General features: G+C 42.9%; 1 protein-coding gene across 1 annotated transcript; it reads left to right on the top strand.

Moving 5' to 3' along the window:
- Window positions 1-5,797: 5,797 nt before the first annotated feature.
- On the top strand, window positions 5,798-117,002 carry TRIM44 (tripartite motif containing 44). Its single transcript, XM_052653111.1, has 5 exons — window positions 5,798-6,506; window positions 24,236-24,313; window positions 48,750-48,989; window positions 62,567-62,586; window positions 116,435-117,002. Exons 1-5 carry the CDS (start codon window positions 5,859-5,861, stop codon window positions 116,460-116,462), a joined length of 1,014 nt encoding a protein of 337 aa, XP_052509071.1. The 5' UTR covers window positions 5,798-5,858; the 3' UTR covers window positions 116,463-117,002.
- The last annotated feature ends 27,177 nt before the right edge of the window (window positions 117,003-144,179 follow it).

The raw sequence follows: 144,179 nt of genomic DNA on the forward strand, positions 1-144,179 counted from the left end.
ATCAATCCCAACCTCCCTACAATGAAAGCACAGAGTCTTAACCACTGGACCACCAGGGAAGTCCCCCTGGTGGGTTTTGAAAAAGCTGTAGATAAAGGCTCAAGGGGAAATGAGGAAAATGTTACTGGAAACTGGAGAAAGAGGGTCTTTGTTATGTAGTGGCAAGAACTTAGCAACACTGTCACCTGCAATAATGTGAAAAGTGGGAAATTTGCCTAATTAATCGGGTATTCTAGTTAAGTACATTTCCAGGTAAAGTGCTGAAGGTGTTGACTGAAGTCTTCTTCGTGATTATAGCAAAATGTGGGAAGAAAAAGATAATATAAAAAACTAATTAAAAAAAAACCAATAATTTTAAAAAAGGACCCAGGGCTTGCTAGATTTGAAAATTCGTGTCTTCTTCGGATGGCAAATCATACTAAAATGAAGAAATGACTTCCAGTTAAAAATAAACTCTAGGGTGCTGCAAAGAAAACATCATCAGATGATGAAGGTGAGAGTGTGGCTGTAAAACCATTTGTTTAAACCTCAAAAAGATCTACAGCAGTGATTCAGAGAATCATTCAGACAAACAATAGGGCTTTAAAGAAATTTATGAGTGTTGTACCTCAGCAGTTTCATCAGAATGAGCCTCCAGAGTACAGAAGAGCTTACCTCAGAGATTTGCAGGTATGACTTTTGTCCAATGGAATAGACCCCAGTTAGATTCACAGGAGACTCACAAACTTTTTAAATGAATGATACTGGCCAAAACACTGCCTGCATGGAGTAAATGGGACAGAGATAGTACAAAATGAAAAGGAGACTTTGGACCCTGAAGTTCTAGAGACAGGAAGCAGACTGACAAACTACACAGCTGCACACATGAGCATCTCTTCATAGAAGAGAAAGAGTAACTCAGAGAGTAGAATCAAGAGCCCAAGGGGTAAAGTCAAAAGCCGTGGAGAATCATTCCCAGGCAGAAGTAGGACCGAGTCCTAATCAGGGCACTTCTAACACATGTCTAGAAGGATTTTTAGGACTGTTATGGAACTCCAACTCTTCTGTGCCTCCTATCTTTTCTTCTTTTTGAACAGGAGTGTCTGTACCAATTATCTGAAGCTTGTCCCACCATTGTATGTTGGGAGGCATTCAGGTGAAAAGGAGGAGTGGCGCATGGGAAACACCTGGGGCTTCCTGGGTAGCTCAACCAGAAAAGAATCTGCCTGAAATGTGGGAGACCCTAGGTCGGGAAGACCCCTGGAGAAGGGCATGGCAACCACTCCAGTATTCTTGCCTGAAGATTCCATGGACAGAGGAGCCTGCCGGGGTGTAGTCCATGGGGTCGCACAGAGTTGGACATGACTGAAGCAACTTAGAACGCATGCATGGGGGCTCAGAGAAAAGAGAAGTTAATTTCAGCTGGAGACTGACTCACAGCCTAAAAGTGGAGAATTATATTTTAACCAGCAGACTTACTGAGGACTTAAGCAAGGGATGAATGAGTGAGTGCTAAGTCACTCAGTTAGGTCCGACTCTCTGCGACCCCATGGACTACACCCCGGCAGGCTCCTCTGTCCATGGAATCTCCAGGCAAAAATACTGGAGTGGGTTGCCATGCCCTTCTCCAGGGGTCTTCCCGACCTAGGGTCTCCCACGTTTCAGGCAGATTCTTTCCCAGTTGAGCTACCCAGGAAGCCTCAGGAGTTTCCCATGTGCCACTCCTCCTTTTCACCTGAATGCCTCCCAACATACAATGGTGGGACGAGCTTCAGATAATTCGTACAGACACCCCTGTTCAAAAAGAAGAAAAGACAGGAGGCACAGAAGAGTTGGAGTTCCATAACAGTCCTAAAAATCCTTCTAGACATGTGTTAGAAGTGCCCTGATTAGGGCTCGGTCCTACTTCTGCCTGGGAATGATTGTCCACGGCTTTTCACTTTATACCCCTTGGGCTCTTGGTTCTACTCTCTGAGTTACCCTTTCTCTTTGAAAAGAAACTCATGTGTGCAGCCGTGTAGTTTGTCAGTCTGCTTCCTGTTGTTAGAACTTCAGGGTCCGCAGTCCAGAACCTTATCATCTAAAACAGGTCTAGGAGTGGATGAGGTTCCTAGGGTGTGTGTGTGTGTGTGTATGTGTGTATTTGTGTGCACTAGTCACTCAGAGCACACATACACACACACATACACCTAGGAACCTCTTCCACTCCTGGGCCTGTTTTAGATGATAAGATTCTGGACTTTGAGCTGATGATATAATGAGTTAAGAGTCTGACACAACTTGGGAGGAAGTGAACGTCTAAAACAGGTCTAGGAGTGGATGAGGTTCCTGGGGGGGAGGGGTGTGTATGTGTGTATTTGTGTGCACTAGTCACTCAGAGCACACACATACACACACATACACCTAGGAACCTCTTCCACTCCTGGGCCTGTTTTAGATGATAAGATTCTGGACTTTGAGTTGATGATATAATGAGTTAAGAGTTTGACGCAACTTGGGAGGAAGTGAACGTATTTTGCATTTAGTTCAGTTCAGTTCAGTCCAGTTCATATGTAAGAGAGACATAAATCACTAGGGGACAAAGGACAGAACATGATATCCCACCTTAAAGATGCCCCTGATTGCCACCTCTTGATATTCATGACCTGCACAAATAGTCCTCTCTATAACTAATAGTCTATGTTGGAAATGATTTTAGACATTAAATTCATGTCTGAATTTAGACGTTATAAGACATCCCAATATAAGACATTGCAGGCACTTCCCTAGAGTTCCAGTGGTTAAGACTATGCTCCCAATGCAGCGGGCATGGTCTATCCCTGGTTGGGGAACTAATATCCTGCAAGCATGTGGTGGAGACAAAAAAAAGATAAAAAAAGACATTGTATCTTTCACTTTGTTCCCTCTTGCATTATTTGCTTTGGGAGAATTTACCTGCCATATCATGAGGACATTCAACCAACCCAACAGAAAATGGCAAGGCTTCCTGACAACAGCCATGTGAAGGAGCCATCTTGGAAGCAAATCCTACACTTCTAGTCAAGTCTTCAAATGACTACAGCCCCAGCCAACATTTCACTGAAATCTCTTGAGATACCCTGAATTGAACCACTCAGTTAAGCCACTCCTATAATCCTGGCTCAGGAATAAGTGAAGTGATAATTGTTCATTGTTTTAAGCTGCTACATTTTGAGGTATTTTTATGCAGTAATGGATTATAGTTTATGGTTTATAATACGTTTCTGTCTCTACATACACCCAAAGTTTCCAATTCCTGTGGAATCAGACCATTCTGATTTCTGTGCAGAGGGATACAGATGGCCCATCTTGTGAGTCTGCCATATTCCATCTCCAGAATTTTATGAAGTCCCTTTTTAACATTTCCATTAACTTCTGTCTCTAAGACCCTCTCACCACAGAGGACTCCAAAAAGGCTTGTCAAGTGTCAGATACTGAATTATATGATTCTTTAACTTTCTGTCAGACAAAATTAAGAACAAACAATAATGATAATAATAACAGTGAGCATGCATGCTCAGTCCTGTCCAACTCTTGGTGACCTCATGGACTGTAGCCTGCCAGGCTCCTCTGTCGATGGAATTCTGCAGGCAAGAATACTGGAGTGGGTTGCCATGCACTTCTCCAGGAGATCTTCCCAACCCAGGGATCAAACCTACCTCTCCTGCATTGGCAGGCGAATTTTTTACCACTGTGCCACCTGGGAAGGCAAATAATGACAACAAAAGGCATAATTTCTGGAGAAATGAACTGCAAAATAAATAAATAAATAAATAAATGAATAAATAGAAATGTGTATGAAATTGGAACAAAACGAAACTTTGGATTCCTCAAAGCAATTCCCTAGAATTGCTTTGAGGTTAATAAAACAAAAGATTTTTTTCAAAAAAAATCTCTGACAAAAGCTGTACAGAAATTAAGCATACATCATAGATACAGGTGGAGAAGGCAATGGCAACCCACTCCAGTACTCTTGCCTGGAAAATCCCATGGGCAGAGGAGCCTGGTAGGCTGCAGTCCATGGGGTTGCAAAGAGTCGGACACGACTGAGAGACTTCACTTTCATTTTTCACTTTCATGCACTGGAGAAGGAAACGGCAACCCACTCCAGTGTTCTTGCCTGGAGAATCCCAGGGACTGGGGAGCCTGGTGGGCTGCAGCCTATGGGGTCACACAGAATCAGACACGACTGAAGCGACTTAGCAGCAGTAGCAGCAGCATAGGTATGGGTATTAAAAATGATTTTTACACCACCCCCCAATCCCCTGGCATTTTTGTGAAGATCATCTAGAACTCCTAGCTCAAATGTATGTAAGTGAATCAATAAAAGACAGACACCATCCCAGTTCCCTTTCTTCTTCTCAACTATATCTCAGTTTCTCCCTGGACTAGATCAACATGTCCATTTCCACTCCCAAATAAACAAATCAAAAGCTCTTCTATGAATGGAGAGACATATATACGAGGCAGAGGTGGGGAGTTGCTTAAAACAGCAGCCAGCCAAAATGTGTTAAGGGTCATTATGTGCACTAATTATAATTTGTGCCAATAACAGTTAAAATATAGTGAATACTTCTACAAGGCAGGTACCTTTACATCTCATCCACAAAAAAGGCCTATGAGTAGGTATTACTATTATTTCCACTTTGCATATATATATATATATATGAAAACAGAATGATCAGTTAACTTCTTCATAGTTGCAAAGCCAGTGAGTTGTAGTACCAGGATTTGTGGGTCCTTGGGCAGTGGCTCTTCGCAACTTGGCTTTTAAAGAGCCAAAAAAGATCCAGCTCAATTCCTGGCTCTTTAGTATTGGTTAATAAATAACAGTCCTTGTTCTTTCTCCAGGAACCAGTCTGAATCCAGATGGTCTCCTTACATAAAGGATAATGACGGCATGCTAGAACTCTCACTCGACAAATACTGTCTCTCCCTACCTACTTTCACTGACATCTCAGCCAAACCCAAGGCAAGCTCTCAAAAAAAGGCGCAGAGGCTACCATTCTAGAGTTTCGGAGCCCCTAAGAGAGCAAGAATGCAAACAGACTTTGCAAATAGACAAAGCATAGTATTGCTTTAGATCGAAAATGTCTGTTTGCTCATCCTGACTCCGATTCCCTGAGCCTAGAGGAACAAACACAACCTTTCCCCCTGGAAATCCCAAGGGGTCAGGTTCAATCTGGTAAACAACACTGTTCTGGCACCTTGCAGAACTGGCAGCAGCAGGGGCTGAGACGGTCAGCAACAAATTCGAAGGAAGGAGGCTGAAATGCACCTGTACACCTGCCTAGTGACCTGAAAAAGTCAGGTTGACAACTCCAGAGAGCGAGTGGAGGAGGCGGGGCGCAATTCCCGCCTCCAGAGTGAGCGGAGTGAACTGGACACCTCTTCCATCTTTCCCCTCCTTCCGGGGATGCTGAGCCCCCGCGGGAAACGCAGAAAAGGACCATCGCCACTTTAAGTGACTCAGGAAGTGAAAGGAGGCCGCCTGATTGGGGGGAGGGGGGGTGAGGCAAAGTGGAACCGGGGCGGCGCGGAGGCCCCGCGGCTCCGCGATCTGGTCGGGGGCAGCGGGAGGCCGAGCGGGTGGCGCGGCGCGGGGAAGCCGCGCCGGAAGTGCCCCAACCTCGGGAGGAAGCGCATCGGCCGCCGAGCTGCCGAGCCGGCGGGAAGGCCCTTCGCTCCTCCGCCGGACGCGGGCTACCAGGAGCAGGCAGCAGCGGCCCCGAGGCTGCGGGACACGGCGCGGCCAGTCCCCGGGACGGGCCCGGGCTGGGGTGGAGGCCGCGAGGAGGCCACTCTGAGGCTAGACGGCGAGATCGGTAGCCCCGAGACCCGCGCCGCGGCAGAGCCTCCACATGGCCTCCGGAGGGGGTGCGGCCTTCGAGGAGCTGCCGCACGACGGCACGTGTGATGAGTGCGAGCCGGACGAGGCTCCGGGGGCCGAGGAAGTGTGCCGAGAATGCGGCTTCTGCTACTGCCGCCACCACGCGGAGGCGCACGGGCAGAAGTTCCCCAGACACCATCTGGCCGAGTACGTTCACTGCGCTGCCCAGGCCTGGACCCCGGGAGCCCGCGGGGATGGGGCCGGGGAGGAAGCGGTCGAGGCCCCGGTGGAGAATGAGAAAGCCCTAGAAAGCGAGGCGGGGGAAGGGAGCGAGTCCGAGGAAGACAGTGAGCCCGAAGAAGAGAGCGAGACAGAGGAAGAGAGCGAGGAAGACAGTGAGGAAGAAATGGAGGACGAGCAAGAGAGCGAAGCCGAGGAGGACAACCAGGAAGAAGGAGAATCCGAGGCCGAGGGAGAAACGGAGGCGGAAAGCGAATTTGACCCCGAAATAGAAATGGAAGCAGAGAGAGTGGCCAAGAGGAAGTGTCCGGACCATGGGCTTGATTTGAGTACCTATTGCCAGGAAGACAAGCAGCTCATCTGTGTGCTCTGCCCAGTCATTGGGGCTCACCATGGCCACCATCTCTCCACCCTCGATGAAGCCTTCGAGGAACTAAGAGTAAGTATTGGTCATTCGGAGCATACGCCCAGAGGTCAGGACACGTGGGTTTCAACTCAGGTGGCCTTCCTGTGGCCACATGCACATTCACCATGTCCCTAAAAAGCTGGCCTGTTCAACTTGTTGGGAACGGGGCTTAATGGCTCCTGTTTGATTGAACTCGAGAATCAGATGAAAGTTCTGGACTCTGACCTGAGAAAAATTAATGTACACGCAAAGTCTAGGGTACAGTGTCTGGAAAATGATAAGCCTCTGGTCTTTGGATGCCATTCCTTGGGATTTTGACTCCATTTAAGCCAGTTCCCACAGCATCGCCATTGTTGAGACGAGTGCCTTGACTTAAAGTTCTTGATAAGGTAGTCATTTTGCCTACTTCAAAACGTGGCAAACCATAGTTTAGCCAGAGAACCGAAGCATGTGGTTCCTCTGTAGTGAAGAGACTCCCTAAGGTTAGGTTTTGATGATAACTTCATGTGTATTCCTGAGGTCCATTTTAGTTCTTCATCTTTGATACTTGTTTGGAAAAAAGAATGAGTGGGTGGAGGCAAAATTTGGCTGGGTGTGGGGGTTCCCCTGGCCTTTATCTTTTGCAGGAGGGCAGGGCCTTCATTTATCTTGAATCGTGCTGGTCCCCTGGAACAGTGTATGGAAATATTATAAATATTAATAAATATTTGTTGAATGAATGAATTTGAAGATGATTTGCCTTTTATTTATACTGTGGATGCTTACAAATCAGTGAGAGAGACATCTGGAGTTAACCAGGCAGGAAAGTGAGTGATCAGTTCATTAAGTGATTAATTCATTAGCTTATTGTCATTGTGACATCTTTTGTTTCTCTAAGCAACCTTGCAGTTGCTGCCACTGGGATGGGAAATAACTTTGATAACGAAATCTGCTATATTAGGATTTTTCCTCTTTTTTAAAATTGTAAAATGCACACTCAAAGTGTATAAAAACATGCACAGTCTAACAACTGTAAAGCAAATACTGATGTAAATTCCACCTAGATGAAGAAATAGATTATTAGTAGCACTATTGAAGCCTAATGCCCTTTTTATAATTTTCCAGTTATAGCCATCTCCCTTTCCCTTAGGTAGCCATTATCCTGACTTTTGTGGTGGTAATTTCCTTGCTCATCTTTATACTTTTACCACATTTATGCATTTCTAAACTTATTTGAACTTGACACAGTTGATATTGCTATTGTACTGTTATCATGCATTCTTTTGGAATTTGCTTCATTTTTTCAACATTGTGAGATTCATCCAGTGGGTGCTGTTCATATTCATTGTTGTGTAGAATTCCATTTTATAAATGCCACAAGTTACCTGTTCTGTCAAGGAGGAATATCTGATTTCCAAATTCTGGAGATTCTGTTTATTGTAAATAGTGTTGGTGTGAGCATTCTTGTATATATCTCCTGCTGGACATCTACATACATTTAAATGGAATATCAACCTTTTACTATGCATATCTTCAGTAATATTCAATGTTGCCAACTGTTTTCCAAAGTTGTACCAATTTGCATTCCCATGAAGGGTGTAAGAGAGTTCCTTTTTCTCAGTATCTTCACCAATACTTGTTATTACAGAATTTTTAACTTTTGTCGGTCATATGGATGTGTCATGGTTTCTTCTTGTGGTTTAAAATTTAAAGCTACTTGGAATGTCATTTGTGTTTTTTCTTTTTTTTTTGCAAACTACTCATTCAGGTCTTTTGCTCATTTTTCATTTGGGTTATCTTTTTCTCGTTAATTTACAGGAATTTATACACACACCCACCCACCCACCCACCCACACATACATATATATAACTAACTTCCTTGTTTTATGGATTACAAAAATCTTCTACCCTCTTTTTCGTTTCATTTTTTAAAAAATTGTGCCTAGAACAGATAAGTTCTTCATTAAAAGTTAATAAGCTTTATCATTAACTTCCTTTATCATTAGTTCTTTTTGTGTCTTGTTCCACTTAGTATTGATTCTTTGGGCAGTGGAGGTGGGGGCTCAACCTCACTTTTCACTGTGTACAGATAGCCAGTTGCTCTAGCAGCATTTATTGAAAAGCCTTTCCTTTCTGTACTGATCCGCTGTGCCACCAGTCATCTATCAAATGCCTGCCCATATGTGTGCGGTGTGTTTCTTGGCACTTCTGTTTTGTACCATTGATCTGTCAGTATATTCCTGCATGAGCAACATGTTTTCTTAGTTACCATAAGTTAGTAACATGCCTTAATATCTGGTAGAGCAAGTCTGTCCACTTGGTTCTTCTCAAAGAGTGTCTTAACTGGTCTTGGCCTTTTACATTTCTTAGAATCATATCACGAAGTTATATATTAAAAATAAAAAGAGTCTGCAAGACTTTTTTTTAATATTGTATTGAAATTATAAACCAATACAAGGAGAATTAATGTCACTACAAAATGTAGTCATCTGATCCATTTTTTAAAGTCCTTTACGTTGCCTCACAATAAAGTTTTATAATTTTTTTTTCTTGGAGATCTTATACATTACTGGGAAGTTTATTCATGAGTACTTAACAGTTTTATAGTATTGTAAAAAATGTTTTTAATTTTTTCCCTAATTGTATATAGGAATATGATTAACTTTTATATACTGATTTTCATTTAAACTTACTATTTTAATAATAAATCTAAATTTATTCTATACACATGATCACATTATTTTCAAGAGGGACAGTTTTTGTTTCTTTTCAGTCCTTATGCTTGTTTTTTTTTCCTCCTTGCCCTGATGCTGTGGATAGGCCTGCCAATATAATGTTGAATAAAACTGATGGTAGGTATTTTTGCCTTGTTCTTAATTGAGGGATAATTCATAACATTTTACAAGTGTGGTGTAACTTTTTTCCCACAGATACATTGCATGAGATTAAGAAAATTCCCTTCTAGTCCAAGTTTAAGGGTTTTTCTTAGTACTGAATGGATATTGAATTTTATCAAATGCTTTTTCTGCATCTGTTGCATGTTTTGTGAATTTACTCTTCTGCTGTGCTGATGTGATGAATTGCATTAATTGATATGCTTAATAATTTGAAAATCAGTATTATGTTCATATGTCTCAAAAACCTCTTTTTCACCTTTGGTAACTGCTTTTATTAGTTTTTTCACTTATTGTTCAAGTGTTTGTTTCTTTTTGCAAATATAGGTGTGCACATATATATAGTCTTATTTTCATCCCTTCATTATTATTATATTTTTCAATTAAAACAATCTGCCGTTTCTGGGGTAAATTCAATTTGATGAAGTATCCTTATGTTTTTGAATTTAACTTATTAATAATTTATGTAGGAGTTTTCATTTATATTTATGAGAGAAATTGGCTTGTAAATTTCCTTTCTTGTAATGTCCTCTTGAGATTTTGCTATCAAGGTTATGTTGGCTTCATAATATGAGTCAGGATGTATTGCTTCTCATATATTTTCTTCCTGTTTTAATGCTCTGGAAGTGTTTGTATAAGATTGGAATATTTCTTCCTAGAATGATTGATAAAACTGACCAGGGAAGCCATTTGCATCTGAAATGAGAGAGAGAAAGAATTTATTTTGTTATTCTTTTATGGTATTTTTGACTATGGATTCAATTTATTTGATGGTTATATGCCTGTCTAGGTTGTCTATTTTCCTTTGAGTCAATTTTGATGGGTTAGATTTTCCTAGAAGTTGGTCCATTTTGTTTAAATTTTCAAATATGCTAGCATAGATTTATGAATCATATCCTCTTGCTATCTTTTTTCATACTGTTGCTATCCTCTTTATTCCTTTAAGAACAATAAGCATGTTGATTTATAATCTGTCACTGATATTTCCAGTAGGTGAAGACTTTGTAGATCTCTCTCTGCTAGCTATTGTTTTTGGTGGTGATTAGCAGGTTTCATTATTTCCTTCTGTGCTTGTTATATTTGAGTAACTTTCCATTACCATTAAAAAATTATTTTGGGGGGATTTCCCAAGCCTTGGCATGAAGCTGGATTCTTCAAAAGAGGATTTGAGTTTGCTTCTGCTAAGACCTAAGTGTACAACTTGTTTAAGACCCCTTTGTTGTTTTCCTCTTGTCACTCAGTTCTGTCCGACTCTGTGATCCCGTGGACTGCAGTATGCAAGGCTTCACTGCAGTCACTATCTGCAGTAATTTTGGTGCCCTAGAAAATAAAATCTATCACTGTTTCCCCATCTATCTGTCATGAAGTGATGGGACCAGATGCCATGATCTTCATTTTTTGAATGTTGAGTTTTAAACCAGTTTTTCATTCTCCTCTTTTGCCTTCATCAAGAGGCTCTTTAGTTCCTCTTCGCTTTCTGCCATAAGGGTGGTGTCTCTTGCATATCTGAGGTTATTGATATTTCTCCTGGCAATCTTGATTCCAACTTACGCTTCATCCAGCTTGGCATTTTGCATGATGTACTTTGCATGTAATTTAAATAAGCAGGGTGACAATATACAGCCTTGATGTACTCCTTTCCCAATTTGGAACCAATCCATTGTTCCATTTCTGGTTCTAACTGTTGCTTCTTGACGTGTATACAGGTTTTGCAGGAGGCAAGTCAGGTGGTTTGTTATTCCCGTCTCTCCGAATTTTCCAGTTTGTTGTGATCCACATAGTCAAAGGCTTTAGCGTAGTCAATGAAACAGAAGTAGATGTTTTTCTGAAACTTTCTTGCTTTTTCTATGATCCAACGGATGTTGGCAATTTGATCTCTGGTTCCTATGCCTTTTCTAAAACCAGCCTGAACTCTGGAAGTTCTCAGTTCATGTACTCTTGAAGTGGCAGCCCCCTCCCGCCAACATCGCTTTCTGCCTATAATCAAATGCACATCCCAGTTTCTTGTGATCAGGAAATGTACTCAGATCAATAGAGTTGTTTCTTATATTCTGCTTGTGTTAACAGTGGAACAGTACTACTAAACCTTATTAGAATTTTTTCATCAGTTTTTTCTCTGATAACTTCAGTGCCAGGGTCCTCTGGCCATATTATAGTTTTTTGTTTTTGATCATGATAGTTTTGAGGAGTGCCAGTCAGGTATTTGGTAGACTGTCCCTCAGTTTGGATTTCTCTGATTTTTTTTCATGGTGAAACTTGAATTGTGGGTTCTGGAGCAATAGAAATTCTCTTTAATGTTTTGCTTTCTTTCACTTAGTAGTATGTCTTGGAAATCACTCCATAGACCTCCCTATTTATTTATTTACTTACCTATTTCAGCTGAAAATACTCTAATGAGTGTCAGTCATTAATTATTTTTAGCTTTTTTGAAAAATCTTTTTTAATTGGCAGATAATCACTTTACAATATTGTGATGGTTTCTGCCATACGTCAACATGAATCAGCCATAGGTATACACATGTCCTTTCCCTTTTAAACCTCCTGGTATCTGTAAAGATGGTATGATGATTCTATACGCAGGGCAGGAAAGGAGACACAGACATTAAATTCTTAATTTATGGTATTTCAACTCTAGAGCACCTATTTGGCTCTTTTTTTAAAAGGTCCATTTCTTTCTATCTTTTGGGGGTCTGATTCTTGATTATATGCCATATTTTCATGATTTTTCATTCAAAGTTAGACACTCTGTTTAAAAGAACTCTAGAGACTAGAGTCATATTTTAACCCCTCACAAAGGGCATACCATTTGCTCCGTAAGGCAGCTAGGATGGGGGGCTGATCATTTCTACCCAGTAAAAATTTGAACTTGGTCAGAGCTGGATTGCAGCATTAATTAGTTTCATTTCACGACTGGTTTCATGTATTTTGAGGACAGTGTACATTTTACCTATTGACAAGAGAGTAGGTCTCTTAAAATATTAAAAGTGTTTTGGCATGATAACGGCTAGAGAAGAGAATCTTTGTTATGCTGCATTTATTCTTTCACCAAATATTTACTGAGCGTCAGCCAAGGGCGAGTGCTTTCTAAGCGCTGGAAATATAGCAAGATGGAAAGAGTCTACTGCTGGAGTATACATTGTATTGGAAGGAAATAGAACAAATGGGCACATAAGCATGTAGTAAGTGATTTAAAGAAAAAATGAAACAACACTGTGGGTTTAGAGAGGGACAGAAGTGTCCTAGTTCTGCCACTGGCTTTTAGACCCTGGACAAGTTACTTAACAGTTCGCTGTGTTTTTCTATCTCTAAAAGGGGTATAAAGTTAAGAAATAGTGTTTTGTGAGAGTAAAATAATCTAGTTTGTGATAAAACTTTAACAATGCTTAACACATTGTAAGTGCTCTTTAAATGTTAGCTGTTGTCTTTGTTATTATTATAGGAGGAGTCTTGCTAAATGTATGAGTTTAGAGTTAAGAGGAATTTAAACAGTATATGTTTTGAGATCTCAATGCCAGACTAGACCGTAAGTGGCTTATGTTGGCAGTAGAAGATCAAATTGTTGCCAAGGGCTAGAGTAAAGCAAACTTAAGAGTAGGCAGGCCAGAATGGTCAAAAAACCAGGGTGATGGTAGAGCAAGAGGGGATCTAGGCAGAGGCAACCTGAAGGCTATGCCAGAAGGACTAAGGCGAACACCTTGAAAGGATAAGTTTAACCCTTAATCTCTGAAATGACTTTTGAAGTCTTGCCTTTCCTGCTGTGCTGTATTTCCAGTTTGGCTCCAGAGGATTTGGTCTCCAAAGGATTCTGTGGGTCCAAACTTGTATTGAGCCTGTGCTCCAGCTTTATCATAGAAATATAGTTACACAGCCCTTATTATGAGCTCTCATCTGGCTCAGAACCTCTCATCTCAGATATGCAAGTTTCTCTTACTGTGACCACAGTTTCTAATTCTGAAAATAGGTCATGGAGTCTAACAAAGGAGCTTGATCTGGTTCATGGATATTTTCATATGAAAATTATGTTGCCATGGGAATTTGCATTCATAGCTATAGTTAATGAATTGTTTTGGTTGAACAATGTAAGTGCAATTACATATATTCAGAACTCTAGACCAGCAGGTTAAAAAATTATTTTGAACATAACTTACAGTAGGGGAAATATAGTTTACATTGTGATCTAGTTTACACACACATACACATTTAACTAACACAAATGGAACACTGTTAACCTTACTGCATATGATATATTCTGCTCTGTTTCTCTTCTTTTCTGTCAAAAAAAAATTCTGGATTCTCCCAATAAATTGATTTCATTGCCCACTAGTGGGTCAAGTTCTATGGTTTGAAATGCACTTGGCTAGTTCATTCTAAGATCACCCGAAGGAAAGGTGGAGTCATAAAATGCCAAAGGGGGAAGTGATTGACAGAATCCAGCAAGTACTTACAAGCATCTGTGGGGTTTTTAACATTGCTTTGCTATGGACAGATCCAAAGGTTTTGAAGCCACTCCCTTTGTCCTTGGATGTGTCTTTAAGATGGATGGATATTAGGAGGGAAGAATGTTTGGTTAAGTGGCAGTGGGAACAACTGCAGGGGGTAGCCCGGGAGGGGACACTGGTAGCAGGTGGTTGGGAGGATTTGGGCACACGCACAGAACAGCTGTGACTGGCGGGGCTGGAGGTGGGGGCATGCCGCTGCTGCGTCTCCTGATGGCCAGTAGCTCTTCCTGTGTAGTCAGCTCCTAAGAAGCAGCTCTGGGAGGGAGGCGAAAGATTGAATTTCTGCTGTAATGTCCCTATGTATAGTTTTATTCCTGACTGAATGGATTTGGGGTATCTTCTAATAAAACCATAAAACATTGGCTATACAGTCCTTCACTCAGTGTCATTTATTTGTATGTGTGTGCTCAAGTTGTGTCCGACTCTTTGCAACCCCATGCACTGTAGCCTGCCAGGCTCCTCTGTCCACGGCATTTCCAGGCAAGAATACTGGAGTGGGTTGCCATTTCCTCCTCCAGGGATCTTCCTGACCCAGGAGATCGAACCAACGTTTCTTGCATCTTCTGCATTGGCAGGTGGATTCTTTACCACTGCACCACCTGGGAAGCCCCATTTATTTGTATAGAATAAGACACAAGAAGACAAAAGCTAAGACTAAGGTGAAAGGGGATTCAGCACTCACGGTGGGTGGAACTTCATTAGAGAGAGCCTAGAGAGCTTCTGTAGGGTTAAGTGCAGGGGAAAAGCCATCACATTTTGTTAAGGGTATGCCTCTTCCCCCAATCTTTATTATTAAAATGACACTTATAATCTAGGAATTAAGAAAAAAGGTAGAGGTGACCTTGGGGTACTGGAAGGACAGCAAAAAGGCCATTCTGGAATGAAAGAGTAGGAAGTAGGTTGACAGGACGGTGTGTTTCTCACCTTGTTGCCACATTCTGGAATCACCTGTGGAGTGGGGTTCTTTAGAAAGTACCTATGACTGGCCTCACCCCAGCCTAAAATCAGAATCTTTGGGAATGGTCAGGTATTTTGTAGAATGTCTTTCTCTTGAGATTTGCCATCTCTTCATGTCATGGTTAGACTGGAATTACTGGTTTGTAGAAGGAAGACCATGGAATTAAGGGTACACACTGTCAAGGGGACTCTTGTGAGAAAAGGTCCAGACTTCCCTTGCATTCTCTCCCCGGAAGTGCCCTCTTTTTCCCTGCCCCAACCTTTCAATCAGAATAGAATGGATTAATAGACATACTGTGCTATCAGATGATTACTTTTCAGGGTAAAGTTTGCTGATGTAGTAGGTGTGTAATTCTTAAGCCACTCTGGGGATAAAGGACTATGTGCCTGTGGTATCACCTTTTCTTGACATAGCCCACAAACGGACGTTGCCCTGTCTATCCACTGATAACATCCACCTTTTCTCTTCCCATGCATCTCACCCGCAATTGAGAAGCTAGAGATCTGTTGGTGTCGGTGTGTCTTCTGCTTGAAGTTATAGTTCAGTGTGGGATAACTGGCTCAGCTTCACGCTCTTGTTTCTGTTGTGTGTTTTAATATCCAGAGCCAGAGGCTAAACCCGTCATGTGGCAGGAAGGAACACAGATGCTCATGACCTCTCGGAAGAGGAGGCAGCACAAAGAAGGGGTGAAACAAATACTCTAGTCCAGATATGTGGGGTAGAGATGAGAATCTTGATGTGTGTGTGTCTGTGACTATGCTAGGGATCAAGCCAATGTGTGTGTGTGTGACTATGCTAGGGATCAAGCCAACATGATATCAGGATTAAAAAAATCAATATTGATGCCCTTTACAGATGTCAGAGATTAATCAAGAATGAAAAAAATAAAACCAAGCAAGCAACAGCTTCCAGTTACACTGTGTTAAATCCATAATTTATGGCAAATAACCATATGGGCAGTGACTCTGATGTGCATTGTGTTATGCTAAATTGTTCCTGTTGAACATGTATTTATAAATTAAACTCAGGTCAGATGTATTTAGCTAGTTTTTGATCAGATAGAGTAATCTGCTTTTAACTTCAATAGAATATTAGAGAAAATATATCCAGACTATAGCATATAGTTAGCTTAATTGTCAAAACCTGGTGTTTTTAAGCTGATTTTATTTGTGTGAGTTTTGGAGCACTTAGGGTGAGCCATGTGACAGATACTGAGAAAAAGAAAGGTTCCTGACATCGGAAAGCTCATACTCTCTTTCACATGCCTATTTGTGTGTAAATATTAGAAAAGAGGTACAAATTGGATGTCACGGGGGCAGAGAAGCCCGACAGACCACAGTCCATGTCGCAAGAATCGGACACAACTGAAACAACTTAGCATGCACGCATGGGGGCTCAGAGGAAAGAGAAGTTAATTTCAGCTGGAGACATGTAATCAGCAATGCTTTCTTAGAGAAAGCGGTATTTGAGGTGGGTATTTGATGGGTGCGCTTTTACTGGGTAGATACCACTCAAGTGCTGGGCAGTTGGCCTCTGTGTTTCCATAGCAACAGACTGTGCACAGTATATTGTATCACTATTATTTCTTCCCAACATGCCTGTGTCCTGTGTTATCAATTCTAGGCTTAGGACTGTATGTCATCTTTCTGTCTCTCCAGCTAGCACAGTGCCTGCTGAGAGTAGATGTATGTGATATGTTCTGTAAATGTATGATATGAAGTATAATCTCTAATAGTCACAGGGCATCAAAGAAAGAGACTATTGCATAGGGATTTACCACATCAATGTTTACATTAAGTTCAACTGCATTTAAAATGGTGAAGTAATGTGGAAAACTCCAAAATAATGGCAGCTCAAACAAGATGGATGTTTTCTCTCTTGTATATAAGGAAGTAGGCTGTCTGAAGCTGGTATGGAAGAATCATGAAGTTACTAGGCATCTAGGCTGTTTCTACCTCTAGGGTTTAGTCCTTGTCATGGACCAAGATGACTACTGGAGGTCCAGCCAATACATCTGAATTCCAGGATGGCAGGCACAGGAACATGAAGAAAGGAAGAGAACCCTTTATTTTAAGAGAACCTTCCAGAAGTTGCACACATTGCTGTTTATATTTCAGTGGTCAGAGTTCAGCCCCATGGCATTATCTAGTTGCAAGAGAGGGTGCTAGGAAACAGTCTTTTTTTTCAGGCTAAGGTGTGTCCAGCTAAAACTGGAGTGTTACTAAGGAGAAATGGCAGGATGAATATGAAGGACCAAGCTGTCTTGCCTTAATTGGCATCACCCTCCATGGGTTTGAATCCTGGCTCAGCTACTTGTTACCTGTGTCATGCTGGAGAATTCATCCTCTCTCTCTCAATCTTGGTTTCATCATTTGTAACATGGCCATAATAATTACTTCTCCTTTTAGGGCTGTAGTGAAAACCAAATAATACACGGAAAGATCTTAGCACAGTGCCTGGAATGTTATAATCCCTCAGCCATTAGTGACTCTTCCTACACCTACGGAGCCACTATTCTGAGCTCAATTCCAGACCAGTGAGTCTGACAGAAGTAGAAGTTCGGACACCAAGTTTCTTTGGGTGGAAACTGGTCAGCCCCCTCTCCTTCTGCCTGCTCTATTCTGGTGGGTAGAAAGGCTGGTGAAAAACCTGTCTTCAGAGAAGAGGCTCCTGTATATTTCAGTGTCCTGCTGGGGCCTTATGCACTAGCTAACCAAAACACAGCTGGTATGTCTAATTTTAGGTTCACAAGTCTTGCTGGTTGTCCTCTTTAAATTCTGTTTTACATTCTGAACTGTGGGAAGTTTTTATAGAAGCAGAGAGGAGGCGGGGCAATACACCGTTTTCTTTCTGCTTAGAAAATAGCCTCTGTTTTCTTTCCAGTAGGAAATGGGGACAAGTCGGGGAAAGCCATTATAGGCACCCCCATTGTCCTCCCCTCCATCCTTTGGGTCTGTGTGAACCCTGGTGGGGTATAACTTGTGGTGAATGATAGACTCTGACTTCATGTGTGTGAGGAATGGAAGTCATATATAACCTTTTATATTTTAACCTTTAAATTTCACTCTGTTGCCTGTGTGGAGAAGGGACTGTAGGGTAGGTGAGGGGAGTGGTATTGCTTCTTGGACCTCAAACAAGCAGGGAGTAGTAGAGATGGTAAAGTGAAGTCGCTCAGTCGTGTCCCACTCTTTGAGACCCCATGGACTGTAGCCTACCAAGCTCCTCTGTCCATGGGATTTTCCAGGCAATAGTACTGGAGTGGATTGCCATTTCCTTCTCCAGAGGATCTTCCCGACCCAGGGATCAAACCCAGGTCTCCCGCATTGTAGACAGACGCTTTACTGCCTGAGCCACCAGGGAAGACTAAAAGAGTAATTGAACTTGGCCTAGGTTTTAGAGTTAGGTCTGAAAAGACTTGGTGATAGGTTTTCTCAGACCCAAAAAATGATTTTGGGTCTGAGCAACTGTGTAAAGGTGGTTACCTAACATAGGAATGGATTTGGAGTTGGAAAATCAAGTCATGTGAAGAACTTGGAAGAGAATTTTTGGACATGGTGTGGTGATACTAAATTCAGTTTAATTTAATTTTGTCAGGACTTTGCTTTATGGTTGGATTCCTTAGGAGGACTTCTTACACTGTCTATCTCTCAATCCTTTTCCATTGTTTCTCCCCAAAAAAACTTTTTGTGAAAATGATAGAAAGTTAGATTGATTTTTTTTCTCTTTTTCTTTTTGAAAGCATGGTACCAATGCAAGGCCACTGGGATAGAAAAGAAAAAAACAACAACAACAAACAGGCAGCCAATATTCTTTTGAAACCCAGCATCTTCTGATTCTTTCTAATACAGAATTTAGTATTTAGGAGCCAGTTTCAGATACTAAGTGATCTTTACATTTCTAGTGACACACGACTTTTCTTTTGGTCCCCAGGTGGTAATAGGCTTTAGACTAGACTGACTCCTCTGAAAGTATAGAGACTGGTTGTCAAGAAACACTTCCTGTTCTGATGCCCCCTTTACCTGCCATATTCCACCTTTTTTCTACCTCTTGCCCATTTTTCAAAGAATGTTTACATTAGAATGAACTATATTACTTCTGTGTTTTGGATGGACATGTATTTATGAGGTATTCTGAATCCCTTTGAGGAAAGACATGCCACCTTTCTTGGTATTCAAATACAAAAACCCTTAGAGGTAGAAAACTCTCTGAGTTGCTGCTAAGGGTGGCAACTTCAGATGTCTACAGGGAACAGCAAGGTAATATAAATGAGAAGCCATCCAGGGTAACTGCGACGTACTGAAGGGAGCTTGCCTCGCCTGAAGTGGGTAGTTGCTACTCAGCTTCGGCCAGGTGCTGCTGTGTGGAAAGGGAACCCAGTACAGTCAGACCTTTCAGATTTTCAGAAGAAGCTAGCAATCTTTATGATGTCATATCTCCTTGATTTTAAGTGTTGGCGATTAATTTTAAATTGCTAGCATGCTAGTGTGGGACAACACTCTAAAAACAAAACAAAAGTTGTGTCAGCTGTGACCTGTGAATTTGTAGGTTCTGATTTGGCCCCTTTTCCTCATTTACAAGTTGAGAAACAGAAACTCTGAGATATAAAATGACTTTTCCAAGTTCACATAGCAGTTAGTAGGAATGAAGCCTGATTCTCCCTTCTCTTTATGCAGTGCCCTTTACACTAGGAAAATTAAACTTTGGGGGATCTTTGAGGAATGCGCCAGTCCCTTTTCATAGAATAGTGCATGTACTTTCCAAATCTTGTGTATAGTTTGGGGATTTCAAACTCCCTGAAATCAATATATGAATCCTAGGTGGAGAATCTTCTCTGACACCTTTGGTTCATGTTTGCTGCAAAGGTAACAGTGCCCTGGTATTTATACATAGGCAAATTCAAGGAGAGAGACACTCAAAGCAGAAACTCTGGGTCGGTCTTCCCTTCCTCCCCCCTACTCCTTTTTGTGTATTGAATCCTAATTAGACAATAGGAATACATTTAAGTAAGTCTAAGACTCTTCCTACCAGTATTCCCATTACCAGTTGCCCCAAGTCATTGCTTTTCTAATCTTTTACATACATATGTAACCCATAGAATAGTTTTATATTTCTTTAAATGAATGATATAGTATGCCTTGTTTGGCAAGTTTTTTTTAAATTCAGCATTGTGCATTGCCATGTATATACCGGTCTACTTCATTTGCCATATCAGACCTCATTTTTAATTCCATAGTTTATTTAGCCACCCACAATTGATGGATGCTTAGGATATTTCCAGGTTTTTACTATTAAAAACAGTGCTGCAATAATTATTTTTGGGCATACCTCCTTGACACATGTTAGTGTTTCTCAAGGGAAGAAGGTGAAAAATGAACTCCCTTGGCATGTGATTTCAAAGTAGCTTTGTTATATCAGCAACATATGAAAATTCCCTACCTCCCCAAAGTCTCTCATTGCTTGGTGTTATCAAATCAAAACTTTTTTTTTGATTTGGATAAGTATGATGGATAAGAAATGATATCATAATTACAAGTAAGTTTGAGCATCTTTTAACATCTTTTCATATGTGTATTAGCCATTTCACATTTCTATTATGTTCATATCCTGTGTTGGGATTTCTTTTGTGCTTTTTTGGCTTTTTCTTATTTATAGGAATCCCTTATGTATTTTTCCATGTGTTCCTGATACCAGCCTCTTCTCTTGTATATGTGACAAATCTTTGTCATTTGGATCTGTTTGATCCTGATTTTGCTGCTGACCAGCTCTGTAATTTGAGGGGTGGGTGTCACAACAGAGCACTTGTCTTGTTTTAATCTACACTGTTCTTGGGGGAGGAGAGAGGTTCATAAACAAGGATAGGCTCACATGTGGGAAGGAGGTGAGGAAGAGCAGCATCAGGAGACACTGACTTCATCACCACTCACAGTCCTTGCCCCAAGGACTGACATAGTAGAATCTGGCCGTTTATGGATGCACATGTGTCTAAAGTTAGAATTCTTCTGACTTCTCAGTTAGAACCCAAGTTTCAGAGGTATCTCTTCCATTCCACCACAGTAGGGAAGTATGTAAGTATGACCTATTCCAGTTATCTTTTGACTGATGGGTGCCCTCAGCAAACTATTAAAATACAATACCACACGATGCTTTGGAGACACTCATACTCAAATACCACCTTAGGCATAGACAACCTGTGCCCCTGCCCTGTGCTTTAGAGGGCCCTTCTTTTGCCCATGCCTGCCCCCTTCTAGTGGAGAAGTAAATGGCAACCCACTCCAGTATTCTTGCCTGGAGAATCTCATGGACAGAGGAGCCTGGCGGACCACAGTCCATGGGGTTGCAAGAGTTGGACACAACTTAGCGACTGCACCACCACCACCAACCTCCCCCTGCCCTCCCGCCCTTCTCGACCACTCTCCTAAGTATCCAGAATCCAAGAATTACCTAATGAAATGTCCTGACCCTGCTCTAGGGGTCTGTAGAGGCTTTTTCTGAGCCCATCCTCCAAAAGATGAATCAAACCAATAGACCCCACCCCTGATAAGTGCATTCTTACGTTCCAGGTGTGGTCCAGGGTGACTGTTTGAAAGAGATGTTCCCAGATCTTGGGTGTACTAGCCAGAGCACCTGTGTACAAGGCTTGTTGAGGTGCAGGACGGGACCGGGGTGTGTGAAAAAAGAAAGGCAGTGGCTTTGGGGCCAGGGTAGTCCATTTTAACTCTTGCCTCAGCCCTGCAGCTGTCAGAGAAGAGTCTCCCAACTGCTTATTTGGGAGGGAGGGTAGTTTTTTTTTTTTGTATAAGCCATTAGGGACGGTTTTTTTTTTTTTTTTCACCACTCATTTAGAGGCTGGCTCCATATAGACCCCAGTTATCTTTGAGAATATTCTCAAAGAGAGCGGGGTGGGGAGTGGTCTGGGTGAATTTCCTGAAGGAAGGGTCTCTGCCTCTCCTCTATCACTTGCCTGGCAGGCAGTGCTGCTATTGCTTTGTGAAAAGGAAGAAGGATTCCGCTGACCCACTGGATTTTTATGAAAGAAGTCTAAGGGTTCCCTTATCTCCCCTCACAAGGCACATCTGCCGGCAAACAGGCTGTCTGCTTCTTAGGGATTCCTTCGTCATCCTGCTTCTCTTCTGAGTGTTTTGAGACACAGCTTAGTGCATTCCTTTCTGTTCTCTAAGCTGTGGGGGGAAGCAGGACGGTGAGGAAGTCATAATACATCAGCGCTCTTGCTGAGAGCTTAAAATGGGTGCTGGCAGCTGGGATGTGGGGGAATAGAGCTTTCCAGGGACAAGTGACCTGCTTGTTCGGCCAATGAGAAGCAGGTTAGAGGAATGATATCACCAGACAGGCGTTATTGTCTGATCATCTCATAAAAGCGGGATTGTGTCTGGCAATTTAACCCTTCTTTAGGTACTTTGGGTCTCATGCACTTCTTGGTATGTGACCTCCAGAGTCCTTTTCCCACCTGTCTGCTGTGAGACCAGAGATTAAAGATTTAAATTGGTGATGAAATTTGGGAAGTGATGTCATCATCCTGAAAATATGAACTAAAGCTTAGAACCACAGTTAGGGTGGGAATGTCAGCTGCGTCTGGAGAGCACATCTAAAGCAGATATCCGTCTTAGGTTACATCAGACTTTTACTGTAGACTTGGGAGAGAATGGAGGGTAGAGAGGGGGAAAAGGATTTAGGCTTTAGTCTATTTTAGTCTATATGATGGAGACTTACTAAGTATGCCCTGTTTGGGAGAAATTGGAATTTTCCTCCCAAATTGGGAAAATATCACTGAGTCTGAGGCCAATTTTGAAGAACAGATATTTGTCATGTTTGATTATATTACACTTATTTATTGTTCCTTGCCCAGAAAAATGACTTGATTTTCTCATACCTCCTTTCCATCACTGGTGAAATGAGGGTAAAGATCCTGTCCTATCCCCAAGGAGTTGAGATAAGAAAACAAACTAATTCATGTGACTTTCCATCTCACGCTATACACATGTATTATTATTAAGGCATTTGTATCTTAAGATTGCATATTCATTCATTCATTCATTCATTTGTTCAGCATACTTTTTAAAACGCCTTGATGCTGGACGCAGATACAGAGAAAAGATGGAGTTATTACCTTTAAGGAGTTTTAAATATTGTGAGGGAGACAGACAATAATAATAAACACGTCTCATACATCCATTGTCTTTACCACGTGCCAGGCCCTGTTCCAAGTACCTTGATGTATGTGAGCTTGCTTTATCTTACTACAGCCCTCTGAAATGGGTACTGTTATTAGCTTCATATTAGAGAAAGCAGCTGAGGCTCTGAGAGGCTATGTGATTTGCCTGAGGTCACGCAGACCTAGTGGTAGATTTGGGACTTGAACCAGGCAGTGTAGCTTTAGTCTGTGCTTTCAGTCTGTGCTAACCAGTGCAGCGATCACTAGCCATACGTGGCTTTAGAGTACTTGAAACTTGGTGAGTCCGAATTGAGTTGGGCTGTGTGAAATACACACTAGATTCCAAGGCTCTGGTATGAAAAAAAAATGTATAACATTACCTCATGTTGAAACCACATGTTGTGGGTATACTGAGTTAAGTAAAAGGTATTCGAATTAAATTTCCGTTTTTTTTTTTTATTTTGACTACTTGAAAACTTATATACGTGCCTTGCATTTTTGGCTTATATTTCTATTGGCCGGTGCTAGGCTAAATCATTATAATGCAGTAACAACAACAATAATAATAGGGGACATTTATTGAGCTCTCACTCGGTGCTACATGTTATGCTTATGCCTTTACAAACACCATTTCAATTAAGCTTCAAAATAACCCTTGTTATAATCTTCATTTTGTTGAAAAGGGAGGAGGTTTTGAGAGTCGGTAACCTGCCTGAGGTTAGTTAACTAGTTAACGTAGACCCCCGAATTTGAAACGTTTTATGTCTGACTCCAAAACCTGTGTTCAACCAGCAGCCTGAAATGCCATTTCCAGTTAAATCTTGGGGCATTTTTTTGGTTTGTTTTTATTTTTGTAAGAATATTTAGTATTGCATACATCTGTATTTGTGATGTAAAAGTTTAAAATCAAAATCACTTAGTCATAAAATAGACATCTTGGATAGAAATCTCTTGCAAAGCTTTGGCCCTCAGGGGATAATGGCACGGTTGAGCCCAGAGATGAAGCAGTGAGTCACCCTATACAAATTGTGTTTAATTTTCATTCCAATTGTTCTCTCAGGTCACTGGGCAATTTATGTCCCAACCGCCTTTGTCCATAGAGAAGAGGAAAAGGGGCAACACAGCTTTCCTTAGTCGTTTAGTCTTCTTGCTGATAGGAAGGGAAAAAAATGCCTTCCGTTTCATTGTCCCGTGAAATACTGTTTGTGTTCTAGAGAGTAACAAAGTGCTGTCTAATGACCCCTGACTTTCCTTTCTTCTAGAGCAAAGACTCAGGCGGACTGAAGGCGGCCATGATAGAGTTGGTGGAAAGGTTAAAGTTCAAGAGCTCAGACCCTAAAGTAAGTATTGTTTTGGATTTAATTGGATATTGGTACCCCAAGTATTTCATTCTCCTTGGGCTAAATTCGAGAGATGTTAATGACAGTCTGTCTGAACATTGCATCAAGATTAATTAAGCCTGCCCATCAAAAGCAGTGTTCTAATGTGCCTAGAGATAAGTCATCTATTTTTCCCCTTCTCTATTTTATGACTTACAACACATAATCATTAATTGTTTTCTCTGAACTGCAGATAAGTGCATTTTTAATCTTCCTTTACTGGGCCTTTGAGACTACTGGTCCCTGTGTCCATTAAATCCAGCCACAGGCATCAGAGATACAATCAGCTTAATGCTGGGGACTGGAATAAGCTCAGGCCTATGCAGTTGGTGTTCAGTACGAGCGTCTTGTCACTCTCCCACTTACAGGAACCAGCTGCCACAGTGAATGCCTTTGTCCTCATGACCTGGAGTCTGGTCTGAGAAATGGTTTAAGCTTCCAAGCTTTCTTTGCGAGATGTTGGGGGTGCTCTAGAATTGGTGTTCCGGGAGGTGCCATACCAGGGTTTGGGGGTGGACGGGGAACTGAACATGCCTGAGGGATTATGACTCATGCAGCCTCCCTTCTCCTACCCAGACGCTCGCTGTGGCGCTCCCGGTACTGGTGCCAGTTGGCTTTGCCTGAGAGTTAGAGCCTCTCCCAATTTAAGAGAGAAAGGAAGATGATTTTATTTGACTTTCTGTATTGTCATTTTTTTTTAATTAAAAAAATTTATAAGAGGAATTAGACTAGCATTTCCTGAGCACCTACTAAGAGCCAAACACTGTGCTAGGATCTTTACATACCTTTTAAAAAAATTGTGGTAAAATATACAAAATGAAACTTACCATTTTAACGTGTTCAGTTCCATGACGTTAAGTACATTCATTTTGTTATGCTGCATCACTACTCTCCATCTCCAGAACTTTATCCGTCATCCCAAACCGAAACTGTGCCATGAAGCACTAACTTCATTCTCCCTCTCCTCTTACACGCTTGTGATCATTGCAGTAACCTTGTACATTAGCTTTTATTCCCATTTTATTGATAAGAACACTGAGGTTCAGAGAGAGGGCCATTAGCCCCAACTAGAGTATAATTTAGGGCTGAGATTCAAAATCTGATTCCAGTGTTTGTGTTCTTTTTTATTATGCTGCGAGCACTGGGTTTCATCTCCGTTCTCCTATATAATCACATTATGCTTCCATTTTCTGTTGTGAAACACTGTATGAGGCAGAGCCGCAGACAATGACAGGCTCTTCAAAAGGTGGCTGCAGTCACCAGTCTACAAAACAATTTTCGTTTTATACAGCATTGAAAGTTCTTGGGACATCAGTAACACCTCTTGCCTTCTGGTGTGTTTAGGGTTCCAGAGCATTTTAATACAAAAAAAAAAAAAAAAATAGAGTAACTTTTGTCAATTTTGGTAGCTCAAAGTAGAAAGACCCCCTCAAAACTACTTACATTAGTTTTCCTTTAGTGAAAGTGAACCAATTAATTATTAAAGATAGCAGAAAGCCTTTCTTTTTTAACCAAGTTTCTCTGGTTTCTGGGACAACAGCTATCCTGAAGGAAACAAATGTATTTCCTCTTTCTGCCATACCGACATGCTTATAGGCAGTGAAGAGCAAGAGGATGTGTACCGATTACACTGAGTGGCTTCTGTGCCTGATGACAATACAGGTGAAGTGCTTTGGGATCCTTTATGATGCATATAGTGCATCTGATGGGAAACTTGCCAGAGCTGAAAGGCCTGAGTAGTCTCCTGCGAGCAACCCATGGAAGCCTTGGGATTTTCCCACGATGCATCATAAGCTAAAGGATATTTGTTAGGACCTCGCTTGATCTTGAGGATATTTATACACACTCACCTTTCTTTCATCTTCTCTTTATCTCATCCTGGATGATTTCCCGCCAGTCTGTTTTATTGTCAAGCCCTTTTCTCGCCCACCATCTGTGTGTGCCATTTTTTACCTGGAGCCAGCTCGAAGAAGGACCCAGGTCAGTGCAGAATGACTGTCAGATCACAAAGAGGGGATGAAAAATGGGACACTTAAACACATGATTTCTGCAACAAAGAAAAATTTCCCAGAAATAAACCGGTGTCTTCCAAAAGAATCCGTGCATTTTTAGTCTGTTCTGTCTTCCCTCCTAACCCTACCACCCCTTTCTTATGTTGGCCTATTTAAGGAGGGCAAAATCTCTCAGGCTTTGGGACCTGTCATTTCCGGGTGTGGCAGCTTTACGTAGAAGCACTGATTAAGTCATGGAGCACTGAGCACTCTCTCTGCCTCACTTCCTCAGGAATTCCCTAAAGCCTCACAAAACTTGATTAGTCCAGACACTGAGGTCTGCTGGGGACTGAGTTAATTTTCACATCTCAGTTTTGCCAGAGAGAAGTGGAAGATGCCTAGATTAACCTTTTAAAAAAAAAAAATATGCTTATAGATTAAAAATACAGATATTCATAAAGGAAATTAAAATGAATTTCCCTCAAGTTAACCACTGTTAACATTTTGCTATGTAAACTTCTAGACCTTTTTTCATATGGAAATAAACGTTTCTAGGATATTTTACGAAAATTATACCATAGCTGTGGCTTAAGACACAGAATGTCTAAAACATTCTTCAGTGTCAGTAATATAGACTTCTAAATGAGATGCCTCATTTTGTCCAAAATATTCGTCAGATACCCTCTTTTCTTCCGATCAATGGTTCTTAAACTTTAGTGTGCATGAAAATCACTTGGAGGACTTATTAAAATATAGCATACTGGACCCAACCCAGAGTTTCTGATTCAGTGAATCTGGGGGGACTAGAAACTGTGTTGGACTTTCCTTATTTTCCTGCCCTCTTGTGTTTTTTTTTTTTTTTTTTTTCATTCTTTTCTGCAAATAGCCAGAAGAGCCCTTGTAAATAAGTCCAAATGATTTCAACCTTGGAAAAAACGAAATACATAAAAGTCTAGGCTTAGAAAACAAACTGAGCTGAGGCAGCAAAGGAGTAAGAGAGGGGAAGGGAGGTGAGCTGAGTCATCAGCTCAGGCTCCCTGAGAGGACAGGGTTCCTTTAAACAGTTATGTCCAACAGGGAAGCAACAAAGCCAAATAAAGGGAAAGGAGTTCTGGTCAGGAGTGAGGAAGGATGATCAAAGTGTCATGGTCTAGGAGTGGGCTGAGTTCCAAGACCAGAGGAACAGCAAGAGATATCAAATCCCAGCTACTAGGATTGAGCCTGAGCATGGGAAAGAGCACCGGTGATGGTTGGTAAAGAAGGCACAGGTCCACATGAGGTTGTGTGTCTGTGTGTTGCTGGGGTGAGCCTAGTTTTAAAGGGGACAGACCTCCAGGGATCCAGAACTTGTGTACAGTAGAAAGAAATTATTTTTAATAGCAATCTTTATTATGTTTAATTGGAAGTTGTCTATCAAGTAATTCTCATGTGTTTGACATGATCCAGTTTGCAAACATTTTTTTGCAGCCAAACTTTTCAGAAACATCTGTTGCACAAAGCAGGATTTTAGTCTCTAGATTTCTTACATTTATTCTAGACTTTAGGGAAACTAAAAGATGTAGTTAATTAGGGGTTTGTATGTGTGTGTATGTCCAGGCTGGATTTTTAGGAAATTTAAAGCACATGAGTTCTGTCACAGTTTTCCTTTGTAGTGACTATGCAATCATCTTTCATAGTTTACCCAGGGGAAACCTGAAACTTAAAAAACACATCTATTCCTTTACTTTCCTTCCCTCTCCTTCCCTCTGCTCAGTCTCCCAGAAAGCATTGAATCAAAAGTATAACATGCTAAGCTCAGTGTAACCAACCTCTCATCATGCAGTTAATGATAGCCATTTTCTCCATTATATATTGATTACTTTTCTTTCCATAGAAGAGGCATCATTGACTGCTTCCTATAGCTGGTGTGCTTGAAACAAACAGTTAAACCATGTTTGTGTGTCTAGAATTTATACTAATTTATTAAGAAGTTATCCTCAAAAAAGCATGTTAAACTTGAGCCAAGTGGCTCACATTGTTCTCTCTTAATGGAGTGGAATTAAACATGGGATCTAATCATACTAAGACTGTCTAGAATATAATCAGGTTCTTTTCCTTTTTTCTCTGATCTCTAAAGTTATTCTTACTGAAGTGTGAAACCAAAGAATTGTCTAGCAACATGAAATTAAATAGAACTGAGGATTGTTTTCTTGTTTTATTTTTATTTAGCATTTATAGAGCATTTTATAATGGAAAGAGGACTTTCTGGTACTTTTTAATAGCTGATGTCATTGACATAGAACATAGGACAGACCTTCACTCCAGTGCTAATCAGACTATTGTTGAAATGACAGGTTTTGCATGTACAAATGGTAATGGATAGAAGCCAAACCGAACTTGAATTCTTAGTGTCTTGTTATCAGCTGGGTCAAGCCAGGCCTTGTGCCAGTCCTTGTCCTGCCACAAGATAGAAGTATTCACTGAGGCAGTATTTAATCAACCATCTGAAGCAAATAATTAAGATGCCCCAGTTATTAAATTTCTAGACATTCAAAAGTGTTTCTTTGGTTGGAGGGTTATTAGAATTGTTGACCTAGTTCTTCAGTTTAAATAAAAAACTTATAAATAGTAATCTTGGAAGACATGAATTGTGTTTATCTCTGTGTCCTCAAGCCCTACAAGCATGGTACCTGGCACACGGTAATAGATTTTCTTCTTCTTGTGCTTGCTCAGTCACATCCAGCTCTTTGTGACCCCATGAACTATAGCCTACCAGGCTCCCCAACCATGGGATTTTCCAGGCAAGAACACTGGTCTGGGTTGCCATTTCCTTCTCTAGAAGAGCTTGCAGGCCCAGGAATTGAACCCATGTCTTCGCAATGGCAGGTGGATTCTTTTACCACTGAGCCACCTGGGAAGCCCTGTAGTAATAGATATGTATTATCTACTACAACAACCATATGAAAAGAAATATTATGATTTCCCCTGTTTTATGGATATGCAATCTAAGACTCAGAGGTGTTAAACAGCTTCTAGTAAGTGATGAGAATATAGCTTAACTTCAGATTCATCCTGTTTCATGTTACATACCCCATACTATTGTTGAACCCATGAATGAGTTGATATTTATACACATAGCCTGTCTAGTGATATGACTCTTCACTATTTTTCCCTCACATCCTTCTTTTACCTTCTTTCCCTCTCACCCTTCTTTTAGGAAACGTACCAGTGCTTTCTCAGGTCCAGTCTAGGCTCTGAGGCATAGAAATGACCCAGAAGCAAATATGGCCTCTTTTCATCACATGTAGATACTGGGGCAGTGAAAAAAAGAGAAGCAGGCTCTTTGCCATCTTTCACCAACTCCCTGCCTTTATAAAAACAAAACAGTTTCCCCTTTTCTCATCCGCCGGTTATAAAAAGTAATACATGTTCTTCGTAGAAAAATATGGAAAGTACAGACAACTATAATGAAAAAGGGAAAAAGTCTGCCAATCTGCTGCTGCCTGCAGTGGTTTGTAAGCTTTCGGTACTTTTTTCTAAAATTGAGGATTCTTGAGCCTCACTCAGAGCATCTAATTTGGTAGTTCACAGTTCTGCTTTTTTAGTATGCAGCCTGATGCATGCCGTCAACTTCGAAACACACCAGTGAAAAAGCTGGTTAATACTGTGGTGCTTGGCCTTTTAGATAGAATAGTCCTATTATTCTATATACAGTTGACCTCTGAACAACATGATTCAAACTGCGAGGTTCCACTTATTTAAGGATTTTTTTTTTAGTAGTAGTAAATACTATAGTTCTACACAAGCTGCAGTTGGTTGGATTTGTGCACACAGAACCCAGAATGGCGGGTATGGAAGAATCCCGTATGTGGAAGGCTGACTCTGAACCAGACAGGGACCTTCAGCCCAACTTCAACAGAGGGTTGCCCACAGCACCGTTCAAGAGACAATGGTATATATACCTGTTAGAATTCTTTGTGTGTGTGTGTGTGTGTTTATATATATGTAAAACTATATAGCTGTATACACACACACATACATACATATTTTGTATCCTGCTTTTATCTCCTGGACATTATTCCTTATAAATACATATATTTTATCATTTGAATTCACTTCTATGTTTGAACCCCAGTTTCAAAAGCTCAAGTCCTGAATGCCAGTCTGCCTTTATTGCCAAATGGGAACTTTACCTAATAAGGCGTTTCTGTTTTCTCCCTAAGAGTGTAAGCAGATTCTGTGAGTTTATTTGTTTTTTTTTGAGGCAAGCATGATAGTCACAGTCTAAGGTTATTCAGGCACAATGGAAACTGAGTTAGTGCAAAGCCAGATACCCAGTTGTGTAGTTAGCGCCAAGCTACCTGTTTCACAGTATCTGTCTCCACACTGGTCAGACTGTCTCCCATCATGGGGCTGAATGAATAAATGCAGAGCACAGTGGGACGTCCAAGGCCATCGGCTCCAGTCCCTCCACTCTGTAGATGAGAACACTGAGGTGCCAGGGGAATAAAGGTTCTTGTCCAAGGTCACCCAGGCAGTTACAGCAGAGTGAGAGAAGGCTGACAGCTTTTAGGACTACAGCTCTGTAGTTTTCCAATAAAGAGAACTTTTGTCCATTTGACAAGGATGTAGAAAAATTAGAATCCTCATAACTTTCTTGAAAGTGAAATTTGCTCAGTCGTGTCCAACTCTTTGCGACCCCATGCACTATACAGTCCATGGAATTCTCCAGGCCAGAATACTGGAGTGGGTAGCCTTTCCCTTCTCCAGGGGCTCTTCCCAACCCTGGGGTGGAACCCAGGTCTTCCGCATTGCAGGCAGATTCTTTACCAGCTGAGCCACAAAGGAAGCCCAAGAATACTGGAGTGGGTAGCCTATCCCTTCTCCAGGGGATCTTCCTGACCCAGGAATCAAACGAGGGTCTCCTGCATTGCAGGTGGATTCTTCACCAACTGAGCTTTCTGGGGGGATATAAAATGGTATAGTCACTTTGGAAAATGGTCTGGCGATTACTCAAAAGTTTAAACCTAAGAGTTGCCGTGTTATCCAGCAATTCCATTCTAGGGTATAAACCCAAGAGAGATGAAAACATACATCCACACAAACACTGCACACCAGTGTTCATAGCAACATTATTCATACTGTCCAGAATGTGAAAACAGCCCAACCAATGCATGGGTAAATGAAATGTGGTATATCCATACAGTGGAGTACTATTTGGCAATAAAAAGAAATCAAGTCCTGACACATGCTGCAACAAGGATAATCCTTGGAAACATGTTGAGTGAAAGTCAGTCACAAAAGGCCAAATACTGCATGATCGCCTGATTCCATTTATATGAAATGTCTAGAATAGGCAAATTTTTAGAGAAGGAAACTAGACTTGTTGCCTGGGGCTGAGGGAGATGGAGGAATGGGGAGATAGTGATTGCTAATGTTCTAAAATTGATTGTGGTAATGATCACACAATTCTGTGAATGTACTAAAAAGCACCGAATTATATGACATGTGAATTATATCTCAGTAAAACTGTTGAGAGATTATTGTCTGTGTCACTCTTTTTTCAGCCCTTCACTTGAAATGTCATCAGTGAATAGTCTTTTTCTTTCCCCTTTCCTCTTCTAGCAGGAGTGAAAGTCAGAGATCTAACATTAGCCTCTGTTAGGGGAGGCAACACTATATAGTTACTAAGAGCTCCCTGGGACAGATGCCTTGATAACTGCAGTCTTGAGCAGATCCTGTGTTTAACCTCCCCATTTCTCAGGGGTTTTTTGTTTGTTTGTTTTTTCAGCTGCAAAATAGAGGATAATAGTACATACTTCATAGGGTTGTTAGGAAAATTAAATGAGGTAATCCATTTAAAATGCACAGGACAACATCCTGTAAATGGTGGCTGCTGCTAGCTGTCTCCTAGTCTGAGAACCATCACTGTTTCCAGTGGAAAGGCAAGGGTTCACGGTGGGTGTAGATTCCTCCCTCAACCCCTCCAAGAGTTCAGAAGACCTTCTGATACTGGTGGAGAAAAATAAGCCACCTTGTTTTATAACTAACTGGATTCTGCACTTACGTCAATTAACACTTCCCAGGATTAGTGACACTTACAGATTGCAGGTTTCAAAGGGCCATTGCTACCTCTTTGAGTGATAATAACATGCAAATAAATTGAGTTAAATAAACTGAGTTGAGACCGCTAGGTGTTGTTGCCTGGCTGGCTGACTGTGGGCTTTGCAGGGTGACCTTGCTGGTTGTTGACTCAGTGTCTATTGCCCATTCAAGTCAAGGCAAACATATCTGCCTCGGGGAGTATGTGACTGTCCATAGATTCCCAGTAGAAATGAGAAATCAATGCATAGAAGCAATTATATTTATTGTTATGAAGCAAACTCTAGTTAGCATAACTATCTGGTGCTAAATTAAAATAAAAGTAAAGAAATTAAGAGCCACAAAAGAAATCAAGTATGGCATTTGAGACATACTAGGAAATATACCCCACTTTAAAGTAAATACCACTGGGATACTGGTTCCCACCCTACTTCCCCTTCTGCCTTACCTTTTGACTGTTCTCTTTCTTATGGAGCACCCGAGCTCCTAACTGAAGCACCGTACAAATCCACTCCAGGCTTTTTAAAACTAGGTGTACATGGTCTCTGAGCTGCCCAGGGGGCTGGAGCATTGTTAGAAATCAAAGGAATTGAGCTTTAAATGGCTTAATAAAATTAACACATCGTGATGTCCTTCTCCCCCCTGCTCCAGCTCCTCTGCACTGACAGGAGCCTTGATAATATACTCTCTGCCAGAGCTTAAAAGGCCTATTACGTGGCCAACGAGAAGGCAATGGAGCTGTCAGGACTCTCCCACAGCAGCCACACTTCACGTTTCCAGTGCAGGATTGTATTTGACATTTAATTTAGGAGCCTGGGTATCTAGATATAAAACTTTACTGTGATAATAGTGATAAAAAACCACCCAGAGTTTTATTTAAGGGCCTCTTCCTTTCCTGTCCCCCTCCCTCCGCTTTTCCTTTTAGTTCAACCAGGGATCGAACCTGCGTCTCCGGCATTGCAGGCAGATTCTTTAGTGCTGAGCCAGTGAGGAAGCCCCGTAGATGCTTGTATGTATACACGAATGTAAAATTTGAAAACCAGCCTCTCCCCTGGTTGAGACCTGCATTTAGGCAAAGGGTAAAATCCATCAAGTCTCTGAGTCTCTGTGGTTGTGTGGAGAACTGCCATTCAACCCCATGATCCAATAGATGACCATCCCATGGTTGAATGGCTTTTGTTTTACTTCTTTAGTAGGTGAAATAGATTCTATGATATCACCTTAATTCCCAAGTCAATCTGATTAAATACACATTATAATCCCCATTTTACAATTGAAGAAGCAAATATGTAAGAGGTTTAATGACTTGTCCAAGGCCGCAGGGCTGGGGATGGCAATCAATTGCCTTTGTGTGATTGCTATACAGAATTAGTATTAATTATAGGAGGTTTTCACTTTCATGCACTGGAGAAGGAAATGGCAACCCACTCCAGTGTTCTTGCCTGGAGAATCCCAGGGACGGGGGAGCCTGGTGGGCTGCTGTCTATGGGGTCAAACAGAGTCGGACACGACTGAAGCAACTTAGCAGCAGCAGCAGCAGCAGCAGCATTAACTTTTTACTTATAGAAGATGGGTTGGGAATAGTATACAAATACAGTCTGAGTTTGTACAGACTTTTAGGGGAAAAGTTAAATCAACTATGCCATGCTTTCCTTTACTTTTATGGCAAAAGAGCACAGATATTAGAACAGGATGATTTTATTCAAGCACTGGAACTTAATTACCTCCCTCATTTAATTTGACTGAACCTTCAGTTTAATTATGAAGTGAGACTAATCGTAGTTCATCAGGCACTCTGTCTATCAGATCTAGTCCCTTAAATCTATTTCTCACTTCTACTGTATAATCATTAAGGATTCGATTTAGGTCATATCTGAATGGTCTAGTGGTTTTCCCTACTTTCTTCAATTTAAGTCTGAATTTGGCAATAAGGAGTTCATGATCTGAGCCACAGTTAGCTGCCGGTCTTGTTTTTGCTGACTGTATAGAGCTTCTCCATCTTTGGCTGCAAGGAATATAATTAGTCTGATTTCGGTGTTGACCATCTGGTGATGTCCATGTGTAGAGTCTTCTCTTGTGTTTTTGGAAGAGGGTGTTTGTGACATCATACTGGAGACAGGGAGCAAGACCATCCCCAAGAAAAAGAAAAGCAACAAAGCAAAATGGCTGTCTGAGGAGGCCTTACAAATAGCTGTGAAAAGAAGAGAGGCGAAAAGCAAAGGAGAAAAGGAAAGATATACCCTTTTGAATGCAGAGTTCCAAAGAATAGTAAGGAGAGAAAAGAAAGCCTTCCTTAGTGATCAGGGCAAAGAAATAGAGGAAAACAACAGAATGGGAAAGACTAGAGATCTCTTCAAGAAAATCAGAGATACCAAGGGAATATTCCATGCAAAGATGGGCTCAATAAAGGACAGATATGATATGGACCTCGCAGAAGCAGAGGATATTAAGAAGAGGTGGCAAGAATACAAAGAAGAACTGTACAAAAAAGATCTTCATGACCCAGATGATCATGATGGTGTGATCACTTACCTAGAGCCAGACATCCTGGATGTGAAGTCAAGTGGGCCTTAGGAAGCATCAGTATGAACAAAGCTAGTGGAGGGGATGGAATCCCAGTTGAGCTATTTCAAATCCTGGAAGATGATGCTGTGAAAGTGCTGCATTCAATATGCCAGCAAATTTGGAAAACTCAGCAGTGGCCAAAGGACTGGAAAACATCAGTTTTCATTCCAATCCCAAAGAAAGGCAATGCCAAAGAATGCTCAGACTACCACACAGTTGCACTCATCTCACATGCTAGTAAAGTAATGCTCAAAATTCTCCAAGCCAGGCTTCAACAATACATGAACCATGAACTTCCAGATGTTCAAGCTGGTTTTAGAAAAGGCAGAGAAACCAGAGATCAAATTGCCAGCATCTACTGGATCATCGAAAAACCAAGTTCCAGGAAAACATTTATTTCTGCTTTATTGACTATCCCAAAGCCCTTGACTGTGTGGATCATAATAAACTGTGGAAAATTCTTCAAGAGATGGGAATACCAGACCACCTGACCTGCTTCTTGAGAAACCTATATGCAGGTCAGGAAGCAACAGTTAGAACTGGACATGGAACAACAGACTGGTTCCAAATAGGAAAAGGAGTACGTCAAGGCTGTATATTATCACCATGGTTATTTAACTTACATGCAGAGTACATCATGAGAAACGCTGGACTGGAAGAAGCACAAGCTGGAATCAAGATTGCCGGGAAAAATATCAATCACCTCAGATATGCAGATGACACCACCCTTATGGCAGAAAGCAAAGAAGAACAAAGAGCCTCTTGATGAAAGTGAAAGAGGAGAGTGAAAAAGTTGGCTTAAAGCTCAACATTCAGAAAACAAAGATCATGGCATGCGGTCCCATCGCTTCTTGGCAAATAGTTGGAGAAACAGTGTAAACAGTGTCAGACTTTATTTTTTGGGGCTCCAAAATCACTGCAGATGGTGACTGCAGCCATGAAATAAAAAGATACTTACTCCTTGGAAGAAAAGTTAGGACCAACCTAGAAAGCATATTCAAAAGCAGAGACATTACTTTGCCAACAAGGGTCCATCTAGTCAAGGCTATGGTTTTTCCAGTGGTCATGTATGGATGTGAGAGTTGGACTATAAAGAAAACTGAGCACCGAAGAGTTGATGCTTTTGAACTGTGGTGTTGGAGAAGACTCTTGAGAGTCGCTTGGACTGCAAGGAGATCCGACCAGTCCATCCTAAAGGATATTAATCCTGAATGTTCATTGGAAGGACTGAAGCTGAAGCGGAAACTGTAATACTTTGGCCACCTCATGCGAAGAGCTGACTCATTTGAAAAGACCCTGATGCTGGGAAAGATTGAGGGCAGGAGGAGAAGGGGATGACAGAGGATGAGATGGTTGGATGACATCACCAACTCAATGGACATGAGTTTAAGTAAACTCCAGGAATTGATGATGAACAGGGAGGCCTGGCGTGCTGCAGTCCATGGGGTCCAAAGAGTTGGACACAACTGACCTACGGAACTGAAACTAATCATACTATGTTTTTATTGATGCTTTTGAACTGTGGTGTTGGAGAAGACTCTTGAGAGTCCCCTGGACTGCAAGGAGATCCAACCAGTCCATTCTGAAGGAGATCAACCCTGGGATTCTTTGGAAGGAATGATGCTAAAGCTGAAACTCCAGTACTTTGGCCACCTCATGCAAAGAGTTGACTCATTGGAAAAGACCTTGATGCTGGGAGGGATTGGGGGCAGGAGGAGAAGGGGACGACAGAGGATGAGATGGCTGGATGGCATCACTGACTTGATGGAGGTGAATCTGAGTGAACTCCGGGAGTTGGTGATGGACAGGGAGGCCTGGAGTGCTGCGATTCATGGGGTCACAAAGAGTGGGACATGACTGAGTGACTGAACTGAACTGAACTGAACCCTGAAAACATAAACTTTTGAGAGGCAGATAAGAAATGATGAAGTTTGGTTTCAGGGCTTTTGGCGGCCCGAAAAGAATTTTCGAAACTGTAGTTATCTAACAGGCCCTGTGGTTCTTAGGTTAGCAGATTGTTAGCTCCTTGAGGAGGTGTTGTAGGGTTTGAGTCAGCCAAAGAGAGCAAATGTCATAGAGGCGAGCTGTGACGTTGAGCAGCTGACTCTACCCTCAGGCTCTGTGTAGGTGCTGAGGCACGGAGTGTGACCTGTCCTTCCTGTGCTTTCTGTGCTTTGCGTCCATGTCATGGAAGTAGATTGTATCTAATCTTATCAAACTAGAAAAGGCTCTGTGACAATTTGACCATCTCCTGAAACTGAGGCAAGGAACCTCTGGCTTGACTCCGTCCTCTTCAGTGCCTAGGGTCTGTGGGGAAGTCTTTCCCGGGTTCCTGTGGGAAATTAGAATCTACTCCCAAGGGTGTGGGCTCTCTTTCTCTGGGAGAACTGACTGGAGCTGTGTATCTGTGAGAGCTCAGTGGGTACCAAAGGAAAAACCCACGATAAATGTTGCCACCAGGCTCCTCTGTCCATGGGATTCTCCAGGCAAGAATACTGGAGTGGGTTGCCATGCCCTTTTCCAGGGGATCTTCCCAACCCAGGGATTGAACCCAGGTCTCTGACATTGCAGGTGGATTCTTTACCATTTGAGCTATGCAGGAAGCCCCTACATGATCACAGTTACTGTTACCTGGCCCAGCAGAACAGTTCTGCTGGTACGTCTGGGTTCCCAGAAGGTACTAAGTTCTTCCCATGTATTATTTTGTATAAATGTCACAGAGATGTCTATGAGAGCCATATTATTAGCCCTATTTTACAAATGAAAAAACTTACCCCTTTCTGAGCTTCAGAAGCACAGAGCAGGGCCAACACTAAAAGCTTTCTTTATCACCACAGACTCCACCAGCTTTACCATTCTGACCCTCTGTAGCAAAGAAGACCCAGAAAACAGGAGCCCTGCATTTCAGTGTCCTTTGCTGAGGGTTCCTGGTAGCTCGGGTTGTGTTGGTTTGTTGGTCTCTATGGCATGCAGATAGCCAGGCATATCTTTGCAAGAAAGATGTTTGGGTAGAGAACCAGAATGGAGGTGATAGGTGGGTCTTGTTTTGAAATTGCTTTCAATCTTCAACAGATAAAATAGGCTTTCTTTGTATATTTAAGTCTAAGAGGTTTAAAGCTAGTATAATTTTTGTTTAGTTGCCCCTGAAACTTTCAGGGTCAGTTCCTACCTCCCACTTCCTCAACAATGACTCCTGAGGCAGAAGCCATCTGTCTGGTTTCTATATACGTTAAGGTAGAAATAAAGCTGAAAACAAGGCGGAGTAGATGCTCTCACTTGTATTCACGTGTGCTAAAGGTCTCTGGGGACCCATTCTTCTACTTTCACATTTCTACAGGGGGCACCCAGAATTTCTTTCTGTCCACTCAAGCCAAGTGCTCCTCAGAAGCTCATGACTGCTTTCTCTGTTGCCACCCTGGAGTCAGGCAGAGAGAAGCATCTTAAGGGCAAGCAGCAGTACCATTTAGAGAGAGCCCAGCATCCCTCTTGAATTGTTCTCTGGTGCATCCAGTTCAGTGCCATGACACCAGGCTCCACATCAAGTTCTCATGGCACGAAATTCACAGCAGCCGACAGCGTGAGCAAGCAGCCCTGGGAGGAGAGAGTACTTGCATTGATGCCGTAACCGCAGTGGTTAGCTCTCTGTCTCTCGTGTGGGGCTGCTAGTTGGCCTGCCCTAACTGTGTCCCGCAGATGACTAGAGCACACAGTTGCTGTCCACTCCACAGCCGATTAGCAGATTCAGGTGTTTATTAGGATCTTTCCAGCACCAAGCCTCTAGAAAACATAGTCCTGAGTCTCTAACATTCTGTGTATGTGTGCGCTCATGTACATGTGTGTTTATGTATGTTGAGGAAAAACCACGAAAGGGAGGATATTCAGAAGAAGCATATTGCCGGGTCTTATACATGAAGCTGATAAAGAACAATAGAGTACTTAGGCTCAAGCACCAAAATTTATAATCTCAGGAAGAAGCACTCTGGCAGAAATAGAGGAAGGCTGGAGTATTCTAGCTGAAATGTGGGGCTCCTATCCATGAGAATGTGATTCTGCAAGTCAAAGATACAAGCCTAGCTGAAGACTCTGTAAGGCAAATCTAAGGTCTAAACACCCAAGAAGGAGAGCTTGAAGGACATATGTAGTTACCAAGCCTGAAAGGGTTAAGGTGGGATTTGAGGTCAAGATTAGAAAGCCAAGGATTCTGGGCCAAGTGAAAATGAGAAAGCAGAAAAAGCTGGCCGAAAACAGGTTGGAGGTAGGATTGGAATTCTAAAGAGTTTCTTCAGATCACTCAGAAGCCCTTTGTGACATAGAATTTTGTTTCAGAAAATTAGTGGTGTAAGTGAGAGTGGGGCTAGTTTAACGTAGGTAGGTCTAGGTGGGGATGGGGGTAGGTGGAGCTTAAGTGGAGTGTTTGAGTCTCTAGAGAGTTGGGTATAGTTATTTAGTGGGGAGTAATGGGAGACGGTGCAAGAAAAGGGATTCATTTGTATAGGGGCAGGCTTCTTCAGCCAGCCTGTGGTGGAGACAGGTGTGGGACATAATGCCAGACCCTAAGCAAAGATGTCATAATTTTTTTCTCTAGATATTAAGTCCATCTATTATCTAGTGGAGAAAATAAAACCTGACTCCAGAGTTTAAAGCTGGGTGACTGCCTAAGCTTTTATATTGTTAACAGGGAGAAGGGAACAGACAAGGTTTGAATGGAAGATACGAAAGAATATTGTTGTGTTTAGAAAGCAGATTATGCAATCGAACTATGTGAGTTCAAGCTCCAAATTTGCCACCTGCTCTGTGTGTGAATTTGGGCAGGTTTCTTACCCCCACTCAACCTCAGTTTCTTCATCTATAAAACTGATACAATAAGAATTGCTACCTCATGATATCATTGCGATGATTAATTGAAACAGCATGTAAAGTGCTTAAAATAGTGCCTAATATGTAAGTGCTCCAAAGGGTAGCAGTGATGATGAGGAGGACGAGGATTCCGTCTGATGCTTGATGGTTTAAGTAATAGGAAAATATCCAGGTAGAGATATACATCAAAAGGCATTGTGAGACTGGAGACGCAGAGAGAAAACCCAGGCTTTGGAGCCATCTCCATTGAGGTGGTAGCTGAATTGCAAAGATGAGATGAAACTAATAAGCAGGAAGTTATGGAGAGAAAGCAGTTTTGTCTCCAGAGGGCATTTCACAATGTCTGAAGACTCTTGTTTGCATTAATTGGGGATCGGGAGCAATGTATCATCTACTACACAGAGGCCAAGGAGGCTGCTTCCTATTTTACAAAGCACAGTTCATTTCCCCCCACAGCGAATACCAACAATAGATGTAACTTGTGCCAAGGCTGAAAAACCCTTGTAGTTTCCTCAGTCACAGTCGTCTGGAGAGTATGTGTAAAGTTTGTGGGGACGAAGCTGATGAACATAAAACCAGGGCAGTCTAGGTCGCAGAAACCATGGGAGAAGAGAAATTGAAGACTGAGGGCTATCAGCAGTGGTGTATGGTACAGAGAAGCTGATCGTGAGAGCAGAGGGAGTCAGCAGCCAGGAGAGTCTTCAGTGCTGGAGGAGATCGGGGTGCAAGTTTTATGTGACTTTCTAAATAAGCTTGGTGGTTAAAGGTAGGAGAGAGAATGATCTCTTGAGAGGGCAGCGTTGCCATAGGAAAAGTGTTAATTCTGCATTCTTCTTTACTTCTCAATTTGACTGTGTATCAGGCTAACAACTTCTAGGTCAGATTCCTACTCCTCTGATGCCCCCTCTTGTTTTAGCAACAAATGTGATTAGAGGCAAATCTGGATTAGTGAATTAGTTCCAAGAGTGTAACATTTGTGCAGCTCTATCATTTTAGAGATACAAGGGAGACTGAGTTTAGCTTTTCACTTTTAATAGCTCGGGAGCCTGAGGCCCTGAGAGATTCCCTGACTTATCCAAAGTCACGCAGCTGGTTAGTTCTTAAAGACAGACCTGCATGCCATCCCGACCGCTGACTTCCCATCGCAAGTGCTCTCTTCCATGCCACGTTGCTTTCCAGGGGTCTCATCCTAGTTCTCAGAGGAAGGAGGTTACTAGATAGAGTGGTTTTCAGTGTGATGACCTAGATCAGGCTGGCCTGCAGTGAATCTTTGCTCCATAGCTTACCTGCTGTGTAACACCAGATCAGTGACTCCATCAGTGGGGACTTCAATGTCCCCTCCCCATAAAATGAAAGTATTATTGCCTCCCTGAGGATTAAATCAGAAACACGTCTGAGATGGCACTTGGAACACTGCTTGCACATGGTCCCTCTTAACATCTTCATTATTATGATTCATAAGACCCTGTCTCTGTCACAGATTAAGGGGCAAGAGAATGTCCAGTGACAGAAAGCAGGCCAACATTACACATGCTGTCTGAGTCACCCAGCCTTGCTCCTCACCCCATCTCCTTACTCTGCCATAAGAGCAGTATAGTGAGGGTTGGTGTTGCTGTAGTTATACAAGGTCTTAAAGCAGATATCTTTCCACTATATTGTGGTGATGTCTATATGTCATTGATGTGTCTGGTGTTTCTTAAAAGTCAATGACTTCACACTTCAGGCCACTCACTGAATCAGCTAATTAGACCCTGACAGTTTTTAGTCTTCCTGTCTATGAACACGGACTGTCTTTACTTTTATTATTTTCTCTTTTAATTTCTTTCATTATAGATTTCCTTATACAGATTTTGTACATATTTAGTGAGATTTATACCTAAGTCTTTAATTTTGGGGGTGCTAATTTAAATGGTATTGTGTTTTAAAATTCAAATTCCATGTTCATCGATGGTATATATAGGAAAGTGATTGACTTTTATATATTAGCTTTTTGTCTGGCAGCGTTGTTATAACTGCCTGTTAGTTTGGGAGCTGTTTTTTTTTTTTTTTTGATGATTCTTTCAGATTTTCTACATAAATAATCATGTCAGTTGTGAACAGAGGCTGCTTTATTTCTGCCTTCCCAACCTATAAACCTTTTATTTCCTTTTGTCTTTTGAAAAGGAGAAGTAAGATAAAACGTCCTTGCCTTGTTCTTGATCTTAGCTGGAAAAATCAGTTTCTTACCACACAATAAGACATTGACTGTAGATTTTTTTGGTACACCTTTTTATGAAGTTGAGAAAGTTCTTCCCTATTTCTAGTCTGCTGAGGATTTTTATCATACATGGATATTAGATTTTATCAAGTGCTTTTTTTGTATCTATTGATATGGTCATGTGATTTTTCTTCTTTAGCCTGTTGATTATAGATTAGATGAACTGATTTTCAAATGTTGAACCAGCCTTGCATACCTGGGGTAAATCCCTCTAAGTCATGGTATATAATTCCTTTTATACTTTTTTGGGTTTGATTTGCTAATGTCTTATTGAGGACTTAACTTTCTTTGAGCCATATTTCTTTTTAAAAATTACTCTTAAAGAAAAAGTATTACACATTATTGTAGAAAATGTGAACTTAAAAGTAAAGAAAAAGAAAGAAAAGTACTCTTAATTCCAGCTCTCAGACATAACCGCCCTCCGACATTTTGATGTGTTTGGTTTGCTGTTGTAGTTTAGTCACCAAGTTGTGTCTGACTGTGACCTCATGGACTGTAGCCTGCCAAGCTCCTCTGTCCATGGAATTTCCCAAGCAAGAATCCTGGTGTGTATTAGTCACTCAGTCGTATCCGACTCTTTGCAACCCCGTGAACTGTAGCCTGCCAGGCTCCTCTGTCCACAGAATTCTCAAGGCAAGAATCCTGGAGTGGGTTGCAGTTTCCTTCTCCAGGAGATCTTCTCCACCCAGGGATCGAACCTGCATCTCCTACACTGGCAGGCAGATTCTTTACCACTGAGCCACCAGGGAAGCCATGTTTATTCTAGTCTTTATAATACAAATAATTACTGGAACAATAAATATCATTATTAGTTCATTGAGTGCATACTTGAAATAACTAAGTGATGGCTGAGGTAGCGATCCCATGGTACTCTTAACAAAGAGGAAAGAAGGTAAAGAAGACACTAATGACTACTTTTGTCTAGAGGCTTCTGATGATGAGAAAAATGGCTTGGGAGGAGATTAAATGTTCATTTTAATAACCTTTTCACTATGCTTCTCAATACCCCATTGTAAAATCCAAGCAATCCAAGCTTCTAACCATTGTCAGGAAAATTTTTGTCATCTCTCAGAATGTTGGTAATAGAATGTGGTTCATAGTTTGGGGGATTTTTTTTTTTTTCCATAGTTCTTATCTGCTATGCTTCTAAAACTGAAGTGTAGTGAAAATGTTAGTCACTCAGTCGTGTCCAGCTTGTTGCCACCTCAGAGACTGTAGCCCGCCAGGCCCCTCTGTCCATGAAATTCTCCAGGCAAGTGTACTAGAGTGGGTAGCCATTCCCTTCTGCAGGGGATCTTCCCAACCCAGAGAATGAACGCAGGTCTCCTACATTGCAGGCAGATTCTTTACTGTCTGAGCCACAAGGGAAGCTTCTGTTAGATAATTTCCCAAGCCTTAGGAATGGACAGTTGTTTTATTCATAAATATTGGCTAGTCCCCTCATACACAGGAGATGGGAGATCCAGGCATCCACTGAAAAAAGACTCTGTCCTCCTTGCTGATGAAGCTCTTCCCTTGTCTGCCCTCACTGGAGCTTGGCAGAGGTTTGCAAGGAGCTCTCTTGAGGCAAAAATGCCAGAATAAATCCACAGGCTATACTGGCACCCTTAACTTTGAGATTGCCTACCTGAAAGTTTCCGTGGACACTGGCATGCTGAAAGGGTACTGTGTTGTGGGAGTGAGGACAGATTATAGCATTGAAAAAGTTCCACTGAAACCTTTTTTTCTTTTTTTGGAATGGGCTACTTTAAAGTTATTTGCAGAAGATTTGACTAATAGAGCAAGTACTTCTGGAAGCTTCAATCAGGGTAGACTCAGATGTGTTGCTTTTGTGTAGCTTCCTGTTCCTGACCATGTTCCATCTTTCTCAGTTCATCTCAGCAACACTTTTCTGGAACAAATCTTTCTTAAGCCATCATGATGCTTTCTAGCTAGTATGCTTGTTGTTTTTATAATCTTCCTATAATAAAAAGTAAATAAATCCTTGGTTTCCTACAGGCCAGCTAATGAGTTAATGACTTCCAGTTCATGTCAAACCCATTGAATGGTAGTGTTTCCAAGTACAAGCTCTTAATTCAGGGTTTTATGTGTTTAATTATGTATATATAAAGTGCCAGTCTGCATACCTCTTGGGTCTGGTCTGGCTTAGAAATGTTAACTATAAGAGCATATGGAAAGTACCACGGGATGAGACTTAACTCTTCAAATGTACATCCTTCCTCCCAAGATTCACTTTGGGAAAATAATGTCCTAGTGGGGATAATAACAGAAGCAACCTGTTAACAGCAGAAATATCTCAATTAAGAAGAAATAAATATGAAGAACTTGAAGCAGGAAGAAAGGGATCCTTAGAGGCAACATGTTATGGCAGAAGGTACACCAGACCTAGACCCGAGGCAAGTTGGCTTCTAAACCATACTTTGTGACTGTACCTCTCTGGGGATTTTTTTTTTTCCTTACCAGAAAGTTGGACTCAGCTCTAGTAAGTAAGAGCAATCAGATGTTCACTAGTTAGTTCTGACCATTCACAAATAAGCTGCTTATTCTTTGATATGCTGTGTTTAAGTAATTTTAGAAAATGCTATTTTTTTTTTTACCGAATACACCTATAAGAAAGATATATCAACTTGCATATAACCTAGAGCTTTAAAGTTTTAACAACTTAGGGAACAATCAGTTGACCAAAGAGAGCAAACTCTTTTTATGGTTTCACTTGTGTAGGGGACCCAGGCTACTCAGGTGCGATTTTCCTGGAGTGCACCTCCAGTGCCCCAGGAAGCACTTCGGGGAGGAAGAGAAGGTTTTTCTTTTAACCAGAGTGGTTTTACTTTGGGCTCTATTACACTTTGGGGTTCTACATTAAGACTTTGTTTGGGGCAAGGGAAGTTCTGTGGCTTTTAAAAGGTGTGACAATTACTAGTAGATTCTATAAAAAGGAAACTTCTACGTCACCAGTCTTATCATTCTGTGATACATCCGGCCTTCTGTCTGCTTATGAAGAACTTTTTCTTTTGACATAATTTGCGTGTAGTATAGTCAAGAGTAGAGGCTATCACTGTCATCTTTGGGAAGCTGTAGGATGGAGACTACCTAAATTCTAGGAAGCCTACTCAGAAATGATGTCAGTGGCTCCCAACCATCAGTGCTGATGTGAAGGGCTGGTTGCTCCTGGAGAACTGTGAAGTTTATAGCAGGATGGAGTTCTGATGATGGGGTAAAATGAAACCTGAAAGGAAGTTTTGAAAGCTGTTTCATTTCTGCAATTGGTAGGGGTCCTTTCTCCAGAGTACTCAACCTGTTAACCTACCAGTGGCCTAATCCTCCGAGGAGTCTCTCCCTTGGGCTCTGGATTTAAATGCATGCCATGACCCAAAAGTTTGTTCTTGCCATTTTGAACTAGGCTGGAGAATACCTATTGTTGATTAATAGAGAATTGGAGTGAGAAGAAGGCATAAAGGTTTTGTAAAGTATTCTGCCTTCAAATCTGTGACCTAATCTGTATAAAAATTAATTGCCTAAAATAAAGGTTGAAAAACCTATGTAAAGTAAAGGAAAAGAGATAATTTAAAATTTAAAAACCATGATTTATTCACCTACCGTAATGTAATCCCCACCTTTCCTGACTGTGATGTCAGCTTCTTAACTTCATATCACATGTGTATGTGATGTCTAGTGAAATAGGTTCAGTTCAATTCAGTTCAGTCACTCAGTGGTGTCCGACTCTTTGCGACCCCATGAATCGCAGCACGCCAGGCCTCCCTGTCCATCACCAACTCCCGGAGTTCACCCAAACTCACGTGCATCAAGTCGGTAATGCCATCCAGCCATCTCATCCTCTGTCGTCCCCTTCTCCTCCTGCCCCCAATCCCTCCCAGCATCAGGGTCTTTTCCAATGAGTCAACTCTTCACATGAGGTGGCCAAAGTATTGGAGTTTCAGCCTCAACATCAGTCCCTCCAGTGAACACCCAGGACTAGTCTCCTTTAGGATGGACTGGTTGGATCTCCTTGCAGTCCAAGGGACTTGCAACAGCCTTCTCTGTAGGTTACAAGTCAGTTTTTATTAGGCTCTCCATTTTTAGTCACTTGGAAGAGCTTTTCTTAGGAATTCAAAAAGTTTATGCCTTAGTTAAAGATTTAGTCTCTAAAGAGAGGTCTTATAAGACTAAATTTATTTCAAGGGTAGGGATCCAGATTCACTGATAAATGATTACCATAAAGCATAACACCCTTGAAATATATTCACTAAAAATAAAAAGGAATTATATAAATAAACACATCACAGTTCTCAATCTGATAAAGAACTTGGAGGGACATTAATAACATTTAACACTCCCTCTCCCCTTTTCTTTAGCACTGGGGAGAGTTCCTGCAAAGAGTATGTGAATTCATGAGGGCTTACGTCACTTCGTCACTTGCAGTGTGAATGGATACGTGTCCTTCAGGCCTTATTTTGCCTTGACGTTTTTTATGGCAGTGTTACAAAAGCTGCTTAAAGTATCAAGCCTATTTCAGTTTTTAAGAGGCTAATAGAAAATGGCCTCTTCTTCCTCTCTCCTGTAGTCTTTTTCTCTCCTAGTCTCCTTTTTAGGTTTTCCCAGTTTGACTTCCCTTCTGACAGACAGTTATAGTGAACAGAGCACCAGACTGGGAGCGGAAAGATTGGAGAACTCAGTGTCTCCTACAAGTTTACAGCTGGGTCTGCTTCCTCATCTGTGAAAGCCAGGGGTTCGCTTAGATGGCAGCTACTTTCTCTCTCAGCTTTAAAATTCTCTACTGGCGTTTGTCCTTTTGTCTACTGTTCTGCCTCTTCCCTGTTTCCTAGCTCAGCTACTCAGTATGCATAGCTGCCTAAAAATACTCATAAAATAAACATGGTTATGAGGAAACATCAATACGTGTAGTTGCTGGCAAGATATGGCATTTAGAAGTTCAGATTTGGTAGTTTCTCATTTTCTTTGCCTTATGCCCTAGCCAAATGCAGCGGAGTCACAGTTTATTTATTCTACGCAGTTGTTGCAAACTAAAACAATAATATATTTCACTCATCAGAGAGTGAAAATTTAAAGACTTGGTATTATCCACTCTTGGGGGAAGTGTAGGAAAATGCATACTTCACACACTGTGGGAATGTAATTGGTGCATTTGTTTTGGAGGACAGTTTGGCAGTGTCAGTCAGTAGTTTTAGAATATATATATAAATTGATTCAGTGTTTCCAAAGGTTTCTAAAGAAATTCATATGCAAATATTAAGAGGTATGGCCATTGATGTTCATTGCTATCCTGTTCATAAAAGCAAAAGTTTGGAAATATCTTGTATTTCTATAAAGAAGGGAAATATTTAATGGATATATTTATTCTTTTATCTCTCTAAATATAGATGCCCATACCTATATATACCCGTTTCATACATGCGTTAAAAATAATACAATGAATGAAGTTGCTCTGTATATACTAACTTTTTAAGTAGGAAATCAAGACACAGAACCATATGTTCACCATGATCCATTTACATAAAAGCAATGTCATTGTCTGTATGTGTACAGTATACTTTGTTTTGCTGTGGTTCATGTCATTGTGCTTTGCAGATACCGTGTCTTACAAATGGAAGGTTTGCAGCAGCCCTGCACTGAGCAGTACTGTTTTCCCAACAGCGTATGCTCACTTTCTGTCCCTATGTCACATTGTGGTAATTCTTGCAGCATATCAAACTTTTTCATTATTATTATGTCTGTTATCTTGTTGATCTTTGATCAGTGATCTGGATGTTACCATTATAAAAAGTTTATGACTTGCTGAAGGCTCAAATGATGGTTAGCATTTTTTAGCAATGAAGTATTTTTAAATTAAAGTATATATATTATTTTTGTAAACATAATGCTCTTGCATACTTAATAGACTACAGTGTAGTATAAATATAACTTTTATATGTACTGGGAAACCAAAAAGTTTGTGTGATTCTTTATTGTAGTATTTACTTTACCGTGGTGGTCTAGAGCAGAACCTGTGAGTCTCCAAGGTATGCCTGTATATATATGTATATATATACACACACACACACACAATGACCAGAAAGGCATGTATCAGACTGTTAACAGTAATTAACCCACTGAGGAGGAAAATGGTATTGGGAAAGAGAGAGAAGAGGAATTTCTATCTTTTTAAATATACACAAAAAGTCTGTCTGCAATATAGGAGACATGGGTTCAGGCCCTGGGTGGGGAAGATCTCCTAGAGAAGGAAATGGCACCCCACTCCAGTATTCTTGCTGGAAAATCCCACGGATAGAGGAGCTTGAATGGCTACAGTCCATGGAGTCACAAAGAGTCAGACACGACTCAGCAACTAAACAAGAACAACAATACCTATTAAATTTTTAGAAAGTAATGTATTACTGGTATGAAAACGAAAAAGTAAAAAGGAAGGACAAGGAATCACTTCCTAAAGAATGAAAAAAGCAAAAAGAGTAGCAGGAAATTCATCAACAATATCCGAGAAACATTGTTCTGAGGATATTCCCAAAACTTTGGGATCTGATAGGACCCACGGTTTGTGTTGTGGCCACGGCTACTTAGGATTTAGAATAATAGCCCTACTCTCCCATGTCTTTGTGTGTCCAACGTATTCTTATTTGTCTCTGTTCTGTAGGTAACGCGGGACCAGATGAAGGCGTTTATACAGCAAGAATTTAAGAAAGTTCAAAAAGTGATTGCGGATGAAGAGCAGAAGGCCCTTCATTTAGTGGATATCCAGGAAGCAATGGCCACAGCTCATGTGACTGAGATACTGGCTGACATCCAGTCCCATATGGATAGATTGATGACTCAGATGGCCCAAGCCAAGGAACAACTTGATACCTCTAATGAATCAGCTGAGCCAAAGGCAGAGGTAAAGGAGAATGCCTGTAATAAACCAGTAGCCTGAAAAATAGGCAGAAACTGACTGCCATGTTTGTTAATTCTGGAAATTCCCCCATTTTGGTCCCTAAACATGAATGGATTGAAAGCTTCAATAGGACATAAGTGTTTGCTGCTGCTAAGTCATGTCAGTCATGTCCGACTCTGTGCGACCCCATAGACAGCAGCCCACCAGGCTCCCCCGTCCCTGGGATTCTCCAGGCAAGAACACTGGAGTGGGTTGCCATTTCCTTCTCCAGTGCATGAAAGTGAAAAGTGAAAGTGTTTAGACTGGTGTGTAAACCAGTTTGGAAATATTGACTGCTCAGGTCTGCACTCAAAAACTAGGCCTAGCAAAATATGTGTACACTGTGCCTTAAAGGAGTGTAGTCAGTGGGCCAGATACTGTTCCCAGGTAATGAGGGAAGCCAGAAATCAGAGCCAAAGAAGAGGACAATTGACAGATTCCCAATTATTAAATGAGCCTATAGATAAAGTCACCACGGGGATGAGAACTGGGCTGAATGAGAATGTCAGGAAGTGAGCATAAAGCAGGCCAAAATAAAAGAGTGGACTCATGTTGTGAATAGTGAAAATGTGCCTCCAGCTGGTCTTTTTATGAAGCTAATTGCATAAATTGGGGGCATGACTATTGGATTGAGGGGCATGTGGGTTCAGGCATTGTGAGGATCAAAGATAGCAGTGAAAGACTCAAGGTAAATGTTAAATGACAGTTTAGGTCACTACATTCATTGTTATTTTGTAACAAGAATAAAAGAATCTTAAGACATTTTACCAAACAACATATTCAGCCATTTAGAATCTATTGCTAAAAAAAAAAAAAAAATTAAGGTGGCCATTTTTTTAAATGCATGTGCTCAGCAGCATCTGACTCTTTGCGACCTCGTGGACTGTATCCTGCCAGGCTCCCCTGTCCATGGAACTTTCCAGGCAAGAATACTAGAGTGGGCTGCCATTTCCTACTCCAGGGGATCTTCCAGACCCAGGGATTGAACCCACATCTCTTGCAGCCCCTGCATTGGCAGGTGGATTCTTTACCACTAGCGCCACCTTGGGAAGCCCACATGTAAAACTTATATTTCAGCCACTGGAGAGAGGCTATTGTTGATGAGGTTTCATACCACTATGTTGAAAAATCTGGTTAAGCTCATGCCAGGTAGGTTTAGGGTAGGCCTTTCTAGAAGAAAACCTAGGAGAGTCCCGTGAACTTTCTAGTATAGCTGCTGACTCAGTCAGCTCAGCCTTAACGAATAATTTTGCCTTGGCCCAGGAGAGCCCAGCCACAGAATAATCCAGCCAACAAAGCAGCCAGGGTCCATCTAGGAGGCGGGTACTGCTGGTGTCGTCCTGACAGGGAACGTGAGAGACCATTGTTTCACTCATCTAGAGTTCTTGATTAATTGTCATCAGTGTGTGAACGGAATAGAATAGCACTTGTTCTTTTCATTTCATCCTCCCCAGAATTAACAAAGTGTGTGCCTAAATACGTTTCTAGATAGGTGAGAGAGCATGTTATATTTATCATTTCATTTAATCTTTATTTCAGTGTTCATTTTATCCATTTTACACATGGGCTGTTGAGATGCCAAGACCTGTAGACACTGACCAGGTGTCGTTTAGTTAGCAGAAAAGAGCCAGGATTCAGTCCATCCTGTTCTGTGCCTGTGCTTTTCCCTACCATCTGCCAAATGTCCTGTTTATATCTGTGGGAAGAATAAGGAGAATCAGTGTCCTGGACTGCTTTGCATTCCTAAGACCCTTTACTCTGTGGAAATGGTCACTGTGTGTCTTTTAAAAAATTAATTATAAATAATAATACATTTATTTTAAAATTAATTTATTTAAAATTTTTCTTTAATAATGGAGTGGACTTTGTGCCCAAAGTCCAAACAAACAAAGGTTCAGCCTTAAGAGGTCATTGACGTAACTCTGTCCCCAGTTCAGCTCAGATTGGACCCTTCACATTTATTCTGTGTGTCGATTATTTTTTTTTTTTTTTCAGAAATAAAGATTCCATTTTGAAGAGATACCCTCTCTCTAATTTTCATTTCAAATAAAGAATTTAGCCCCTCCCCAACATTAATTGTCCTTTAACTACTTGAGTAGCTCAGTTTCACTATCCTTGTTAACTCCGATGGAATTGCTCTGAGGGGTGCAAAGATGACAAGCCCTAAGGACCAGGCAGTGGACACAGTAAGCTATTAAAAATGAGAAGTAGCATACATCTGGCTAAAGCTTTTACACAAAGCTGTTATTCTCTAATAGCCGCTCATTCCAGCTAATGTGGTAACTTACTGATCAGAGCAAATTTCCAGTACCTCTCTTTCACTCAACAGAAGAATTGTTTGCTTCTCTTTGCATTGTATAGGTCTTTAAAATTTTCCTGAATTTTTATTTTGATCAGAAAATCCTACCCAACACTTTATTATGAACAATTTCATATATATAGCAAAATTGAAAGAATTTTATAGATAACACCCATATATTTGCACCAGGATTCTGCCATTAACAGTTTACTGTACTTGATTCATTTTATGTATATAGCCATCTTTCCAACCTTCTATCCTTAGTTCTTCTTCACATTTAAAAACAAATTGCACGTTCTGGTTCTGAACAAGATGGAGTAAATTCATTTTCACTGTACTCCTTCCCACTGATCACAGCAAAAATTCCTAGACAAAATACTGAGTCACCTACTAGAAGATTCTCAAAAGTGGAGAAAAGATGGCAGACTGACCAGGGATCTTGGGATATGAGGAGCCACACCACAAGGATTTTCTTGAGGGGAGTGGATGCAGGGTTCTTGCTTCCTATATATCCTGGCCTGGGTGTTCTGCAAGCTAGAAATACTAATGCGCACAGACAAACAGAACATCTCCAAGAGAAAACCTGCTCTCTAGCCAAAGGACTTGGAAAAGGGCAGTTCAACTGAAAAGAAACCCTTTAATCATTTCTGCCTATTCTGGTGTTTATAATAGTGACTTTAAAATTCTCATCTGATAATCCCTAATACTGTGTCTTCCTGGTGTGGAAGACACCATGAAAAAAGTTGCATCCCTTCCCAGCCCCAGCTGATACCACAGTAGTGGAGCCAGTGAGGGAAACCCTATTTTGCGCCCTCACCCAAACTAATGGGGTGTCATTTTTTCTCCATGGAGTCTTTAGGTAAAAGTTTGTACTGTAATTACATCACAGTAATTAAGTGATGCCTAACTCTTATGGAGCCTGAAGGTGGAACTCTGACTTCTACCACTCCTCTGCAATAATAGGAAAGAAATAGCAAACTGTCCCCTGTGGGGTTCTCTGGTGGCTCAAATGGTAAAGAATCTACCTGCAATGCAGGAGACCTGGGTTCAATCCCTAGGTCGGGAAGATCCTCTGGAGAAAGGAATGGCTACCCATCCAGTGTTCTTGCCTGGAGAATTTCATGGACAGAGAAGCCTGGCAGGCTATATAGTCCATGGGGTCTCGATTGAGTGACTTAACACTTTCACTTTCATATCACCCCTCCCATGTGGGCACTGTAGATGGAGCTTTAACGCCTCCCTCTCACCCTGCATTAACTAGGCAACACCCCTCCCCAGCTGACTCAGTGGATGGAATCATACTTTCCTTTTTACTTGGTAGTGATGCATTGGTTCCCCTCCTCCTCCTGAGCTGGCACTGACGGAGACTATAGACTGGAGCTCTGTCATCTGAAGGAGGCGACCAGAATGGCACTGCAGAAGTTTAATAAACTCACATGACATGTGAACCATAAGCCGTAAAAGTGATGTAGGAAATGTGTTCTGAACCTAAATAGGTTGACAGTCTGCTAGAATAGAAGGTATAATTAGTAACCGGATCTTATAATGTTTAGGATATAGTTCTTCATTATACCAAGAACCAGTGAAATCTCAATTCTAATGAGAAAGAAGATCAGGAGATGGCCACACCAGGAAGACACAGTACTAGGGATTATGAGACTAGAACTTTAAGATCCCTATTATAAAAATGTCTCAATAAGCAGTAACATGCTGGAAACAAATGAAAAATATTTTTAAATCTCAGGAAAGAAATATTAATATACGATATAACGAAGGACCAAATGAAATTTTAAAGCTGAAAAATACAATGACAGACATGAAAAATTCACTGGACTGGCTCAATGGGCAATAGGAAATGACAGAGGAAAGAATCAGTGAATTTAAGACACATCAATAGACACTCAGTCTGAACAACCAAGAAAAAAGATTGAAAAATAATTGAATTGAATCTCAGAGATCTATGGGATAATAAAGAAAGCTCATATATATATGTCACTTGTCCAGCAAGGGGAGGAAAAAGGATTTCTAAAATTTGGTTGAAAATACAAACCCAAAGATTTAAGAAACCGAATGAACCCAAGAGAGATAAACCTAAGAAATCCATACCTAGACTCATCAAAATCAAACTTCCAAAAACTTACGACAAAGAAAAAATCTTGAAATGAAAGAGAAGTGACATTAGACCTGGGAAACAATAATTCAGATGAACATGGTTAGATGTAAGATATTTCTTTTATCCGCTGAAATTATCAAGTGAATTTCTTCCATTATTCTGGTGTGATGGCTGATTACTTTGGTTAATTTTACAATGTTGAATCTTGCATTACAATACTAAACCTTGCATTCCTGAGATAAACTCCCACCTGGTCATTATGTGTTATCTGAGTTCAATTCATTAATATTTTGTTAAAGATGTTTATGTCTGTGTTCAGAGAGAGATGTGAGGTGAAAGTGTTAGTCTCTCAGTCATGTCCAACGCTTTGTGAACCCATTGACTGTAGCCCACTGGGCTCCTCTGCCCATGGAATTCTCTAGGCAAGAATACTGGAGTGGGTAGCCATTCCTTTCTCCAGAGGATCTTCTTGACCCAAGGATTGAACCTGGATCTCCTGCATTGCAGGCAGATTCTTTACTGTCTGAGCCACCAGGGAAGCCCTCTTCAGAGAGGGATATTCATTTGTAAGTTTATATTTCTATAATTTCATTGTCAGCCTTTGGTATTAGGATAGTGCTGGCCTCAGAAAACAACCTAAGAAGTTATTTCCTCCTCATCTATTTTCTGGAAGAGTTCTTGTAAGATTGGTGTTATTTCTTCCTTAAATATTTGGTAGAATTTATAAGCAAAACCATCTGTCACAGAGTTTCTTTATGTGAAGGTTTTTGATAGCCAATTCAAGTTCTTTGATATAGACCTAGTCAATTTTTTTCATCTTACATTGATTTGAAATGTTAAAATAGGTGATTTTCAAGGAATTTGTAATTTTCACCTAAGTTGTTTTAGTTTTTAATATAAAGTTGTTTATGTATTTTCTCATATATTTTAATTGTCTATAGTCTCTAGGGACAGAGGAGCCTGGTGGGCTGCCGTCTATGGGGTTGCACTGTGAAGGTTTTTGATAGCCAATTCAAGTTCTTTGATATAGACCTAGTCAATTTTTTTCATCTTACATTGATTTGAAATGTTAAAATAGGTGATTTTCAAGGCATTTGTAATTTTCACCTAAGTTGTTTTAGTTTTTAATATAAAGTTGTTTATGTATTTTCTCATATATTTTAATTGTCTATAGTCTCTAGGGACAGAGGAGCCTGGTGGGCTGCCGTCTACGGGGTTGCACAGAGTTGCACCAGCAGCAGTCTCTAGAATAGTAACTCATCTTTCATTTCTGATACTGATAATTTGTGATTTTCCCTCTTTTATCCTTGATCATTCTAACTTATATTTTATTAATTTTATTAGTTTTTTTAAAGAACTGACTTTGGATATGCTAATTTTCCTCTTTGTTTTCTATTTTACGCACATCTGCTTTTTTCCTCTTTGCTCTGAGTTTACCTTATTCTTTTTTCTGCCTAAATAGATTGTGGATTTTACTACTGTCTTCTTTTATGTAAATTTTTAGAGCAATACATTTTCCCCTAATCACTGTTGAATCATCAGTTCAATTCAGTTCAGTCGCTCAGTCGTGTCCGACTCTTTGCAACCCCATGAATCGCAGCACGCCAGGCCTCCCTGTCCATCACCAACTCCCGGAGTTCACTCAGACTCACATCCATCGCGTCCGTGATGCCATCCAGCCATCTCATCCTGGGTCGTCCCCTTCTCCTCCTGCCCCCAATCCCTCCCAGCATCAGAGTCTTTTCCAACGAGTCAACTCTTTACATGAGGTGGCCAAAGTACTGGAGTTTCAGCTTTAGCATCATTCCTTCCAAAGAAATCCCAGGGTGGATCTCCTTCAGAATGGACTGGTTGGATCTCCTTGCAGTCCAAGGGACCCTCAAGAGTCTTCTCCAACACCACAGTTCAAAAGCATCAATTCTTTGGCGCTCAGCCTTCTTCACAGTCCAACTCTCACATCCATACCTGACCGCTGGAAAAACCATAGCCTTGACTAGACGGAACTTAGTCGGCAAAGTAATGTCTCTGCTTTTGAATATACTGTCTAGGTTGGTCATAACTTTTCTTCCAAGGAGTAAGCGTCTTTTAATTTCATGGCTGTAGTCACCATCTGCAGTGATTTTGGAGCCCCCCAAAATAAAGTCTGACACTGTTTCCACTGTTTCCCCATCTATTTCCCATGAAATGATGGGACCGGATGCCATGATCTTCGTTTTCTGAATGTTGAGCTTGAAGTCAACTTTTTCACTCTCCTCTTTCACTTTCATCAAGAGGCTTTTTAGCTCCTCTTCACTTTCTGCCATAAGGGTGGTGTCATCTGCATATCTGAGGTTATTGATATTTCTCCCGGCAATCTTGATTCCAGCTTGTGTTTCTTCCAGCCCAGCGTTTCTCATGATGTACTCTGCATAGAAGTTAAATAAGCAGGGTGACAATATACAGCCTTGACATACTCCTTTTCCTATTTGGAACCAGTCTGTTGTTCCGTGCCCAGTTCTAACTGTTGCTTCCTGACCTGCATATATGTTTCTCAAGAGGCAGGTCAGGTGGTCTGGTATTCCCATGTCTTTCAGAATTTTCCACAGTTTATTGTGATCCACACAGTCAAAGGCTTTGGCATAGTCAATAAAGCAGAAATAGATGTTTTTCTGGAACTCTCTTGGTTTTTCCATGATCCAGCAGATGTTGGCAATTTGATCTCTGGTTCCTCTGCCTTTTCTGAAACCAGCTTGAACATTAGGAAGTTCACGGTTCACATATTGCTGAAGCCTGGCTTGGAGAATTTTGAGCATTACTTTACTAGCATGTGAGATGAGTGCAATTGTGCGGTAGTTTGAGCCTTCTTTGGCATTGCCTTTCTTTGGGATTGGAATGAAAACTGACCTTTTCCAGTCCTCTGGCCACTGCTGAGTTTTCCAAATTTGCTGGCATATTGAATGCAGCACTTTGACAGCATCATCTTTCAGGATTTGAACAGCTCCACTGGAATTCCATCACCTCCAGTAGCTTTGTTCGTAGTGATGCTTTCTAAGGCCCACTTGATTTCACACTCCAAGATGTCTGGCTCTAGATTAGTGATCACATCATCATGATTATCTGGGTCGTGAAGATCTTTTTTGTACAGTTCTTCCGTGTATTCTTGCCACCTCTTCTTAATATCTTAATATCTTTATGAATATATATTTATGTTGAATCATACAACTTGGTTATGTTGTGGTTTCTTTATCATTCAGTTTGAAATATTTTTTCATTTACCGTGTGATTTCTTCTTTTTGTTCATTGATTATTTAGGAGTGTATTGTTTAGTTTCTAAATATAGGGTATTTTCCTATGTACCTTGTTGTTTCTAGTTTAGTTTCATTGTCAACAGAGAACCTATTCTGAATGATTTCAATCATCTAACACTTACTGAGGCTTGCTTTATGACCTGTCATATGGTCTTTCTTGTTGAATGCATATCCACACCTAAAAAGAATATGTGTTCTGAGGTGTGGTGTGCTTTAAATAGCAATTAGAAGTTCAGATAATTTATGGTTTTACTTATTTTTATGCTCTAGTTCAACCTACTGCTGAGAGAGGGATGTTACATTTCAAGTATGATTAGGGATTATCTATTTCTTTAATTCTGTCGACTGTTCTTCAGATATTTTGAAGCTCTGTCACTAAGCAAATACATATTTATGATGGTTACATCTTCCTGATGAACCAGTCCTTTAATCATTATGAACATTCCCTTTTTCTCTGTTTATGCTCTGTCTTGATGTCTATTTTATCTAATGTTAGTAAAGCCAGTTTAGTGTTATGCTTACTGTTTTTGTGGTGTATCTCTTTCCATTCATTTGCTTTCAGTCTGTCTATGTTGTTAACTTATGTCTCTCATAGACAACAGGTAGCTGGGTCTTAATCATTTATCCATCTGGTAATCTATGTCTTTTAATTGAAGCGTAATGTCCATTAACATTTGATGTTATTATTAATATGGTTAAATTTAGGTCTGCCATTGTACAATTTGTTTTCTGTTTTTGTTCTTCTCATTGTCTTTTCTTGCTCTCTTTTGGATTTTTGAAACATTTCCTTGAATCCCATTGTAATATATCCATTGGCCTTTTAGCTCTATTATTTTGCATTATTTTTTAGTGGTTTCTGTACGGATTGTAGTATGTATCCTTAAATTTTCAGTTTACTTAAAATTAATTTTAAACCACTGCACATAAAGTGTAGATAGCTTGAAACTATATAGGTCAATTGACCCTCTTTCCATATCCTTTATGTTATAGTTGTCATATGTATATAATTTATATATGTAATAAATACTGCAAGACCTATAATTTTAGCTTAAAACTGTGCTTTTAAGGAAGTTAAGAAGGAAAAGGCTAATTTCATGTCTGTGTGCTTGTGTGTATGTATGTAGAGTTTTTAAGCACGTTTGTAGTAATAGTTGCTTAACTCTAAATTTAAAGTTATTTATATAAACTTAAAGCAGTTAATTTTATAGTATTAAAAATTATACCTCAATAAAGCTGATAAAAACAATATGTCTAGGTGTCCTACCTGCCCAAGTGCTATTTGCTTTTTTTCTCATGAAGATTATTCTAAAGCCAGTGAATTATTTGCCAGTATAATATATAGCCAGCAAAATATATACCCAGTATATTTATTTGATTCCAAGTTAAGGCCTTTTCTTTGAGAGTATGAGTTTGCTCTTTGGAGTGGAATGTCCCATTTCTGGCATAAACCATACTCATACTGTTTCACTTATAAGGTCCAATTTCAGTCTCTTTTTAAGTGAGGAGGATAACATTTGAAGAAAGTTGAATGTAGAATCCTTTTTTTATACCAGTTTTAAATTGAAGTATAGTTAGTTTGCAATGTTATGTTTCAGGTGTATGTCAAAGTGATTCAGTTATATAAATATATCAAATTTATATATATAAGTATGATATATTTATATAACTGAATCACTGATATATATACACATATATGTTTATATATATATATTCTTTTCCAGTTTCTTTTCCATTATACATTATTTTAAGATATTCAATACAGTTCCCTGTGCTATAGAGTCAATCCTTATTTTTTATCTATTTTATATATAATAGTATATATCTGTCCTGGAGTAGGAAATGACAACCCACTCTGGTATTCTTGCCTGGCAAATCCCTTGGAAAGGGAAGCCTGGGCAGGCTGTAGTCCATAGGTCGTGAAGAATCAGACACTACTGAAGCAATTTAGCATGAATGCAAGTATGTATCTGTTAATTCCAGGCTTCTAATTTATGCCTTCCCACCCCTTTACCATTTGGCAACCATAAGTTTTTTTTCTATGTCTATGAGTCTTTTTCTGTTCTGTGAGTAAGTTCATTTGTACCGCTATTGAGGAAAATTTTCCGAGTGAGGCTTGACCTTTAAGGATGGGAATTAGCCCTCAGAATACTGCTGCTGCTGCTAAGTCACTTCATTCGTGTCCGACTCTGTGCGACCCCCATAGACGGCAGCCCACCAGGCTCCCCTGTCCCTGGATTCTCCAGGCAAGAACACTGGAGTGGGCATTTCAAGTAGTGGGAAGAAATGGGCTCACCTTTTACTAGCAAGATTACTAATCCTCTGAATGTCTGCTGACTGGTTCAAAATTGCCTATATGTATGTGCATCTGTTCTTGCATTCATTTATTCATTTCTTCAAACGTGAAACTCTCACCCTGTTTTTCCTATGCTTTGTGATAGTGATTATTGTTTTTTAAAAACAATTGCCTACCTATAGGCAGCAGAAATGGATGAATGAAAGCAAAGCCCATCTTCTCTGTTCTTTCCCACTAACCCTAGAAATGTTATCAAATAACATTTCAGAGAAGTACAATAATGATCACCATTTGTTGAGCACTTACGCTAGACACTTGCTTAATGTTGTATACACCTTTTCTCATTTAATGAATCCTTGTAGCCACCCTGTGAGGTAAGAATTAGGATTTCCACGTGCAGATGAGGAAACTGAACCTTGGAAAAGTTGAGTAAATTGCCAACAGCTTCACTGTTGGAGTTGATGAACCAGAATTCAAAGCTATGTTTCTCTCACTTAGAAAGCCTGTCTCTTGACTATTATACCAAGTTAGGTGACTGTGAAGACTTCCTCTGAATCATTCATGGAAGGAAGTCTGGATACTTTTTTCCTTACAGTTCTCCTAGATAATTATGTTTTAACACCCAAAGGTAACTGGAAAATTGTGTTGAGGTTTAAATATGTCATTGATAGTTATGTGGCTCATATTAAATTTAAATTATGTGGATTTTTTTCCATTAGATTATAGTTCCCATAAGACATGCCAGTCAAACAAACTACAAGAGAAGGTTTCCACCACCCTGGCACCCTCTTCCACCACTTGCCCCGCCTCTCATTGGATGATTAGCACCCTCAGCAATAGTGCAGATTCTTAACAGTCTTCTAAAAGTGTCCTTTTTTATCCAACCTCCAGTGCATAGTCTGTTCAGAATCACCTTTCTGACCACAGGGGTCCTTGAGAGGCTCGTGCAGTGGCCGTGTCCCGTTACCCCTGTTGCATTCCCAGCCCCCCAGCCCCCCACACCACTGCCACCCCGAGATCTCCTGCCCAAGACACGCACATACACATCCCCATTCTCTAGTTTCACAGAGCTCAAAATTCCGCAAACCTGCATTTTATGAACTGCGGTGGCTTTGCTCTTGCTCTTCCAGTGCTCTCCCTGTTTACTTCTGTTCTCAACCTGGGAAAATCATTCTTATTCCTCAAGTTCAGTTCAGTTCAGTCGCTCAGTTGTGTCCGACTCTTTGTGACCCCATAAATTGCAGCACGCCAGGCCTCCCTGTCCATCACCATCTCCCGGAGTTCACTCAGACTCACATCCATCGAGTCCGTGATGCCATCCAGCCATCTCATCCTCAGTCGTCCCCTTCTCCTCCTGCCCCCAATCCCTCCCAGCATCAGAGTCTTTTCCAGTGAGTCAGCTCTTCGCATGAGGTGGCCAAAGTACTGGAGCTTCAGCTTTAGCATCATTCCTTCCAAAGAAATCCCAGGGTTGATCTCCTTCAGAATGGAGTGGTTGGATCTCCCTGCAGTCCAAGGGACTCTCAAGAGTCTTCTCCAACACCACAGTTCAAAAGTATCAATTCTTCAGTGCTCAGCCTTCTTCACAGTCCAACTCTCACATCCATACATGACCACTGGAAAAACCATAGCCTTGACTAGATGGACCTTAGTCGGCAAAGTAATGTCTCTGCTTTTGAATATACTATCTAGGTTGGTCATAACTTTTCTTCCAAGGAGTAAGTGTCTTTTAATTTCATGGCTGTAGTCACCATCTGCAGTGATTTTGGAGCCCCCCAAAATAAAGTCTGACACTGTTTCCACTGTTTCCCCATCTATTTCCCATGAAGTGATGGGACCGGATGCCATGATCTTCGTTTTCTGAATGTTGAGCTTTTAGCCAACTTTTTCACTCTCCTCTTTCACTTTCATCAAGAGGCTTTCAGTTCCTCTTCACTTTCTGCCATAAGGGTGGTGTCATCTGCATATCTGAGGTGATTGATATTTCTCCTGGCAATCTTGATTCCAGCTTGAGCTTCTTCCAGCCCAGTGTTTCTCATGATGTACTCTGCGTAGAAGTGAAATAACCAGGGTGACAATATACAGCCTTGACATACAATGCCACATTCTCTGTGGGGCCTTCTCCTCCTTCTCCAGGAGAGGCTGTGTTTATCACTTCTCTTCTGACTCTCTGAGCCTTCCGTGTATGTCTTTGGTAGCACCCTTAAGACATTTAGGCATAGTTCACTTTCTATCTAGTTCCCCTGCTCCGGAATGGGAGCTCCTAGAAGGATAGATCACGATGGGTTTTTTGTCTATTATCTTCAGTGCCCTGAGGTAAGAGCTTCCTAATGAATCACACTGAATCATTAGTGATGTTGATAATAACCTTTATTACATGCATTCTGTGTCTTAGGCGCTGTGTTTGACATTTGTACACATTATTTCATTTAATTTCATGCTTACCCTATATATTATAAAGACAGTTTTTACCCCTATGTTACTAATTAGAAAATTGAAGTTAAGAAAGGCAAAATAATTTGACCAGGATAAGACAGCAAGCAAGTAATGGAGTGAAGATTTGAACCAAGTATCTGACTCCAGAGCTCATTCTCCTTTATACCTGTAAGATCAATCAGTCAATCTGTCCATTAATCAAATAAGTTCCTGGGGAGTTATCTCCAACTAAGAGATACAGTCTCTATTGAAACCAATCCTGAATGACTAAAGAGGAGGACATCAAAGATACTCTGTCGCTAGAAGGATAAGTGAGGTCCCTTGGAGAAGGCTTGAGTGTCATTTGAAAAATCTTGTTTGGTCACAAAAAGAGGCTCAAAGATATCTGCTGTGATCACTGATAAAGTTAGGCTCACAGAATACAGTACCTGGAAAAATCACCATCACACATTGCTTTTGTAAAGAGTGGTTAAGTAGAGAAATGTCATTATTTGGCTGGAGAATGGTGTGGCTCATCAAATGCCAGAACTGTCCTTTTACAAAGAAGATCAAGGTCCTGATTAATTAGCTGGCTTGCCCAAGGGCTCATAGCTAATAAATAACGGAGCTTGGACTAGAATTCCAGTTTCCCGAGCCCCAGTTTAGAGCCTTGTGCACATGGTGTGCTCTCTATTAGAGCTTCTGTGTTCATGTTTGGAGGGAAAGGATGCCAGGCTGAGGCTGAAGTGTGCCTTTGAGGGGAACAGCTTGATGCTTTTGGAGCTGGTCAGCTTTTGCCTGAGACCTGCTGCTATTTTGGGCTCTCAGTTTGCTCAAAACTAAATACTGCCAGCCATACAAATAAAAGGCAAGGCTATTATTTAGGCCCCCTAGGTCTATGCATTCACTTCTCTGCTTGCAAGGACAAATTATTAGTTCATCTCTGCTGGGCAGTTTGAACATAGGATTATATTAACCCTTGTCTTAGCACTTAGATGTCGACTAGCTTGTCTCTGTTGCAATAAATGTACAAGCTTTGCTTTCAGATTGGGAGAGAAGAGGGAAAACAAAAACAATCTCAATCCGTCCCTACTGATCCTGATTTCTTATGTTGCTTCTTTCTGTTTCTTTCAGGGCGACGAGGAAGAACCCGGGTAAGATCACGTTACTGTGGCTTGTGTGTTCTCAGAATTGAAGTAGAGTGACATTTGTGGCCTTTGAAGGCCCCGTGAAATATGCCCAGCCAAGGAACAGCACAGATAAGGGATCTCCATCTTAAGCCAGGGGCTTTGAAGATCTTATTTTGTAAGATTCCCATCTCCCTCCCCATCTATGCTATTTCCTGTCTGTAACCTTCAGATAAAGATAAGCTTTAAAGCATACCATGACAGTAACTCTGCTTTATTCTGTAGCACACTCCGAATACCTTGTTAAGACCAGTAGGTACTATATTTAAATGGTAATTAGGTATCAGGTGGACTGAATAGATAAACTTTTGCACTGTTCTTTCTTGATTGGAATTGGATTGCCTTTTTTTTTTTGAATGGACTCTGGATCCAATATTCTTTATTTCTGACCCATAACAGCCTTGTGTCTGACTCAAGACACCAATACAGTGAACCCAACGTCATAGGTATACAACACTTTGTTTAGGAAGAAAAAAATGCTTCTTTGTGCTGTTGTTTCACCACATGAGATTTAAAAGTGCAATTTTTCATTGCCTCTGCCTCAGTGAACCTGGATTTTAGTTTGCTTACCTTTGCTTCTCTCTGCTCAGCAGGGAGAACAGGCTCTAGGCAATGCTGCACCTCTGCTATGAATACGCTCAAGGGGCATTTGTACAAAGTAAAATGCAATGTCCAGATGGGCCCTCTCTGTCACACAGGATCCAGGACTGTTAAGGCTGGGAGCTGTCAGAAAGATCATCCAGACCACTGCTATTCAAACTTTAGTTTTAGTAGAAACAGCTTTTTTTTTTCAGATGGGCCTTGGGTAGAGTGTATACAAAGCATTTTTTGTCTGGTTAAAGTTGGGGCCACATCTACTGGTGAAACTTCTCTCACAAACCTAGGGTTCCTGAGAACTCAGTTTGAAAGTCACTCATCTAATGCAGGCCTCTCATTGAAAGAAGCTAAGTGAGTTGCCCAAGGTTACCTGCCTGGAGCTAGGATTTGGTCCTTCTTTGTTTTTGTTTATAAATACAGTTCCTTCTTTTTCCTTTCTCCCTGCACACATCCTGAGCCCCTGTCTTAGTGCCAAATGTCATCCCACATCTGTATTTCCTGCTGCTTCCTTCCTTGGGACTCTAGTTCTCAGCCTCAGTCTCGTTCCTTGTCCTCTGTGCCCAGTGGTACAGGTGCCCCTGCGTTAAGCCCAGAGAGCTTCAGGGGATCCCTTCAGGCCCATCCTCCAGCCATCCTCAGGAACAGGCTCCTTTTGTGTTGCGGTTCATTTCTTTCCTTCCTTCCTCTCGCCCTCTCTCCCACTCTCTTTTTCTCATGACCCTACTGTGTGTCGGGCACTGTGCTATACGCTGAGCATATGTGAAAACTAAGACAGACATGGTCCCTGCCCTTGGGAGTCCTAAGTCTAGGAGGAGAGATAAGCAACATGACTGGGCACTTATAGTCTGGAGGAAGTGCTATGATTAAGTGAAGTTTAGGCTGCTTTAGGAAGGGCTCCTGAGACAGTCTGGGAGAATAAGGGGCGGCTCACTGTACAAAAAAGATCTTCACGACCCGTATAATCGTGATGGTGTGATCACTCATCTAGAGCCAGACATCCTGGAATGTGAAGTCAGGTGGGCCTTAGAAAGCATCACTACGAACAAAGCTACTGGAGGTGATGGAATTCCAGTGGAGCTATTTCAAATCCTGGAAGTTGATGCTGTGAAAGCGCTGCACTCAATATGCCGGTAAATTTGGAAAACTCAGCAGTGGCCACAAGACTGGAAAAGGTCAGTTTTCATTCCAATCCCAAAGAAAGGCAATGCCAAAGAATGCTCAAACTACCGCACAATTGCACTCATCTCACATGCTAGTAAAGTAATGCTCAAAATTCTCCAAGCCAGGCTTCAGCAGTATGCGAACTGTGAACTTCCAGATGTTCAAGCTGGTTTCAGAAAAGGCAGAGGAACCAGAGATCAAATTGCCAACATCCACTGGATCATGGAAAAAGGAAGAGAGTTCCAGAAAAACATCTATTTCTGCTCTATTGACTATGCCAAAGCCTTTGACTGTGTGGATCACAATAAACTGTGGAAAATTCTGAAAGTGATGGGAATATCAGACCACCTGACCTGCCTCTTGACAAACCTATATGCCTCTTGAGAAACCTATATGCAGGTCAGGAAGCAACAGTTAGAACTGGACATGGAACAACAGACTGGTTCCAAATAGGAAAAGGAGTATGTCAAGGCTGTATATTGTCACCGTGGTTATTTAACTTCTATGCAGAGTACATCATGAGAAACGCTGGGCTGGAAGAAGCACAAGCTGGAATCAAGATTGCCGGGAGAAATATCAGTCACTTCAGATATGCAGATGACACCACCCTTATGGCAGAAAGTGAAGAGGAACTCAAAAGCCTCTTGATGAAAGTGAAAGAGGAGAGTGAAAAAGTTGGCTTAAAGCTCAACATTCAGAAAACGAAGATCATGACATCTGGTCCCATCACTTCATGGGAAATAGATGGGGAAACAGTGGAAACAGTGTCAGACTTTATTTTTGGGGGGTCCAAAATCACTGCAGATGGTGACTACAGCCATGAAATTAAAAGACGCTTACTCCTTGGAAGAAAAGTTATGACCAACCTAGATAGTATATTCAAGAGCAGAGACATTACTTTGCCAACAAATGTCCATCTAGTCAAGGCTATGGTTTTTCCAGTGGTCATGTATGGATGTGAAAGTTGGACTGTGAAGAAAGCTGAGTCCTGAAGAATTGATACTTTTGAACTGTGGTGTTGGAGAAGACTCTTGAGAGTCCCTTGGACTGCAGGGAGATCCAACCAGTCCATTCTAAAGGAGATCAGTCCTGGGTGTTAATTGGAAGGACTGATGCTAAAGCTGAAGCTCCAGTTCTTTGGCCACCTCATGCGAAGAGTTGACTCGTTTTAAAAGACTGACGCTGGGAGGGATTGGGGGCAGGAGGAGAAGGGGATGACAGAGGATGAGGTGGCTGGATTGCATCACCGACTCGATGCACATGAGTTTGCGTGAACTCCGGGAGATGGTGATGGACAGGGAGGCCTGGCGTGCTGCGATTCATGGGGTCACGAAGAGTTGGACACAACTGAGCGACTGAACTGAACTGAACCAGAAAAGATTTTGTGTAAATGCAGGTCTGAAGGATGAGGAGGCAGGCAGAGGAGAGGCGGAGACAGGGCTGTTACAGGGCCGGGGAACAACTTGGGGACTAGCTCTAGACAAGAGAAGAGTGCAGGCAAGAAAGCAGAGCCCAGCTCGCTGGGGGCCCTTGCAGGCCTCTTGAAGTGGGAGGGCTTAAATAATTTAAAACATAAATTAAACCTGAGTAGATTTGCATTTTGGAAGTCTCGTCTGCATGCTCGTCTGCATGCAGAAAGGGAAATGAATGGGAGGTGTTTCAGAGCCTGGGAGACTAGTTATATCAGGCTCGTGATGATGGGAGCCTATATCCACGTCTTCTCTAGTTATTGACCAATTTTTCACCATTTTACACAGACCTTTGATTTAGACAAACTCATCAGATTATCTGTAACCTTTGGTTTAGAAAAACTCCACCTCTTCTCTCAAACTAGCTCTAGCTCCCTAAAATCCAGACAAAGCAGAGTCCTAGAGATTTTCTTCCCCAGAGAGAGGATTCAAGCAGGACCAATATAAAGAAAACACTTCAGCCGATGTAGTGTATATATTCTGCATATAGAATATTCTGTGCGTGCCTGGTTAGGAGGGACACGTTCATCTTGTCTTCATGACCACATGCCAGAGTCAGGTTGACCTTATGAGGGACCTTATGAAGAGATTAACCCCCTTCAGAGATACTGTTCAGTATGAGATACTGGCTTCAGAATTTAATCGCACATTCCTTCCTGCCATTTTGACAAGATAGTGGTGAAGTGTTTAGAGTTTCTTTGGGCTTCCCTGGTGGGTCAGTGGTAAAGAATCCACCTGCCAATGCAGGAGATGTGAGTGTGATCCCTGGGTCTGGAAGATCCTTGAAGGAGGAAATGACAACCCCTTCCAGTATTCTTGCCTGGAGAATTCCAGGACAGAGGAGCCTGGCAGGCAGCAGTCCATGGGGGGGTCGCAAAAGAGTCAGACATGAGTTAGCAACTAAACAACAACAAATAGAGTTTCTTTACTGGCAACCAAGACAGCAAGCTTTCTCCCTCCAGCCACGCTGCCATGGACATCAGTAGGGATCTGTTGGACTGGGACTTCTTTGGTAAAATGAGCACTTGAAAAAAGCGTGTTCCAGTATGGCAGAAAGAGGAGTCAAATTTTCCTTTTACCCTTTAAATTCCTACCTGGTTCCATTCAGTTTGCGTTGAACTATCATTTGGCTCAATTTATTCCAATTAACACCTCAGGGCGGATTGCCTTTGATCTGAAATTTCTCACATTTATGATATACACTTTACCATCTCAGTAAGCCTGAGTTCTGTTCCAAAGGCTTCTCTATTGCTGACAGTGTTAAATGAGAGTCTGATGTGTAAGGAAGACAGAAGGAAGTGTGGGTCTTCCCGCACGGGGGATGGAAGAGACATGAATCTGGAGACGCTGTGCTCCAGGTCTGCTCGGAGTTTCACGCCTGGGTCTCCTTTGCTGGTGTTCTCACCGCACAGCTCCTTCCCCACTCTGCACAGAAGTCCAGGGAGAGATGGATCCCAGCCACTCTCTAGGGTGGTCGGAACAAAGGAAATACCCTGTCCTTTTGAAACACATTTGTCTGAAATAGATCTATATTTTCCTCCATTCCTGCCAGCTAGAGCCTCCCTGCCTTCTTTTTTCTTTTCACTTTTGACTTCCCAACCTCGTTAGATTTGAGGTGGCCGAGTATTCGTGCTTTGGGTTATGTCCCTTGCTTGTTCTGAATTCTGTTGTGTACTTTTCCTGCTACTTAACAACAATGATCATCAAAGATACCATTTTTTAAAGTTTTACTGTGCACAGGTGTTGTTTATATATTCTGTTTTAACCCTCATGTAAAGCTTAGGATGGAGCTATTATCTCACTTGTAAAAGAGAGGAAACTAACACTCAGGATGATTCACACAGCTAGTAGAAGCAGAGCTAGGTTTTAAATCTAGTCTGGTTTCAGAGCTCATGCCCTCAGCCATGATGCGGACTGTCTCCCAGGGGCCAGCCCACTTCTCTCTGTGACCCCGAATGAAAGGCCTGAGGATTCACACTCACTTGTCAGAGCATCACTTTGATCTCATTCCTCTAACCTGGGAGTTCTTACTTGTGTTGACGTTCAAATGTTACGGCCTCTGTTTTCTGCAGGCTACTTTTCCTCTCCTTAGCCTCTGTCACTATAAGGAGCTATTTCTTCATCTCATCCTCACACACTGCCCCCTGAGGGTCAGCAGTAAAAGGGGTGCTTTTAGACTCCCTTGGGAGCAGGCAACCAAGCCTTCCTTTGACCCTGCAGAATCAGCTGCCTCTCACTTCTTGGTAGTCCCTCTTCAAATCCATGATACAGTTATACAGATGACAAGGATTCCTGGAGGGAGTGGAGGAACAGAAGTCCTAATGCGTAGAACATGGATATTAACCACTGTGGAATCACCTTTTAAGAGGGTATCTTTAAAGCCCATAGTGATTTTTTTTTTTCCCAAGCCAAAGGAAAAAAAAAGCAATTTACACTTTTGGCAGCAATTTTCTGTCTTCTCTATGCTATTATGGGAGATCTTGTGTTTGCTTCCTCACAGATTGGCTCCTTCTCTACTCCTGCCGGAGCCTGCTGAGAAGTAATATATATTCAAGGAGAGGAGGCGGCAATAGGTTCTGCTGCCTTGAAAGCTGTTGTGTAGTGGGAGGAAGTCAGAGAGGGAAGGACCCTTAAACTTGTGTGTTCTGAGGAGAAAGTAGCAAGATCAATATTAAATTTTCATTTGCTATTGAGATTTTCTCTGATTTTTTTTTTTTAACTAAAAGGAAAATGGCTTTTTAAATAGTAACAGCCATACTGAGGATTTCTGTAGAATTTTTCATCTTCAAAGCTGGCTCTTATTCAGGCAAAGAGCTCCCGCTGAGATCAGTGTGACTGACCATGCTCATTCTGTGATCCAACAAACTTCTGAGGAAGTAGGAGCTCAAGGAGAGTCAGCAGACCTACCCTCTGTTCTTGGTAGGGGACCGACTGCGTGACCCTGGGCAAGTCATTTAACCTCTTTGTCTCTGTGTAGCTGGGTTTTATTTTCCTGTAAATCCTAGCCTTCTTTGCCCTACTCTGCCCCCAGTGTTTGGGAATACAGTGTGTGCAGGAATACAGTCACATATCGAATGTGAAATTAAAATAATTGCTTATAGCAGATTATAGATTCTGTAATTTGGTAGAGTTTTTTTCCCCTACATTTCTCAATTTTGTTTCTTTAAAAATTTTCTTCATTCTGTATACTAGGTACTCTTTCCCCCCACACCCTAAAATAACAACTATATGCATGTCCTCAAATCTGGCATTTGTCTTCCTAATTACTTAGTTTGTAGAGATAAGAGGGCACTAAGTCAGTGATACACTTAGGTATCTTTTATCCTCTGATGGTAAATTTGTGGTTTGGTATTTACATTGTCTTCATGCCAAAGAAAATGGCTCTGATGCTTGTGACATTGAGTGGAACTGTCAGGATTGCCTATTATCCTCACGTGGGGCTCTAACATCTTTGTTGGGCTTCAGCACAGAGAGTGTCTTTGCTCTCACATTTCCCTCTTATGGAGCCTGAGCTGACTTTGTTTTCTTCTGCTGATGTGAATTGTTCATCCCCTCCTCACCCAGATGAAGGATGAAGCCATGCAATGCATTGTACTGCCTATCTTTAATAAAAAGCAAGCCTTCTTCCTAAAGTAATTGATTTGCATATATTTGCCTGTGAGAGCCACAGCTATATTTTATTTTGTGCATATTCGCCAATAACCAGAGAATCCATTCACAGCTGGAAAATTCAGCCAAGGTGACTCTAGCTTATTCTACCTACCTTACAGTGGGAATGCTAGCTAGGAGCAGCCTGCCTTTTTTGGCTTAATAATGCTAAGAAAAAAAGGCCCAGGAGGAAGAGACCTGGATGTCACTTTTCATAGCGTGGTTTTGTGCTAAATCAACTTTGGTTTGCCATCCAGTGCGTAGTTATGATGCTTGGCAGGCTTACCTTGTTTATATGTTTGACCTCAGAGCTCATCAGAATAACAGTCACTTTTAGGAGCTCTGTTCCCTTATCTCTTTAGCAAGTAAAATTGCAGAGGAATTTTTTCATTCGTTTGTTCAGAAACATTTTCAATTGTCTACTCTGCTGCCAGGCCCCATGCTAGGCTGCAGAGATATGAAGATGGAGAAAGACTTTGGCTCTGTATTTGAAGATCTCAAAGTCTAGTTCAAAAGAGAGAACTAAGTAAACAATTTTAATTTCACATGTAAGGGCAATATAGTAATTATAATTATAAATTATTATAAAAAGCATTTATTGGATGCCAACAATGTTGTTGATGCTGGGAAAGATTGAGGACTGGAGGAGAAAGTGGACGACGGAAGATGAGATGGTTGAATGGCATCACTAACTAAATGAACATGAATTTGAGCCAACTCTGGGACATAGTGGGGGACAGAGGACCCTGACTGCAGTGCTGCATCCAAGGGGTTGCAAAGAGTCAGATATGAGCAACAGTCACATCAGCAACGCTAGCCAACCATCTCATCCTCTGCTGCCCCTCTCCTTTTGCCTGCAATCTTTCCCAGCATCAGGGCCTTTTCCAATGTATCAGAAAGTACTTTAAACGTTTTTTTCTTTAATTTCTCACAACAGTCCTAATACGTGGCTAATACATTATCTTCATTTCTCATCTGAATGAGAAAACCGAGTTGCAGAAAGGTTGTATGTGCATTAACAAGGTCACTCAGCTGAAAAGTGGTAGAGCCAGTATTCAAATTCAAGTACTCTGATGTGAGACTGCGGGCTCTTGACCACTACAGCACAATGATTCTCTACAATAAAGATGTTGGATGGAGAATCAGGTACCACTAACTCAAAATAGAGAATCGGAAAAAATAGCGTTTGTGCTGGCTTTGAAGGATGGGTGTAGGGACTAGCTTTTCTGGACAGACAGGGTGGGAAGGCCATGCGAGCACAGAGATCAGCCTTTCTGAAGGCTCAGAGGGATGTGAGCTCTTGTGCTGTGTGATAAAGGGTGAGTAGCTGCATGACTGGCCTGAGGCAGGAGGTGGGACTAAAGGGTGGCTGAGTCTCCCTCGTCCAGGGTCTTGTGTGCCATTTGAGGCACCAGATGGTTTATACCACTTCCTGTTGGCTTTGCTTCTTGACTACAGCAATGCCCTCCCTATTCACAGAAAAAATGGATGGACTTTTGCATCGTATGGGTCTCCTCCTGTAGTCATAGCTCATGAGTTGTTATGTGTAAATTGTTTGCTTTTTCTGTGCCTCAGTTTTTCCATCAAATTGCACATCTTAAGCTATATTGAAAGGACAAGTAGTTTATGAAGCATTAAAAGTATTCTCCTTTTAGGTTTCTTCTTTTATACAGAAAAGCAACTGAGATATAGTTGTAAAAGGAAATGGTTTGTTTTTATCTTCTTTATACCTGTTTTGACAGCTCCCACCTTCCTCTAACTTAAAGCCAAATTTGGAGACTAGATACCTGGTTCCTTCTAAATTAATGGAGACAAGGAATACTAAAGCATCAGCATTTTCCAAACAGATTTAAGGTTCTAGATGTTTCCTCAGCTCAGTTCAGTTCAGTCGCTCAGTCGTGTCCGACTCTTTGCGACCCCATGAATCGCAGCATGCTGGGCCTCCCTGTCCATCACCAACTCCCAGAGTTCACTCAGACTCACGTCCATCGAGTCAGTGATGCCATCCAGCCATCTCATCCTCTGTCGTCCCCTTCTTCTCCTGCCCCCAATCCCTCCCAGCATCAGAGTCTTTTCCAATGAGTCAACTCTTCGCATGAGGTGGCCAAAGTACTGGAGTTTCAGCTTCAGCATCATTCCCTCCAAAGAAATCCCAGGGTTGATCTCCTTCAGAATGGACTGGTTGGATCTCCTTGCAGTCCAAGAAGCTAGTCAAAGAACTCAATTGATGTCACAGGTATCCCTGAGTTAGCTCCGGTGCTGAATAGTCTGGTTGGAGCCTAATTCTCTTCTTCCTTGTTTAATCTTCATAAACATTTTGGACTGGCACTAAGCCAGTGATAGATGTTAGGGAGTCACAAAACTCCAGTCTGTGTTTTAAGAATAAGTAAACTTGATGTCCTTGGTTCTGCCCCCTCCTCACCCCTGGCAGCCTCAGCCAAATGTTGTTAGTGGTGTCTTTTTCATTTTAGGAGAAACCTGCTGGCCTCTAGCATCTTCTTACTGCCTCTCAGTGAGAGGCAGGCAAGAGGTGAATAATTCTCTTTCCCCAGTAACTTCCAAGGAGCCTTCCTTTTTCTGTAAGCTCTGCATGGCTGAACTGCATTCACCTCTTTACCCAGAAACCCACAGCAGGTGTCTGTACCAGATGCTGGGAGCAGAAGCTGGTGTGTTTTTTGTTTGGGGCTTTTTCTTTTCAAGATGGGATGAAGTTTGGGAGTCGCTGCGTTCAGGTTTCTTTAAAACTAGAACTACAAGGAGGGAGCTTCAGAACATGAAGAAGGTAGCCGAAGGCTGAGCTAAGACTGGGGTACCCTAAATGGTGACATCTTTGCCAAGGAACAGTACTCTTGTGCCTGTCCTATTTGGACCTGGGACCTAACTGTGAGTGGTTATAGGTTCATTTAAAAAAAATAAAAATAAAGAGACTTCTTTAGCCAGAAGCAGGGGTATTAGGAAAGAAAAAGACTTCCTTACATAAATGCCTCATTCCCCCACTCCTTAGTACCACTACCAATTGTTCCCTGTAGGTTGTAATGTGGTTGTAAAACAGAAAAGTGTTTTGTTTCCTTGGTGAGTACATGTCTCCTTCACCCCCCGCCCCCTGGTTCTATCAATTCTATTTAAAGGAAAGTGAGACTGAGCGTGAGAGAAACAGTAGAGAGAGGGAGGAACTGACAGAATTACAGAGAAGGTAGGCAAAGAATCATCTCTCAGCGGTCCGTGGCCGCTAGATGCATCGGTTCAGGTGCCGTGGAGAAGAGTACCATATTCTCCTGCTTCTCAGATACTGCCACTCAGACAAGGACCGGTTAAAACCAACCGAGCTGCCAACTTTGCCCTGACTTTCAGGTCTATTCAGGATTAGCACCTAAGCAGCTGTCATAGTGATACCTGCTTATGTGTTGTTCCTAAAATAGGAGTCAGACCTACATATATTATTTCAAAGCTTTAAAAAAAAAACACCTCTGTTAAATTTAGTTATTCCCATCCCCTTTTTACAGATGAAGAAACTGATATTACAAGAAGTTCTTAGGCCACGGGCACACAGAAAGGATTAGAACCCCAATCTGTTAGGCTTAAAATTCTGTGCTTTTAACCTGCACACTATACTGTCACTCTCAGGAGATGGAAGATCCGTATCTTCCAACGTCTTGGCTGGCAATAAGTAAAGTTAATGGATAGAATGATGACAAGCCAATACGGATTTGGCATTTTTATCAGAAAATGTTGTTTTCGTTTTCTTTATCGAATGCCAACAGCAGTTTGTATGAGGCAGAAGTCGAGGTGGAACTTGCCAGGAAACTGCCTAAGGTGGAATGAACAGAAACTTCTCTCCCTAGACAGGTAAACATTAGTTTACTCCCTGGCTTTTGTGGAGCCAGCAACTGCCATCGCCTCTTCTCAAAGAGCCACTGTTCACCCAGTGGCAGGTGCAGGCCAACTGTTGTCATGACAACGGCAGGAGAGGCAAGCAGTTTAATTCCAGAACTGATAATTAACTGGGGGGTGGGGTGGAGGTGGGGAGAGAAATGGGGGGATAATTGTTTCAGGAGGGAAAACTTAGCAATTACCAGCAAGCTTCACAGATAAAAAGGCCAGGCACAGACGCCCCAGCTCAGCATGCCCCTGGAACTCTGCGTTCATCCCTTCTGGTTAGGAATTTTTGATAAATGAAAATGAAGGGTCGAGTCCCCAGCCAATCAAGACTCTTAAAGTACCAAATAAAGAAAAAGGAAGTTATATAGGCTGTAAGAAAGAAATGCAGGGGGCCAGATAAATGACTACCCTAAATGACATCACCCAACCAACAGCAATCCAGAAAAGCTATCTAAACTCTGCAGGAGGAATTCATGCCTGGAGATAAAACAAGACCCACAAGGCGTACCCATTGTGAGCTTCTACTTCTGTGGATGGAATCCAGGAGAGTAGCTTATTAGAAAGAAAATAAAAAGAAAACTTACAGAGGTGATGAACTTGTTAAGGTCATTGATCATCATGGCTATTCACCTATCAGCTCCCCAGAGACTGCAGTAATGGACGTGAGCTAAGCATTCCACATGGATCATCTATCTCATTTAATCCTTACAACAGCCTGGGACAATGGTGCTGTTATTATTCTCATATCAGACTTACACATGTTCAGTGCTTTACCCAAGGTCACAGAGCTAGTAAAGCAATGTACTGAATCCTATTATCCTACTGATTTGTGTTTTTAAAGTAACACCTATAGTACTCTATGGGGATGTCATGGTCCCAGTCTAGAGTAAAATCAGGCTTAAGTAGATACAAACAGTTTACAATAAAAAGGAAAATATGTTTTTTCTAGTAAAATAAAGATAAGCTACAAAATAAAAATTACTAGATAAGCAGTGCTGGAGAATGTCCTGTCGTGGGTTTGAGATCTCTCGGTCTCGTGGTTCACAGATTAGCCCTGTGTCACAGATCAGCTCTGATCAGATGACTTAAGCGTGAGTCAGGATTTCTTCCAGACTTGTTCTGTGGCTCAGGGCAGGTTAAGGCTTGGACGAGGAGGTGACATTGCACAATGCAAAGTAACTGTCCAAAACTCCTCTAATGATAGATTTTCACCAAACTTCCATGCTTTATGTATTTTTCATGGGGAAAATGCCATAGTGTATAGCAAGACCTCCATGTATTCCAGAGTATGTGTGTGTGATGCACATACATGGTAGGAGAGAGAAATAAATAAAGAGCTGGCAGGGGGGAGGGGAGAGGGAGAAAATGTGGGGAAGGGAGAGAGAAAGATTTTACTTTAAAACAGTGAGTCTCAGTGAAAGGAGAAACATGATGTTCATGCAGAACTTACAGCGCATTGTTCCAGGCATTGTTCTTTCGTGTGCAGAATATAGTTTTCAACAAAGCATTCATGGTCCCTCAAAGAGCTTATAGTCTGAAATCTCAAGTAAAGACTGAAGAATGTAAATGGTATGTAATTTAAAAACACATCTTCAGTTCAGTTCAGTTCAGTCGCTCAGTCGTGTCCGACTCTTTGCGACCCCATGAATCGCAGCACACCAGGCCTCCCTGTCCATCACCAACTCCTGGAGTTCACTCAGACTCACGTCCATCGAGTCGGTGATGCCATCCAGCCATCTCATCCTGGGTTGTCCCCTTCTGCTCCTGCCCCCAATCCCTCCCAGCATCAGAGTCTTTTCCAACGAGTCAACTCTTTGCATGAGGTGGCCAAAGTACTGGAGTTTCAGCTTCAGCATCATTCCTTCCAAAGAAATCCCAGGGCTGATCTCCTTCAGAATGGACTGGTTGGATCTCCTTGCAGTCCAAGGGACTCTCAAGGGTCTTCTCCAACACCACAGTTCAAAAGCATCAATTCTTCGGCACTTATCTTTCTTCACAGTCCAACTCTCACATCCAGAAAGCCATTAGTTCTTCTCTTAAAACCTATTACAAGAGCTAAAACTTGCCCAGTCCTTCTGGCTGGTAGGAAAATGTGCAAAAGATAGACTACAAGAGAGGCATAGATGGATAATCACCACTAAAAACAATGAGCTTCCCTTCAGTTTTTCAGAGGTTTGACAAACTAGTAAGTTGATGTTGCCTTTGCAAATGAAACAATTAATATCAAAATTTGGGAGCTTGACTGACACAATAATTATGCTGGAAAATGTAATTTTGTCTGCATAATGGAAGCAGGATTACTTCAAGGAGATCTCATTAATGTGCGTTCATCTACAAAAAAGCAGTGTAACCTTTCTTATTAGATTATTGCAGGGTCATGATGCAAAAGGCAGTTGGAATAATTCTCAGCCTTTTGTTCTAAGAAAGTAAATTAAGCACTGTCTAGGAGTCTAGATATGGAAATCGAAATCACTGAAGACAGAAAAACAACGCAGTCACTCATTCTGAAATTTATATCACCTTTTTAAAAAAATTTCTGTAGGTTTCATTCCACTTATCCATTTATTAAAATAAATTATATCCAATGTCTGTTATGTGCCAGGCAGTGCTAGATGTTGAAACTGTCATAGAAATCAAAAGCCAAAAGAGTCCCTTTTTGCATGGTGCTTCAGTTCAGTTCAGTTGCTCAGTCGTGTCCGACTCTTTGCGACCCACGAATCGCAGCACGCCAGGCCTCCCTGTCCATCACCATCTCCTGTACCTTAAAGCAATTGGTCTCTGCTCCCCATTTCACAGCCATACATCTGTTCCCTGTTCAACTCTCCCCAGTCTTAAAGAATCAGCACCTTACTAAAAAGATGGTCATCACATGCAGTTATAAATGGAAATCCCCCAACCCTGGGCTTCCAAGTATATTAGACTGAACACTGATTCTCTGAGTTGTTGACTTAGTCTTTTAAACTAGGGTTCTAGGGTCCAATAAGTCTGGCAAATGCTGCTTGTTTACCCAGCTCTTGAAGTTCCACAAGTACCATGGCATAATAAAGGCTTTGAGCACTCCTGTAAATAGTAAGACTGACTTACTTTGTTTAACCCAGCATTCCCAAACTTCTTGACCATAAGAATCTTTTATCCCCTATCACATAAATACCCGTTAGCAGCAGTGTTCCTCAGCTGGAGGAAGGTGGCTTATCGTCCACTAGATATTAAGAACTGTTGCTGATGAATTGCCATCTAGAAAGAGGGTATAAGAAATGAAAGACAATGTAGTAGGAGTCCACATCTCTTAGGTTGAAATCTTGTTGTATTTTTAAAAACTAGGTCTTCTGAACCATTTCTGTACTATTATTAATTTATGTCCAATACAAATGGACGTGTAGCTATCAGAGGTTCAAACAATGGAAACTGATACACCTTCCTGGGAAAAGAAAGCCTGAAGAGGGCCAGTGGGAATTTTTTTAATTGACATGCAAATTAAACTTGGATGTCCATGATTCCTTTCAAAAATAATTTATCTATCAAAAATCAGTTTTTTGTTCTTCTCGTCTTAATAACATAATTCCTTTCACTCTTTAACAATAAAAAAGTTGTAATTCCTACATATCCCAAGCACCAGCATATTGTATAGTATAGAGCAGACTCTCAGATATTGGTTGAGTGAATGACTGAAACAGACAATGACAAGGAACGTTACTAAATATAGAGCAATACGAAAAGTTCCATTTTTCCAGTTTTAGGTCAGTGTATAAAGTGAGTGTATCGTTTTGTCATATGATAGTGCCATGCTTAATCACAAGTTGAGGGAACCAAGAAAATTTATATGTATAGAAGTAGCTTTCAAGCTGTTACATGCTAGGTCTAAGGAGTTGTCGTGTTTGGAGTTTGGTGTTTTTGTTTTTTTTTTTTAACCAGTGATCATGGAGGTGCTCAATATTCTGTGTGTCAGAAATTGCCCCAATATGACCCGGCCCTAATGCCAAGTGAATTATTTAACAGGATTGCAGTATTCTGACTTAAAGAGAGGAAGGCCGTGAGACTAGGATGTCAGGTCTTTGATAGAACTTCTCTGTCCTTCAATTTTCTCATCAGTCGTTTAGGGCCCATAGAGCACCCATTCTGTCTGTATTAACGATTAAGTGAGACAACATATGTGAACAGTGGTACATAATAAATGCAAATAAGAAATGTCAGTGATGCTTCGTGCCCTTCGAAAGTATAAGCATTAAACAAGCAAAATGACATAAAGATAAGCCTTTTCATAATACTATTTAAGATGTAACCTGAGGTTCATATATGAATTATTTAAACAGACATTTATCAGAAGTAACAAAAGAAACAGGTAGGTTACCTTTGATTCAGCACCTTTACAATTTACATGATATACACAGGTGGCTCGGTGGTAAAGAATCTGCCTGCTGAACAGGAGATGTGGGTTTGCTTCCTGGCTTGGGAAGATCCCCTGGAGAAGGAAATGGCAAACCACTCTAGTACTCTTGCCCGGAAAACTCCATAGACAAGGAGCCTGGTGGGCCACAATCCACAGGGTCACAAAAGAGCTGGACTCGACTTGGTGACTAAACAACAACATAGACTTCTTATTTCCTTATTCAAACAAACCTGGGCTGTAGTTTTGTTTACCCCCATGTTACATAGATGAGAAAGTTCGGTGAGAGTAAGTGATCTGCTCAGGGTCGCCCAGCTAGAAGTAGAGGCACCTAGAGTCAGAACTTGCAGTAAGGCCTTCTTGCTCTCCGTCCCGTGTCTTTGCCCTCACAGCTGCTTTTGTTCAGAACATCGCTCTTGCTTTTCTCCTCCCTCTCCAGCATGTTTTGCCCTTGACTTCTCCTTCTCAGTAAATGTCATCATCATGTCTCAAGCCAGTAACCTAAGAGTAATACTCAATATCTCTCTTTCCTTCACATTCCACGTCCAATTAATCAGTAGTTTTGTCAGATTTACCCTCATCTATACATCAGATCCAAGGACTTCTCTCCTCCACCCACTCTGCATACTGGTGCAGGCCACATAATTTCTCTGCAGGCATTCTACTGGCATTCCCTTATGGCCACTCTTACTCATCTTTTCCCTCACTGTACCCCCCCCCCCACCCCCGCCCGATCCATTCTCCACGTAGATACTGAAAGGTTCTCTTAGGATACAAAGGAGGTCATCTAATTATTTAGACTGCCCCAGGATGAAATATATCATGTCTAGAGTTTGCTTCAGAATCCCCTGGAGCAAGAGGACCTATAAAGTCACACAGAAGGGGGTTCTACCATCCTCACGCCTGCAGTTCACCCCCATACTCGCTGCAGCCACAGCTCTTTCACTGTCCTTCAGACGGAGGGGACGGTCCTTGACTTCAGGGCCTTCGTGCTTGGGTTCACTTCTGCCTGGGTGTTCCTCCTCAGATCTTCCCTCTCATTATCTAAGCCTCAGCTGAAATGTTGCCTCTTCGGACCTTCCTTCCTTCCTTCCTTCCCTGCTTTGGCTTTCTGCTATACTTGCCACTACGTTAAAATGGATTATACGTGTAACTTATTTTTTCCCCCACTGGAAGTAAATGCCATGAGGGCAAAAGCTTTGTCTTCTTCACCACTGTTCTCTCAGTGTCTGGAAAGTGATAGGCACACAATTAATCTGAATAAATAGCTATGCAAAACCTGTTTTCGAAGTTGTGGAGAGAACTCTGGTTTGGAATAGGAAAACCTTAGATTCACTGGATTATCTTGTCACCTCGTGCAGGTCATTTACCTTCAGCCGTTATTTGCGAATCTGCTTTTGTTATCCTCAAACTGCCTGTGAGTTTCTGAACGGTGGCAGCTGTACTTGGTTTTTCTTCATCTCAGAAGGAGCCATAGCAGGTCTGTTATACCATTCGCTAACTGTATACATGAGCAATACTTAGCCATGTTCTAGGCTTGGAAAATGACTGATTAGGACTCATGAACCCTTGGCTATTCCTTAGATAATAATGATCATGGCCATAATAGCAAACACTGATAAAAGGGCTTACCACGGGCCAGGTGCTGTTCTAAGTGTTACGTGTCATGATTTCATTTAATCCTTTTGATAGCCCCATAGGGGTAGAGGCTGCTGCTGCTACTGCCGCTAAGTCACTTTAGTCGTGTCCGACTCTGTGTGACCCCATAGACGGCAGCCCACCAGGCTCCCCCGTCCCTGGGATTCTCCAGGCAAGAACACTGGAGTGGGTTGCCATTTCCTTCTCCAATGCATGAAAGTGAAAAGTGAAAGGGAAGTCACTCAGTCATGTCCGACTCTTCGCGACCCCAGTGACTGCATGCAGCCTACCAGGCTCCTCTGTCCATGGGATTTTCCAGGCAAGAACACTGGAGTGGGATGCCATCGCCTTCTCTGAGAGGCTGCTACTGGCCCCATTTTCCAGATGAGGACAATTAAGCACAGAAAGAGTACATAGCTTGCCCAAGGTCACATAGCCAGTGAATGATAGAGAGCCAGGGTTTGAACCAAAGCCATCTGGCTGTGGAGTCTGTATTCTTAACCAACTCTTTCTTCTACCTTTGCAAATCCTCAGTGTAGGCTTACAGCAAGATAGATAGATAGATAAGTAGATGATTTAGTAAATAAATATTTAAAAAAACAATAGTTCAGCTTGGTGCATCTGTGCTAAAGAAGGCTTTTAATCTAAGTATTCAAGGCTAGTTTCTTGGCTCTTTTCATTTAAAGCTGCACACGTGCCCTGTTTGCTCTGTGTGAGCCTTCTGAGAAGGGTAGGGATGCAGCAATGAGAGCTTTGCATGGAGTAAACTGCACTCTCAGGACCGTGGAGAGATTTGGGCGGTGCTCTTTCCCTGTCCTTGACAAGTGATGGGCTGCAGAGGTGCCTTCATGTCAGTGGCCGCCCTTTTAGCTGTGGACTTGTGTGCCTTGTGATGGTGAAGTTGAAAAACAGTGGCCTGTCTGAGCCAGCATTAGTACAGGCTGTTGTCTGGAAAAACAGGGTGTGAACTCATATGTATCACTGTGAGATAGTTCCCCAAATAGGGGGGTTTTGTGCTGACTCTTGCTTTTCCAGCTGAAGCCTGTTTCCTCTTTCTTCTCTTAAAACAATCTTTCCAGAAGGCATTTCTCTTCCTACCTGCCTTTGAGTGACAGGGCTGACATCTGGGAAAAAGGAGAAGTGATCTACTTCTTTACAAGTTACATCTCCATCAGGCCTGAAAGTTGTTTAAAATTCAGTCTTTGCCTGTGGAGCTCTTGAGTCAAGGTGAGGAGTGAGCCTTCTGACTCCATGAGAACTGGAAGTAGGAAGAATGATCTCTTGTCCTGAATCAACCAGCATCAGTCAGTAAAGACGTCTTTAGGAGAGACTCTGCCTGCAACTAAGGGGAAATGGCAGAGGAGGTTATATGTGTGTACTCCACTATTATATATAAATAAGGGACTTGCACATCGTGGATTTTGGTATCTGAGGGAGATCCTGGAATCAATTCCCCTGTGGATACGGAGGAATGACGTAATATATGAAATAATCAGACAGCTTTAAGACAAAACATTCATTAAAAACTGAGTGCGTGTTTTATACTCTATCACTTTAAGAGTTCAAAGAATCAGTGTGATGCACTGGATAAAGAATACAGGCTTTGGGGTCAGAGGTTCTGGGTCAGAATTCCAACCTCATCACTACTAGCTATATAACCTTAGCCCTACTATTTCAATTCCTTAAGCTTTTTTTTTCTCATCTGCCAAATAGAGATGATAACAGTATCTATAGTTAAGATTAATGAGAGGATTAGTGAGATCATTCATTAAAAAAAAATCTTTTGAGTGCCAAATCTGAGCTAGGCACTGTTCTGAGTGCATGGGATATGGAAAAGGCCCCTGAAGTCTCAGTGGCAACAATAAGCCTTTACTTCTCTCACATACTGCATGTCCCCTGTGGATCAGCTTTAGCTCTGGCCCCTTCTCCTTCATTCCAAGACCAAAGCTAAAGAGCAGACCCCGTGTAGGACATGCTGGCCGGCAAAGGGGAAAGAGCGGTAGCAAAATGGTGCAGCTCACCCCAGGAGAGCAGGGGCTCACTTTTGAGGCAAGCGACAGAGGGATAGAAGAGTCTGGAAGGCTTGCAAGATGAGAACGTTTTTGCAGTGATTCAGATGAAAAAGCCTGAAGTTCTAGGCTTGGATTAGAAGAGCGGCCATGCAGAGAAGAGGATAGGTGGGGGAAGCATGGGATGGGGACTGGCGAGAACTTAGCGAGTGACCGCATTTGAGAATAAAGGAGGAAGATGGAGCTCAGTCAGGAGCACTGGCTTCCAAGGCTGGCGCTGCTGCTACCTAGTTATGTAAACTCAGACAGGTCATGGAACCATTCTGGGCTTTGAGTTCAACGTTTATGAGATGAAAGACCTGAGTTTGATGTGGCCCCTGAGGTTCCCTCTAGCTCTGTTCCTTTCTGGCTCTGACTCTGAAGTCTGTGTCTTAGGAGATCACAGACCACTGGGAGTGGTGCTCATGGGAAGGAAGGCTGGCTTAGAGAGAAGGTGTTAGAGTGACTCCAGTTTGCATCTGTCTCAGCCCACTGGGTTGTGTGCCTTTCCTCTTTGATTTTGCTTAGAGCTCCCTTTCTCCTTGGCTTCATTTTGAATCCAAAAAGGAAATAGAATTTCTTTTTCATCTCCAAAATGGGGTCCTTGGAAACACATAGCACCTTGAGGTCATGAGACTAATGTAGCCTTATGGACAGTGTTTCTCCAGCATCTTTTGGCATCCTGGCATCTCTCTATGATAGCACCTTCACAGTGTCAGCCTGGGAGTCTGTTTAAGAGGAATCCTTATCCCCCTTGCCCCAGCCTATCACATACCACGTATCCACAGAATTAGACATTTCTGCCACTCTTCCTCCTTCTCAAGGGCGTGCTACAGCCCCTCTTATCCTGTACTCACTCCTTCCCTTGGGAAGAGGAGTAACTTGTCTGATTGGTGAGAGTCTGGCAATTATTTGACCTCTCCTCTCAGTTACACAGGGTTAATGTGTTAGCAATCACTGCCCTGAAAAGACAGCATGGCTATGTCTTTCTCTCTTCTCTTTTGCTTTCTTCAATCACTGGGTTCAGGCAGGATGTACCTTCCTTGCTCTTTGCTCTCCATTGAAATAAGAGGACTAGGAGGAAATTGTCTCTTCTGGATGAAGGTAGGTCTTTGTTCCAGCTTCCCCATCAATGACTAATTAAGTAAATTAAGTCACTTCTTCCCTGGAATTCAGATAACTTTAATAATTTAGTGGAGGGGCATCTTCTCTGGTAGCTCAGCTGGTAAAGAATCTGCCTGCAATGCAGGAGACCCCAGTTCCATTCCTGGGTCGGGAAGATCCCCTGGAGAAGGGATAGGCTACCCACTCCAGTATTTTGGCCTGGAGAATTCCATGGGGTTGCAAAGAGTCGGACACGACTGAGCGACTTTCACTTTCACTAATTTAGTGGGAGAGGTGGCAGGAGGCACCTACTGTAGCTTTAGAAATCTCAGCACTATATTAATTGGGTCTCCACTAACAAAAGTAATACCTTGATCATAGCTTAGCTCCTGAAGTCTCTGCTCTCCTTGTTTGAAAGTGGAGAACATGGTGAACAAGTGACATCATGGTCTTCAGCAGACCCTTTCAGCATCCCCTCACACTTGGTAATGGCTTCTTGTCCCCCTCCCTCAGCTTTGCCCACAGGAAAATGCAGCTGTGAAAGAGGGTACTGGTTTATTGTGCGTCATAAGTATTACATCAAAGCTGAGTTGCCATCAACCAGTGTCTGCCTGCCCTCTACACTTTGTTTCCAGGAAACTGGGTTCCCTCTTATATACTGATATTTTTAGCCACTTCACCCAAAATGCTGGATTCAGTGCTCTTTTCATATGGTCATTTTAGTTAAATGACTACTTTGAAATGTCAGTATTAAATTAATGGTACAGTCTAAGTTCCCAAAGATGAAAGTTGTACTGAATAGTTTGAGGTTTTTAACCTCCTTCTTATCTTCCACTGCAGCCAGTGTTTTGAAATATAACTGTTTAACAAGCAGGTGTTTAAATTCTGACATGATTTTGGTACCTTTTTAAAAGCTAAAATTATAGGCCAATTCAGTTGAAATGGTTAAACGCAATTTGCGTGCGTAGTTGTAACCCCACTTGATTCTTTACAAAATTTTTAAAATCTTAATTATTGTTTCTAGGAAGTCTCCTAGGAGGCAAAGCTAATGAGCCTTGCATTATTCCATCTGTGTGTATGTCTGACATTGTGTGAGGTGCAACAGGCTCAAAGAATGAACCACAAGGCCCTACTCTTAAAGCACTTGCAGTTCGATTGAGAAATGAAGCTCATGGGCAAAGAACTATAATACACTGGCATGAGAACCCACATAGAGAGATGTGCTGAGTGCTGTGGGAAGCAGAATAAAAAGTGGCTAATTCTTCCTGGGGAATTAGGGAAGATTTCACAGGTGTTGACCCATTTGAACCAGTGGCCTGAACCGAGATATTCAACAGCAAGTTGATTGATGGAGATTAGAGAATGGGCATCGTAATTGTATGTTCACGTTCTGGTAGTGACAAGGGAATTTTGAACTGTGGCGCATGAGGAGAAAGTATGTACTATATCACTATTTAAGTCCTTTGTCAGCATTGTGCTTTATAACAAGAGAGCTTTGCCAACATTTATCCTTCTGGTTTTAGAAAGAGCATAGGCATAATGGAAATAAACTTGGCATATTTTGAGGAGCCATGATCTAGAATTTCGAAGTTTTGAAGTTCTTTCTCTTCTTCTCTTTCTCTGCTATCTAAAAGAAAGAAATTTAATTTCCTTTTAACTATTTCCATTTTTTTAAAATTGTTCTCTGTTATAACTATGCTCCTGTTTCTTATTGTATTAACCAGAGACTCTTTGATTGTAAGGAACAGAAATCTACCCCAACTAGTTCAGAGAACACAGTGGGATATGGAAAAGATATGGTACATTTTTCACAGGACTCGATCAAAGGAAGCGTTTCTGTACCTGGTGGGTGTAAGCATGGAAACTGGTTAAGACCAAAAGTCGCTCTCGCAGCCTCTGCTCCTTCTTTCTCTTTTTCTTCTTCCTGCTTCACCCTCCATCCCACAGAGCAGACTTTCTGTTTGCTTTGTCTCTCCTCTTTCCCTATAATCTCAGCTTGTCCTGGCAGCACTTGTGGTCCCTGCTATATAGCAGTTTTCCGATGCAGAATTCAACATTGCTTCACCACAGTCTTGAGAGAAAATTTAGCCAATTCATGTCTATTAATTAGCTACCCTTGAGTTAGGTAGTCATGCCTGTCTCATCAGTTATTGTAGAAGGGGGGTGAGGGTGGGGGGTGAGGAGTCATGTGGTTTGTAGGGCTTTTTTTCCCCCAGGTAGGGACAGGACAGAAGGGTGAATTGAAAAACGTAAGCAAAAATTCAACAATATTCTGCTATGCGCCTCTAGAGAAGCAAACTGGTATGTAATCAAAGATGACAATTTAATTTTTCTTAACAGTTTTTTTATAGTTAGACAGCAGAGTGCCCTTAAGTGCCTGTCAGTTCAGTTCAGTTCAGTCACTCAGTCGTGTCCGACTCTTTGCGACTCCATGAATCACAGCACGCCAGGCCTCCCTGTCCATCACCAACTCCTGGAGGTGTCTGTTGCAGAACAATTTCATTTCTTATACACTTAGCATCTCACAGATAAACAGAAGATGCACACTCAACCAACATGTGACTCTTAACAGCACCCCTGTTTCTCATTTGCTGTTGCCTCTTAAAGGTCAGGGTATATGAGAAAAACCATGAATTTTACGTCACATGGAGTTACTTCCATTTCTTGCTAATTTAGTGGCCATAAACTACTTCTAACCTCTTAGAATCTGTTTTCTGATTCACAAAATGGGGCTGACTTGTACCTCCCCAGCCATTCTAGATGCTTGTGAGAAACATACGATAAATGCTCATTGAATGATTTTGTGAATAATAAAACACTATCCTGATGAGTTCAGTTATTAATCGATTATGTTAGTGGTGGCAACCAAGATAGCTTTTTGGTTGATATTTAGCATGAGTTACTGAGGGATTGGACCCTCTGGCATCTGCTCATCTAAGGCAGGGCATGCATGGTTTTTGGCAGGACTTGTAAACACACCAAGTTTCTGCTTTTCTACCTCTCTGGGCTGTCATCGTGCACTTGGAGTTCCTCGGATGAAATGCATAATGGAAGGTCATAGGTGCGCTGCTCCTCCATGAGCGTGCACGTCATCGTGACTCCTGTTCACAACAGGGAGCCTTTTGCTTTGCTCATTTGTGAGCTGGAACTATTTTAATCATCGTAATGGTATTAAGTGGGCTGTTATCTGGGTGCTTCTTTTAATTAGATGATGGTAAGAGAAAAACAAGGATCACAAATTATCCCCTCTTGCAAATGAGTAAAAGATGCTGAATTATTTATTGAAGTTCACTCAGCTAGTAAGTCGAAGAGCTAGGATTCAACCCAGTTCTGTTTGACTCTAGTTCCCCCATTTTCCCCACTATGCCTTACTGCTGCCAGATCTTAAGAGTCTACATGTTTAATTTGTACCTAGGCTCTTCAGACCCCAAAAGGATCTATGAAGATAGAAATAAAAGTCTATGAACTAGTTTCAGTATTTCAAAAATTGTAGTGAGAAATCTTACATTTAACTGCAACAGAGCAGAATTATGTTAAGTTTTTTCACCCCAGGGTGACCTAATTTGTCAGTTATTGATTATTTAATTCACACAAGAAAACTAATTAAATATTAAAAAATGTTGTATGTTAGACAAAGAGTTTCAAATTCTGAAGCCTTTGGAGGGTACATGGGGGTCCTTGATGGTGAAGATTATGAAATGCAGCCTAATCGCCAAACTGCAAACTCATGGGTCATCAGCCAGCCAAATCTAGTCCAAAGGTGTTTTGTTTGCCTCATAAAGTATTTTTCCCAACTGACCAGCATTTAAAAATTCAAAGATTTCACATCAAAAAGCAGATTTTTTTTTCAGCTCTTTTGAAAATTCAGAATTTTTAGCAGTACTGAATCTGTATTTACCCATGGCATTAACCAGCTGGCTCCTTAGAAGGGGTATGTACTCTACAGTTTACCAGACTCCACCTGGCCCAGTTTGTTTGCCTCATTCATTCATGTTACCTTTGGGGCCCCTATAAGCACTGGGATCTCTGATGCCCAGGCTCGTCCAGTCTCCTTATTTTGTTGCTTAGGTATAAAGTTAAACCCATCCGCTAGTGGTAGTCACACACACATTTTGTACCATACAGAATTTGTGTCTTGGGCTTCTTCTTAAGGTCTTTCATGCACAGTTGTCTATTTGGTTCTGCTGTATCTTTGAGAACAGGAGTCACATTCTCATTATTGTTTAAGGGGTTGGGAATGCAAAGAAGAGTAAGACAGAGTTCCTGAGAAAGGTCAAGTAGTCTAGCATTGTTTCTTTTTAATTCATGAAAGCATCTAGGACCCTGATAAGCACCAAGTGCCTTTTTAAGACCTACTTGCTAGAGTATTGTGAAACTCTTGTCAGAAAGCATTGTCAGAAAGACCTAAGTTAAAGTTCTGGTCACCATTAATTGTCCATGTAAGCAATTTACGTAAACTCCTGGGTTTCAGCTCTCTTGTCTGTAAAATGGGTATAATTATAATGCCTGTGGGGTGAAATGAATATCGAATGATCTGATGCTCATAAAGGTTAGGCACGGTGCTTACCATTTAATAACTGTGAGAATATGTTAACTCTTAGGGTTAAACATGCAGTTGGCACTAAGTTAATGCTTGTTGAATTAACGAATGAACAGGTAGAAACAATTGAGTGTAAGGATTTAAATGTGTTTAAACCAGTAAACATCTATCAAAGAAGAAGTCACCAGAAGTGTGTCTAGCAGGCCTGGAGACCACAAATTTTTGATGGCTTTGAATGTCTGGTTTTGAGGAGACTGCAGTAAGCACGTGCTGTGGCAGAATCAGCACCCAAAGCTCTTTAAGCAGATGGATAAGCTTACCTCTGTGGAATAACATCGGCCTCAGTTTAATGCAGGTTGATGTAAGGTTGAGAAGAGAGGAATGCATTTCTAATAAACTTGCAGTCTACTAAAGTAGACTCATGCTCAGTGTTTTCAGAACATCCTCGGGACTTCACAACTGGCCCGTAGGCTAGCCTCCGTGATACAGCAGGTTGACATTATCTCCATGAAGGATTGTTGCGGTTGCTAAGGTGACTACTAGAAGGGGGAAAAGCATTAGCCGACTTTCCCAATTTTCCCGGGGCTCCTGGACTGCTTCCTCCTTTTACAGCCTCAAAGGCCAGGCAGAGGGGAACAAACTTACTCACTGCATGCCACTGCTGTCTTATTTAATTGTTACACTGATCCGCTGAAACAGTTTACCATTCAGATGACAAAACTGAAGCTCAGCGAGATCAAGGGACATGTTCCAATTAAGACAGTAGCAGAATGAGAACTCTGGCTCTTTCCATGTCTCCACGGAGCGTCCCACAGCCAACCTCTCCCTCCTAAGGATTCCTCTTGGCCCTCAACCCCATCCTCATCCTCACTCCCAAAGGGAAACTCAAATAAAGAGCACCAAAGTGGATTTCCTGGGTGAATACACGCTGCCCACTCTCTTCTTACTCATTTTCAACGCATGTTTAATAAACACCTCTATTATGCCAGGCACAGCTCTTATGACTAAAGATACATGATGAACAAGACAGGCATGATCCCTTCCCTGGTGGAGTTTAATTCTAGTGAGAAGAGATAGACAAAAAAAACTAGTAAACCATTAAATGAAGAAAATAATTTCAGATAGCAGTGTTAGAAAGGAAATGAAAAAGCGTGACTTGGTAGAAGGGGGTTGGGGAGACGAAGCTGGTAAAGATAAGGTGTTCAAAGAAGGGCTAAGGAGGTCACTTTTGAGCCGAAACCTGACTGAACAAAGGGGCCAGCCAAGCAAAAATGGGCATGTGAGCATTAGGGGCAAAGGGATCGGGAGTTCAGACTTGAGGCTGGCCGCTGGTGACCGTCGCAGCAGGCCACTTCACCTTTCAGACTTTTTGAAAATATAACAGGCCTCATAATGGAACATGTTTCTGATTTATAATCTGAATCATACTATTACATTATTCGGCATTACTCTTTTTCTCGGTATTCTGCAATGGGTTAGTAATGTGCCTTCAAGAAGGCTATGATCTCTACAAGTCATGGAGACAAGCTGGCTTTATCAACAAAGAGAGGACATGTGAGTTTACCTATATTTCCTTCTAGAGAACCACATACCTCAGGCTGAGCCTGAGGACCTCACGTTGTACGTTCGAGGATGGCAAGGACCCAGGTATGGCAGAGTCAGACAGGCGCTCCCAGAAACCCAGCCACACACAGACAGAACTCAGACACCTAGGCGGCAGGCTGCCGGGGGGTGTGAACATTTATTTTGGTGCTATATAGCATCATTCCCAGGATACCTTTGGTTATCACAGGATAACCAGGATAGCCTGGTTACCACAAGGAAGGAAATAAAATTCTTTTTGTGTAGGTAAGTATGGACTCAGTCAATACACAGCAAAAAATAGTTTAGGAGGTAGGAATAGGGGACTATCATGAACTCAAACTAGGATCAAGTGGAGTGACTTAAAGCAATAAATCACTGCCTAGACCTAACATAGGCTGTCCCAACCCAGATACCCTTAAAGTAATAACAGGAATTAGAAAGCTATTTGCAGTATCTCAAAAGTCTGAATGGACAATGAGACTACAGGCTCTCATTTACTTCCCATGTCCTTTCAGGTCATTCTTTTGTTGGTTTGTTCAGTATTTCAATAAATCCTTAATGAATTATTTCTGTGTGCCAGGTATTAATGAGAAGCACTATGAAATTTTTTAAGTGGGTAAAATAGGGATCCTTGTTGTTGAGACATCTAAAGCATCTGGTGGAGCAAAGAGACGAGGAGATGGCTCATTACAAAGCAGTGGAACGTGTGCTGGTCCTGGTGCTATGGAGGGCTTTGAGAAGCCCAGAGGGCAGGAGAAAGGCAAGCGATAGGGCCTTGGAGAGCTTCCTAGAGGAGACATTACTAAACCTAAGTTTAAAGGACATAGATAAATTAGCCAGATGGGTCCAAGGGAATGAAGTTCTTGGCAGAGGAAGGATCATGTACTTATATATAGGGCTTTTAATTCTCCAGAGTACTTAATGCATTGTATCAGAATTGTGTTCAGCTTTGAGTAAGAGAAAACTCTGGTATCAGTAGCTTAAGCAAACAGAGGTTTATTTGTTTCACATAATAAGTTTGGAGGGAGGTGAGTGCTGGCTTTGGTTCAGTGGCTAATGATGACCGTACTGCCATCTTCCTGTGAAACTCCTTGGGCTTTTCCTTTGTGCTCACTGCCTTATGATTGAAAAAGGGCAGCAGCTCTGGGTGTCATATCCACGTTCAAGCATGAAGAAGGGCCATGTCTGCATTAATCAGAAAAGTGAACACTTTTTTTCCAGCAAACAGCCCCCCACATACAACCGGAAGACTTAATCCTTCTGTGTCAGAGGCTTGAACTGGGCTCTGTGTCCCCATCCCCCACTGCAGTACAGGCTTGGTATGCAGATCTTTAACCCTTCCTCACCCCAAAGTAGAAAGCAGCAGGGAGAGCGAGTTGAGAATGACTAGATTCAGCCAATCAATAGTATCTTGCCAAACTTTCCATTTCACTTGCTCTTTGTAATAAGCTCACACAGCAGGAAGAGCCAGTGTTATTAGCTCCACTTTGCAGAAGAAACTGAGATTTGGAGAGCTAGATAGTGCCTGAAATCACAGAGTTGAACATTTATTTAGTGATAACAAAAAAAGAAAACGGAGAGCTAATGTTGACATATGCTTATTACACACCAGACTCTAGCTGAGCACTTAACATATGGTCTCTCCTTTCCTCCTCATGCAGTCCTTGAGGTCTATCTCCTCTTGTTAGAAATGAGTAGTCTAGGTATGGACATAATCAAGGGCATACTGACGTGACTTGCCCAGGATCACAAAGCTAGCATACAACAGAGCCAGGATTCAGACCTCAGTTCTCCAGAGTGTCAGCCTGATGCCCTTCTTGCCTCTGCTACCTTGAAACTCTCATAACTTCCTCCCTATGAACCCAGTGAATGTGCCAGCTCACTGACATTGCCCAGAGCCCTTGAAGCCACCTCATCCCAAGCCCCTCTTACTCCTTCTAATTTTTTTTTGACCCACTCCTGTTTCTTCATTATTGCTTTATGGACACGGAATCCAGCAACACATTATTTCAAATGTCCTGCCATTATGAATGCATTTCCTCTCATTGTAATAGCACCAACCATAATGAATACATTCTGGATCCGTGCAGATGTCACTGGTGTTTTCAATGCTCCATTCTAATTTATGTTGGGAAATGAATATTTAAAGTATTGCCCAGGCTCCCATTACTCCAGAGAAAATGAGGGCCGCCCTGTGTGTGTGCATATGTTTTTGCATTCATGCAGTAGATAGGATGTTTGGGTCAGAATGAATTGTGTGCCTGAAGTAGGAGTCTGGCTCTTTCCTGGAAGGGCACATTGGAAGTAATGTGCTGTGAACATCAGCAAACCTACGCAAGCAGGTTTCCTAAGGGATGGAAGGGCCTACCCAGTAGGCATAAATTATAGTCAGACATTGTTAGAAAGGCAGAGAGAGAGCCTTGCTGATTGAGGGGTCCAGTTTTGGGGGTACCCTGAAGATCTTCTTGACCTCGTGTGTATAGCCAGCAAGGTTGATGTGCTTGGTACCAGCCAATCTCATCAGTCAGCACACACCATCACAGCCTTTTTGACATTGAAGGTAAATAGTGAGACAGGCCCACCAGGGAGCAGAATGTGCTCAGTTTGGAATTAATTATGTGACCTGATGTTTATGGTGAGAGTCTGTCTATGAAATAGAGGGATGGTAATAGTCACAGAGTCTGAAATGCCCAATAGTAGTAGAACGTTGCCTTTATGGAGAGAGGCTGGGGCAGGCCTCCCCTATATTTGAAACAATTTGTGGGCCAAGAAGTGCTAGACATTTAGCCTGCTGTCTTCAGGGGGTTCTTAGGGTGATATGTTTTTAGGTATATCTGAATGATGCTAAAGCTGAAACTCCAGTACTTTAGCCACCTCATGGGAAGAGTTGACTCATTGGGAAAGACTCTGATGCTGGGAGGGATTGGGGGCAGGAGGAAAAGGGGATGACAGAGGATGAGATGGCTGGATGGCATCACCGACTCGATGGACATGAGTTTGAGTGAACTCCGGGAGTTGGTGATGGACAGGGAGGCCTGGCATGCTGCGATTCATGGGATTGCAAAGAGTTGGACACGACTGAGCGACTGAACTGAACTGAACTGAACTGATACCAAACATATCCTTTCCAGGGCTTGGGATCTCAGCAGTTAAAGGGTACCTAGAAGATAACTTGTCAGGCCCAATATTGTGAATCCCCATTCAAAGGTTCTAGGAATTTTAAAGGAGGTGATGTGGTGGTTTACAGAATGTAAGAGTATCCTAAATTTCTATAAAATCCTATGTTTTCATACTGTACCTATTTCAGCGAAATCTTTTAGATATTCAGAAGTTGCCTGTTAATAAAAATTGGCCACTCAGTGATCGCAAGGCAAATTAAAGAAGAAATAGAGGTTGCAAACTGAATTTAGAATGGGTAACGGGTGTGGGCGTGTGTGTTTGTACACACATATGCAAAATGCAAATATTGGCAGGGGTCTGGAAATGTTTGGTTTTGCCTTTAATAAAAAAGGGGCAAGCATGACTCTAAAATTTGGCTTGGCGGGGGGGCAAAATTTCTTTCTAGTCTCTAAGTAATCTTAAATCTCACTAGATTTTTATTGCTGAAAATCTATCAAAAAAAATGAGGCTGTGGAATTTCAATATCTCTCCTTTTCTGTTTCATAGGGAGTGCTTTTCCCTCTGAGTCTCTGGAGCCTTAATTTTTATACAATTCGTCCCCTGACTCTTCTGTCAATACCTGAAAGACAGCCTTGAGAGAACTAGTTTCCCCAAATCTACCTACAAGTATAAGCCCGGTTAAGACCAGTGCAGTACTCAAAGAAGTTATTGCTCTTCCCTTCCTCCATGCCACAAAGCTGCTTGAACTTGTCCTACACTGAAAAGTCTATTTTACAGGAAGTTCTGTAGAACCAAATATACTGTTTGGGGGTTTAGTTAAAACACAAATGAATCTAGCTCTGAGTTGAATCTCTTGCGTCTCAAAGTCTCCATTCTTGCAAATTCAAACAACTGGAATGGCTCGCTGTATCCTCTAAAAGAAGAGTCGAACAGTAAGAGAAAGCTTGTTCACCATTTCCTCAGGGGCAGTGATATAAAGCACAGTTTATTTTTGCCCTGCAGCAGGGTTTAGTCTTGATTCAACCTGGAAAGCCTTTCTGAAAGGGGTGCAGGAATGAGGATGCAGATAGAAGCTGTCTCCTGCAGCAGAGGCTTCAGGTTTCCATGGGCTTCGAGCAAGATGCAGTTTACCACCAGCTTTGAGTCAGAAGTATCAGAGATTAAAACCCACAGAGGAATCTAGGTCTTCGTGCCCCTGTTGGGGTCAGAGAGAGGAGCAGGAGATAGGACACTGTATCAGCCTGATTCTCCTTCGGTTCACTGCTCCCTGCTCGACTAAGCTGGCTGACAAGCCAGGGAAGCAGCCTAAACTGCCCTCCCGAGGAGCCGCGCATCTTACGAGAGTTCCTCAAGTAAATGTGCCTTCGGGGGACTGTATAACTAGAAGCAGAGCCACTTGCATTAATTCATTTTTTGCCTCCTGAAGTGCTCAAGGCTCCTGCCATATATATATATGTGTGTGTGTGTGTGTGTGTGTGTGTGTGTGTGTGTGTGTGTGTAGCATAAGTTTCTAGTCTCTAAGTAGCTGCACTTACAGTCTCCTCTAAGATGACTGATGGGCCTCCCTGGTGGCTTAGTGGTAAAGAACCCACCTGCCAACTCAGGAGGTACAGGTTGGAGCCCTGGGTCCGGAAGATCCCCTGGAGGAGGCAATGACAACCCACTCCAGTATCCTTGCCTGAAAAATCCCACAGATAAAGGAGACTGGCAGACTACTACTGTCCATGGGGTCGCAGAGGAGTCGGACAGGACTTAGCGACTTAACAACAAAGATGACTGAACAGGTAGGGAGAAGACCGGCCCCCAGGAGGATATGACTCTGCTCCCTGAACTCGAATTGTGCTTCCACTGCCATTCTTTTGTAATAGTTGTTCTTGGCTATGAAACAAACTCAAGATTTAAAAAAATTTTTCAATAATAAATAGTATCTACTGAATGGGAACTAGTTGAAGCTAAACGTATGTATTTTCCAAAACTGTCTGAAAAAAAAACAAATTGCAACAATAGCTGTCATTAAGTATTTACCTTGTGCCAGATATTATATTAAGGATTCCAATAAGGTGTCTTATTTAGATTTCACAACTACTCAGTTATAAAGGTTTTATTGAACACGTTTTACAGATGAGGATACTAAACTCAAAGAGGAAAGTGACCTAGGTTTCATTGTCTGCTTATCTCAGAACCCAGTCCTTCTCTTCTAGGTGGTTATTGACAGCTGGAAGATTGAAGAAAGAGTCTATCAGAGACACAGTTAGCCCACTTATGATGGATAGGTTTGCTCTTCTTTTAAATGGACCCCAGGAAAGGCCACTGTGCTCTACAGACCCCACACCACACGCTAATACCTGATTAACCCAGGAGTAACTCATAGCAGGTAGGTCAGAATGAGGCAGCCCTGGCAAGGAGTCACAGCTCACATTTCTTTTTTTTTTTTTTTTGGTAGGAAGAACATTGGCTTTGCAGTCAGACAAACTTGAACTCCAAACATGATCGAGCCACTGACTTCTCTGAACGTCAGTTTACACATCTGTAAAATGGGGAATGAAAATGTCTTCTTCACAAAGATGCAGTCCAAATTGGATGAGAGACTGTATATAAATACCTATTATAATATATGCCGTTGAGTAATTTTTAAGAAATACAAAGTTGCTTAAAATTTCATTTTATTCTGTATCAGCAAAAGGTTTCCCAGGCACCCTGAAATGTTTTGGCCCTAGCAGTTGAGTAGTTGAAAAATGCAGTGTTCTGCGTTTCCCAAAGGAGGGCCCCTTCTTTAGAACCAGTTTTGCTTTTTCTGGCCTGTTTTTCCCTCCAAGGCAGGAGGTAGGCTGCTGCTTTCCTTTCTTCCCTCCTTATCCCATCCCTTCCCAATGTATTCTCTCACCTCCCACTTGTGATTTCCTTAAGTGCTTTTAACAGTCGCTTGACACTGGAAGGATATTCTCAGCAGGCAAGCAACCTGTAATCACTGCTTGTTGCTGACGTGAACTTGTGGCTGACCTCTGGGAAAGCACTGGGGACTGGAGGAGGCAGCCAGGCTCTGCTCCGGCAAAGCAAGACGATAGGTCCCAGAGCATCTGGGAGGCAGCGGGAGGCATGGCTCCAGACGCCTTCCCACCTTGTCTCCCTCTGTCCAGCATGTCTGGAGGTATAATCAGGAGAGAATTATGGGATGGGTAAGGTTCCATTGTTCTTAAACAACCCCAAGCAAAATGAAAACAGAGATAAGGAGCACAGTGCAGCGAGAAGTACATTTCCGCAGGGTGCGTGTTACCCCCGTGAGAGGCGTGCAGCGCCCTTAGGAGCATCCCGCCATCACTAGACCCCACCAGCCATCAGCCCATGGTCCGCCCCCTACTCCAGGGTGGGGGTCTAGACTGCCTCCTACTTTTCTTAATCTTCTAATTCCTATTCTCTTCACCAAGGGGAAGGTGATTGAGGTATAGGAAATGGAGGGAAAATGCAAAACCGTTACCTCCATTTCACAACTCTTAGACACAAAACTGCTCATCAGATTTGTGATAAGTCACAATATATGCCTTTGAGAGGCTGCAAGCTGTCCAGAGGAGGAAAAGGCAAGCATCCTACCAGATTAATAGCACCGCAGGAAGTACCTGTAGTGGAGGGGGTCAGTGCCAGGAAAGTGGATTTCACATTAAGTACTTCATCCCCATCTTTGTGACTCTTGAACTTTTCAGGCACTTTGCCCCAAATCACACAGCCTAGATGGCCTAAAGAGGCTTCCAGTGCCCACCATGTTCACAGCACCCCTCCTGAACACTTGAGTCCTATTCACCTTGCACTCTACTTCCTAGCCCTCGTGGACTTTCTGAACTTTGGGCTTTATAATGAGTGATCCTGTTTATAGACATGGTTCACCGCTCCAGCTGCCACTCTGCCCCTTCAGTGCCTTGCCTCCATGGCAATTTTCACGCATATTCTCTGAACTAGGCTGCTTCTAGCTTGCCTGGTCTTATCCACCCACCCTCAGGATCCTGTATTTCTACCACTCTGCCATGAGCTGTGGAAGTGCTAAGTTCTCCAGAGCCCTACAGACAGGACCTAGACCCTGAGAGTCTGAGGGGGAATGCTGAGTAGTCTCTGTAGGCTGGCATCTCTGTAGGGCTTCCCAGATAGCACTGTGGTAAAGAATCCACCTGCAGTGTGGGAGCCGCTCAAGATGTGGGTTTGATCCCCGGGTCAGGAAGATCCCTCGGAGGGGGAAATGGCAACCCGCTCCAGTATACTTGCCTGGACAATCCCTTGGACAGAAGAGTCTGGCAGGCTACAGTCCATGGGGTCTCAAAAAGTTGGATATGACTGAGCACGCACACATGTAGGCTGGAGGGTCAGCACAGCTTTGTGGAACATGTGGACCTGAAGGCTGGTATGATTTGAGTAGGGCAAGAGAAAGGATATCGATATTCCAGGCTGGAGCAAGAGAGGGCCTTGTTATGACTTGTTAACAGCTGTTAAAACCGTCAGTGTGAAGGAGGAGTTTAGAACTGGAGCTGCCACAGAGATTTAAGGATTATCTGTGGATTTCAATGCTATTACTGTTCTTTACCAGAGGGGAGGGGAGGAGGAGTTGGAATGAAAGTGAGAAAATAAAGCCTCTCGTATGGAGTTATGTCAGATTCGTGGAGTCATTCCACTCTCCTCTTCTAGATGTGTTTCACATTCCTGTGCTAGAGGCTCATCAGAGAGTCTCATTTTGACCCTTAGCAAGAGTGCCCTTTACAGTTACCCTGCTACTATTCATGCCATTTAAAAGAAATCAGAGCTAAGTGGATGATCATGTTGTCTTCCTTGTAGACCAGTGGTTCCAGCCTTTGGTGCCGGGTTCCTGCAGTTAATCTAGTGCCATTTCCAGAGACTGGTCTTCCCATCCTCCTCCATGGGCCAGAGGTCTGAGTAGCCACCAGGGTCCTTTGCCCCACCGAGCTCCGAGCACTGTCAGAAATCAGACTTGGATCATAACAACAATAGCAAAGTCTAGTTATGCGAGGCAAAGGATGTGTTAACTAACCTTACTATGGGAAACATTCCATAATATACACATGTATCAAATCGTCACGTTGTATACCTTAAATGACACAATAGCCTGTGTTTGTGATGTCTGTAATAGAGATCAGGAAAGGTGAAATGAAATCAGACTTCAGAGAGATTGGAGAAGCCATGTTCCATAGATTTTTCTTAAACTCTTATATACAGAATTCTCATCTTTTTATTCTTTTCTTTATTTTTTGTATATATTTTAGCCCAGAGCCATAAAACTAGTTTTTAGGGAAGAGTGGCCTTATTGTCTCACAGCAAAATTTATTTTTAATTTAGAAACGACCCCTAAAGGGATTCTCTCATCTTTTCCCCAAAGTGATGAGCTGAAATATTTATTTTGTTGGCCCTCCGACCCGTCTGTGCAGGGCTGGGTGAGGACTGTGTGGCATGTTCTAAGCAGTGCACAGGTGAGCGGGTAGGGAAAGCAGGAGATCTGTGTACTTTTGTTAGTTTCTCGTGCTTACTGATATGCTTACTGTCCTGTGTAAACTTTAATTCCAACTGGGACTCCGAGTGTGGAGTCTGAGAGAGCATCTGATCCAGGCAGGAGGAAGGGAGCAGAGCTGAGTGGGGAAAGTTGCAGGTACTGTCGTGCACACCATTTCCTGACAAGAACAGCCACTTAATGAGCATTTGCCATCTGCCATATGAACTGAACTGAACTGATATGCCTCTTAGGTTCATGAAGAACCTGTGAGCCTGTTGTACAGACTTGTTGTACAGGTGAGGAAACTGAGGCCGGGGAACTGGGCTTCCTTGGTACCTCAGTTGGTAAAGAATCCACCTATAGTGCTGGAGACCCCGGTTCGATTCCTGGGTTGGGAAGACCCACTGGAGAAGGGAAAGGCTACCCACTCCAGTATTCTTGGACTTCCCTTGTGACTCAGCTGGTAAAGAATCCACCCGCAATGCAGGAGACCTGGGTTCGATCCCTGGGTTGTGAAGATCCCCTGGAGAAGGGAAAGGCTACCCACTCCAGTATTCTGGCCTGGAGAATTCCAAGGACTGTATGGTCCATGGGGTTGCAAAGAGTTGGACCTGACTGAGCGACTTTCACTTCATGGACTGTAGCACTCCAGGCTTCCTTGTCCTTCACTATCTCTTGGAGTTTGCTCAAACTCATGTTTATTGAATTGGTGATGCCGTCCAACCATCTCATCTTCTCTCACCCCCTTCTCCTCATGCCCTCAGTCTTTCCCAGCATCAGGGTCTTTTCCAGTGAGTCGGCTCTCTGCATCAGGTAGTCAGAGTATTTTCTGCTCTGGCTAACTGAGTGCTGTGACTGGGCCAGTTGCCTTGCAGGTATCAGAAATCAGTCTTAAAATATCTGATATGTGTTGAGACTGAGCCATAGACAGGTTCTTCTGAAAACGGATGAACCAAATCTGAAGTGGTAGGGTTATGTCATTTGAGTGTCACAGCAGAGCTGGCTTCAGGAAAACCTAGAAGAAAGACAGAACATGTATTTAATAATCTTTATCTGCTTCCTTCAGCATCCTGTACTTATACCCTAGTCCTGGTGCTTTAAGGAGTATTACTTCTTTTTCCCTAGTGAAACTTAACCATCCATCTCAACCCATCAGCTTCTGGCTGACTCACCCAAAAACTCATCTGTGCTCAAGTGCTTATGGTGATCCCATGGCCTACCCTTGTCTTGTCATATCTACTGATTTTTAACTCTGGGAGCTCAGCTCGAGTGAGTACCTTAGACTTAAGGTAAACGACTTTGATAAGGTCTTTAGATTTAATGGCTTATATGGAGATCTTTTGCATGTAACGAAGGCGATGGCTGCTTTCTGCCTGATGTCATGTTGGGTATCTATTCATCCCTCCAATGCCTAGGGCAGCCCTTTGAGTCAGAGCTGTGGTCTTTGTTCAGTCTTATGACTGGGCTGCTGCTGCTAAGTCGCTTCAGTAGTGTCCGACTCTGTGCGACTCCATAGACGGCAGCCCACCAGGCTCCCCCGTCCCTGGGATTCTCCAGGCAAGAGTCCTGGAGTGGGGTGCCATTGCCTTCTGGGTAGTGGCAGGCAGAAGGATGACGGGCATGTAGTGTTCATGCCCCTTTTCTCACTGTGCTTTGGCTCTCCTGCTGGGTGTGTTCACGTGTGTGGGGTCATCCTCCCCTCTTCTGGCCAGACTAATGTTCTGTCTCCAACAAACTGAGCTGGACTCCGGGGAGAGCCTCAGGTAAGATGCTGAATGCATACTGGATGTAAGGTTCATCTCCTTCCTTGGCTGTCTGCTTCGAGCAGCCTTCCTCCCAGTAAGGGCAGATTCCTACAGGCCAGACCTGTTGACTGTATGATAAGCTCTTGGAATATTGGGAACGGAAATGAGACCTTCTTAATTTCCTCTCCATTTCCTGGGGAGACTCCTGACAGAAGAGCGTGTACTGCAGGGGCAGGGATAGGACGCAGTAATAAATAGGCAGGGAACCAGGCCTCTGTCTGAACGGTGCCCTTACACAGACATCTCAGAGAAGACGTGCTGGCAGAGATGCCTGAGTTACTAACTTGGCACAAGCAACCTCCTTGTAGTTTCCTGTTTCCCTGTTACACAGCCCTCTCATAGAAAGTTCCCCCATGGGCCTTAGACCCTTGGACAAGTGAATCTGGCTTTGGCAAAGAGCGAGTCCTTGGTTCTTCTTGGGAACAAGAGTCCATTCACTCCAGACCCCCAGCATCATTCACTGTCACCTGCATTCCTCCTCTAGGCTGAGTCTCAGGCTTGCACTGATGATACAGTCCTATTTGAGCAGCCCGATGCCTGCCTTCCACCGGCACGGGATTTATATTGAGTTACCACTGGGTGTTTGGATTTCCCCCTCCTCGAAACATCTGTTTGTGCTGCCAGAGGGAGTGTCACACAGAATCCAGGCTGCACATTTTCAACATAGCCCTTATTCACGTTTTGGAGCGGAGTGCTAGCAGTATGGTAGACGCCATATGGAGCTCTGACAAACTTCTCATCTCCTGTTCTTTCCCATCCACAGCCCCCGCCGCATCTCCTAGGAGAGACTTCAGACCCATGAAGATAACCATTAGGAGCCGCTGATGAGATGCTTCTCCTCTCGGCGTGCCCTCTTGCACTCGATCTCTAGCCATTCTGAGTTTTTCACAGCTCCCTGAACATGCCAAGCTGTATTGCATCCTTAAGAACTTTTCCCAGCTGTTCTCTCCACCTGGCATGCCCTTCTTCTGGCCCCATAGTCTTCCTGGATCATACCAGTCCATCTGTCAACATTAAGTGATAGCCTTTGCTGACTCTGTAGGTGGAACTTACCACTTCTTCCTTCTCTCATAACACACAGGCTACATTCTTTGCCCGACTCTGAGCTCGTATCTGATTCCGCCCTGCCTTCCCCTCACCTGCCTATAGCAGGGGCTCAGCCGCTGTGAGCTGAGAAAAAAGCAGCTGACCTCAGGATGAAGTAACATGAAACAGTTGACTTTCAACTGAGGGCTCATTTCTTGTTAGTGAGGATGCTGACTCGTTTACGTCTGTTATCTCACTTACTACTCATCGACTCTGAGCAGTAGACCCCGATACTTTTGCCCCTCAACACACATGCACCCGTCATTTGCTGTCTCAGAATCTTGCTCTGTTGTCTTCATAGTACTCTGCACCATCTGAAAGCATTAATTTGTGTAACTCCCTTATTTCTTAATAGAAGTTAAGCTTCATGAAAACCAGACTTTGTCAGTCTTGCTCACTACTATCATGCTATCATGTGTTACAGAACCTAAATATATTGTGAATACTCAATAAACATTTGTTCACTGAGACAGTGAATGAATGAATGGCTCCCTGTTTTGCAGATAAGGAGATGAAGACTTAGAGAGGTTGTTTTGCCATAGTCGCACAGCTCAGAAGGGCTTGGGTGGGAATTCTGGTCTTCCTCCAGAGTGGGCGATCCTAACATGTCACACCACCTCCTGTAGGCGTTCTCCTAGCAGGTGGATCTTAGCAATCCTAGGAGGAAAATCTGCTTTCCTGCTGCACCTAGCTTCTACTTGAAGGTCAACCTTCCCTACCGCCCCCTTCACCAGCTGACTCCCTTCTCCTTGGCCGAGGCAGGTTGTGAGAGAGACTGTGTACCCATCACCAGATTCATCATAAGTGCCAGGCATGTTGGTGAACACTCGGGGTAAACAGTGAATGAAAATCAGATCCAGCCTCCAAGGAGTCCAAGTAGCAAAGACTGACATTTACAATACAGCCATGGAAAGGTGTGCTGAATCCCTGAACCCCTTGCAGGCTGCACAGGCTGAGCAGACATCCCTCAGACCACCTTCATCACCAGTTCCCTGAAGGCAGACAGTGGGGCATTATCTCGACTTAACACTGATTTTCTTCTCTAGTGGGGTGGAGTGAAAATCAGCTGAAGCCTTGAAGGATATTTTCTATGCAGCCTAATTAAATAGGACCTGGGTGCCTGTCACCTCAAGACAAGTGGAATTGAAATTGAAACTGATGTCTGACCCAGAGAGACTCTGTCCAGGCGATGGTATCTTAGGGGTGGGCCCTTTTGTACGGCTGTTTGCTGAAGCTCACAAGAACCAAGGTGAGAATCAGAGGGAAATGGCTGACTTGCAGCTGGCTTGCTACAAGGAAGTCACAGACTGGCTGTGGTTGAAAAAACTGAAAACGTCTAGCTGTATCTTTTTTTAAAAAGAGACTCTTGGGATCCTCTAGGCAGGGGGGTGGTTTTCTAGTACTTGGTTTGGATTTGAGTTTGCCAAAGCCTTGGCAAAGTCTTTAGCAGTCAGCAAAGTTTACAACCTATGCTACTGGTATTGAGGCATTACCAGTAACCTGGCTGAATAAATGCAGCCAAGCTGACTTCACATGCCTCCACATAGCTGCCTTCACTCAGCACTGAGTCCCCTGTCCATGGTTGAAAGCAAGGGCCCTGCCTTGGTTGTATTCCAGCTCTGCCCTTGGGATGTCATTCATTTCTCTACTTCTCACTTTTTTTCATCTGTAAAATGGAGTGGTGGTGCTGTTATAGAGGGTTACAGTTAAGGTTAGGGTTATTAGTAGATAATGTGAAAAGTGAAAGCGTTAGTCACTCAGTCATATCCCACTCTTTGCTACCCCATAGACTGTAGCCCGCCAGACTCCTCTGTCCATGGAATTCCCCAGGCAAGAATACTGAAGTGGGTGGCCATTCTCTTCTCCAAGCCATCTTCCTAACCCAGGGATTGAACCCAGGTCTCCTGCACTGCAGGTGGATTCTTTACTATCTGAGCCACCAGGGAAGCCCATTAGTAAATAATGGTAGCATCCATTTAGTGAGTACTTACAGCTTCCCCGGTGGCTCAGAGGGTAAAGTGCCTGCCTGCAATGCGGGAGACTCGGGTTCGATCCCTGGGTCGGGAAGTTCCCCTGGAGAAGGAAATGGCAACCCACTCCAGTGTTCTTACCTGGAGAATCCCATGGATGGAGGAGCCTGGTGGCCTACAGTCCGTGGGGTCGCAAAGAGTCGGACACGACTGAGCGAGCTCACTTCTACAGGTATCATTGTCCTCCTTTTACAAACAAACATGGAAACTTTAAAGAGGCCTTTCACTCAGTGTCATACTGCTTTTCTTTTTTTTCACAATTCAAAAGACTTTTACTTCGGGAATGATATTTTAATAAAATAGTTTGTTTCAAGCATCAACAAATTTTTTAATATAGAATATAAATTTAAAATAAAAAATTTTCAAATGTTGATATCAGAGTTTACAAAAGTCTTTAAAATGTTCTATGCAAATTTTGAAATACAGATAGGAAGAAAACTATGTATTAAAAGTAGCAAAACATGTAATAATTCTGATAAGTTTAGTATAATTGAATTAGTAAATGATTTCAATATGAAGTTTGCATTTGATTTCATAGCATATCACAGGGCTTAATTGAATTTTTTTATTAAAACTTTTTATTTTGTGTTGGGGTATAGCCAGTTAACAATATTGTGATAGTTTCAGGTGGACAGCAAAGGGACTCAGCCATACATATTCATGTACCCATCCCCCCCCACTGCTCAAGGTCGCACTTTAGATGCAACTGGAAAGAGGTTTGAAGCCACGTCTCTGATTCTTAGTTGTGTGCTTTTGTACCATCACTACAACCACAGGAACCACCCAGCTCTCCCACTCCAGATCTCCACCTCAGCTGGCATCTCACCACGGGAAGGAGAGGGGCAGTGAGTAAACTCCCCTTTACTTCCATTTTGGCCTGGACGACTCTCCCTCCATAGACCATTAGGGTGAGAGGCAAACAGTTGAAGCCTTAGAATCCAAACCTGCCTTGAGTCAGCTCACAGCTGGATTATAGAAGGCTGGAAGTTGCCAAACATGCAGCTGTTTTGTAAGGAGGATAGGAAATATCAATAACCTCAGATATTCAGATGACACCACCCTTATGGCAGAAAGTGAAGAAGAACTAAAGAGCCTCTTGATGAAAGTGAAAAAAGAGAGTGAAAAAGTTGGCTTAAAAACTAAGATCATGGCATCTGGTCCCATCACTTCATGGCAAATAGATGGGGAAACAGTGGAAATAGTGGCTGACTTTATTTTTCTGGGCTCCAAGATCACTGCAGATGGTGACTGCAGCCGTGGAATTAAAAGACGCTTACTCCTTGGAAGGAAAGTTATGACCAACCTAGATAGCATATTAAAAAGCAGAGACATCACTTTGCCAACAAAGGTCCATCTAGTCAAGGCTGTGGTTTTTCCAGTGGTCATGTATGGATGTGAGAGTTGGACTGTAAAGAAAGCTGAGAGCCGAAGAATTGATACTTTTGAACTGTGGTGTCGGAGAAGACTCTTGGGAGTCCCTTGGCCTGCAAGGAGATCCAACCAGTCCACCCTAAAGGAGATCAGTCCTGGGTGTTTATTGGAAGGACTAATGTTGAAGCTGAAACTCCAATACTTTGGCCACCTGATGCAAAGAACTGACTCATTTGAAAAGATCCTGATGCTGGGAAAGATTGAGAGCAGGAAGAGAAGGGGACGACAGAGGATGAGATGGTTGGATGGCATCACCGACTCAATGGACCTGGGTTTGGGTGAACTCCGGGAGTTGGTGATGGACAGGGAGGCCTGGCATGCTGCGGTTCATGAGGTCGCAAAGAGTCGGACACGACTGAGCAATTGAACTGAACTGAACAGGTTTCTTTGCTTGGGAGGAACTGGACATGAACTTGCTTCTGCTTTATCCTTAGTGACACAGCATTCCTTGTCCATCAAACATGCACATTCTTTACCAGTAAGGCTTAGACATTTGTAAACATAAGCATCACTCATGATACAGCATTTTAATCCACACCTGGTGTCCCCGGTGGTTATTTGTGCCTGGTGATCACAGTGAGAGTTAGGAAAGAAATGGATCCCAGGCTCACCTGTGAGTAAGCTGTCCATGAGATTCCTGGGCAGTATCTCTAAGACCAGCAAGTTGCCTGGGGAGACTTGGAATGTTTCTAGAACAGTAATTCTTTATGGGGTTGTTTTGATCATTCGTTCAGAATAACTGTGTTGAAGTTTCACTGGTGCCAGGCTCATTATCAGGTACCAGTGACATAGCAGGGGACAAAATAGTTAAGGACCTTTACATCTCGAAACAATGTTAGGTAGTGATCAGTGCTGTGAAGACAACAGGAGAATCTAATGGAAGAGCACAGGGGTGGGGCTGCTACTCTAGATTGCTTGGTCAGGGAAAGTCTCAGAAAAGGTGACATTGGAGCTGAGCCCTAAGCGTTAAGGAGCCAGTCATTCCAAGCCGTGAGGGGGGAAGCTTTTGAGACCTAACTGCAAACTCACAAGCCTTAGACAGGACCAAGCTCTGCTTATCTGAGGAGGCAAAGAGAGAGCTAGTGTGGCCGGCAAGTGGCATGAAATAGGTCAGAGAGGCAGGCAGGGGCCAAACCATGTAGGCCAGGGACTTTATTCCAAGGCTTTAGGAAGCCATTGATGGATTTTTAAGTGGGCAGTGACTTGATCTGTTGTGCACTTACGAACTATTACTCTGAGTGCAGTTTGAAAACCAAACAGAAGTGAAGTAAGAACAGAAATAGGAAAACCAGTCCAAAGTCAACTGCAGCCATTCAAGCAGGAGATGGTGGCACTGGAGAAGAGGAATGGACAGCCACAGGATAGAAGTGCAGAGGGAGTGGACAGAACTCGCTGGCGGACTCAGTGGAATAGGGAGATTTTGAGCACAGTGGTTGGCACACATAAAGCACTCGATAAATTATAGTTGCTGACTGTTGTTATTAGCCAACAGCCTGTTATCAAACACCAAGAGAACAAGCTTGAGAAGCAATCTTGAACCCATTCAAGTGGCAGAATGATGCCTGTCATGCATGTGTGACAGCGGCGTTGTCTCTTCTCTCTTGTTAATAAATGCCATTCTTAGAGAAAATGAGGCTTGCAAATATGATGATATGTTCAGGAACCAGAAACTCGTGTTCAATTCATCTCATATTCAATAGAGGCCCTATTTAACTTGTGGCCTCTCTTAGCTTTGATTTCTTCATCTATAACTATACAATGTACTGTGCACTTTCTAGGTGCCAGGCTCCATGCCCAGCTCTCTCTGCATAGGTCCTGCGGTCTCTCTCTACGTTAATCCTCAGCTGATCCTTCCAGTAACTCTGCTAGGTAGGTACTAAGTTGTCTTCCATTTCCAGGTAGGAGCATTAAACCCCAAATCCCACAACTAGTGAATGGCAAAGCTGTGACTCAAACCTAGGTGTTCCTAACTCTTAAATCCACATTCATAACCCTCTGAGACATGAAAAGTAGATTCTGAGAGTTGGTGTGCTTCCAGTTTCCAACTTTCTACAACTTCCGGACCTCAATTTAAAGTCATCTTGGGACTCAAAACTACTGAGAGCTAATATGGGACATCTGGGGGGAAAAGCCTAGTATTCATACAGAGATTAGAGATTTATAACAAGAGTGTATTAATTTATTGATCTTTTCTCCTCTCCCTTTGGTAACTTGTAAGATACAGCAGCTGAGGCAACAGGAAATTTGAAGTCCAGCATTTTATTAAATCTTATGTTTAAGATTTCTGTGGAAGGAAACTGCTTGAGAGAGATTTGGTTTCTATTATGCACTTGCCAAGAAAAGATGAGGAAACTGGGTCAGGTGGATTTCCTGAAGGTGCAGGAAGCAGGGAAGGTAAACCCTTGAGCTATTTTCTGCTTCTAAACCCCTACCCCCTGGAGTTGCCCAGGGCCTAATGGAGGCTTTGGAAAGAGTTCCTTTCAGCCCTCACGACAGGAGGTCATCAGTTATGTGAAATCCAGCAGTAGTGGAAGGGAGGGGAGGTTGGGGAAGACCAACAGATGGGCAGAGAAAAGGGAGAGCTTACAGCCCGCATGGCATTTCCCTCTTGATGTTCAACAGAAAACCAAATAGTAACATAGAAGTTAATGCAGAGAGAAGAAGCACACACCATCTCATCCCCACAGTCACTGGAACTGCCCCACGTTGGCAAGGGTGGGGGAAAGATGGGCATTTTCATTCCTATTTGAGTAATGATTGTAAATCAGTACGGAATGACTTCTGGAGCACATTTTGACAACAATAGATCAAATACTCTTAAAAATGCATATCCTTTGCTTGTTGGGGTAATATCTGATTCTTGGACTGGGACAGGAAATATAGAGAATGAGGCTATAGTATTGTAGTGTCAGAAAGTAAGGAAGTGTTTCTGCAAAACCTCAAAGCAAACCTCACATTGATGAGGGTAGGTCAGAGGTCACAGGATTGGACTATTACTAGTACAAGAGCTCCCAAAGGCCAAAGCTGAACAATTTGAGCAATAAAATAAAGTAGCATTGGATTATAACCCAAATGTAAAAATAAGTATCTGTGAGTCCATACTGATGTAAACAAATGATCCATAAATAAATAAATGAAGAATGGACATATCTCATGTTCAGAAAACTTCAAATGATTTTCGATACTCTGCCTTCATCCAAGGGGAGCATAACTCCTCACTCCTTAGGTGTAGCTGCTCATCATGACTTCTTTTCAGAGAGTACAGTAGGTAAAGGGGGAAAAAGAGTAACTTTCCAGTGGAAAACCTTTAACAAGTACTAGCTCAGCCAGGTGATCAAGGTCAACATCAACAGCACTGTCATATCAATAGCACGCGCCCTTGATATGATGGGATCAGAACAGCACTTTACTTCTATGATTTTCCTTCTTAAGACCCACAACCATGAGAAGAACTTAAGACAAATCCCCAATGAGGGACTTCTACCAAATATCTGACCAGCACTTCTCAACACTGTCAAGGTCATCAAAAACAAGAAAGTCTAAGAAACTGTCAAAGCCAAAACAAGGCTTAGGAGACCTGATGACTAAATATAAAGTAGTATCTTGAGTGAAATTTGGAACAGAAAAAGAACATTAGGGAAAAAGCTAAGGGTATCTGAATCAAATACAGACATGATATATGTTTATATAAGTATTAATACTTATATCAATACTTTAATATTATATTAAATATTATATAAGTGTATATATATACTTATATAAGTATTAATACTAGTTTATATAAGTATTAAGCTAGTATACCAAATTTGCTGATTCATTCTAACAAATGCACTAATGTAAGATAATAGTGTTAAAGGAAACTAGATATTGGAACCCTCTGTACTATCTTTGTAATTTTTTCCTTTGACCCAGGAGTTTCCCTTCAGGCAGTTTTTTTCTTTGGAAATAATTAAGGGTGAACCTAAAGATTCACCAATATGAATATGGATCCCAGCGTATATAGGTAATAGTGAAAATGTAGAAATAATTTGTGTCCAATATTAGGTATGATAAATCTGTACAACTTAATCATGAATCATAACCTTATAGAACTGTATTTCTTGATAAGGAACAGTATTCAGGATTGATAGTTGAAAGAAAAACGTAGACTATGAAAGAACTTACTGAAATATATGATTTTACATATGCGTAGGAGGGGTATAGAGGCTTCCCAGGTGGTACTAGTGGTAAAGAACCCGCCTGCCAATTGGATCCCTGGGTCGGGAAGATGCCCTGGAGGAGGGCATGGCAACCCATTCCCATATTCTTGCCTGGAAAACCGCATGGACAGAGGAGCCTGGCGGGCTAAAGTCCAGGGGGTCGGCAAAGTGTAGGACATGACTGAAGTGACTTAGCATGCACAGAGGGGTATAAATGAATATATTTCTATGTGTTAATCACCAGTGGATAACAGCATGGGTTTTTCCCCCCCTTTTTACAAAAGCAGTACTTGTTTGCTCCAGAAAGTACAGATCAGTAAAAAACAAAAAGTTACTTTTTAATTTAAAAAAATGGTTGGGGTTAATTCCATTATAAATCCAGCAGCAGCAGTAGCAGAAGACTCGGTCCTACAGAAGGGAGTTCTGAGAACAGATGGAACGCTGGCAGGCTAAGAAGCCTGCCCGGTACTTCTGTTCAGGGGTCTCCCTATCAAAGGGCACTGCCTGAACAGGCCTGCTGGTGCCTGTCCGTCCTCCATAGAAAAGGGCCACCACCCACACAGCCTCTGTGGAGTGTGAGAAGGGCAGCCACCTGTCAAACGATAAACAGGTTGCAGGGTGCATAGAGATCAAACTTAGCACTGTGGTCAGTGTGTGAATCTGTGGCCACTGGAACCCCAAGCCTCTCTCAGAGGTACCTACATCAGTCTATAGGAGCAGAGGCAGCTGTGAGGGCTGAGAGACAAACCCAGTGTCTATTTCCTTCTCCTTCCATAGTCATCCTACCCTTAATTGGAAATTTTTCATCTTAAAAAAGAACTTGCTTGTACCTTCCAATTCATTACAGCAACCCTTGAAGGTAGATAATTATCATCTCATTTTTCAGGTAAAAATTGAACCTAGAGCTCTTAAATGGCTGTCTCTTACCATCTGGGGCCCCAGGGTCAGAGGATCAGGTTTATGTCTTTCCTTTTACACGAGTGCAGTTTCATATCTGAGGGTCCTGGAATCTTCATAGGCTAGATCTACCATTTACAAGCTGTGTATTTCAAGCAAGTCATGTAGCTGCTCTTGGCCTCAGTGTTTTCATCTGTAGGATGGAGATAATAATACGTATTCTAAAGTCACTATCAGGGTTTAGTGAGACTGTATATATAAATTGCTTAGCCCAGTGCCTAGAACATGAAGTCACCCATCTGCGAACAGTGGTTACTATTGAAGGAGAGAAGATTCATGGGATAAAGTATGAAGGGATCTAGAGAGGAAAGTGCTCTTCTCCCTGTTCCCTGTAATTTGCAAAGAAAGATGCAACAAGGCTGGTGCCACTTTAGACTTCAAGAACCACGATGAATTAGGTTACCAGAGCTCACTGAACTAGGGTCTGCCCTAGGTCTTGAGCAAGCACTACAGTTCATCAACCTGGTATTTGGGCCCAGCCAGAAAAAGAAGTGAAAGAACTTGAACACTTGAGGTCAGCCTTCAGGTTGAGTTGGAGAAGCATGAGCAAGAGGGTAGTGCACAGGAAGGAAGAGAAAAAACAGTATAAGTGAGAGCTAATTAACTAGCCCAGCAAGTGGTAAGTCAGGAAGGAGCTTCACTTTTGTTTGGTTTGAAATTTTGTAAATTTCATTAAGGTGAAATTCACCAGATGAGGAAATGAGGTCCCACAGCAAAGCTAGGACTAGAACTGTGGGGTCCTCTCATGTATTTCTCTGTTATCCCAGGATAAACTTAGGACATTTCGCTTTATATGTGTATCGCTTTAAAATTTACACTTATATCTCTTAAAATTAATTTGTATTAGTCCTACAGTCAGTCAGACAGTTCAGTTGCTCAGTCGTGTCCGGCTCTTTGCAACCCCATGGACTGCAGCACGCCAGGCTTCCCTGCTTCCCCGTCCATCACCAACTCCCAGAGCTTACTCAAACTCATGTCCATTGAGTTGGTGATGCCATCCAACCATCTTCTCCTCTGTTGTCCCCTTCTCCTCCTGCCTTCAATCTTTCCCAGCATCAGGGTCTTTTCCAATGAGTCAGCTCTGCATCAGGTGGCCAAGGTATTGGAGTTTCAGCTTCAGCATCAGTCCTTCCAATGAATATTGAGGACTGATCTCCTTTAGAATGGACTGGTTGGATCTCCTTGCTGTCCAAGGGACTCCAAGAGTCTTCTCCAACACCACAGTTCAAAAGCATCAATTCTTCAGCACTCAGCTTTTTTTATATCCAACTCTCACATCCATACATGACTACTGGAAAAACCATGGCTGCAGCTACTTATATGAGTTCTGATTCCTTCTGGCACAGTAACCCCCTCACCTGCATCCTAGGCTGTTGGGACAGGTGTGTTGGGAGACAGGAGTGGCAGCTGTCCTCTGGCTGGTGGAGGAGCGTTTCTGATCTGGGTGTTTGGCCCATCCCCCAGCTGGGCTGAACACGCACTCACTGGAAGTGAGCCACTGCAGCTTTAGATGGTGAATGGAGACTTCCCATTAGTTGCTCATACAGTACCTGCGTGGCTTCATTTTTGAAGAACACCACATCTATCGTTTGGAATTCCAGCTGAGTCTAGCTTTCCTCTCTTGTTGATACCTCTTAATTTCTCCATCTTCATGAGTGAAAAATCTTTTCACAGCAATAATAATAAATAGCCAAGGACTCGGCAGTGTTAAGTGATGCCAAATCAAATTAAGTTGTATTATAGTCTCAGGAAAAGAAAGTAACTTGCGAGATCAGAGTACTTACCCACCTCATTTATTAACTTCCTCGTATAAGTGTCCGTCTCTGGGGACGGAAGCTGAAAATCTGAGCTGCCTGTCTATATAGACTGTCTAAAAGCTTGTCAGGCAGGGAAACACTCTTCCATCATAATCACTTTATCAGCGGATGTTGAGAGGCTCAATAGGACAGGGGCTTGTGGCCTGCCTCTAACAATGCCTTCAATTTCACAAGCACAAGACAGAAGGGATTGTTCTTGGGGAGGTGCACCCCGCTGGCAGAGGAGACACAGCGGTCTGCCGGCGGGGCTTCTTAGTCGCATTCTGTCACCTGGAGCCCTACCCCCAGCAGGTGTTAAATGTCAAATCACTCACCCAGTCACAATTTAGAAATTCTCAGTTCCTTTAGCTATTTTTTTTGTTCTTACACCCCCCAAAATAATTTAGAAAAAAAATCATGCATCTTCTTGCCCATTTTAACTCCTCAAATTATACATCAAGTTTATATAGTTGAAAAGGATGTTATTTCTGACATATTGTGTTGCTTTATATACATTTTTGTCAAAACTTTGACACTACAGATACAGCTTTTTAAATTTATAGGCAAGATCCGCTGTATACTCTCATGAGCAAAGATGATTTAAATGGTCAAACCATCCAGCCAAATCAGTTTTGCATTCTGTCAGATCCAAGTCTGGTTTCTTTTCTTTTTTTTTCAATTAAAAATGAACATATTAGTACACATTTCATGACAAGTGTCTGACTTCTGAATATGAATTCTTAGATCCGTGGATAGACAGATAAAGGCACACAGCTTTGTCAGGAGTTTACTACCCGAATGAAATAAAAGATTATATCCTTCACTATTTCTTACCCTGCTCTCATAGAAGCAAGGCTTTTTAAAATTGTCCTGTGGTGAGATTCAGTAGGATGAGGGGTATGCATTTCTTTTCTGAGGGGGAGGTAAGGTGACTGTAAAAAGTGAGTGACTGAAGACAGAACCTGTAGATACAAGCATGTTCTGGGAGAGGTCGGTTTTAAGAAAGGGTATACATGGAAGGTACAGATCTGGACATTAATTTCTTTTGAATTAGCCATGACCATCATGAAGAGTCAGACACGACTGAGCGACTTCCCTTTCACTTTTCACTTTCATGCATTGGAGAAGGAAATGGCAACCCACTCCAGTGCTCTTGCCTGGAGAATCCCAGGGATGGGGGTGCCTGGTGGGTTGCCATCTATGGGGTTGCACAGTCAGATACAACTGAAGTGACTTAGCAGCAGCAGCAGATAACCTCCTGGAAGATCACTAGGTACCACAGAGGCATGTGTACCCTGGTCTCAAAACCTCTGCCTTTAGAAACACCAGCACTCTCTAACTGGGCCAGTCTGTGACTGAGGCCAGTGAACTAGATTCACAGTGTCTGTCCTCACCGGTGTTTTTAAGGGACTGACTTTTCTAGAGATCTGTCAAACAGAACCTGGAGGAGGGCCTGGCAGCCCACTCTAGTCTTCTTGCCTGGAGAATCCCCATGGACAGAGGAGCCTGGCAGACTATAGTCCACGGGTTTGCAAAGAGTCGGACATGACTGAGTCAAGCAGAAGGGTCAGAAGCAGGGAGCTCAGCCTTTCTTTCTATTCAGTATCCATAGGTCTGTCTCTGGATAGACTGTCGCACTCCAGAACTTAAAGGATGTTTTAAGGACATTTGGGGACAGGAGCGCACATGCTCTGCAATGCAGCATCTCAGATGCTAGAAGAGCAGCATGGAAGGAAAGTTAGGCAGGTGCTGCTTCTGGAAAGGCAGGGTGAAGAAGGGAGCCGGCATTGTATTTATACGGCATAAAATGCATAGAACTCTCACAGTAAGCCCGTAAGATATACAGTATTACCACGAGGAAACTGAGACCCAGAGAGGCTGATCAGCTCACCCCAAGTCCCTCAGCTCATTAGTGCCAGAGTGAGTGGGATGTTCAACCTAGTTCGGTTTGGTGACTTCAAAGCCATTATATAGTGCTGCTTCTGTCGTGGTGAATATCCACTGCAGAATGGGCCATCTAACACCCTTAGTTTATTCTCAAAACAGCAGCAACAAAACAAACACTTAAAAAGTTTCTGAGTATCACTCCAATTATAAATCCAGTGTGAGGGGCAGAGGATGATAAGTGGCTAAGATGGAAGACCATGTTTCTTCCCTTGGAGAAAGTAAAGGCTCCTACAGACTAAGATAAAATCCTGTGAACGCAGATCAGCTCATATAGAGAGTCAAGAAGGAGCATTCAGATGATATCTCACACCAGCTATACTGTGTGACTCTCCAGGAGAGATCACACGCAAGGTGAACAGAGCTCTGTGCTATAGATTCAGTTATATTTTTTTCTTCTTTATGATTGTATAAAAGCCCGGTCATTAACTATGAAAAAGAAGATGCTTTATTTGAAGATGCTATTCTGGACAAAAATGTTTCTGCTTCTACCCCCCATCTCTCTCTCTCTTTCCCCTCATCCCTCCCCTCCGCTTCCCCCTCCCTCACCTACTGGACTGTAAAGTCCATGAGGGCAACTGCGGTGATCTCATCTTACTCATTGCGCCTAGTGCCCTGACTAATACAGAGTATACAGTCAGATTAATCAGTGGCGTGGACTTCCCTGGTGGCTCAGTGGTAAAAAATCTGCCCGCCAATGCAGGAGACGTGGGTTCAATCCCTCGATCAGGAAAATCCTCTGGAAAAGGGAATGGCAACCCACTCCAGTATTCTTGCCTGGGAGAGCCCATGGAAAGAGGAGGCTGAAAGGCTACAGTCCATGGGGTCACGAAAGAGTTGGTGCTAGAATCCCAAGGTCTTATGCTTTCAAACTGTGATGTGAGCGTGGTCATTCAGGCCCCATAACAGACCTCTTTCAGGATAATGAGAAAAGATTTTATCAGCCAGGGCTTCTGATCTTCTCCCCAAGTCAACTCCGCATGTCTCATAGTAAGGGACCTGGCCACTTGAAAGGAACTTAAATTTATTTATAATTTCATTATACTTAATTTTGGGAGGTTGTTGACCCCTTTTTGAGTATAATGAAAATTATGGCCTCTGTCTGACAAGGAACACACAGACACAATCTTGTATACAATTTCAGTAGGTTCATGAACCCTCTAAACTATGTATCTCAAGTTAAGAATGCTAAAAAGTGAGCCGCAGTTTAAGGGAAGGGCACACGCTGATGCTAGACCTCTCATATTTGAAGGAAAATGGACAAAAGAACATTGAGCTTGCTTTGGATATAATACCAGAGGGGAGACTATGGCGCCAGTTCCAACTGTGCCTTGATTCTGCCAAGGCACTGTCATGAAAGACCCTTTGTTCCCTTTGGGACGGATGCCACCAAACACTGCTCCTTAATGACAGTTCACTGACCAGCCCCTCCAAGCGTGCACCCTTCCTCCCAAGATTGGACAACAGGCAGAAAGAGGGAATAGAATAGGGCAAATGGAATAGGGCAGAGTTTGGATAGTGAAGGTTGCTGGGTTGGATCTGGCTCCTAGAGTACACTTGCCTTAATTTCAGGCTCCGTGTCTTAAGGTGCTTTCGCCCTGAGCAGCAGTTCTACAGGTCTGTTGTTAAGGGTATTTTTCCCTTACAGTCTTTCCCAAGTGGATGCAAAACAGCCCTGATTTTATATAGACATAGATAATCTGTTGTGAGGTTAAAAAAAAAACAAATTTCTAGGTCATAGCTGGGAGCTAAGGCACCCCAGGCCTTTCTTCTTCCTAACTCCTGTCTTGACCAAAGGAAGGAGATTTTCCCTCCCTTCCAAGTATCCTAGCCTGACTCTGAGACTTTCTCCAGCCAAAACTAATCCCTAAGTTTCAAGGACGTGGACCTTACTCTGTGGCCGAGGATTTTACGTCTCTCAGAGCTTCGCTTTCCTCATTTGCCAAATGGGGAACATAATAATATTAACAGTAGTCCCTGCATCCTAGGGTTGTTGTGAGGAGTAATAGAAAGAATGGGTGAGGAGCGCTTAGCTTGGTGCCCCGGCACACTTGATCAAGCTCTTTTTATTTTCAGGACGTTGCTGTTGTTCAGTCGCTGAGTCATGTCTGACTCTCATGACCCCATGAACTGCTGCACACCAGGCTTCCCTGTCTTTCAGTGTTTCCCAGAGTTTGCGCAGAGTCATGCCCATTGAGACGATGATGCCATCCAACCCTTTCATACTCTGTTGCCCGCTTCTCCTCTTGCCCTCAATCTTTCCCAGCATCAGGATCTTTTCCAGTGAGTCAGCTCTTCACATCCAGTGGCCAAAGTATTAAAGCTTCAGCTTCAGCATCAGTTCTTCCAGTTCTCCCAGTATTCAGGGTTGATTTCCTTTAGGATTGACTAGTTTGATCCCCTGCTTTTTTTTTTATTGTAACTTGACAAAATAAATAGCTGGTAAAAATTGGGAATCTGACTTCCCCTAAGCCTTAAAGCCAGGGCTTCCTCGGTGGCTCAGTGATGAAGAATCTGCCTGCTCAGTGATGAAGATCTCAAGGGACTCTCAAGAGTCTTCTCCAGCACCCCAGTTCAAACATATCAATTCGTCGGTGCTCATCCTTTATTTTCGGGATAGTGACCCCTAGAAGTGGTGGACGAGGAGAAACCAGGCAAGTTTGCTACTTTTCTAAGGCTTTTACTGACCCTGCCTTTTTCTTGCGTTAGTATTTTATCAACAGTGTTTTCTCCAAGGACCAAGCCAGCAAGGCTCTAACCCTGAGCAGCTGAGCTTCTAGCTGTGCTTCTAAGACTCACAACTCATTTTTTGGCCCCTGACATACCACCAACACCCAAGATGCCCTGATCAAGGCAGCTTTGAATGACTGCTCTTTTCAGCACCTTTCTTCCCTCCCTTCCCATTTTTATTTCTCACTCCCTTTTAGAAACAGCTATTTATTGAACACTTCTGTATGTGTAGCACAGTATTAGTGCCAGATAAACAGTCGTCGATAAAATAGACAGTACTGCTCCTCTTTTTATGCTCTAGCGGGGGTAGAGGGAGGCATAAATAGCAAGCAAATGATTTATAGGACGTGATAAGGGCTATGAAAAAATAAGATGGAGATGGACATGACCAAGGAGGCTGACTGAGATAGGGGACCTTCTCTGAGGCGGTGATACCTGAATCCAGTGACTGTCCCTGTGGCATGAATGGAAATCTTGGTTTTATTCCAAGTGAGAAGTGCCACTGGGTGTACAGAATGACAGCTTCTCTTTGCTTTTCTCTTCTAACAGTAGGTGACTTTAGGGTTTGTGTGTGTGCTCAGTGGCATCTGACTCTTTGTGACCCCACGACTGTAGCCCGCCAGGCTCCTCTGTCCATGCGATTATCCAAGCAAGAATACAGGAGTGGGTTGCATTTCCTCCTCCAGGGGATCTTCCCAGCCCAGGGATTGAACCCACATCTCCTGTGTTTCCTACATTGGCAGGCAGATTCTTCATCACTGAGCCACCGAGGAAGCCCTGGCTTTAAGGCTTAGGGGGAGTCAGACTCCCAATTTTTACCAGCTATTTATTTTGTCAAGTTACAATAAAAAAAAAAAATACTATGACAAATCACTTGTTCCCTTAAATAGCTATTCACCTATTGTGTACCAGGCACAGGCATTTTACCTGTATTTTCTTATTTATTCCTCCAGTAACCTGAGAAAGTAGGTTTCATTATCATCATTATCTCTGCAGTCAAATAAAGAAATCAGAACATGGAGAGGTGCAGAAGCATGCCGCTGGCCGCAGTGCCCGCAGTGGTAGGGTGAGGGCTGGAATCCAGGGGGCTCTGATGGCAGAGCCTATGCCTGCTGTCAGTAGACAGGCGCACCTCCCATCTTGTGATGTCTGAACTCACTGGTTCTCCTTTCCTTTGTAGTGGTGCCGATGAAGACGAGGACACATGAAGGCCTGTCCCCCCCGGTGGAACACCCCTCCTTCCCCTTGTGCGTATGTGACGGCGTGTGTGCAACGGCTTCTGACCCCTGTGAAGGCTGCCCGGCAAGCAACGTGCTTCCGCCAGATGCCTCCCCAGACCCGCAGCAGGCACAGAGCTCTCCAGGGAATGACCAGCTTTACTGTTACTGACCGTGCTTCTCATTCTCTTGTGGCAGGAAAAGGAAAAGTGCCCCCGTGCTCCACCAGGAGCAATTACAGGGTCCTCGGTCATTCCCTCAACAGCTGCTTTGAACTTCCTCAGGAAAGCCAGTCCCTGTAATGGTGTATACCCAAACAGTACCACTTCATTAAGAAGGAGCTGAAATCATCTTGAAGGGCAGTCAGGATTTGTTTCCCTCCCTGCTAATAACCCCCCACTTTATTCATATCGAAGCATGGAATAAATGAGGGGGAAAGTAGGGCTGAATCAACCCATGTAATTAGTCTCTACAAGTCCAATTATACATCTGTGAAAATGTGGTTTCATGAATTAAGATGGATGGCTTGAAAACCGACAGAGTTAAAAGTTAGAAATATATAAAGATATTTTTAGTACGTGAGGTTATCCTGGACTTCAGATTCATAATTCAATCCTGTGGAAATGAAAAAAAAAAAAAAAAGATTGAAGAGGTAGAAAGGAAATGACTTTAAAAAAAAAAAGAGAGAGGGGAACCAAAAAGATCTGATTAAAAGTTGAAATCGAAATAAATATTTCTGAACTCAAATTGCCTAGGTTTCCAAAATAGTCAGTAAAGGATCTGACGGAACCTGAATTATATGAGTGGATTCTGAGGTTTTATGGGTCTCATCACATCATGAAAGTCTGGAATGTGTGTCACAAATGGGAATTTGCTCTGTAGGTTTTGCTCCTCTTCCCCTAGCTTAGCCTGATTTGGCTTCAGTGCAGAGTGGGGAGGATACTTGGCCCTCTGTGGTGTGTGAATTGAGCTCCACCCCCTGGCAGACAGACCTTCCTTTCACTCTAGGGGAGGACCCCTCCAGCCCCAGCACTCCCCACATCCAGGTCATTTCCCACCCACTGCCTCTCCCCTCTTACACGCTGTGAGCAGAGACACACGGTGGTTGGACTCTGGCCTCTCCCCACTCCAAATCACATTTCCTTACAGCCAAGCTTTTTACTTCCAACTAAGCAGTGATGTACTGGGGAACACAGAAATGGAAACTGAAAAGCATGCATCTTCCGCAGCAGCAGTTTTGACTGAACAAATGTTTTGGAGTCAGGGCATGATGTTATTTTCGGATAAAACAAACACAGTTACATTATGAAATAGAATGTTCATATACATAAACTGTAAAGATAAAACGGGAGACTTCGCAGAGGACTTTTGTTTGCAAGTGGGCTGTGCGTTCCCCCTCCTCTGCCGTCGGTGGTATTTGGGTGTTCGCTTCTGAGAAGTACAATTGGAACTGCGTACATCCAAGAGCCTTGGGGCTTCTGCTGACTCAGGACCCAGACTCCTAGTGCTTCTGAGGCAGAACCACAGGGGCCTGCATTGGGGGATCTTCCTCTTTTCCTGCCTGCCTGCCTGTGACCTGTACACCTGTCAACAAAGCTTTAGGGCCAACTGATGTGTGTGTGCAGAGTGGTTTTGAGGTAGAAATAGTGCTTACTGTCGGAATCCTGTTTATATCACTGTTCAATCCTGTGCATGCTATAAAATGACTATTTCTTTGATGCCAGGAAGCTACCAGGCATATACGCTTCTCAGTTAAGAGTACCCCAGCTTACTAAATCATGAGGGACACTGGGGGCTGAGAGTAGTTTGGGCTGTTTTTTTTTTTTTTTTTTTTTTAATTTTTTCTCTTAAACTGGTGGCCAACAAATGGCTGAGACATGTTCGGTGCTTTACCTTTCTGCCCACAAAAAACTGGAGATTTTGGCAGACCACTAATTACATCCCCAGGCACATCCAATGCAACTACCTTTAAAGGAAGACCAGTGGCCACTCTCAAAAAGAGTTTAAAAAATCGAAAGATTAAGAAGACTGTAGGATTTGGAAGCTTGTGTTGTCTTTCCCCAGTAACCATTGTTTAATCTCCAAGTGGTAGCCTTATCTTAGCAATCGACAGCTTATTGGCTCCTCCATAAGTGATCATAGCTATTACTTTAAATCAGTATTTGGGAAACCCAGGCATTTATGCAATGGATATGAATGGGAATATAAAAATACATACCAGCCTGTCTCAATAAATTATCATATCTCTATAATCCTCGAGGAAAGCACTTTACCTTTTACCTAGAAAGGATTTCAGATCTGCTTTATGGGCTCCCGCTGTCTTCAGTACCTGATAAAACTTTAACCAGGGAAGCATTAAACACGGCACAGCAGCTTCTGCCCAGGCTCCCGAGTTCCTGCCGGCAGCATCTATCAACGCAAGAGCTAGGATGCTGCCTGCAGTGGCACCAGCTTCCCCAAAGCTGGAGAAGGCTGCTTGGCCTTAAGCCCCAGCACAAGGAGGCTTCCCTCCTACCAGGTCAGTAGAGTTGCTCCAAACTGTGTCCTGCCTGGCTGCAGGGTTTGCAGACATCCCTAGGGAGATGCCAGCAAGGGAGACAGGTAATGACTGTCTTCAGAATGAATTGGGTCCTCACAGCAATCCCTGGATGCCTTCCAAAGGTTGGATATCCGAGGCTACAAGGAGGTCTGACCTTTGATTTGGTGACATTACATCCAGAGCAATTCCAAGAAGTGCCTGGAGTCTCTGCTCTGACAGCCCAAATAGGGAAATGATTTTAAATACTGAGGACCCTGCACCAAGGCCCCATTTCTCAGATGATAATACAGATTTGTAGGTAAGAGTTATTTGTCTTGAGTTATGCAGCTAGAAAGTATGGGAGCCAGATTTTTGTACCTGGCTCTTCCTAACTCTGCGGCTGCTGCTAAGTCGCTTCAGCTGTGTATGACTTTGGGCGACCCCGTAGATGCCAGCCCACCAGGCTCTGCTGTCCCTGGGATTCTCCAGGCAACAATACTGGAGTGGGTTGCCATTTCCTTCTCCAATGCATGCATGCATGCTAAGTTGTTTCAGTCGTGTCCGACTCTGTGTGACCCTATGGACAGCAGCCCTCTAGGCTCCTCTGTCCACAGGATTCTCTAGGCAAGAATACTGGAGTGGGTTGCCATTTCCTTCTCCCTTCCTAACTCTTATATATCCCTAAAATACAGAAAAGACTGTGGGTTCCCCTGCTACAGTCTGACCATTCCACTCTAAGGATTCTTTTTCACAGTGGCATTTCATGGCAGTAGTTTGGGCCCAGAAATGGCATCAGGGTAGCCTTATTCTTCCAGTTTAGCAGATACATTAAGTACATGTTGCTGACTTGAGCCTGCCCCCAGGAATGGGAGGAGGCCTTTCCTCTTTGGTGCCATCCCTCATAAAGAAGGGGGAGTTGGAGCCATCTAGGCCAGTTACTGGGTTTCCCCAGTGGCTCAGCTAGTAAAGCACCTGCCTGCCAATGCAGTAGACACAAGAGACACAGCTTCGATCCCTGAGTGGAAAAGATCTGGAGAAGGAAATAGCAACCCGTGCTAGTATTCTTGCCTGGAGAATGGGCAGAAGAGTCTGGCGGGCTACAGTCCAGGCTCACAGTCAGACACTACTGAACATGCACGCAGCCCATAAATAAAGTGTTTCTAGGCCTTTAGGAATGTGGAACGTCTCAGAAATAGTGAAAGTGAGCAGTGTTCCACTCTCTATTTGAAAATGCCTGCTGCTGCAAAGGAAATCTTCATATTCTAGTAAACCTAGAGAGTCTGTGCCCTGTGAGGATGCGGCAATTCAAAGTCCAGTGAATATGGACGTCCCTGCAAATACCTGATGTGTATATGTACACATACACACACACTCAGTTTAACAACCAAGGGAACTGCAGAGCAGTCCCCTCATTATCTTACATACCACGCAGAGGTTCCTGCCGGCTCTGATCACAAGCGTCACCAGGTAATGGAGCCGTGGTGCTTGCTCAAGAGATGCTTATAGGAAGAGCAGTGCCTCAGCAAAGGTTGTCAGCTCCTAAAGCTGAGCCAAGGTGACAGCCCTGAAGGAATTTACACTCCAGCCCTACTCCAGGAGGTCTAATGATACGGGAAATTTGGATACCCAGCCATTTCAGTGACCTGGGAGTCTAACCACTGCAGTCAGGCCTGAGGGCATGGCTGAAGAATTCATAACTGGTAAGAGTGGTAGGGCTTAGGAAGCTCTTTCCTCCACCTAGACAATATTCTCTTGCCCGTACCTTGGCACACTCACATAATAGCTGTTCGACACATGCTTTTCCATAAGAAAATCAGTTGCTTGTTTACTATGTGCCTAGCACATCTAAAATCTTCTGATTAAAAAACCAAATCGATCTCATTATGAGTGGACTCAGCCTAGCCCTGAGAAAAACAAACAAACAAAAAAAGGCCTATAGAGGAGACTTTAGATCTCATTAATACTGCCTTACCCAACAGTGTGTTGGAAGTCCCATGCCAGCTCATTCCAAGAGCTATAAGGCCCGAGAACACACCAGAAACAGCAGAACCGGTGCCAGAGCAGGAAAATAAAAATAAATTAATTACAACAGTTGTGGTATACTGGTGCAAAAATACCACAGGGCCAGGTCATATCATGCGGGCTTGGTATGACCTTGAGGGACAGTAGATTTATCCTTCATGGGAGTATCAGTGGCGTCTTTCTACAGTGACCGGTCTTGCACCCACTTCGTGGATGGGGAGAACCAACGAATCCATCGTCCTCTGCCTGTTTTCCTGTACATTGTCACATTCCCTCCTGAGTCATCTTCCCCTTTCACCCTTTACATTAAACAAGGGAACACTCAATCTTTCAAGGGAATTATACGTTTGAGTTAATGTTGCAGTATATCATTTTCTTGCTGTAAATTATCTTGTGAGAGAGATTTACCGCTATCCCAGGATGTTTGGACTCGGTGCCCCTGTGCATTTGGAAATCAATAAACTATTCCTGGAAATACCATTTGTCTCTCAGAGTTTTGCACAAAGGACGTGCTAGGTGTAAATATTCACAGTGATCTGCACTCTTAACCATGATCATGCTGTAGATGATGGTGTTTTGGTTATGAGAGATGGGATGCTCCTTCGTCCTGGCTTCTCTGGAGTGACTTAGGAGGTCTCTGGGAGTTGCAGAAGGACAGATTGAAAATCATAGTTATTTAAAGAGACGTTTTCTCCTCAAAGTGAAACGATCCATGCCTACAATAAATTTTCTGAGCAAAGTAGATTATAAAGTAAAGAATGCTTGGTCCTGAATGATGTTTTCAAATAATGTTAAAGCTTTACAATTTGGATTAGCCCAAGGGGGTGGGAAAACTTTAATCTTTACCATATTTTCTAGGGAAAAAAAAATTTCATAGAGCAAATTACAGTTAGGCCAGCAAAATCATCTTTGGGGAATCTTAGAAGTACACATTTGATACAACTGATGAAGAGATAGAATTAAGTTATAAATGAAGCAGTTCTCATCCAGTTTGTAATACTAGGAGCCAAGGATGCATTAAAACCAAGAGGCAAAATGTGAAAACTCAAGGTAGTAGATACTGTATGAATTAGAAAGTACAAGTCCTACCTAAAGGTATTAAAATTCAGTTTTTAAAACCTACCAGCAAGAGTGTTTGTATGAGCCCTGCTCTGAAACAACTTTTTTAACAGATTTGTCTCAATCAGACCCCTTCAGTTAGGTGGGGGCTGTATGAACTTTGGAGAAATTGTTCCAGTAAGGGTTCTAGAGCAAGTAAGGTCACCCAGTGAGCCAGGCCATCAGACTCTCTGTCTCCTGGAGTAACCATTAGGCCCACTTCCTCCCATCTCTCATAACCTCCCCAGCTGCTGAGGACACTTCTGCCTTGGTGAGATGGGGCTGCCAAGCACTGTGGTACTTGGGAGTCTTGGTGTTTTAACAAACCACAGTGTGTTTGGAGGTTTTCTTCCTTGCTTCCTGGTGCCAGCAACTCAATACCACATCCCACTGCCCCAGCCTTTTCTCATTTTATCGTCTTTCCCTCTGATAGATACAACTCTTTATTTTGTCTCATTGATCTTTGCTTGGCCAACTTACAGGTGGCCCCATTTCCTTCACACTCATAAAAGAGTGAAATTACAGCTGGTTTGGACTATCTCCTGGCCTTAACGAGACACCAGAGGTGGGTACACCCGGCTGAAAGTCAGGCTGCCGGTATTAGCAAAAAAAGAAGACGTCACAGAAAAGGAAACAAAGTCAATAACTGGCTGAGCGGAGTGTCTGCACTAATTCCTTGTTCAATGTGACAGTCTTGCAGGCTAAACCATTCATTTTGTTAAATAATAGCTACCATTTACTGAGCTCTTTTTCCAGACCAGGCACTGTCCTCATTGCTTTTTACATTATCTTATTTAATTCTCATCACACTGATATTATTCTCTATTTTATTGTTCAGGCATCAGCGAGTTAAAAGCTATGCCCAAGGTCACACCCCAATAAATGAAAAGGTGGGATTTAAACCCAGATCTGGCTGACTTGGGCTTCCCTGGTGGCTCAGATGGTAACGAATCCGCCTGCAGTACGGGAGACCTGGGTTCAATCTCTGGGTTGGTAAGATCCCCTGGAGGAGGGCATGGCAACCCACTCCAGTATTCTTGCCTGGAGAATCCCATGGACAGAGGAGTCTGGCGGGCTACAGTCCGTGGAGTCACAAAGAGTCGGACACGACTGAGTGACTAAGCATATCAGCAGGAATTGACATAAAACCCCAGCTCTCAATGTCTCCTCTCCTAGCTGCACTGATTCTACCTTATGCCAGTGAACATCACCCATGCACATCCTCCCCACAAACACATGCAGTGTGGCCTTGGGGCAAAGGAATTTGTCCTTTTAGGCCTTGTTTTATACAGTTTGTGAAACGCAGAGGTACAGTGAGAGAAGGAAGGCTAAAGAGAAGAGTGAAATCCTCTCCGGCCTGAAACTGCACTTCCGGAAGGAGGGGATTACTAGACTTGCCTTATCTCCTTTCTTCCAAGGTCATAAATCATTAAATCACCAGCAGAGGCAAAGCCTTGGCTTCTTGGGCTTTACTCTTAGAATACCCAAAGTCAGCCATCTCTGGCACCGAGTCTGTCATTTAATTAAACGTCTTAAAGGCGTCTCCAACAGCTTGACACCAGGCCAGCTGCATATTCTTGGAAAGGGACTGTAAAGGGAGCTTGTCTGTTTTATAGTTCATTTACTGAGTTGAGCCATCTTGGCCATAGCATACGATTTGCCTTACCAAAATGGTCCACAATCTTCACACCAGTTTAGGGAGTCAGTCACAACTCATTTTCCTAGGGCTCAGCCAGCTTCACCTATCCCTACTTCTTAAACAAAATACACAACACAAGTGGTCTGACAATGAGTAATTGAGGCAGAACTGGAAAGATCTGAAACCTTGGCTGGACCCATTCGAAAATGACTGAGAACTAAGAAGTGAGTAGACAAGGCTCCTGATGAGTTGAAATAAATAGCATGAAGCAAACACATAAGAGAAAGGCCATCTGTCTCTCCATAAAGCACCTACGCAGAACCTATTTATTTCTGTTTCACACATAATTGTAAATGTTTGCTGTCTGGTTTCCAAGACTACCGCAGATTAAATTTAAGGGCGGGAAACAGATATCTAGCAGAAACTTAAATCAAGAAGGAAAAAGAGCTGACGGCAATACAGAAGACACACACAAAAAGTTTAAATAGACTGAAGAGTTCAAGAACCACTCCAGGGTGGCATTTAGTGCCAAAAATAGCTCTTTACACATCTCAATTTCTAAACGCTCATATCATAGGACCATGTAATTATACTCAAAATGATGACCCTGAAACTAAACTATGCTCAGAAGAAAGCGAGAACTTCCATATCAAATTTTAGAAATATTTCTATCACAAATGGTACAAAAGAATGAAACTAATTTCCTTTTTAGGGGTTAAAGGAATAAACCTGGGACTATCCAGAACATTTAGCTTAACAAAACAAAACATCCCCCTACCCGAGGTTTTATTGTTCCAGGAGCCTCTTGTGATTAGAGAGTTTCTTTTCATAGCTTTGTAAGTGACTTTCATGCTACAGTGCTTTGCATATAATGGCATGAACAATGGAAGTGCCAAGTTTCCAATGTGATGAGTAAAACTAATAACCAGAATACAGGTCAAATTCTGTTACAACAAATACTGCTACCATAAAAATCACTTAAGCATCCCTGTTATGTTTAACCCCCTGTCAATTGCTCATTTATTTCAAGCAACAGTCTTTACAGCAAAATTGGGGTATAATAAAAGGAAACTGGACCCTCTCCACAAGTTGAGTATAACACAATTTAACCTGTAATAACAGAGTCTCACTTGTATTTCTCCAGTTCTTTGCTGCAAGAAGAATAAACCTCATAAAACCAGCCTGGGAAGCTGGTATTTAGTAGTTGTTGCTAGGAAAAGAAAGAATTCAGAAGCAAAGGACACATGGAGCTGTGTGGCAAACTCTCATCAGGGAATTTGGTCTCCAGGGCCACTTTTGACCTTAATCCACGTCAGAGCCATCCACCAGAGTCGTTTGCTCCTAATAGTGATGTAATGCATGTATTAAGCCCTAGAATGGCAACATGATTCATTTCCCATGGGTCACTGAGCACTTTGTGGCAACTCAGCCCTCATCTGATGACCCTAAGATAGAAGAAATTTATAAGCATGGGACTGGAACTATCCCTTCTTCCAAGACGCACTTCTTTCAACACTGCATGATTGTAAAAGCACATGCCATGTTGATTATAGATAGAAATGATCTGAGTTAATCAACTGCATTCCACCTGGTATATGGGCAAGGATTTTTCCCTGCCTATCTAATTTTTGCTTGTAGTAATGATGAGTTTTGTCATTTGCTACTTTTTTTTTTCTATTTTCTTTTCTTTCATTCACTCTTTCTTTTACTTGAGTACTTTTTATGACTACATGGCAACCAGTATTCTGTAACACCCTTAGCAGCAGAAGAGATTAAATGGTAGCTTGTGTCTGAACAATACAGTCAGCAATAGGAAAAGGAGAGGGGAGCGAAAGGGAAATTGTCCACCTTTTCCTGATGATAATGCCTGGCTCAGACCCCAGATTCACATCATACTCTGAAGAAGTTCATAAATTCTGGGCACTGCTCAGTCTGAGGAGGCAGGCAGTTTCCCTGCATACCTCAGGGTGAGATGAATGGTCTGTTGAAGTCATGCCATTACAGGCTACGTTCACCCGTGCCTGCTCTCTCTCCCAAAGCCAGAGAGTAGTTCAACATTTACATGTCTCAGGCCAGGAGTTCAGGTTATGAGGAGCTTGAATGCTTGGCTCTTGAAAACACTGAGTCCAGGTGTAGTCCTCTGGCTTAAGGGTGGCTGTTTGCTGCCTCACCATTTTTATTAGGACATCTGGAAACTGCAGGTGTTAACTGGAAGGAACTTATCTGTATTTGGGTTCTCTCCACACGTTCAGGCTTCTAGGACCTTTTGACCCAGTTGTATGACTATATCCCAGGGTCACACTGAGCCTGTTCCAAGTGGGAAGAACCATGAGAGAAAAGTAAGATTGCTCCTTGGTTTGCGGGGCGGCGGGCAGGGGTGATGGTGGTGGTGGTGAGAGTTAGTGTGGTGACTGTGGGTGGAAATGATGGTAAAGAAACCACTGATAACAATAAAAATGGGTATTTTTCCTCAGCACTTAAACCACTTTCCCATTTGCTAACAGGTGGGTGTGATCTATTTTCCCCAAGCTCCCTTTTTCCCTCTGGCCTGTCTGGCCTGAGATACTGGCCTGTCTGATCAAAAAAGGGTATTCCTTCTGAGGCTGTACCTAGCCCACTGATGGCCAATCTATACTTGCCTGTTCATTTACTCAGAGCTAGGTTGCCTTTTAAGCCTCTCTCCCCGCCTCTGGCATGAGGACAAGACATGCAGAGGAAGAATTAGGTCACCTGGGGGTCCGCTCTTGCATCTGGTTAAGTGGTGTAGAGAAGCCAAGATTTGTAGAAGCGTCTGGTCTTTTGCAGTTTCTGAGATGGTGAGAAAATCCATCTGGAGTGTTTATGCCCTTCTTGATAGCCAGGCCATGGGCTTTCTTTCATATTGTGCTCCAGAAGCCAGTCTCTGCCCTCAGAAGAGACAATTTTATGATGACTTACTTCCCAGTAATGACTGGAATGGTCTCACGAGGTCGTGCATGACTGCGGCGTTTCTTCGGGCCTGGCACGCCATCAGATGGCAGACCTGCGGAACACATGAGAGGCTGGCCTGGCTCACGGGGCAGGCAGAGTGAGCCAGAGTTCAGGCTCCCCCTGCCTTTCATCCTCCCGCCCTCCTTCCTCTGCTCCTCCGCCTCCTCTTCTTCCGGCCTCCCCATCTGGAAACTATGAGCCTCATGGATTCCAGGCACCAATTCTCAGATTTCAGATGTTTGGGAAATTTCTTTGCTTGGGTCATTCTTCAAGAGTAAGAGAATTCAATTTGGGAGGAAAAACAGCTGAGACCCTTCCACAGAAGAGAAAATAAATAAGGTGGGGTATGTATCCATCCCCTCACCACTCCAAACCCCCACACAATGTCTGGTTTCAGAAGAAATATTGAAATTCCCTCCTGGGAGGGGACAGAATGGAAAAAATAAAGTCTGCACTCATAAAAACATTTTTCTCCCTCCTAGGGTATAAACAAAACTGGCATCAGATAATAGGATGTAATTGATTTTCTGTGTGGCATCTGTTGAGGAAGAGGATGGTCTCTGGAGGGTGGACCTAACAGTGTCGAAATGAAGTGAAAAGCAAAATGTACCCTAAATTGTTAGGGCGAAACTGTAACATTAAGAACCACTTAACCCCAGTGTTACAGCTCCAGGATAAAGAACACTGTGTGGTCCTCTGTCCTCAGGAAATGGAATGAGCTTCCTCCTGAGACCTAGTTTTAGAAGCAGACAGACTGGGTTCTAGTACTGGCTCTGTTCTTAAGTAAGTCTGAGGAATTAAATAAGCAGCTGGATCTACCTATGGGGCTTAGACAGTCCCCGACACATCGGAGGGGCTTAATAAGTGGTAGCTCACCACTCTGTATTGTGATGACAATCCCTCGTCAAAATGGAGCCCGCCCTGGGGCTGTGGATGGAGCCTGTCCTCCGCTTGCTCCACACTGGCTTGTCTCATCAGCCTCTAGCTCCCCTGGGGGCTACTTTCCTAGCCCTCTCTACACACCTGCCCAACTACACTTTCATATCTGTACCTCTTAAAAGTTTGTATTGTTTGTTCACCCGTGTACTACCGACTGCCTGACACAAAATAGATGTTCAAAAATATTTGTGGACTGACATCTTGATAGCATTCGTATCCGTAGTTACTCCAGAGATTACATCTTGATGCAGAAAACTGGGCAACACCTTTAGCGACATCTACCCCAGCATGAGTGCCCAATGCGCTTGGTGACATTAAAAGGTACCTTCCTTCAGAAGAGGGAAGAGAGTTAGGAAACCTAAGGGCCAGCCCTGCTCTGCCACTAACAAGCTGTGCAGCATGTGGCAGGTCAGCTTCCCGCTCTCAATACTCGTAAAATGCTGGCTAGAGTCAGCTGGATTGGAGGATCTCTGTCTCTTCTAGCTCTAACATTGTAAGGTCGTAACAAAACTACAAGTGACAGCACGAATGGAAAGATGCTTCCTCCGAGGATCCCAACCCTCCTTCCTGTGTGTGTGTGTGGACGTGTCCATGCAGATGTGTGAGCACAGGGTGGGGAGGAGCACCCGAACTGGGGCTACCCAGGAGAATTAGACTCATGTAGACTTCATGAGAGTGACATTTGCCCAAATGCTTTGGGCGTAATGTCCCAGATACCCCCAGATTCCTATGTTGAAATCTTAACCCCCAGTGTAATGGTGTTACTCCTTTATGGAGTAATTAGGTCATGAGTGTGAGCGCTCACGTGAGTGTTCAAGGAGAAGTCAGCATTCTGCAGCCCCCTGGAGGGCCCTCACCAGGACCTGGCTGGGACCTCAGACTTCAGCCTGCTAAGCTGTGAGAAATGGAGGAATTCCTCTTGAAGAGCCATCAGTTCATGGTGCGGTGTTACCGCAGGCTGAGCGGACTGACACCAGATTGCATAAACCATGGCAAACAGCAGGAGTTGAGTAGACGGGCAAGTGGAAGAGTGGGCTAGACGATGCTGAGCAGGTTTCTTTCTTGTGGGACCTCCCAAACCTTCTCATACATTCAGTTGCACTGTGGAACCTCAAGAAAGAGTAGGGTATTCTTTTAAGGCATTCCCTCTAACAATTTTAGGAAGCGCTGATTTAGGGCTGAGCCCAGCTGATCTCATTTAACTGGTGAAAAAACTGAGGTCTAAAGAGATGAAATGATTTGCCTAAGGTCATCTGGCTGTTGGGAAACCTAAGCTTCTGCCTTGCTTTAGCCACACTCTCCCAGAAGAGAAAGTCTGTTTATTGGCCCAAGAGTCCACATTAGAACATTCTAGGAGACGCCCCGAGAGTCCTTCCTTGATACCGAAGAGAAGCACTGCATAGGCTGGGGTTCTTAGTCTCGGTCCGGAGCAGACATTAGCATTCAGCCTTCTGCAAGCTTCCTTGTCAGAGTGGCACCAGCTGGAACCAAGCTGTGTTTCCTGCTCGCTCTCCCTACATATTTATAGTTCTCTCTCTCTCTGGTTCTCTCTCTCCCCTACACGTGGGCTCTCTTTTCCAGGCTGCCTTCTGGGGTTACTGTTGGGACAAGTAAAAGCCACACCAGCCACTAAATTGAGACCACTAGGAGAAACGCTGGGCTGGAAGCAGCACAAGCTGGAATCAAGATTGCTGGGAGAAATAGCAATAACCTCAGATATGCAGATGACACCACCCTTATGGCAGAAAGTGAAGAGGAACTCAAAAGCCTCTTGATGAAAGTGAAATAAGAGAGTGAAAAAGTTGGCTTAAAGCTCAACATTCAGAAAACTAAGATCATGGCATCTGGTCCCATCACTTCATGGGAAATAGATGGGGAAACAGTGGAAACAGTGTCAGACTTTATTTGTGGGGGCTCCAAAATCACTGCAGATGGTGACTGCAGCCATGAAATTAAAAGATGCTTACTCCTTGGAAGAAAGGTTATGACCAACCTAGATAGCATATTCAAAAGCAGAGACATTGCTTTGCCAACAAAGGTGCGTCTAGTCAAGGCAATGGTTTTTCTAGTGGTCATATATGGATGTGAGAGTTGGACTGTGAAGAAGGCTGAGCACCGAAGAATTGATGCTTTTGAACTGTGGTGTTGGAGAAGACTCTTGAGAGTCCCTTGGACTGCAAGGAGATCCAACCAGTCCATTCTGAAGGAGATCAACCCTGGGATTTCTTTGGAAGGACTGATGCTAAAGCTGAAGCTCCAGTACTTTGGCCACCTCATGAGAAGAGTTGACTCATTGGAAAAGACTCGGATGCTGGGAGGGGTTGGGGGCAGGAGGAGAAGGGGACGACAGAGGATGAGATGGCTGGATGGCATCACCAACTCGATGGACATGAGTCTGAGTGAACTCCAGGAGATGGTGATGGACAGGGAGGCCTGGCGTGCTGCGATTCATGGGATCGCAAAGAGTCAGACATGACTGAGCGACTGAACTGAACTGAACTGAACTGAACTGTAACAGCATAGCAAGCATCAGGGCGAAGGTGCTCAGTAAGCCCTGTGGATAGGTCAGCCCTTTTGTTCCCAGCTTAACAGTTACATCCATTTCCAGCACTGGGAAATTAAGGTCAGTAAAGAAATGCATTTGTGTCTGGCCTCTAACAGAGTTGACTATGGACCATTCTCAAATGCCTTCCTTGGCGCTTTAGCCTTGAACCTTCAGATGCATTTGTGGGGGCATCAGTGCGGCAGGCAGCAGCACAGGAATGGGAGATGTCAGTGAATGTGTGTGTATTGTGTGTGTGTGTGTGTGTGTGTGTGCATGCGTGTGCGTGCATGCCACACTGGAGGAAAATGTGAGCACATTGGGAAGAATACTCGCTTGGCACCCCTCCAAATTGCCATTCTTCAGGTATGAGGTCAACATGTACTTAGAGGAAAGGGTGGCGGGCACCTTTCTCTGAGTGTGGTGCACAGGCGGTTGAGACAGTTCCCACTTGCATTCCACACACTCATAGATTCAAAAGCCCTGACTCCCCTTTTTAGAAAAGACCATCTGTTGTTATTCCAAATTACTCTTTGGGGTCTCGTCCCACCCACTTCCAAATGGCTGTTAGGGCAACCCTTGCAGTTCCACACAAGTATCTCCCTGAACGGACTTCTTGAAAGTATGGTTTTCTACCTCATTACAGTTTGAGTGACACTTTGATACCGGCGCTCACCCCTAGCCGAGTGGACATGAGTCATGTACACATGTGTGTGTGTCGTCTGGCTGATGGTTCAGTGATGACACTGTTCCTTAGATAGAAAGCAAGCAGGACACTCCCCGTGTGGTCACAGGCTGTCTCCTAATAGGGTTCATGCCCTTCCAAGTAAAGAAGAGACACAAGGTGGTATTTCCTGAGGCGATTATTAGATCCACTGGAATGTAACGAGGGCACTGCTCAACACTAAGGAATAAATATCCCCACTTGCTGGAGCAGCTGTCTTTCCTCTGCCACCTCCTTCTCACCCCTTTCCTTAGCTGCTTCTGACCCTTTCTCTCCCAGGGACAAAGGTGCATCACCAGAGGAGCTCATGGACACGAACATGCCTGGAAAACGCAATTGCCTGAGTGGTCCCCAATTCTAATTGTGATGTTGTGCGTCCTTCAAGAAGTTTGTTCCTAGGAATGCACATCACCTATGGCCTTGAACCAGATTTACCACTATCTCATTTCAGGGTCTTTTAGCCTGACAGAACAGAACAACAAGACAGCCAGGGAACTGAGGGGGAAAAATCACTTCAATTGTTTTGCAGAGATTAAATGAAACAACTACTTGGGTCAATTGGATTATGCATTTTCAAAAAGAGGTTTTGTAGGCACAGCTGAAATGAAATCCTCATGTGACCTTGAGCTTAGGGTCCTTGTACTAACACCAAACCCAAAGATTTGTTAATGAAGACTCAAGATGCTGATGCGTCCAATAATATGCTTCCAGTTGGATTCCTTTCCCTGCAGTGGTGGCCAAGTTCACTGTACCTTTTACCCAAACTCTCTCTTTCTAAAATAAAGATAGGTTCTTTTTTGAGTGAAATAATAGATCAGAATGCCTGGGCTGGGTCTCACATTTATAAGTCACTTATCCAAGTAACTTACAGGCCTTGTGCCTCTATTTCCTCACCTCTCAAATGGGGATAATAATAGAACCTACCTTTCTGGGTTGATGAGATGACCAATAAGAATATACATGGAAAGTGTTTACTATAGTGCCTGGCACATAGTAACTCCTCAAGAAATAAGGTAGTTGTGATTAATATTAGCATTATTATAATAAATTGATTGATGAAGGATAACAAAGACTTGGGGAGGAAAAGGGCTTGGAAAGGAAATTCGGCTATATTTAATCTTCTGTCTAGAAATCTAACTGAAAGAAATATGACATGTTAAGTTTTTTGGTTTTTGGTGTTTTTTTTTTTTTGCATGAGAGTGTCCAAGTAGCATTGTATTTAATGGCAAATGTCTGGCAATGACCTAAGCATCCATCAACAGAAGACTAGCTAACTATTTTAGAATTCTTCAGTGTAGAACAGGGGTCCCCAGCCTCCAGGATCTAATGCCTAATGATCTGAGGTGGAGCTGATGTAAGTGCCCAATAAATATAATGCACTAGAATCATCCCCAATCTATCCTCCCAGCCCTGGTTTGTGGAAAAACTGTCTTCCACGAAACCAGTCCCTAGTGGCGACCACTGATGTAGAGGACTACCCTACAGAAAATCGAGGTGGGTTTCTCACCGCCTGCTCAGCTCAGCCAACAATTCTTTTGAAAATCACCGAGACCTCTGTATTTAGACTGGCAATCATAGATTTCCTTCCTGCAATCACAGGATATTCTCTGAGATGCTAATGAGATGAATTCGTTTTAGTGGGAAGAATGGATTCGCATCACTCAAGCCAAACTGAACACTGAAGAGGAAGGGATTAATGGGCTTGACTGAAGGATGCCCAGGTTCCTAGTGCAATCCCATCTTCTTCCTGTGACCTTCAAGTCACTGGGGTCGCTCGGGCGAAGGAAATGAGTTAAGGACCTGACTTCTGGTCATTGGAAATGCTCCTCAGAGCTCCCTACCATGAGAGGAAGAAAAATTCTTCTCTTTGGCCACTAAAACAGAGAAAGTGAAATGACTTTCCCCGTCCCTTGTGGCTCGGAAATCCCAATCCCTTGGTCTTCTCCCTGGGGTTTACCTATTCCCTGTAGCCAGAAACACTAGCTTGTGGCTTGAGCCAGACACGATTCAGCCACCTGGCCACTTTCCAGCCTTTGCTCCTCCAAAGTAAACCCTCATTCCTGCTGTGTCTCATTTCTACCAGCCAGGAGCACTAATCAACAGCCTCTTCCTCAAAACAAGAGCCATCACTCTTCATCCGAGGTTTTTGTTTGTGTTTTTTCTCTATCCTTGGGTTACCCTGTACATCCTCTCCCCGGACCCCATTTTCCTTGCAGGCAGGCTCCATTTTATCTCAATTTCATGAAGAAGAGGAGAGAGCAGGGAAGCCCCTTTCGGGCAGTCTATACCTGTAAACTCTACCTCCTATTATAAAGCCCCATTAAATATATCCTTGAGCACTCCATTTTGACCTTGACCCTTTAGAGTTCTTCCTCCTTGCCTTTTAGAGGCAAAGTGAAAAAGCTGGAGAGAAGACCTCTGCCCCCTTTAGAAGTTAAGAGCATGCAACCAACTGAGCTGGAAAGCATATTGAAAAACAACTGCTATACTAAGCGCCGTTAGCAATGACGTGAACAAGCTGGAGGGACAGGTAGATTCCAGCCTCAAACTGCCCTGAATGGAGAGGATTATCCCTGGCTGCCTCTTAAGAGCTATTGTAAGTAAAGTCTGACCTTTCCTCTAGCTCCCATTTTGACACAGTTTTTGATGAATATCGACACCTACATGTGAAGTGAGACAAGACTGAATCCTTGGCATCTCGAGTCTCCTGTCCCTGTAGCCAGTTTCCTCACTAATGGGAACTGGAGGTTGTGTTTGCCCATGCAGTGCCAGACTAGGCCAGCAGGGGTCTGACATTAGTTGCTTTTAACCCACAGTGACTGACTATCACTATGGCTATGTGCACAGGCAGTGAGGAGCTAAGGAGCCATGGTCTGAGATAGCACAACTCACAGGTATAAATAGTGCATCCATTTCTGTAGTAAGACTACAAACACTTCAGCCCACATGGCATCGATTTTCCTTATCTACAAGGAAGTGCTTGGCTTAATCCTGTTTTCATGTTTACACAGAAAATACCTTCTATAAGGAAGTTACCTTAATCCAGGAGCTTGGATCTTCCAGATTTCTGTCTGAAACAGTTTATCAATTACTGTTCTGTCCCTAAAGAAGATGCCACGAGATCCAAAAGTGATGTTAATTGTAAAAAAGTCAGTGTCTAAAAAAGCAAAATAAATGTCTTATAGATGCTATGGTAAAGAAGAGCATGAGTTTAGCACTTATGGATCTTTTTTAAGATTGGTGTTTCAAACAATGAGTCTTTACATTTTCCTTGAATATATTTTTATTGTGGATGATTATTAGGTACAATACTTATTAATTACCTAAGGAAAGTATTGCGCCTTCCAGTTTTCAAAGCCCTTTCACACATTACCTCATCTGGTCCTTCATTGAAAGAAATTGTTAGTCTCATTTCATAGCCAATGAAATTAAGGCTCAGAAAGGTAAAGAGAGTTGCCTGAAATCACACAGCTAGTGGCCGCAGAGTCGACAAGTTTTCATCCCAATGCAACAATGAAAGTCCATGTATATTAACAGACTTTACCAGGTGCAAACAATTCTATAATGTAACCCTATTGTGGAGCATATCAATGCTTTTTTGCATCAGTTAACCTAATTTTACTTATTAGTGTCTATTTATATCTTGTTGCTATGCTGGAGAGTAATAATACTCTAATTTCCTTAAATTATGGAATGCATGCTTTTCATTAAGTTGCACATTCCTTGCCTTCTCATGGCCCTGTTCTAAGTTCTGCTCTTTGATGAGATGGCAGGAAGTGGAGAGCAGCCAGCCTCCCAGGATTCACAAATTCTGTCTTCAACAGGCTGCCTCTGCCAGAGAAGACATCCTCAAAACAATCTGAAGAGTTAGGTACTGTTATTTTTCCAGATGAGGAAAAAGGCAGAGAGAGACCTTTATCTGCTGGAGCTAAGATTTGTATTCAGGGAACTGGACCCTGTGGGCCCAACGCAGAAACCTCCACGCGGCACAAGGGGGTCACAGGAAGGACTCTAGAATGTCCCGCGAGACACCAGGAGCTTCTCAGTGCGAAATGAAAAGGGGCATGCAGCTATGCCTTGGATGAGAGATATGTTAACAGATTTTTTTTTAATCAGCAAATACAGATTCAAAGGAAGTTTACAACATGATTTTGATGCTAAACATTCTGAGCTGTTCAGGTTCTCTTAGCATCTCACTTCACTTTCTCCTCTCCCTTTTAATTAGAGGTTTAATGACCCCATGCACAGTTAAGAAAAGACCCCTGAAGCCCAGTTATCTGTGACCTCCTCAACCTGAGAATCTACTGTATGTGGAGAATTTTGCAGTGTCTCTGAAATGGGTGTTTCAGATAGTCTACCTAACGAAGAGTGCAGTAGCAGCCACCTGCCCCGTCCCAGAGCTGGGAATATGCCCCACCTCCTAGCTCCAGGGATAGGGCCTGATTGGTCTAAAGGAAGTGCCTTTGTCAGTGAGTGGTTCAGAATGAGATGTGACCTGCTGGGGCTTCTGGGAGATTTCCTCAGAGTTGGGAGAGCCATTAGAAGGTTCCAAGGCATTACCTCTCCTCTTTCCCCATTTGGTGTGTGAATTGACTTATTAATATTTTTACTTGTGATTGTCATTATTAATTGATATCATTAAATTAACATTATTAATTAATAAACGGGAACTTCCTTTAAAATGGAGTCAGGGGACATCTCTAGCAGTCCCCTGGTTAAGACTCCACTTTTTGGCTGCAGAGGGCGTGGGTTCGATCTCTGGTTGGGGAACTAAGATGCCACGTGCAGCAAAGCGGCACAGCCAAAGTTTTACAATGGAGTCAGCAGGCCGGAGGGGGTGCTCTCATGCCCTGCTACTCAAGTTCAACTGCATGACCCATAGGAAGAAGCATAAACGTGCACTCCCAACAGGAAGTGCAACTACTGGACTTTCCCCAGGGAAGACTCTTCTTGCTCAGCCAACAACCCAGCCAATGAGAAATGCAACACTGAACTTCTACTTTTCCTGAACTTGAACTTTTTTCCAATGAACTTTCCTTCACAACAGCCCCTCTTAGTCCCCTGCTTTTTCCTATAAGAGCAGGCTCCCTTCCTTTGTTCCCCAGACATGCATATGTTTCACCATAGATTGCATGTCCTGAATTGCAATTCTTTGCAAAATTTTCATGGTAAAATAACTTGCTCTAAAACTATTTAATAGTTTTAGAGAAACAGGTGCCTGGATGTGACCTGGGCTCCTGAGGAGGGAGCCAACCTGGGAAGGCAAAGCAGAAGGCAAGGCAACTTGGAACAAACTTGTTAAGACCTGTGCCTAAGATGCTTTAAATGACTTAAGGTTCTAACTCTCACAGCAGCCCCACTAGGGAAACCTGGTTAAGGCCTTTCTGAAAATAAGAAAACCAAAGCCAGGGAGATACCCAGAGGTGCCCTAAAATGAGTGAATGACAGAGCTGGAGTTGAGCCCAACCTGGATCTGCCTGCTTCCACAGCCGGGGCTGCCCTTCATCACACAGGCTGCCACTCATCCAGAAGAGGAGGAAGCTAGAGCACCATCTTTCTGTGCTTGCCAAACCAGGGACTCCCCAGTCCAGGCCTCCCTCCTTCCTTCATCCCCATGCTTTTAGGGCAATTTCTCTGCTCAAAATGACCTTAGCCCTTCTCTCCCATGAAAGAAATTCTTCCCATCCTCTAATCTGACCTTAAAACAGATTACATCTCCTCCAGCCCTTACCAAGTTCTCTCTCAGCTGAACTTCTGACCTTGTCCTCTGTGCCCCCTGTTTGGCAGTTCCCCAAGTTTGTATCATTCTTTGGGTTCTGATTTATCAACATTTAACTCTTGATGACATCATGGGATACTTCTTTCCTGCTGTATTCTCTCATCTCGTGTGCTCTCTGAGCCAGAACAGTTTTCTGGCTTTCCAAGAAAGTGAAAGTGAAGTGAAAGTCTTAGTCGCTCAGTCATATCCCACTCTTTGCAACCCCATGGACTGTAGCCCACCAGACTCCTCTGTTTATGCAATTTTCCAGGCAAGAATACAAGAGTGGGTTGCCATTCCCTTCTCCAGGGGATCTTTCTGACCCAGAGATTGAACCTGGGTCTCCTGCATTGCAGGTGAATTCTTTACCATATTGTTTTCCATCCTCTGGGATCTTTGCTCAGAACACTGACCCCTACTTGGAATGCTCTCCCTTTCCTCATCTCTGCTGCTGCTGCTAAGTCGCTTCAGTCGTGTCTGACTCTGTGCGACCCCGTAAACGGCAGCCCACCAGGATCCCCCGTCCCTGGGATTCTCTAGGCAAGAATACTGGAGTGGGTTGCCATTTCCTTCTCCAATGCATGAAAGAGAAAAGTCAAAGTGAAGTTGTTCAGTCGTGTCCAACTCTTAGCGACCCCATGGACTGCAGCCTACTAGGCTCCTCCGTCCATGGAATTTTCCAGGCAAGAGTACTGGAGTGGGGTGCCATTTCCTTCTCCGTACAACAGTTACATACACATGCAAAAATTATCTAGGTCTTAGGACTTCCCTGGTGGTTCAGTGGTTGGGAATCTACTTTCCTCGTCTCTCAGTTCAGTTCAGTTCAGTCGCTGAGTTGTGTCCTAATCTTTGCGACCCCATGAATCGCAGCACGCCAGGCCTCCCTGTCCATCACCATCTCCCGGAGTTCACTCAGACTCACGTCCATCGAGTCCGTGATGCCATCCAGCCATCTCATCCTCTGTCATCCCCTTCTCCTCCTGCCCCCAATCCCTCCCAGCATCAGAGTCTTTTCCAATGAGTCAACTCTTCTCATGAGGTGGCCAAACTACTGGAGCTTCAGCTTTAGCATCAGTCCTTCCAAAGAAATCCCAGGGCTGATCTCCTTCAGAATGGACTGGTTGGATCTCCTTGCAGCCCAAGGGACTCTCAAGAGTCTTCTCCAACACCACAGTTCAAAAGCATCAATTTTTCGGCACTCAGCCTTCTTCACAGTCCAACTCTCACATCCATATATGACCACAGGAAAAACCATAGCCTTGACTAGATGGACCTTAGTCGGCAAAGTAATGTCTCTGCTTTTGAATATGCTATCTAGGTTGGTCATAGCTTTTCTTCCAAGGAGTAAATATCTTTTAATTTCATGGCTGCAGTCACCATCTGCAGTGATTTTGGAGCCCAAAAAATAAAGTCTGACACTGTTTCCACTGTTTCCCCATCTATTTCCCATGAAGTGATGGGACCGGATGCCATGATCTTCGTTTTCAGAATGTTGAGCTTTAAGCCAACTTTTTCACTCTCTTATTTCACTTTCATCAAAGGCACTTTCATCAAGAGGCTCATTAGTTCCTCTTCACTTTCTGCCATAAGGGTGGTGTCATCTGCATATCTGAGGTTATTGATACTTCTCCCAGCAATCTTGATTCCAGCTTATGTTTCTTCCAGTCCAGCGTTTCTCATGATGTACTCTGCATAGAAGTTAAATAAGCAGGGTGACAACATACAGCCTTGACGTACTCCGTTTCCTATTTGGAACCAGTCTGTTGTTCCATGTCCAGTTCTAACTGTTGCTTCCTGACCTGCATAGAGATTTCTCAAAAGGCAGGTCAGGTGGTCTGGTATGCCCATCTCTTTCAGAATTTTCCACAGTTTATTGTGATCCACACAGTCAAAGGCTTTGGCATAGTCAATAAAGCAGAAATAGACGTTTTTCTGGAACTCTCTTGCTTTTTTCATGATCCAGCGGATGTTGGCAATTTGATCTCTGGTTCCTCTGCCTTTTCTAAAACCAGCTTGAACATCAGGGAGTTCACAGTTCACGTATTGCTGAAGCCTGGCTTGGAGAATTTTGAGCATTACTTTACTAGCATGTGAGATGAGTGCAATTGTGCGGTAGTTTGAGCATTCTTTGGCATTGCCTTTCTTTGGAATTGGAATGAAAACTGACCTTTCCCAGTCCTGTGGCCACTGCTGAGTTTTCCAAATTTGCTGGCATATTGAGTGCAGCACTTTCACAGCATCATCTTTCAGGATTTGAAATAGCTCCACTGGAATTCCATCACCTCCAGTAGCTTTGTTCGTAGTGATGCTTTCTAAGGCCCACTTGACTTCACATTCCAGGATGTCTGGCTCTAGATTAGTGATTACATCATCATGATTATTTGGGTTGTGAAGATCTTTTTTGTACAGTTCTTCCATGTATTCTTGCCACCTCTTCTTAATATGTTCTGCTTCTGTTAAGTCCATACCATTTCTGTCCTTTATTGAGCCCATCTTTGCATGAAATGTTCCCATGGTATCTCTAATTTTCTTGAAGAGATCTCTAGTCTTTCCCATTCTGTTGTTTTTCTCTATTTCTTTGCATTGATCGCTGAAGAAGACTTTCTTATCTCTTCTTGCTATTCTTTGGAACTCTGCATTCAGATGCTTATATCTTTCCTTTTCTCCTTTGCTTTTCGCTTCTCTTCTTTTCACGGCTATTTGCAAGGCCTCCCCAGACAGCCATTTTGCTTTTTTGCATTTCTTTTCCGTGGGGATTGTCTTGATCCCTGTCTCCTGTACAGTAGTAAATTAATTTTTGTGTCTCATCTCCTTTAATGACCTGAGGACTTGTGAAGGAAAGATCCTAGTCAATTTCAAGGAAAGATCCTAGTCAATTTCATCTTTCTTTATATCCTCACAGCACTGAGCACAAGTCCTGGTACATAGCAGACATTCAATAAATGTTTGTGAAATGACTAAATGAATCACTTTTACTCAGACATGAGAAGACTGCACCTAAACATATATTTTCAGGACCTAGGAAAATTCTCTTCATTGAAATGGATCTCCCAAGAAGGTAGTATTTTACAGCCAGTGGAGTCTTATTCTTTTTAAAGCTATTTAAATAACTATTGGTTTCTCTACTGTATTTTAAATAACACTAATGTTGGTGCTTGCCCATAGGCAGTGCTGTAAAGTCTAGCTTTCTTTTTTACAGTCAGTAACACTGATAAATTAAACCCAGAGCACACACATGTGTGCTAACACCATTCGCTGATCTCCAAAATGTTCAGACAAGGCTCAGGCAGCCTCCACCTCCTGCACCTTCTGAGCAAAATTCAGCCGAAGACTATCTGGGTTTGTTGGGAATGGGGGAGCTTCTGTTGGTTAACTGAAATCCACAGACATCTCCAAGACCTTGTTGCACTTAACAGTGTTGCCCTTCTCTCCTGACTAGGTGTTAATAAGTAGGGAATAGAAGATACTGAAGTTTGGCTCACTTTCTTCTGCCTTAACTCCAGCCAACCAATAGTGGAAACTCAAGAATACTCAAAAGGCACAGGAAGATTTAACAAAAGCTCCCCACCACCTACTTCCCACCACTGCCAGCTCCTGACTCACAATAATCTTCCAAAATGATTTGCTGTCTTACGAAAGTCCTCCTGGAGAAATCGTGTTGCCTGATGGTAAACGTACAGACACTGGCAGCAAGCAGACTTGAGGTCAAGCGCACTTTCAGCAGGGGCAAGGGGTGAGGGGGACGGTGCTGCTATGATCTGCTTGTGTCCTCACTGCAAAATTCGTATGTTGAAATCCTAACCCTGAAGGTGATAGGAGTGGCAGGTGGGGGCTTTGGGAAGTGATTTGATCATGAGACTAGAGCCCTTGTGATTTGGGTTAGTACTCATATGAAAGAGGTCCCACATATCTCCCTTGCCCCTTCCATCATGTGAGAATATCATGAGATGCCTGTGACCCAGAAGAGGGCCCTCCTCCCATCGTGCTGGCACCCTGACCTCTGATGTCCAGCTTCCAGAATTGTAAGCAACACACATCTGCTGGTTATAAGCTTCCCACTCTATGTTGTTTTGCTATAGCAGCTTGCTATAACTCTCCCAAGGGCCCAACTGAAATTTAAATGGAAAGATGCTTCATAAACAGTAGCTTTTAGGGTCTGCAGAGACTCAGGCCATCTTCCTACTGGAATCTCATGTTGCCAACAGACTGGGTATGGAGCCACCCTCTCGCCTCTCTCCCGCCCCTCTCTAAAACAAAAAAGCAACACAGAGAACTGGTCCATGCATTTGAGGCTATTTCTTTTCCTTCTCCAGGTGTTCACTGCCAGGCACGCTGCACACGCCCCAGTGGCTCCCACTCACTTGGGGCCCTGCAAAGGCATGTGTCCTTTGGAGACAGATGGTGAGGATATGAGTTCCGGCTCCATCTGCGATGTCCAATCTTTCCAGCTTGCCCTGAACTGTCCCAGTTTTAGCACTGAAAGTGCCACATCCCAGGGAACCTTTCAAGCCCAGGCAAAGCAGGACATATGGTCATCCTCACTCGACTCCTTGGTGGGCAATGGTTCTGACTAACCATACCTCTCCATACCTTCATTCTGCAACCATCCTTGGTGATAGGACAGCAGAAAGTGAGTTCCTGGAGCATCATGTCCCAGAAACTCAATCAGCTCTCAGGGTCCCTCTAACCCTGAGCTCACACAAAGGCAGAGCTGCCCTTGAGAATCTATGAAGTGCCTGGTCTCAGGGTCTCTTTCCTTCTGGAGTGAGGGAGCTTTGACATGGCCACATTAGGCTGAGTGCTCCAGTGACACCCTCCCCCGTGTTTCTGAGTCCCCCCTTGAAATCTTGACTCTCCCCAAGCCAAAATGAACCCAAGGACAAAGGAGGCCAGTGGGGTTGAAGGAAATGGGAGGATTTCTCCCCAGGATGCCAGCTGTAGGTTAGAGGTGAGGGAAAGGTGAACAGAAATGGGGCAGCTGCTTCTCATTAATGAGAGCAGAGCCATTCTGTGCCCCAGGAACACATCAACAGTGCTAATAAACTTGGAAATCAATCCTTGTTGCTGTGCAGGAGGTTGGACCGGGTTAGCCCGCAGCCCAGGCTTTACAACTGGACGCCCTACAGGGAACCTTCAGTTCGTCTTCCAGGTTGACGTTAACATAGGAGGAGTAGCCACCACGAGGCTGGCTGTGCCAAGTGCCTCCTCCCAGGGCGGCTTTCTGCTTCTATTGCTCAGCACTTTATTGGTTGCTCGGGGCTTAGAATTTTGAAACAACTCCTCATGGTAGATGGTATCAATATTTCCATTTTCCAGTGGAAAAATATAATCTAGGACTAGGAAGTCAAAGGACTTTTTACAGTGTTGCACAGCTAGTACAAAGGGATGAAGAGCGGTGGTCTTCATTGGGACTTACCTGGTGGTCCAGTGGTTGGGGATTTGCCTGCCAATGCTTCAGACACGGGTTTGATCCCTGGTCAGAGAAGATTCCACATGCCACAAGGCAATGAGGCCCAGGCCCCATAACCAATGAGCCCGTGTGATACAACAAAGACTCCGTGCAGCCAAAAATAAGTAATTTTTTATAAAAAAAAAAAAAGAGCAGTGATGTTAAAACCTTTTGTATCTCAGAGCTGTAACAGGAAAATGAATTCTGAGCAAATACCCCCAATGTATATGCATAATTTATTTACAAAATATAGCCATGACTACTGTTCTATTAATTACATTATAAAACATGAAAATATACGGTAAAATGGATGAGATCATATTTATTAACAGAAGGTCCAGTATTTGCTTCTCTCACCCCAGTAGGTGATCTTGTACCATTGCTGAAGTGAGCACTTTGGAGACATAAGCCCAAATGCCTGTCAGAGCCAGGCAGACAACATAAGTAAGTAAAGTGGACTGAATGTAAGAGAATCAGTGGTGTAGACAGTTGAGAAATGGCAGCTGATTCTCAGCCTCAGTGTTGGGCCAATAGGGAGTGGTGAGGACTGTGGCAACAATGAGAACAAATTCTTCATTTGAAGGAGTCAGCTGTCCCTCAGTTTCAGTCAAGTTGCTATATGTGGACCCAGGGTTTCCAACCTTCCAACATTTCAGTAAAAGTCAAAAATTCAGGGTTTTATATGAAATTACACAATTTTAAGATATTAGATACTGGTTTTATTTTGTTTTACAAAAATCTTGGGATGCAAGTGGGTCAAAAATCAGGTTGTAGTCCTCCAAAGGTCAACCACTGGAGTAAAGGGATGAGCATGGCCTTTGCATCCAGTCTTGATTCTACCGTCAACAGGTAATTTAAGCAGTCTGTGCTTTTGTTTGGGGGCCAGTAAGGGGAATAACAATTTGTTTTTATTATTTGAGGGTTTGCTAGGCCTCCAGTCATTAGTGGGGGCCTCCTAGGTCTCAGCCCTGATGGCCACTGACCTAGTTCTCCTGCCACTCTAGAGAGGCTTAACTCGAAAACCCCCTCCCTGGCATCCAAATTCCAATCCTACACTTGGCAGAATTTATTCTTCTGTTCAGAAAGGCAGTTCTTTCCCTCTCTGGTCCCTTTGTTCCCAAGAAGGATCCAGAGGGCAAAGCAATGAGCAGCCTTTCTCCCCAGCAGGCTGGAGTGGGAGGCAGCGTGGAATCAGTCACACGCACTGGACTGAGAGTCACAGGACCTGAGCTCTAGTCTTGGCTCGGCCACTGACGAGCTATGCGTACTTAAGATAGACTGAACTACTCTGAGCCTCTGTTCTACCATTTAGAAGTGGACACAGCAATATTGAAACTCAAAGAGTAATCATGCAAATGTAACATTAATACATTGTGCTGGATTTTCTCCACCTAGCTCACCCCAGATCCCATCTCCACCCTTCTCCTCCCTGCTTTGTGCCCCAGGGCATACTGCATCAACAGGGCTCTGCGCTGGCCCCCAGGAGGGTTCAGGGATGGGATACGCCAAGAGGTGAGCAGTAGATGGAAGGAGAGAGACGCAGGGTGTGTGTGTCCCCAGCTCCCTGAGCCAGGGCCCAGTCCACAGCTGTAGACAGTGGCGCTGCTCCCCTACGGCAGGCTGCAGCTCCTCCCAGACAGTCCAGGCCGACAGCTCCAGCTCCAGCCGTATCTCTTGTCTTCTTTTGGAATCCGCTTCCTCCCCGTCCTCTGTCAGCAGGGTGGTAACAGCTGTCTGGCATCACCAGCCCCAAGGGAGCTCACCACCCACAGTTGGCTTCCTATACCCTGGCTCACACCTTTGTAAGAGGATTTTCATTATGCTCTCCTGAACTACCCTGGTCATGCCATCTTTTCTGCCAAGATCCTGACCGTTACACATATATAGCACATGGGATATTCTTTTTTTTTACCTTGGAGCCTTGGATGTAGAAGGCACTTAGTGTTGCTGGAATTAATTTGAAATCATAAGCTTTTCTGCTTTACCCTCAGGCTGCCAGAAAATCCAATTATCCTGATCCCTCATTCCCTGAGTGCCCCAGCCCACTGA

Source organism: Budorcas taxicolor, chromosome 15 (genome assembly GCF_023091745.1).
Source record: "Budorcas taxicolor isolate Tak-1 chromosome 15, Takin1.1, whole genome shotgun sequence".
Taxonomy (NCBI): Eukaryota; Metazoa; Chordata; class Mammalia; order Artiodactyla; family Bovidae; genus Budorcas; species Budorcas taxicolor.

Bases quoted from the DNA above. Each gene is read 5' to 3' on its own strand.
- TRIM44 (XM_052653111.1), top strand. From the start codon at position 5,859: ATGGCCTCCGGAGGGGGTGCGGCCTTCGAGGAGCTGCCGCACGACGGC. The intron at 24,314-48,749 runs GTAAGTATTGTT...TCTGTTCTGTAG, and splicing joins TCAAGAGCTCAGACCCTAAA to GTAACGCGGGACCAGATGAA. The intron at 62,587-116,434 runs GTAAGATCACGT...TTTCCTTTGTAG, and splicing joins GGCGACGAGGAAGAACCCGG to TGGTGCCGATGAAGACGAGG.